Source organism: Drosophila mauritiana, chromosome 2L, assembly GCF_004382145.1.
Source record: "Drosophila mauritiana strain mau12 chromosome 2L, ASM438214v1, whole genome shotgun sequence".
Lineage (NCBI taxonomy): Eukaryota > Metazoa > Arthropoda > Insecta > Diptera > Drosophilidae > Drosophila > Drosophila mauritiana.
Window position 1 is genome coordinate 9,161,742 of NC_046667.1, and position 104,724 is coordinate 9,266,465.

Here is a 104,724-nt window from a genome sequence, read left to right on the forward strand (position 1 = left end):
CCCCAATATGTCGCCATTGTCAGACAAGTAGGTCGAAAAGGCAGGGAAAAGGGGAAAAGCCAGGGGGCCAACTCAACTGGTGGAGACCAGCAAAGGCAATAACAGTGCAAAATTGGAAAGTAAATGTGAAAATCGTGTTTTAAATGCTTTCAACGTCAGACCATTCCGTCGGCAAAACACTTTCGACAGTTTGGCATTTATCAAGTTTGGATCCGGCTGACAAAACAATTTAAAATTTGTTGCCTTGGCAAAGCTGATCTAATTGAAATGTTTGCCTAGGTCAAAGTAACACATGGGGACAGGATATCTCGAGAGTCATAGAAAAGAAAGTTCAGTTTGTCGTTAAGGAAGATTGAGAGTGCTCAGGCTTATTTTCGAACCGACTTTTCTAGTGCTTAAGAAATTCACAAGTTTCCAGTGCCAATTATATTTATACAATTTTCATTTGGAGAGCAATCGGGATATTGCGCTGCTAAATAAAAATATATGATAAGCTCAAGCAATTCCTGTTGTTTAAATAAAATTAACCCATCTGACCCATAAAATCTATAAACTGCATATTAATCCCTCCTTAATCAACTCATGAAATTGTAGAGTGCATTAATTTTCTTAATGCTTTAAATTAGCTGACCTAAACACCACGACTATCCAGCTTAAAATGCGCTCATTAGGAGTCGCTCGACCGCAGGACAGATGGAAATGAAGTCCTTTTCCCTTCGTTGCCCCCGGCTTTTTTCCGCGTTGTCATTTGCTGCTCATGAGCGTGTTGAAACTGCGTTGAAATGCAAATGTCGCAGGCCATGAGGCAGCTCAGTTTTTCCGCATTTTCCCCTCTAATCCTTTGCTGCAGCAAATGGAAATGCTTATAAATTATGCAAGGTGTTTTTTGTTTGTGGGAAGAAGGACATCTGGCGGACACCAGCAGACACTGTCATTGTGTTCATCCTTCATTTGGCAGGACTGGCTGCACTATCTGGGGAACGGGTGATGGAGAGGGGCGAAAGTGACGAGGAGCGTTGTTTATTCTGGCCGTGTTGTTGTTCTCCTAATAGCTGCGAGCATTGACTTTTGTTTGTGTTTGTGGCTTGTCACCAAACAGGACTAGAGCCTCGACTTTGGCAGGACTCTGGCGGGGGGAGATGGGTGGTTCAGCTTACAAAGAGTTGTCAGATTTGCATCACAAAGTAAGAATCCTGCGGCTGCTTTTTGGCAGCTACTCTTGCAATGCTTTAAGTGAAACAACTCTAAAACTTAGAATGTCCCATCTAAAACTATATTGCAAATTAGGTATACGCAAAACCTCGCCGTCGTACTCCTTCTGAATTCAAGCCTCATTGACTTTCTGCATTTCAATTAATGCAAATTTCAGCAGACCGATCTAAGAGATTGTCCTTCCCTTGCACGAAAAGCTGCATTGCGCCTAAGTACACAGGGAGAAAAGATTTATCAAAGGAGATATCAAAACGGGGTATTATACGGAAAAGTGCAGTAAATTATTTTTTAAACAATATAAATTCCTATAACATTATTAACATGATTAAAAGTATAGTTCGTTTTTCGACTCGAAATGTTCCTGTTTTTCGGTGTGCACTGGGCCACGACAATTAGCGTGATTTTCAACGGCTGACGGAGCTGGGCGAGTGAAAGTGGGAAAAGCGGTGCGGAACGAAATGCAAATCAAGCGATGCCTGCACCAAAACGACACACAAACAAATCGCCAACTGCCGCAGTGCCAGCCGCCGGTTGTCCGCATTTCGAATGCCACAGAGTTGCAACAATTCCAACGAATTCAATTTGTCCCCAGGGAGGAGCACGGTGTAACTGATGTGGGAACTGGAAGTGGAAGTGGAAGCTGGAGCAGCGGATCTGATGGCACTGCCTTTGACAAGTCGCTACGCCAGCGTCACGTAAAAAGCCCCCCAATGCAGCTCCTTTTGCCCGATCCTGGCTTCCTTGTTGCCGCCTGACACGTGTGCAACATGCAGCTCATGACAGACAACTTTGTTGCTACCCCAGCTCATGCTTGCTAGGTATGTGGGGTATATTAGACGCAAATCCAAAAGGGTTGGGGTTATAATTGAGTACTATTTATTTCCTATGATATGTATGTAAAATCTATATTTAATGCGAATAAATATTAGGAAACGAGAACATCGATACTACCCACATAGTACTTGCAACTTAATAAAATGTACCTTTCCCTATTGACTATGAGAATTTAGGGGGCAGACCAATTCATAAACTCTTAGGTTATATGGTAAGTATCCACGACGGGAAACGTGCAAGTAATCTGCAAAAAAAATAAACTTTCAGGTAGCAGCTGAAAACTTTTCATGGCTAAAACTTTTACGCGCACGATTTGACAAGCCAAGCTGGTTGTTGCTGCTGGCATCTTCAACAGAACCTGGTTGCCACATGTTTCCGGCCCCCTGGTACACCCACTTCCTCCAAAAGGACTGCACACAATGCATTTGGTTGCCTGGGCAGACCCTGAAACCAATAGTTTGGTGTGCCACCAGATTACTCTTCACTCTATATTAAACACTTTTTAATGCCAATGCGGTGGATCAGTGGCTTAGTTGACTAAAAGCAAAGTGGGAAAGGTAATATTATATGAAATAAGAACAGTTAAGAATATGATAAACAACCCTCATCAACAAACATCCATAAAAGCAATTCCAAAAGTTTCAGGCAAAGTAAGTGCAGAATTAAGATTCGTACCGTAGTTGCTTTCATATTTCCACTTTGCCGCTGGGCATCCTATGCGAACTCAATCTCTGACCGACTATTCCTCCATTTTGGCCCATATTAATTTGCGTGCGTGTGTGTAGTGAGTGAGAAGAGTTCATTAAAGTTTCACGTGCGAAATTATATAAAATTTTAAGTGCCCGACTTACCTGCGTGTCTGTCTGCTCCCAACTGCTCATGGCTTCCTGCCACAGCCCGTGGAGGACTGAGAGGTGCGAACAGGTCGCGGAAGTGCAAATTATTTTCCCCAGACATTTTGCAGTTGCTTACCCTTAATTGCAGTCATTACTGCTTCCTGGAGAGATTTATTATTTAATTGGAAAAAAGTGCTTCCCTTCGCGGGATTTTTTCGGGGATCAATGATGACACGAGAATATTCCACAATGAATGCACATTTTTATTAATTATTCATTTGACCTTTTTATCAGCAATGCTGTTTATTGACTTACTCGTTGTAAGTTGTACTTAAATATTTATGTGGTCTTCCGCATGAAAGATTTTTAAAATAATTATCTTATTAAACGTAATTTCCATAGCGCCAAATAACAACCTCATCCAACCCGTTCAAATGTCAAGAACACAATTTTGATTGATTTTTCCACCCAAATGCCTTCAATTACTGGCGGCTTTCCGACTTTCCCTGCTCCTATCTCCATCACTATCCACCCAAATGAACACATCCTTGTATTTTGGCCCCGAATACAATAACCAAAGTCATGCTGTGACACCTCCAGTCATTTCGAATCCTGCCCCACGCCAACTTGTTGCATCCGAAATCAACTGTGATTCCCGCTTCACTGGAGAAATCACCAATGAAAAAATTGCTCTATGCCCGAAAACTGTCAGTGACACTTACAAATTGGATTTTCGACAGCGGCGAGCAGTCCTGAAGGACACACCATTATCGCGTGCTGGCATAAAATCGCTTAAAAAGATATCCCAAATAAATAATGTCGCATGTAAATAACAACAAATCAATTTTTAAATAGACGTTGAACCCGAACACGCACAACAGGACCCTATTCCCGACAACAATGAACCCTCTTCATCAGTGGGCTTAATGTGTGCGAATGTTTCCGAACAGTGGTACGAAATACTTACAAGGACTTTAAAACATTTTTTTATTCCTTTTTATATTATCATTCCTTAAGAGACGATTTTAAGGTCAATCCCTGATTCATACTCAAGCATAGACCTTCATATAACATGGCTTAACCCCGATCAACCCACTGTAGCACATCCCGTAGCCCGTGGCAAAAAGGTCTCCCTGTTCTCCCTGTCAAATCCAGCCACTTTCACTTAGCCAATGCCAATGGTTTTGATAGATTCAAGTTCACAGTGGGCCGCCAGGTAGCCATTCATCTACCACCCAGCCAAGCTACCAACGAAAAGTCGGAGACAGAGGTTGTTAGCTGACTTTTGGGGGGTACTGTGTAGCTGGGCTGTTCATGCGGTTCATTGACATGGCCATCTGTGCAGCTGGGGAAGATGGGGCCGATTTAATTTTGATTAATTGCGGTAAATGTTATGTTAATTTGCTGGCACTTTTTTGGCCTGCCTGCGCTGTCTGTCTGTCGACCGATTTTAGATAAGCTGGTAATAGGGCGACTATTAGTGGGCGGGTCGGTAAACTAATTTTCTGTCAAGGCCTGCCACACATTGTGTGTGTTGAGTCCGCCCGGCTGAGAGTGTGTGCCGATTTGTATGGGCTGACAAACACTAATTAATTGCAATGAGCTCCTCTTTAAAGGGGGTTTCGTCTGACGCTTTGGATCCTGCTGTTGATTGGAGCATGCTAATTACCTAGGGATTGTCAATCATGTTAAAGCAAGTGGGGAAATTTGCACTTAAAGGTACTTCATCGAGCTATTGGCCTTTATCCAATGAATACATGGTACAGATCGGCAAATGATTATTGATTAGTTCATTCAAAAGTGGAGTATTTAATTCACTAACTATATTGCTGTTTAAGCTGTGTTTTCCAATTCCCTGCATAGTCAAGCAGTTACAAACTGGAAAACAAAGTAAAATCTAGTTTTCTATCAAATCCCATAAATTTGACAAGCTAATTTTTTTGGAAAGAAGTTTAAAAAACAAAATGGAAATCGTGGCAGTGGGCCTGGCGGCCCTTTTGCAACTGATGGGCTGCTACTTTTTTTTCGCTCAGCCGCAGGATCGCTGTTCGGCGGCTCCAAATTTGGCCAGCTGGATATTCCTGGGTGCTACGTTTTTTTTCCTGTGGGACACCAAAATATATCCTCGACGATTTATGCACATGTCCGGCTACTGGCGCATCCTGATTGAGATTGTGGCCTCCGTTTTCCTGACCGAGCTGGGCACCGTCATAATTTGGTGTAGCTTGGAAAAGTTTCTGTTCAGCCTGACGAACGAGCTCGTACATTTGATGCAATGTAGCTGTCGTCCCTCGCCTTCTGTATATTGGCTTTCAGGACTAATTACCAGCTCGATAAGCGGAGCGGTGCTGTGGTACGTCCTTGAAGCCACCGACAGCATGTACTACATAAGGAAGTTTTCCTGCAAGCTGAGAACTACATTGGGCGTATCCTGGCGGATGTTCCGCTGCTATATGCAAATGAATATGAAGGCCAAGCGCCGGGCATTAACTATGTGCCAATTAGCCAAGAGGGCGAGACAATGCCAAATGACACCTTGTGAGCATTCTGAGTCGGATGAATATAGCAGTGACTAATACGGAAATCATCGACGGTCGTTTTTATACATTTGGATATTTTGCTGATAATGAGATGTTGTACTCTTTCCTAGAACTATGATTTCTTTCTGGCAATTAATACAGAACTAATTCGAATATTATTAAAATTGCGCAAGTTTTGATAATATCGTTCGGTTGATTAAAATATAAATTAAAAATATATTAAATGTGCTATTTCAAATCGTCTTTTAACTTAATAATAAATGGCAACCATTATATGACAAGTTATTACACTTGTAATGCTGGCATTGTGTTGATGAAAAGTTCATGACCACCCCCGAAAAAAAAACAGAATAAGATGTTCCGATTATTCATCGAAAGAAGCATTTCTCATACGCCCCGTCGGCCACACCCCCTAGCTGTGTGCGTGGCCATAACAAACACTCACAGAACGCAAGAGCACAACCGAATACACACAAGAAGACAGCTGAAAATGAATAAAAATGGGAGTGTCAGACGAGTTGCAGACAATCAGGGAAAACATTTGGAGATTGCCGTGCATTTCTGGCAGCAATAGACGCCATATGCTAACTTTGATTACTTCTTCTGGCTTTTATCGCTGCTTCCCAACCCCAAATGTCTATGCCATTTCCCAAAAATGTAGGCAGAGCAGACGGGGAAAGCAAAGAAATTGTATTTCATTTTGCTGGCACTGAGAAAAGACGGAACCGGATATGCGACATTTTATCAAGTCAGGCATAAATCAGCAGCTTATGCTGGATTCCATTGGGAGATGGGTCGGCTCCATTTCCTCGCTTTAATTCAGCTTTCACTTACTTTCTTCGTTGTTCCTGCATGTTTGAAACTGGCAAATAATTTATTTTGCATAAATTTGCCAGCACTTAACGATGGGGGATCTACGCCACACCTATGAGAAGACCACGCGACCCCATCCATCCGACCACCATCACATCCTGCGCCAAAGAATGAGCGCGAGGAATATGTTCCGTGGGCGGGTCACGCTGAATTATGCCATCTAATTTGTCTGCAGGCAGGTGGTGCTCATTAATCTTACCACGCTTATGAACGGCTCTCCCGTATCCGTATGTTTTTCTCGCCGTACAGCCGCAGCACACTCCTGGGACTCCGGAAACCTGCGCTGCAGATAAGCTCTTCGCCTTTGCAGCGGACTCACGTAGCTGGTTTTGTGATTTCCTTTGCCCGCTTCAATGCCAGGCGTGGGATTTTACTTGATACCCTTTCTCTGGATAAGGAAATGTAACATTACTATGTTCTCTGTGCGTTACGGAAAAATATAAAATATTAAGGATCCTCAAAAGTTGAAGCCCTAGAAAATAAAATCTTCGGAAGACTGCTGATTAAGAATATTAGAAAGTTCTTACCTTTTTCAAAATAATGCAGAAGAGCATCCAGACACCTATTACAAACTGTATTTTCGCCCGCATAGTTCGGCACCTGACTCCGCTTAAGGCCTAATGGATTTGCGCTTTGATGTGCCAACTGCGTGTACGTGTATCAAAATCGTACGACGGAGTGTGTGAGTTGAATGAGTGTGTGTGTGTGTGTGTTGGCCTGGTTGTAAGTGGTTAAGTGTCTATATTAGACGCCATCACTTGCAGTTTCCCATTTCTAAGGGCCCGCTGGTATTTTTTGGCCGTGTTTTTTGGCCCATTTTACTGCAGAGGTGGCAAGCATAAATTTCAACCTAAATGGCCTTATGAGGGCGGCCTCGAAGCTGATCCTCTGTTTATGGCCCAACCAAATGAAATGTGAGTGGGAGTCGGATTCGCATTTGGACTGGGATTGCGTATGTATGGAAGTGCCTAGTGCTGGCCCTTTTAAATTAAAAATCCTGTCCGTGGCTTATGTTTGGGCGGTCCCAAAATTGAATTTTCCTCTCGTCCCGCTTTGATTAGCATAAAATGCGGTACGTGTTTTGGTTTGGCTGAAAAACGTGTGGTGGTGATGATGATGGTCTTGTGCAGAAATCATTGAAATATTAAGTGCTTTTTCAAAGAATTTTTATTTTTGTTAAAATTTAATTTTTCTTTGCACACCACATTTTTATTTGCTTATTTATCGTTTACTTTTCCGGATCTCATTTTTTCAACATTTAAAAATTCGCTTTGCTTGTAAACAGTTTTGGTTTTCCTTTTGTTCTTGACACTTTACTTAGAGTAAATATTGTAGAAATGTTTTTTCACTGCTCTCGACATTTAACTAATGAAATTTAGGTTGTTCTTGAGATTATCTATATACACACAGATTATGCTTCCAAAATTCTTTTAATTTACTTTCAGCCGGGTTCTTGTTTCCTGTCTATGGTGGGTGATTTCTTTCAAAAGGATTTATTTCTTCTGTATGCAATATTTTTTTCTGCATTGACCGGTCTAAACTTAGTTATTTGCTAGGCAAAAGTTTAATATTAGTTTAGTATCTCACTTGTGTTTTTTAAACTAACTATATTCCTATTGAAACAATCTTATTTCAACGAGCAGTATCTTTTATATCATTTCATTTCCTTTCTCATTTAAGATTATGTAAAAGTATTTAAATGTAACCTTTATTTAAAAAGTGTGTTTCGAATTAACAATACATATTTATATACTCTTCAGAATTTTCGCAACACCAAATTTTTGTTTTGTAATATAAGAAAATATGTGTTTTTCTAAATTGAACAGTATTTAAAGCAACATTTCTCTTATACAATTTAAAGTAATGAATCCATATCTTAATGAGAAAAAAGGTGTAATCGGCAAGCCGAATCCGGGAATACCCTTACACAACAATTAGGCAATTATTTAACTTTTTATCAGAGATTAGCTAAGTAATAAAGATTTAATTTAGAACGACGCACATTCAGACCAGCGGATTTTACTTTACTGACTAATTGGAATTACCTCCCTCACCTCATTGTTTGGGCATGATATCTATTTAAATCTAAATTTCCATCTATTTTCCACCTAGACTTAAAAGAAGCTGTGGTTTAAGTAGCTTTGTACTTCTAAAGCCCCTCCTTACCTAAGAATCTGAATCAAAATTGTTCGTCATTTTGTTAATCGTTTTTAGCACATCAAAAACTATAAATATTGGACCAAAAATTACCATTGAACCTTATTTAAAGTCAAATATGTTTGCTACTGTCTTTCTTTATGTTCAGTTTCGTTTTCATTTGGTTAGTTCTTGACCGTCATGCCCAAATATTTACATTTCCTTGCGTTCAGCTTATTCATTTTTCAGCATCCATGCATAAATCAATTAACATTTATGGAAATAAATGTCGAAGAGTGAAAACTTAACACAGCGACCCCCAAAAAACTATTTACAAGGTCAACCACACAAACCGCCATCGCGCTGGGTGGAAGTGGGTGGCTGTAAGGATCGGATGGCATGGAATGGGATGGGTCAGGAGAGCAAGGACACGAATGTCGTCGCCGTTTTAGTTTTTGGCTGTCGTCGCCTTTTGTGTGCGTCTTGTCGACACAGTTTTTGCTCGCCAGTTCATTGAAATGGTGGCAGTCAATGTGTCAGATAAACAAGCCCGATGACACTTTTTGGCCATGATTCAGGGTCTGATCCGGCAAACGGAGCGTGAGAGTCAAGTGTGGGAATTTATAGTTGGCCATGCAATTCTTGCCCCAAGATTTGCACAATAAACACCTTGACGGGACAGGAAAATGGGAGTGCTTGGGAAATGGCGAAAGTGGGTGGTGCTCTATCTCTGACTGTCTGCACACAAGTGGTCACATTTATATGGACGATATGTTTGCTTTGTATGCGGGTAGCTCCTCTTCTGACCCCAGTCCATTTGCAGACTCACTCTTCCTTTGTTTGCAGGACCTTGCCAGGACGTGCCCGGCTGCACACACACACGCACGCAAACAATCCTCCATGCACGCTGCCAATGACAGTTGTCAACATGACAGTTATAAGGACACTGATACAAATGTTACGGATGTTTGTCTTGGCCGGACAAGGAATGTTGTTTATAGCATGGTGTAAGTAGAGCGCAAAGATTGATTAAAAGTGCTGATAAATGGTTGCGAACTGTATGTGTCCCGTCTTAAAATTAATGGATAATTATCTCAGTGCCGTAAAATTTAATTTGAAAAGTTTACAAGTGTAGAGGCAGTGATCTTCACAATCTTCTTTTCGAAAACTTTGAAATAAGCATTAAGAACTCTTCGTTACGACTTTAAAATCTCTGATACCATTAAACATGATTTTTCTAATAGTTTCACTTAAGTGGACGTTTGAAAACACTTAGCCAACTTTGCTATTCTTAATTCCTATGACACTTGAACTTAAAGTATTTACTTGGCCACGACCTTAACTTTTATATGTTTCTTAAGAAGATTACAGAAATAAAGAACTTTGGAATAACTGCAATAGCTGAATTTGATAAAAGTAATAGAGGTACGGAAAGTTTAAGTGACCAATGGCAATGAAATTGGACAAGGGCTTGTGTATGATTGACCTTGGCTTCAAAGTTCCTAAGAATTTTACTAAGACTTTGTGTTCCTCTTTAGCCAGATAAAGTTGCATTCAGCAGTAAGGTTAGGATAGCACACTGCTTTAAACCATTCTTTCACATTATACGTACTCTAGAAATCTTTCAAACTTTAATCCTTTTCCCTACTTTAACCGCAGTTTTGGAGCTGTTTTAGGCAGTACTGTCAGAAGTTGGTAAGTCCGTTTCAGTTACGGAAATCCCAGCTAATGTCCGGCAATCAATGCCTGGGACCAATGTAGATCCCTCCGAGACTATCGCCGCTATCCCCGCCCACGCCGCTGCCCTCGCCGTCCTCCTCATCCTCCCCATCGTTATCCAGAAGGCCATCATCCAGCCCAATGACTTCCGTTCCGTTCTCCTGGCCACTTGGACCATTGTTGATGGTGGTTCCCTCGTAGGTATCGCTGTCGTCCACCAGACAACAGTCCCCGCAGTCATCCGTCGAGGAGTTGACATCGTCGCTGAGATCGTCCAGCAGCGTCACCTTGGGAGTCCGAAACTCATCCGGACATCCCACCGAAATGCCGGCGGAGGCAACCGAAATCTTGATGTTGCAGTTCGTGGAGGCGTGGCAGGCATGGGAGTGCGGAATGGGCTGCTGGAGAGTGGCCACCTGGGACGACGCCCCGTGAGCGGGCCGAAAACTCAGATTGGGCGTCCGCTGACCCATGCTAGCGATTCCAGGGGGCATCTGGGTGTGCGACATGCTCAACGTGGGCGGCACATTCAGCACCGCTGCCCCACCGCCCACCTTGTGCTGCGAGTGGGCGTGGCCCGAGTACATCAGCTGGTGCGTGTCCGAGGCCAAATTGTGGGCAGTCAGTTGCAGCGGATGCTGATCCTTGCGTTCTGTCGAGTGGAGAAAGCAGAAGAGATGGCAACTATAAACACTTCAGATTGCAAAGTATCTGAAGGATGCGAACACGGAAGCGGAAGTGCATTCGAGGACATGTCGGCGATTGGTTTATCGCCTCCACATTGTGCAGGCATCTGTGAGGGCCTCAAGTGAATGAGCCAGCACTTCGCGTCCCCCATCACTTCCGCTTCCCACTGTCCTGGGGTTTTGCAAATGGGAAGATGCGGGAGTAGAAGTATTCGCTACCCTGCTCTCAAATGAAAATGTGCATGTGCCCATGGGGGCGCTACGTGGACGTTTCGTAAAATCCAATTAATTAAATTGAAAAATAAGCTGATTGTCGTATTGAGTATTTGCGAGTATGCCAATCCGCTGCATACAAATTTGCAGCTATGCATTCTAATCAACACTATCGTTTTATATGATTCCAAATTCCTATATAAACACTTAAATAGTACTTAAATTTCACCAAACTATATTAAAGCCCTATTTTAATGCAGTTATGTTTAGGGAGAAATAACATAAAAACGAATAAAATAAGTTTAAAATATTTTCTGATTTCAAAATTTAAGAGGATTTTCAAACTTAAACTCTTGTTATTTGTTTTTTTGTTTTAAGCTCTTTAAACTGAAACAGATTTCGTTTCAAGCAAAATTGCGAGACTAAAAAGTTAGACAGTTAATCAAATTTTAAAAAGCCCCAGTAAGTGCTTGTTACTAAAATTAATTAAACAGATTAGGGCATACTCCCCGATCCCAAGCTCTGCGCATTTCAGAGTGCAGTGGCTTCGGAAGGGTGTGAAAACTTTCCGGTGACACCCTGCCCTCGACCTGACAAGCACCATTGTCCTGGCCATACAATGGCTCTCAAACTATGTGTGTGGTTACAAGTGGGTTCAACTGCGTTGGTATCACCTTTTCCGCCGCCATCGCCTCCGCACCTCACACCCGCCCCGCAATTATCTGTCCGCAAAACTTTCAACTAACGTGGTCGGATGGGGTAAAACCCCCGGCTGGAGGCGGAGAGTGATGGCAGGACGAGGAGGCGAGGAGGAATCCCATCATCAACTCACCCAGGGGGCCCAGAAGTTTTGGCTGGAGCGGCAGCATGAAGTCGTGGCCAGTCGTCGCCGCCCGCGGCTGGAGGCTCTGCACCGCCGGCACGCTCAAGTAGTCCGCTGCAAAGTCAGAGGAGGCGGCCGGAAAAGCCGGGAAAATGCGTTAGTGCCGTCGGAGCAAACAATGTAACGGTGGCCGAGCCAGGGCCAAAGTTTTCCCCAAAACAACCGAAAAGAAAACAAACAAGAAAGCAAGGAAAAAACGAAGAAGGAAATGGAAAACCCAAGATGGTGGGAGCTTGCTTTACAAAACTTTAAAAACCACACGCAGCTAAAAATTTCTTCTACATAGCGTACTGATAAAAAAGTTGGCGCCAAGGCACAAGAAAAAAGTGAAAAGTTGCGAAATCATTTTTAATAATTCTATAGATAAATACACTCGCATAAAATATACAACTTTAGCATTTCCATCAACAGGCACTTGACAACTTTTAACTATCCATAATTGCAAAATGGGAAAATTTTATTTACAAACCAACTTTATGCAAACAGTTTCGAAGAAAAAAATAAATTTAAACACGTTGGCTTAAAGACAACTTATAAGGTAACAGGCATTCAAATAAATACATTTATCGGGCAATAAATACGTAGGTATAGACAACGAATCATTCTGACATTCTGAACATATATTTTTCTAAGAAACACCATTAAGTGAACCAATAGAAAATCCTTCAAAGGAGCGTCTCTTCAGACAAACTTTTAACTATAATTGACAGTCGTTGAGAAGTTGTTACCGTGAAAATTGGTTTACTCTTGCACTTTGTATTTGAGCTGGTGCAACAAATTTAAATATTAAAATTAATTTGCCCGTACTCCCGAGCACTCGGCGGTGCGAAGAACAAAATGAAATTTCAGCAGGTGAGGCTCGGTGAGGAATGGGTTGGGATTTTTCCACAGACACAGATGCCTTCAGGTGAGTGGGCATAAGCGCCCACTGCCTTAATTGAAATTCCTGGCCAATTCCTGGCCGTTGGCATTCGCTCTTCTGGCCCACTGTGGCCATAAATTGTTCAAGCGTTTGGCCGCCCTTTCAGTACACGGGTGTGTTTCTGGTAAATGACCACTACAGGATCGCAGAAGTAACCCTGTAGCACCAGCAGCCACTTGGCCTGCTAATGATTTAGTTGCTATTTTTGTGCCCTGCAATTTGCATCCGAAAGTGGGTAGCAAAAGCATTGCCCCCTCGACTTTGCCGCACCTCGGCATAATGCAAAGCAGCTTGGGAAAGTAAAAAAAACTGGGTGGTAAACAGGAGCCGCGTCAAATGTCACCGCTCCTGCATTTCCGGCAAACAGAGAAATTTCATTTGCCCCGGAACTCGGAACGTGCCAAAGTATGCAACTCTTTTTTCTCAATGCCTTTTTTAGCGGAAAAATGGGGCCAGTTGCATTTTTCCAAGCGGCTTATAAAATGTTTCGCAACGTGTGAACTGCTCTTAAAATAGCAGCCGCAAAACAAAAAAGAAAACAATTAATAAATACTTTTCTTAGAGCATCTTAAAAACATTTCCTGACTGACACTCAAGTTTTTTGTGCACAGAGTGCGAAGGTAGAAGAAATATAATATTAAAAGGTATTTTATAAATCTTTGAATTTAATATTTATAGTAGAACCCCTTATAAAAACTTCTTATTAAGAGATTTTTTATATTAAATGTAATAATTCAATGTAATTGAAAAAGTGAAGTTTTTATGCCCAGCAATCAAATCCCCATCATATTAAAGTTTGAGTCCCGACCCTTTCCGTGTATAACTACATCAGCTTTTCGAATTAGCATTTATGGTTCCTTTTTCTTTTAACACTTTCTCTCAGAGACCCCTGCCCTTTCGTCCTGAGTATCCAACATCCGAGTAAGTTCAACTAAGCAACTTTCAACTTTTGGACTAAAATTCTTTATTCTTTCGCTTTCCACAACCTCACAACTGGCTCAAGAAATTAATCGCCTTGAGAGCCGCAAACTGCCTTCCGTTTTCCCATTTGAGTAGGTCCTCATTTTTCCTGGACAAAAGAAAAAAGAAAAGTCGAGATTTGAGCTTGCACACTTGAGCTCTTGTGGCTTTAATTAAAATGCACATCATGGGGAAATTTTCTTGAACCGGTTCTTTTCATTATACATTTTTCGACAGGTTTTTCCTTCTCATATTTTTACACTTTATTTTCAATTTTTTTACGTTTATGAGTCGGGATATTTTCCAGTACTTTGGCGGACTGGCGAGCAAATGGAAAAAGTTTTTCAATTTGTTTGACGATAAATGAACTTTATTTCTATATATGTTCGAGTGCTTTAGTGTGGGCGAGAGCATATAGAGTGCTTGCGCCGGTTTGGCCTTTTTGAAATATGACATAAAAAGGATTTTCGCCTAGCATAATAAAATTGTAATTAAAGTTAAATGCCGAATATAAAAAGAATTTGCAAAAAGCTTTTAATATGCAAATAAACATAAAAAGTTTTCCCTTTGCCCGTTTTGTGTTTGTTGCAATCTCTTTTATTGACTAACTCTCGCAGTGACAAAGTTATAGCATTCGGGTGAAATTTATAGCATGCGATAAATTTTAACAAGCTGAGGGCAACGACAACAAGAAGATGGTTCCCCACTCAAATGACTAATTGTTCCAGACCCATAAGAATACCCTATACAGACTATAAAACAAAATAACACCCAGGGCTTTATTCGAAAGTTATTCTTTGATTTAATTGTTTAAATAATAAAAATCTGCATCTTCTATACTGCCTGTGTTAACCGTCTTAAAATAAACAAATTACTTAAAAGGATACAATAAAAAAGACCTTAAATATTTTCGTAGCTCTGTTAATTAAGTTCTTTCGACAAAGTGAATGTTCTATCTTCATTAATTAAATATTTTTTTAAATAAATTAAATACTGGTGCATTTTTTTTCTCAGTGCTTTCACGGGCATATAAAGAAATTTCTGCAAATGGTTAACAAACATTTGTGCACGTGCAGCATGCCAAGACAAAGACAAAGGGGTCGAAGAGAAGGGGCGGTGGGCGGAGAAAGTAGAAAGTAGAAAGTAGGGGGATGTACAGATAGACGGATAGACAGAAGGGCACAAGACGGGACAACACTTACAACTGATGAACGAGGGACCGGCGGGGGCGGCTGCGGCGGCTGTGGCAACGGCTGCTGAGGCAGCTGAGCCTGTTAGCGATGCCGATGACGTCATCGCCGCCGACGCTGGGCCAAGGCCGTGGGCGTGGCCATGGGCGTGGCCGTGACTGTGGACGGGCGGGGGCGTGGGTTGGAGCATAGGCACTTGGTAGGTCAACGCCGACATCGGCGTCGGGTCCGCCTCATTCATCGCCATCGCCATCGTGGTCGTCGTCCTTTGCGCAGGATGCAGGCCAATGACATTGACGCCGTTCACGTTCACGGTGCCTGTATTTCCGACCGGCGGACGGATGCATTTGCATTCGGATACACATATACAACACACGCATTCGATTACATGTTGTTACACCAACACACACAAAATGTAACAGTTACAAATACATTTGACAAACATTAAGGAACAAAAAAGGGAATAAATTCATTTTAGAACCATATGCAGCAACATCAATTTTGAATAAATGAGGGCAGCCAAAATTAAATTTAAGCCGCTTATAATTTGGAAAAGCCCCCAAAAGGAAAGGGTTCTTATTTATGAAAAAACATTTCGAATGGGTGTATATATACACCCATGGTAATTATACAAATTTTTAATTTAAACAAAGGTTCAAGCTTAAATAAAATACATTTATGATATAATTCGTTGAGATCTGTGACATGGTATAAAATTAGAAAATGATTAAAATACTGAAATTATTATTTTCTGTCTTGAAATCTTTCAGAAGGAAGCTAAGCTTATTTATGTATTTACAATGTATGTATAAGTCCATCTTTAGTAAAATGTTTAATTATTATTGGCTTTCCCCGGAGGCTTGCGCCTACAAAGATCATAAATAATCAGGATAATCTCAAGTCAACATTAATGAACTTAGTAGCACATCAAAGTTAACCAAGAAAGGGCCAATATCCACTAGCTGGAATTGTGGGCATTAAGGAAACCCGAAGCGATTATAAATCCTCGTACGACATTAAATTTATAACCCTTGGTGAGTCCGAAATTGCTGTGCAATTGCAGCTGCTGGGAGCTGAGGATAATGGGAAATCATGTCCCCGCTCGAGTGCATATATCCACTTAAGTCTTTGGGCCCCCGGGGCTTGCAGCCTCAGCAGCATCCAAGCCACTCGCATGTGGCGAAAGTCCTGCCTTCAATGCTTTTGAATAATCAGTAAAATGGAAATTTACCACATGAAGTCCCCAGTGGCGTGGGTGGTGGGAGATTCTGGGGGTCGGCAGCACCCCGGGGAATACTAAATGCTAAATAACAGCTGACTCGCCCAGTGAAGGGTGCATAAATAATAAAATAATTAAACAAGAAATTGAATGAAATTAATTCAGGCCCCAACAGCGAGGCAAAAGCAAACCAGAAGCCAGTATCTGTGTGTGTGTGTGTGAGTATCTGTGTTATGTATGCTGCATGTGTGTGTGTGCGGATTAGTCTGTAGCACTGGGACTGCTCTAAATATCTGCAGGCCGAAAAAGCAATAAAACAAAAAGTAATATTCAATACAATTTGAAAGTGACAGAAAGAGGCATAAAAGTGATGGAAAGTCGAAAACTCCGACCGTAATAATACCCTATACTCGCCCAAACATTATTTTAAAAATATTACGTATACGTATTGAGAACCATATTTACACTCATTACAAATTTTTTTTACGAACCAAAATTATGCTTTGAAAATGCTGTTTTGAATTAAAATTGGTTTGTTGTAGTTACCGTGAGAAAAAATAATATTTACACTTGCCCAAAACCAAATTTGATTGTCATGCACTTAATTAACATTTCCGGCAATTTTAGTTTGTGCGAGTAGCGGGTATAGATGAAGCAGGCTGCAGTACTCACCTATTTTGGCACCGCCGAATGCGTCCTTAAACATTGGCGCCCCTGCAGCGGGATGACCCACCGCATGGCCACCGAGTCCCGCCCCGCCTGCTCCCACTGGACCCACGCCACCGGCCACCAATCCCGGCCCAGTGGGTGGCGTCTGTTTGATGGCGTTCGTTCTTCCGCGATGCGGAGCGGTGGGCTCCCTCTTGCGGCGCGGCTGCTCCACGGGCAGGACACGTCGTCGCTTCTTGGGCAGCTTGGAGCGAGCCTGGGAATAGGAACGTTAAGCCATGTTAGCCAAAAGAGGTAAATAGCTGGCCAGAAGCTGGCAAACCTGAGTGTGGGAGTAGAACATGGAGAAGTTGCTAACGATGACGGGCACGGGCAGGGCAATGGTCAGCACACCGGCCAGAGCACAGAGGGCGCCCACGAACATGCCCGGATAGGTTTTGGGCGCCACATCGCCATATCCCACGGTGGTCATGGTCACGATGGCCCACCACAGACCCAAAGGTATGCTCTTGAACTGGTTGTCCGGATTGTCCTAAGGAAAAACATGTAATACTTCTTATTGATATATACATATGCACATTTCCTCTTTGTAGTTCCCAAAATCAATTATTAACAAAGAAAACATTAACATTGGCTTCCCATGTAAACATTTCATTGTTATTTATTAGCTTTTGGGCAGTTTTTATTAAAATGTACATAATATTTATTTTAAAATTTACTTTGGGCAATTGATGGATTTAACAACTTACTATTCCTGAGCTCTTTACATAACAATAAGAATTTAATTAAACCTCACCTGCAACTTCTCCGCATAGTATGCCAAACTGGCGAAGAACACTATGCCCAGGACGAGGAAGAACACCAACAGAGTAAGCTCCTTGGCCGAAGCCTTGAATGTGTGGATGAGGATTCTCAGGCCCGGTGAATGGCGAGTCAGCTTGAACAGTCGCATAATCCTGACGATGGAAAAGGCCTCCAGAAGACCCGTATATTCACCCATACGCTGCATTACGTCCGTGTAAAAGCTCAAGGTGGCCGTAAAATCAATGATATTCACCGGCGATTTTATGAACTGCCACAAATTAGGGGAGACCTGAAGCAAATACAAATGGTATAATCCTTGTTAAGAATCTTCCACCAGAAATTGCATGTATTACATTTTCGATGATTATAAAGATTATCTATAAGATCTACTGAAAATACTAAAATATTCTTCTGGCGATTACTCACAATCAGCCTGATGATGACCTCGATGAAGAACCAGACGTTGCAGACCAGTTCCACGTAGAAGAAGGCCTCGTGTGGCTGCCCATAGGTCTCAATCCATCCGTGTTTTCTCCTCCCATTGTGGCCCAATATCTTCTCTTCGATGAACTCGTTCAGGATACTTCCGTTGATATTCCGTTTCAGTCGCTGCCGCTGGCCGCCCTTAATGGTGACAATGGGCGTGGCCTGGCCAGGAGCGGTAAAGTTACCGCTGCTGTAGCTCGTGTAGTTTGTGACACGAAAGGTGGGTCCGATGCTGCCGCTGGGCGGCGTGATGCTGTGCTGATGGTACTGATGGGTCTGCGGTGGTTCTCCCATGGGATCGTGTCCGTGGGGTGGACCACCCGCACCTGGCCCGTGGGCATCGTGGGCTCCGGAGGGCAGATCGACACGAAAGCCGGGATGGGTCTTCAGGCAGAATGATATCACAGAAACAAATATAAAGAAAACCGACATGCCAGCAACGATCTGTAAAGGAGTATCATCAGTTATCAGAAAGTTTATATAAATAATTAAGCATATTTAGTTATTAGGAATCATTTAAGACCCACCTTGGCACCCGTGGAGCTGGATGGCTCATCGAACATGGCCCAGATCTTGGGTTTTATACGCTGCCAGCAGTTAAGCTCGCCGTTGCTCAGTGCCTCCTCAAAGCCAAATAGACGAGCTATCTGCTCCTCCGTGGGCTTCTCATTTTCAATATCTAGCTTATCTAATATGGCTAAGGTGTTCTAGAGAAGATTTTCCAATTGAGTATTTCAAGTCATAATCGTTGGATAGAATTGCGTCATAACTTACTTGCGTATCGCGATGTATGCTATATGTTGACCAACAGCAAGGTTCTACCTGATTTGAGTCGAGTCCCCAGAATTCCAGCTCCTCCTCGAAAAGCGGGCCACACACGTCAGTTGGATAGTGCAGTTTTCCAGTTCTAATTCAACGAAATAGAAAGAAGTCAATTAAAACAGAATCCCTTTGTATATACATTTTCCTATTTGTCTTAAAGGTTTTTGGTCAAGAAGTTGGACCATAAATTGAATAAATTGAGCAAGTCTTCGTTCTCAAAATATTCAAACTGAAGCTGCCTCGTTTGCGTAGAATCTCATTAAGACACAGCAATTATGGCATAACTAACCTTTGACTAAATGCTTTCTCCATCAAGGATTCCCATTTTGGACTCTCTCGACCGGTCAAAACAAATTCATGGACTTTGCCAAGCATGCAGAGGGATTAGACAGCAGACCGAATAATATTATGGCCAAAAAGGCACGTCTGGAAATGTGGCTGCAAATTGCGCAACTGAAAGTCGGTGATGGTAGAGGGATATCACTTTTATATGCATGGTTGGCAAATGTGTGGATATGCATTGCATGCACCTGGTAAAAAGAAGAAACCGACATGGCCATTCCACACCCACCTCTTGACCCCCTTCTCCGACACTTGGCATATTCATAATGCTGCCTTGGCCATTGTTCCATTCTCTTGGCTAACAACAATTTGTGATGCATTCACTGTGTGTATGTGTGTAAGTGTGTGCTCAAATTGCAGTAAATGGCTGCGAGGGAGTTCCAAAAAAATATGGGGAGGGATCGTCCTTGTCCACAGTTGTTGGCCAACTTGTAATGCCATATCAGCTGCCGGACAGTCGCCGAGTGCGGGGGCGAGTCCTTGCCTGGTTTTATTTTTGGATGATATCTTCACTTACCACCCATTCCACCCCACACACACACACACATATGCACAAACGTGCGGCCATCCTGACAATCCTTTTTCCGTGATGGTTCCCAACATATTTGGTCCAACTTTTTCATCTCGTGTGCTGACCGAGCTTTTATGCAGCTTAAAATAATTTTCCACCATGCATTCCTCGAAAAAAATATTATAAAATGTAGGAAAATAGGAGACTATTTCGCTACGCAACGCTCATGATTCTGAACATGCCAGTCAGCGATTTTATATATCGATCCTGATCTTCCAGCACTGACAGGTAACGAATGACTAACAAGCAATGTCCTTCTGAATTTTGAAAGCTTTTTAAAAATGTATACATATATCCTTGATCAGGATCAATAGCCAATAGTCTGTTCGCCTGAACTTCGAGATCTCGGGAACTATAAGGGTGAAAATGTCTTTTTGTCTGCGATCATTTTCTTAGCATTTTTCGAAACAAAGGGTATTTCGTATTCGCATCCATACCTATCTTATGGCTCATACTCTACATTTAATCTTTTAAATCGCGCTGCAGTCATTGTCATGGCTTTTCGATCGATCCCCCCACGTACGACCACGTGGATTGGTAAATGGTTTTCCCCAATAAAGCCCGCAATTCGGTCAACTTTTTATGCCGCTTTTCCACCATTTATATATTTTTCGCGTCCTCAAATTACGTTTCGATGAAATCAGTTCCATTCTCTCTTAATCCTCCACCTGTGCATTTCTTCCCCATTTTCCTTCATCAAGTGTGCATAACAAATATTACGCATACGCAGCGTGCAACCGGTGCAATCAATATTTATAGCTGACCTCAACAAGCTCGTGAGCCGATCAGGCGAAAAAAGAGCCTCCGCGTTTAAATGTGCATAAATAATTATGTCGATTGGATAACTGCATGAGGAATTGATGTGGGGAAGTTACTATACGGCTTATGATTTAATAGATTTTGGTCTATCTTGTATTTCAACTTTTACAGACTTTACCAATAATTCCAAAGAACTTCCATTAATTCCTCAGCAAAATTAAAAGAAATTTGTGTAAATAAATAGTAATCCAAATAATTTAAAAAGAATTTTTTTTTGCATTTCCCAACCAATGGCATAAATTTCAATCTTTATATAAGCGATAAATAACAATTTCAGCCCGCATTTTGCTTTGTTATTTTACTGCATTTTTGCATCGTCTACAGCTTATCTATATAAAATCTTTGCACACAAAGTGTCTGGAGCATTTGGTGCGTGCATAATTTGATTATACATATATTCCACAAGGAGGGTGAGTTTTCCGAAGGACCCCCAGCTGTAACCACACCCCCTGGAGGGACTCAGTTTCATTTCCAATCAACGCGGGATGTTGCAGTGTTTTTCCTTCTGTTGCCCTTCTTTGACACCATTTTCCTGGCCGTCGGTGCCCGGTTAATTGAGTTGGAAAACTGTTTGGCCAAAGCCCCTAGAGCCATGGGTGCTCGGGAAAATGGGGTAACGAACGTTCCTGCCCAATCAATGGAGATGAAAGACCGTGGGCTGCTGACAGCGTTGTTTTATGCGAAAACAAGTCTTTCTGCAGATGCAGCTCCAGGTGCGGACGGAGACGGGAATGGGTGATGAGCAAAACAAACTTTCATTAATTTTAAACAACTTAAGTCATCGCAACGGGCCAACGGACAACACCTCAACTCAGCTCGGCTCACGGCAAAGATAAATGAGCCCGCTAATGACCCCGAAAAACGCTGGATAAACTTTGCTGGTGAAAAACTTTAGATTAATGGCCGGTGCAAGTTCGTTCAGCTCCAGTGGCAACAATTAAAATATTAGTTTGTTTATTTATGAAGCAATCCATAACGATAACTGACTGTTGTTATACTTTCACATTAATCAGGGCAATTATTGCCGAGAAGAGCAAAAAATTGAAATGCCAAAGAACAGCTTAGGTGGAGTTTTCCCAGGAAACTGTCCCACCTTGCTCCCTTCATCCGAGTGAACTAAATGAGGTAATTACCATGCTTAAGGCTCCCAGTCCACATTCACAGTCAGTGCACGTCTGAATGGCTTTTAGCTGCCTAATTAGACCGTCTCAGCAGCTGGACACTCACCTGTAATAGTTGAGGATTTGGGTGAAGACCCCGGGGTGGCGATCAAAAAAGTATTCATTGAGCACCGGATCGTAGTTGGCCAGGGCTTCGGTCAGTCGGGATAGACGTGTTGCGGGGATTTTCTTGAGCGTGGCCTTGTAGGTTTCATATCTGCAATAAAGACCATAATTGTTGTTTACCAAATTATCTGATAAGTTAGCAGGCATGTGATTATACCCTACGGGCTTACGGCGCTAATAACTTAACAAATTACTCTTGCCATAACTATCCACCGACCGCTTGACCCTTCTGTTCCCATTATATCGAGCCATAAAACCCGACTCTCCGAACAAGTGAGCGATAAAAAAGGTGGAGCAATGCCGTGGGAGGGAAAGGGTGAAGCAAGTGTAAGCAAAGTCCAGCCATAAGCCATTTGCATACATTTCGCTTATATTTTTCCATGGCTCTACGCGGATCTTCCCTTTTTTTGCTCCCTCCCTTTTTTTACATTGTGTGCCAAAAGCATAAAGCATTAGGGTTTGTTGGTTATGGTTCTGGCCAAGGTCCTAAGTGGGTCACGTTGATTTTGGTCTAGGATTTCCTTTGTTTGATTTGACCTTTGACAGAGATCATTACCGCACAAAATTGATGGATTTTCCCTTCAGCCTGTTTGACGTTTGTTGATTTTAGCTGACCAAACAAAAGTCAATTTATTACATTCTTATAATTTGAATATTCCACCGCTTTGGTGTGAGAAAATGCTTTTAGTGTTCCACTTTGTCGATTTTGTTTCAATAACTACTTTGTGTAGGCTTAAGTTAAAATTCACATGTTTTATCATATCAAATGACATTCTTAAATTACCTTTCTTAAGCCACAGAAATAAAATGTATTTATTATGGAATAAGATTAATCTTCCTCTCATTTATAGTGTGAAATCAAAACAATGTTCTTTGTACATTTCCCTCTGGCCAGTTCAATTTCATTTCCCAGGAAACACAAATATTACGTGTGTTAATTATATTCCCACCTCTGCTCTACACACAAGTATCATACCACCACACACAAGCCAAACTTAATTTACGTAATCATCCATAAAATTGTGCAAGCGCAAGGAGCGACATCGACTCCCACCAGGCGTAATTAAATTCAATTGAAAGTAATTTCCAACAAATTGTTGTAAATTTCATTTTCGCATTTATAACCCACATATACCATACGTGGTGCCTGCGCCCAGCAATCAGCCATCAATGATGGCATTTAAGTGCGTGCGCCTGAGCCGAGCTGTCCGAATGCAATTTATTTTTAACGCCAAACTGTTTACTCTCGGTTATTAAATATTTCATGCAGCTGAGGACAGCAACCGCAGCGACAGCAGAATCATCAATAACCGGCTCCGCCGCATAACAATTGCCATTAAAGTTTATTCGGGCGGTTCGGCGTTGGTAATTGGCCCCTCCGGAGGGAAAATCGAGGGGAATGGATGGAGCCGGCGGAATGTTTACTCAGCCTCCATTTCAGTTGCATATGGGGGCAGGCGCATTGTATTGAATTAGTTTTCCCGACTGTGATTGGTTTCGTACGCCTGTTTTGGCCAACGATGCGTATGCGTGATTCTCTTGACAGCCAACGCTGAGCTTTCAATTTACGAGTGAAATAAATTTCGAAAGATTTTGACAAATTGACCTAAATCGCATTTAATGAATTATGTTGAAATAAATTTCGTCCTCTTTTCGCTCATCAATTTTGTGCTTGTAATATGGCTGACAGCCGAAAAGTATGCTATAGCCATTTTTATTATGCGAGTGATCATCGAAGGGATGAAAACGTTGAGAAGTCAGCAAAATAATGAAGAGAAACAGCAGCATAATAAAAATCAAAGTAATGATTTCACTAATGCATGACTTTAATTCAATAACTTTTGCGCAAATAAATTACAGAAATTATATTGTACCAAAGTACATAAATATTACAATACAAGTCTTGCTAGTTAACAGTAAACAATCTGGCGCATTCTATTCCATAAGTTATATTATATAATTGTGCATACAATTCTAAAGCTCATTGATTGATTGGCCTGATAACTGTTTAGATGTTACAATATCATTTCGTTTTAAATTCATTTCCTCTCGTCGTGAAATTATAAAAAAAAGCTAGTCATCCTAAACGAAAAACACAAAGTTCTGGAATATTTTTGTTTCAATCGAAATCGTATGTTAATTTATACCATGGAGGTATAAATAAGCTACAAATGTACATATATATAGTTTCATAAATTACTAAAGAGAATCGCAACGAGATAAACAATATTATAATAACCCCACCCGGCATAATAAAATCTTCACATGCAAATGCAATTTTATTCAAGTACTTTAGTTATTGTTTTTAAGACTCTTTGTTATTGATTTCCTTCTCTTTCTGGTAGCCCTATCGAAGAGATTATTCAGTAGCTATCTCGCTCTGACTTTATCAGCACTTATCAGTGTTGGCAGATTAGCTTTTAATTACTATATTGCTACAAGGTATACTTAGTGGAATTTCTTTTAGGTTATAAAGCCAGCTGTGTATATCAGTTCAAGCAGTTAGGTCACAAAAGTTTTATTTATTTTAAATTTAAAAAAAATTAATTCATTTTCGGTCTAAATTTCGTTATTGTTCTTTGTTCTCTTATTAATAATCTTTTAGATAAGAGCGACCATATGTAGCTATTTTTGGCTATGTTCTTCTGACAGCACTTGTAGCGTGGCGCGAGTTCTCCTCTAGGCACTTAAATATTCCAACGTAGTTTTCGCGAGCGGCAAAGCTACGAAATCGCTTCAGTTGTCCGTCGACCGCTGAACAATTAAGACGCAGTTCTAGTTTTGCGCTCTCAGTACTTTCCTCTAGTTCTTCTATCCGGAAAAGTATAAAAAAAATCTATTCAAAATGCTGCGCGTTTTGAAGACCGGTGCCCTGCTGCGTTCCCAGACCAAGAACTTCGCAGCAGCTGTTGCGAACTACTCCTCCCTCCCGCAGCCACAGACAACGCCAGATATCCTCTACACCGGGGTAAGTCCTAATCCTAACTCAAATCCAAAAAATAAAATAGGAAGTAAAAAGCATTATAAATAAATGGCGGCATTTGTAGCAATCGCACTTGCAATCTGAGTGAAGAGCTCAACAGGAGAGTAAGCATTCGACTTGTTTTTGAGCTGACCTTGAGGCAACTGCAGCTGTTATCGCCCCAGAGCCCCTCCTCAAATACCCTACATATGCGAATCCAGTTTTTAGGTTCTCCAGTGTAGGTTTCCCCATTTCGGTTTTAACGAAAAGAAATTGGCAAATCAGCGCAACGCAAGCGAGTCTCACCCGCATTCAGATCACGTACACCAAATGTTTATCGCCAGATGTAGGGGATTAGGCTGCCTAAGCGAATCGAAAGACCGGCGACTAAAATAAATATACAAAGGCGATATCGAAAAAGCAAAAACAAGCGCATATGTAGTTCGCCGGCTATATTTGTTGTTATTTCTGCTTCTGCTTCTCGTTGTTTGCCATACCCGGTTTCTTTGTTACGTCAGTGCACTATGGGGCATTTGGCCTGTTTTTTTTACAAAAATTAATAACTCCTAAACTATGGGAGATATTTGGATGAATTTTTTTTTATGTGTTACATATGCCCCCAGGAATATTTTGGAAAAGTGGGCGTGCCCCCAACTCCGCCCCAATTTTTTATTTTTATTTTTTTTTTTAATATTATATTTTTAAAGTTAATTTTTTATTTCAATATTGTATACAAATTCATAATCGTCTTCGTCTTTACAATCAATAGAGTCTGAAGAATCGGTGTCAGGTTCAAATTCGCAAGCTAACATTTGAAATTCAAATTTTGAATGACTTCTGGTGTAAGAGATAGTCGCTTATGTTTTCGAACGCGCCTCTTTATATTTATTAATGATATTATGGGATATTATTTATATTTGCCTTGGCTGGGTTCAAAAAAAGAATTTTAAGTATGTCTGCAAGATCCAGCAGGCCGCGCTTCCGTGCAGCTAGCATTGCAGCTTGACCCAAAAGACGTTCGTTGTGGTTCTGCGCCCATACGAGTTCATCTACTTGCTGTCTTCGGCCACTCAAACTTTTAAAATAATATGACGTTTTCGGGCATCCAGCTAATTTCCTTTCCTTTTTATTTTTCTCTTTTACCTTCAGGACTAGGTGATCTTCTAACTTTCATATATTTTTCGATTGCATTTTCTCCAATTTCGCAAAAGATTGACTGAAAACATTCGTTATTATTACTATTCGTTAATCATTCATTAAAGTCTAGCTTGCTATCAGAAAAATGCCCACTAATAAAAGTGCAAAAAGAATTTTCCTTTTGACGAACACCCTTTTGCTTGCGCCACACTTCCAGCAGGGCAGCATTGGCAATCGAGATGTTGTTCCCTAAAAAATGAAATTTCTCAAAAAACCGCAAAAAACGCACATAGAGACTACCTGATATGAGTTAGGAATTGAACACACTACAACATGGATATAAACACATACTGAACAAATTTGAACAAATTTTTATAGCTCTATTCAAAGTTGAAATTTTTTTCTAACAGCTACATGTTGACACCACTTGCTAAATGTACAAATTGTTAGAAATAGACGCACACAATAAACAATATATTAATATATATACATAATACAAACCTGAATACTGATTATCTATTTCAAATTTTACTCTTTTACGATCTTCTTTTAAAATTTTAACACTTTGAAAGTTAAGCTAAATTTTGCGCGCATTTCAGCCACGTCGTATATGCTCGCAACAGCCGACTTTAACAGCTGTTATTATAACAGTACACTGTTAAAATTACTTTTGCCGGCTAAAACATAATAGTCTAACGTATTTCCAATGTATTAATACTAAAATACTTCAATTTTGCATACTTGTGAAAAACACATTTTTGCAAAAAAAACAGGCCAAATGCCCCATAGTGCAGTGGCGCTCGCACACGCAAAACAAAAATTGGTTTGCCGCAAATTCTCATCATTTATTCTTCTCTTCGCCTCGCGCTTTCATTTCTTCTCTAGGGAAATTTGCATAAATTTAACCATTGTCATTTTTTATCTTTAGTGTCACCAATTAAAACTAGCGTTCGTTCGATTTAATTGAGAGGGAATTGCGGTTAGGAGGCGAGCCAAATGTGGTTTTTGTCCAGATGTTCACTGGGATCCAATGAAATTAGAGCAGTTGGTATAAAATAAAAATTTTACCGGAAAAAAACTTGATTATTCAATGTGCACGGTTTTATAGATTTATATATATTTTAGTATTTTTAAATCTTAAAAGAAACTTCTATCTTGCTAACTCATATCGTTCTTAAATTGTCCAGAAACAAGGAAGTTTCTAAAAATTTGTATTTAATAAATATTTATAGCAAAAGAAACTTGATTTTCAAATATGCACGTCTTGTATTTGTATTTATTTTAAGTCTTAAAATTAAAATTTGCATTGCTCTTAAATTGGCTTAGATAACAATACTTGGCAAATAACAGTAATACATATATACTTATACTTATGTATGTATAGAGCATATCTAAGCCCGAAGCAACATATTTCAAGTTTACAAAAATTGAGCATTTGTCTATTTTCAGTGAATTGCATATTATGCAACTTTTATAGTACTTTTATTCCAGAATCTAAGAATCTGCTTTCATAACAAGAAATATCAGCCCATAATGTCTCGCGGCCCACAAACATTCTAATCTCTTGATTTATCTTATTGTATTTGTTACCATAGGCAGTTTCCACTTCTTATCACCGGCAGCCCTATTATTTTGGGGGTCTTTACTGGGGCCGATAACATGGCACACTTATAAGATTGGGTTCCCTAATCGAACCAGTATTAGACTCGTCTAGCCAGACCCCCGAAAACTATGCACACGTGCGTCGTCGCAATGTTTATATTTTGCTATGTCTGATGGAAAGTTTTATATTCGCACAAGCACATTGTGAAATTCAAAAGTAGATGTATGCAAAAATAAGAACAAAAACGAATAAAAATGTTCTATAAAATAGGATGACGTGAGGGGTTGGACGCGAGGGCTCACTTCGTTTAAATTTTAATCAGTTAGCCGGTAAACGTTTCATATTACCCGGGGACTGGGGGATTGTCAGATTCAGGTGGTCATGCGAACTGAACAATCCGTCGATTGCGATAGAGGAACAACACGCACGGCAGCCAATAATAACAAATAACAGCAGTCAAGTGCTTATCATATAGAGGAGTGGCTGCTTGTTTGTCACTCCAACAAAACGATGTAAAATACAAATGAATTCAATAGAAGAGATTGTGGATATGATATGTCACTAAATGAAGCTGTTAACTATTTATTGCAGGTGTTTATCAACAACGAGTGGCACAAGAGCAAGTCGGGCAAAATATTTGAGACCATCAATCCGACCACAGCGGAAGTCATCGCCGAAATCCAGTGTGCTGATAAGGAAGATATCGACATTGCCGTCCAGGCTGCCCGCAATGCATTCAAGTGAGTGTGCAATTTGGATATAAATCCACTTTGTTTATTAATGACCACTCCATGATCACTAGGTTGGGATCTCCATGGCGTCGCATGGATGCCTCGGAGCGCGGTCGTCTGCTCTACCGCCTGGCTGATCTCATGGAACGCGATCAGGTCTATCTTGCCGTAAGTAGAAATACATATTTTCAAAATTCAAGGTCTTTAGTTTCAAGATTAAAATATTAAGATAGTTTATATATACTTATATGCTTATCAACTTAAATTTTCCGACAGAGTCTGGAGACCCTCGACAACGGCAAGCCCTACAGCATGTCCTACAACGTGGATCTCCCGACTGCCATAAAGAACCTGCGCTACTTTGCTGGATGGGCGGACAAGAACCATGGCAAGACCATTCCCATGGACGGAGATTTCTTCACTTACACCCGCCACGAACCCGTTGGCGTGTGCGGCCAGATCATTCCCTGGAACTTCCCCATCCTGATGATGGCCTGGAAACTGGGTCCCGCTTTGGCTACCGGCAACACCATTGTGCTAAAGCCCGCTGAGCAGACCAGTTTGACTGCTCTGTACATTGCCCAGTTGGTGAAGGAGGCTGGCTTCCCCGAAGGTGTGGTCAATGTGGTTCCCGGATTTGGAACTGCTGGCGCTGCCTTGGCAAACCACTGTGATGTGGATAAGGTGGCCTTCACCGGTTCCACCGATGTGGGCAAGCTTATCCAACTCGCATCGGGAAATACCAACCTGAAGAGAGTGACACTGGAGTTGGGAGGCAAGTCGCCGAACATTATTCTGTCTGACACCGATTTGGACTACGCCGTCGAGACGGCTCACTTTGGTCTGTTCTTTAACATGGGTCAGTGCTGCTGTGCGGGATCTCGTACTTTCGTGGAGGACAAGATCTACGATGAGTTTGTCGAGCGCAGCGCGGAGCGGGCTAAGAAGCGCACCGTGGGCAATCCCTTTGATCTGAACACTGAGCAAGGTCCTCAGGTGAACGAGGAGCAGATGGAAAAGATCCTTGGAATGATCAAAACAGGCAAGAAACAGGGCGCTAAGTTGGTCGCCGGTGGCAGTCGCCCAGAAGGCCTACCCGGCTACTTCGTCCAGCCCACGGTGTTCGCCGATGTCCAGGATGATATGACCATTGCCAGGGAGGAGATCTTTGGACCGGTTCAGCAGCTGATCCGCTTCAAGAAACTGGATGAGGTCATCGAGCGGGCTAACAACTCCGAGTACGGATTGGCCGCCGCCGTTTTCACCAAGGATCTGGACAAGGCCAACTACATTGTGGGTGGCCTGCGTGCCGGAACTGTGTGGGTAAACACCTACAATGCCCTCGCTGCCCAGGCTCCATTCGGTGGCTACAAGATGTCCGGCCATGGACGCGAGAACGGAGAGTATGCTCTGTCCAACTACACGGAGGTCAAGAGCGTCATCGTCAAGGTTGCCCAGAAGAACTCCTAAGAAGGACCAGACATTTCCTCCAAGAGGGACGCTTAATATGGTTCGCCCTATTTAGGTGCTCTAAATTCCGGCGATAATCTACATCTCTATAAAGAACATAGTTTTAAATACATCTGTTTGATATACCTACCTACGGCCAGTTTTTGTATTTTTTCCATTCGGTTAGTTCTGTTTAAGTGTACATTTCTATTGTGAAATAAAGATTTTGCGAAACTTGTAGTTTTTAAATAAAGTTCTTTTTTTTATATTTTGTTCTTATCTAGTACATATGTAATCAGTGCAGGGACCTGGTCAGACAATTCAAAAGTTGTTTTATTTCTACGTTCTATCTTACTCCCCCCCTTTGCCCTACGGAGTTTTATGTGTAATTCCAATGTTTGCCAATAGATTCTTGGCTTTGTTTATAGCACACTCTGAACTGAATGTCATTATTTTGCTTATCCCACAACACTGAGATAGGACAAACAAGCACACAGATACTTCCTCACAGCTTACACTGCACGAAACATTGATTGGTTTAGCATAGAGCCAAGAGCAAATGGATAAAGTGAGCAGCCAGCACACGGAGCTCAGGGAACTAGCTCGTCCATCTAGGAGAAATAAGCTTACATTTATTTGCATTTATTGGCATTTTCCATCGTTTTGTTTTAGCCTCGAATGCCTGAGTGTGTGTGTGTGTTTGTGTTTGAATCTGTGTGTGGATTTCTGGGGGACTCAGGCTCACATATCAGGACGTACTCAAACTTACACAGACACATCGGGTCGTTTTTCATCCGACATCATGGCAAAAAACAAAAAAAAATGGAAAAAGTTGTCCATTAGATTGGACAGCAGCTGAGCGTGTCAAGTGCTTTGCGGTTAGTGGAAAACTTGTTCTCTTATTTTCCACTTTGCTGTTTTCGAAATTGAATAAGCGCATTTGTATGCAATTTATTTAAAATTTGTATTTCAATTTTTGTGATGACCAAAGGCCAAAGTGCAAGTGGTTATTTGTTTTGCTTATTGCCTAGCTTTGAAAATGTCACTTACGTTGCGGCAAGAGTACAGAATCTTATTTGCGGTCTTGCGGAAAAAAAATTAATTTAAGAAATCGATTCAATTTAACTAGAAATTTGAATGCATGTTTTGAATTTAACTGGATATTGCCAAGCGTTTTTGAATTATGAGGTTAAATATTTAATATCAGTTTGTATTTACCGTAGAGTGCAGACTTGTATAAAACAAAAATGTATTTTGCATTCCGTTTGCAGGCGCTTCAAACCTAATTCAATTTGTGCCACCTTTTCGTATTGAACGAAAAACCAGCAAAAATCACTAAGCCCCCACGGCGTATACGCAATTATTTTATTTTACCGCTTGTATTCCGTATTTTGGTTCGATGCTTTTTTTCTGGACCAAATATTTTAAATTGATTTTCGCTTGATGGCAACCATTCATACATATTCGAGTATAGAACAAAAAAGCAATAGGGAGAGACTGGAAAAACTGTTAAAATTGCAAATGATCCATGGGCAATTTTAATACCCCAAAAATGGCAGGTGGCCAACTCGGAAAAAGGGCAACTAGCAGGGACGGGCACAGGATTTTAGTCAAGAGAGTGGTGGCTGCGGGGATCGAAGGATATGGAGACGGAATGATGATTGCCAAAAGCGCAGCCGTGCGCATTGAGGCGCGTGCACAGGTGCGCTCGAGCGTTGTAGTTCTTAGTTCAGGCTCGAATGCGGAACATAATTGAAAATCATTTTTCACCAGGAACGTTATAAACTGCAGCCGTACTTTAATTATCCTGCACCGCCAAAACTATAATTCAGCACAAGCACTCCATTGCGAAAGCCGCCAAAAGAGCACGGCCCAAAAAAAAACAGCTATCCGCCACATTGGCCAATTTACAAGGCACTTTTTTTCGTCCTTGCCATTTAACTTTATCGCTGTGTCTACACCCGATTACATTGTGATGTTCAGTGGCCAAGGGCTGTCAAAAAAGGGGAAAATATTCGAAGAAAAGTAACAACACCCAATGGGACATCGTAGAGATGCCAGCACTTTGATCATTAGCCGGAAAATGCCATGGACACGGCGCAGATAGCCAACTGGGCAAATAAAGAAAAACATTTCGTTGGCTTAAAAAAAGGCGAATAGAATGCGAAGGAGGGTAAACAAAAAGCTCTACAGTTATTAGCACTGTAAACAAGTATAAAAAATGTTTGAAGATAACTTAAATTGTCAAAGCCCAAAATTATGCACCGCATATTTCCCATTTGGCGAGATTTAAAAATCGCTCGGTTATCGCTGGAAAATCGCAAGTACCCATAAGTGAAAAATCAAATTGCGTTCAACTCACTCAGCCACGCAATTGCATCGCACTTAACCCAATAAAGTGCCAACGATCCAGTTTTCAGACCAGATGTGTCAGCATTTTACCCCGAAGCCCTCTTCCTCACACCCCCGTGTCAACCATGCCATTTCCCTTCGTTGTTGGCCTATTACCGCCGTTAAGCAGGCTAAATGCTCTCACTAACACATTCTATGGCCATAATGCGATTTACGCACTGTGGGATTAAAAGCGATAACTGTGAAAAAATTCGATAAATGCAAAATGGTCTAGTCGAGTAGGGATATAATGTAGAAAATAAATCGAAATGTGGCGCGACAATAATATAGAAAATATGATACAAGGGGTTTATTTTGGTATAATTTGAATTTATAAAAGACCGCTTTAAAAAAATTTAAAAATTTGGAATGATTGCTAAATAAATAATTAATTTCAGCCCCTTTCAAGCATAATTCTTGCTATTCTTTTATTAATTTATAAATTTCCGTTTGGGGAATGGAAGCTTTATGAGATGGATTCTCTACTTGGCAAACGGCTTCTTGGTGACCACATTGGCTGCTTTCTTCTCCGCTTCACGCCTGGCAGCGGTCTCTTCGCGCTGCTTCCGGATCAGAGCCAGCCTGGCCAAGTCGGCCATAGCCTCGGTGGTTTTTCCAGCGACGTGGAGTTTCTCGTAACGCTTGCGAGCACTCTGATCCTTGCCCTGCTCTCGATCACGGCGGGATGGCCCCGTCTTGGTAGGATCGAGCATAATGGCTGACATCTTTTGTGGCCCCTTATTGGGCACCCGGTTGGGATTATCGATTTCAATGAGTGAAGCCACGCCCTTTTTGGCAAAACGAGATTCGGTTTCTTCCTCGGAAGAACTGTCCACCTCATCTGACGAGGACTTCTGATTGCGAGTCGCTTTTTGCAAGGCGCCATGCTTAGCTATGGATGAGGATGACTTGGCCTCCCTGGCTGCTCCTTTATCATCGCTATCTGACCCAGAGCCGCTGACCTGGTCGTAATCGTCCTCTGACTTCTGACGCAGTTCCTCGGGAGAGGTGAACTGGCGAGTGCGACCCTTGTAGCTTGCGTACTTTCCTCGTGGCATGATGATCCTATGGATTATCTTAAGTTTGTATTTTCTGCTGCTTTTTGCACAAGGCAAAGATAAACTTACGGTTTGTTTATGCCTTTCTAATAAGAGTTTTAATAGCACGTGGCTTAAACAACAATTAGCACAACTGCACAGAGCCGTAGAAAATCAGATAGAAATGTGATATCTGCTTGAAAATAAAGTTTCAATAGCTGCTCAAACACACTTTGTTGTCTTCTGTCCAGAAATGCTTTGAATTAAAAGTCATGTGGTGCTTTTCTATTTTTTTAACACTGAAACAGTAATGGAAATGCAGCGAACACACCGATGTGAATAGTTAAAAATAGCTGAAGCATGTCTGCGTCAATATCGATTGGCTATTTTATTTTAAGCCTCTTAATAGACCTCATCCACTGCCCAAATCAAGCCATTAATTAAAAATTCATTGTAACCCGCATTTGTCGGATTCGGTCGCCGCAGATGCCATCGATTTTCACGCCATCAACGGCAATAGCGTGAAAATGCGCAAAAATGCTGTTGCAGTCAATAAGGTGGAACTTTGTAATCCTGCCACACCAGCAACATTCTGTTGCAACGACAGCAGCAGCGGCAGCAGGAGCTTCCATTGCTGCAACAAAAGTGAAAACGATGATGGCTTTGATGCCACTTCAAATGGAAACGTTTCCACACATCATCCGACTGCTCGACAACCAGCTCGTCTGGTTCTAAGAATTCGCCGACTGTTGCAGGCCTTTTGTTGTTTGCCGAATGCAATGCCATTTTCGCGTGCGCCCCCTGGCCACGCCCCCTGGTACACATGTCACACACGAGGGCGGCAACATCAGTGTACTCGTACCCTGTAATTGCTATTTGACAAGATGTTTCACATACTTTTGCTTTAAAAGAGTGTGCATTTTGTAAAATATTAAATAAATCTTTAGTTATTTTTATGAAAAATCATAAAATCCTGAACAAATTACCACTATTTGTATTTTTACCATAACCTTACGTTCTTAACGTTGTTCTCTTTATTATTATTATATTGGCCCAGATAGTTACTGTTTTATATAAATTATGCCATTGGGCTTTTGGCATCTACCAGGTACCTAGATATCCGAGAACTGGAGAATACCATCTGGCTCGTTTCTTTTCGTCTGTGGCCCCGTCACCCATTTTTTTGTTTGCCTCGCTAGTCCGGAAATGTGCATAAAGTGGAAGTGTATTGCGCATTGGCGTGAGGAGAGCCATTGATGATGGGCTGAGCACCCCTTGCCCCTTCAGCGAACACGTTTATGTTCATATACCCCATTTGGGCCGGGGCCCACTCCGCTCGGAATCTTCTGGGCATGCCGGGGGCGCCACAAATGCCAGACGAGACGCTGGCGAGGCTGATGAGTTGCCAGGCAGTGCATCGCCATCGCCATAGCTCTTGGCTATTAACTAGCTCAAATATTTGCTCAGGCAGCCGCGATGCACTAGACGCTAAAAACAGCTAACATGGCCAACACAAAGCAAACAACGCTCGGGTTTTAAAAGAAGGCAAAAATGAGCGATAACGTGGAAGGAAAAATGTCCTTTGGTAGCTAGAGTATGGCAACAACAAACTGCGCTGCTTCAAAGGAACAACACTTTTGTGTTTGCGGAACACAAGCAGAAACCACTTAGAAGCCGCAAAAGTGTTTATGGCACTCTTTAAAGTCGAACTTAAATTGGCCAGCTAAATTTGCTTTTATCCAAGGCAGTTTTATGTCTAGCTATAAAAATCAACCAATAAGATATATGGACTAGTTATTGCTATACACGTTACTCGTGTACTATTTTAATGTTTTAAATAATGCAGCACATAATATTAGCAGTTACTTACCTACCTACCTCACCATTAAATACGAAATTGCATTTAATTTTGCGCCTCGTTTAAGTACAGTAAAATAATAGCTTTAAAATGGCTTATTTTGCTCTGCCCAATAAAACACCAAGAAATTCTTCCGAAAAGCTTAAATTGAAAATATAGCAACGCCCTGGCGTTCTTTATGAAGGGACTGCCGACAAAACAAATTTAGCCATAACTCCTAATGCCCCCCATGACCTAGGCGAAATTACATTGAAATATATGAAGACTTTCTCCTTTGGCAACGGAAACCCCAGCCCCCGGGGAGACCTTTGTGCGCTGATTGTAAAACCCTTTTTAATTAACTCGCACAAACTCGCGAACAAAACGCGTTCGCGAGTCACAAAGTAACACAAAAGCCCCAGCCAAAACGCGTTTGCAAGCCATTTTTATTTGGCGCTACCAGAGGCTGAAAAAGACCTGGCCCAAACAGATATATTCCCTCGGCCATCGTCTCGCCTTCCCTTTGCCAAACATTTCTGAGTTTGTTTTTGCGCTCGCGCTCCGACAGGACCTCGCATCCACATCCTTATCCAGCGCCCCTCAGCTTTACAAATTGTATTTCAACGGTTTCGCGCTTCATTAAAATTGCTGTTAAAATAACACACGCATAAGCGACGGGTGAAGGGAAGCGGAAGTCCTGGCACAAGGACGCATAGAAATAGCTAGAGATGCTCGCATATGTGCACGTAGCAAAAATATTAACTGCCTCTTAAAGTGGCAACTAAATTTGAGTTAACAAAATAAGTTGTGTTTCTTCTAAAACAAAAATAATTGTCATCTTTAAATTCAAATATTTTTGAAAGTAAAATTGTTTAAATCATACAATTTTATTTTATTTTGGCTCCCATTTAAATGCCTGTCTTTTTTTCTTTCTCTGCATGACTGCGTGTTTCTAAGCGTGTGCCAGCTGACAAGGCTTACAATATGATTTTGTGGTTCTGTTCATTTTTTGAGCTCGGTCTTGCTTGCTGTCTCGTTGTTTTGTGTTGGGTTAAAAAAAAATGGTTCCCCGCATATAAACACACCATTCAACGCACTCGAGTACGCACACACACACACGCACACTCAAACACACACATTCGAATGCACGAGCACGGAGTTAACCCATGAGTTGAGTTGCCCTTTGTTAGTTCTTGAATTGAGCCACTGAATTCAGTCTCAGTTTATATAGTTTATTTAACTTCAAAAAAACTTTCACAACTTTAGGATGGCTGAATCCCTTAAAGAAACTTAGGCAAATTAAATGAGTGTAGTTGAAGTGAGCTTTTGAAATATTGGTGGTGAGGGGTATTCAAAGTATCACAGTTTAAATGGTTAGAAACTAAATGTCTTCTACAATCCAATTATAAATTATTTCAAATCAATACCTATAAAAATGGGATGTTTTCTAAACAAAATAATATAAACTATGGTTTTATGTAGTTTTTTTTATCATAAAATCCTTCAAAATAAAGTAGTTTGAATATTCCTCCCACAGCAAATGAATCAGTGACTTTAAACCTTTAAGAACCTGGATTCTTTGTATGAAAACTTCTTCTGATGCGCCTGGCACTCGAAAGATACCCGCCAGCTAAAGTGTCACTAAATCTCGCACCTCGACACCCAAAAGGGTTAAAATGGCGGTTTTTGTTTTTTTTTATTTTTTGTTTTTGTATAGACCGTAGGCGGTATTCGTTTCGTTTTCAGTGTTTATTTATTTTATGGCCCTTTTTTCCGCTGAAGTTTCAAAAAAGAGAAAACACCAAAAAACAAGCGAAAAAGAAACCAAAAACGTTTTCCAATTTCGTGGACGCTGGCAGTCAGCAGGAGACCACGATGAACGCCTGGCTGAGTGACAACAACACCAATGGGTATGGGCATGGGGGTTAATGGGGGCGGCAGATGATTGGGGGGCGGAAGGCGGAAATTTCGGGTCTGGCCGAGAGTATATTAAAAGCCAAAAAGTTAATGAAGCGTTAGGCGCTGCAGACGAAGCCGCAATAAAGCGGTCCAAACATAAAACAGCAAAAGAGCAGGAAATTTATTTATTACTTTGCCATTTCCGCCCAGCCACGTCCCCTTAACTTGGCTATTTAAACAAAGGCAAACACAGAATAATAATGGCAAGTATTTCGAGTCGAGGACACGCGCAGCTGTTGATTTTAAATTGTTGTTGCTCGTTGCTTGCCGTGGTTTTGTCAGCTTTTCCAGCTTTTCCTGCAACACGCAGGTCCTTAGTGTGTGCGTGTGTGTGTGAGTGTGAGAGAGCGAGGCGGGAGGACTCGCTTTTGGCCATTGTCTTTGGCACTTGCCTCTAAGCGGCTACTTGAGCAGTAAAACCGGCACGAGCATTTGCATTTCACTTCTGCCTTCACTTATTCTTTTTCACAGCTGACTTTCTTGCTTTTTTATTGTGCTGCAGCAAATGCCGCAGAATGCTTGTCAGCAATTTGTCATCCTCCACAGCGCCCTTCCACTTATTTGTTCCGCTTTGCAGCAGCGGGACAATGCGACATTTTTCTTGGCATTAATTGCAATTAAAATGTAATTCCACAAAGTCGATATCGTAGTTAATTGGCCAATTAGGAGCAGAATGATGTCATTTTGCAAGGGATAAACTTCGGATGAGAAGTACACATTTTGATTGCTTTTTTATTTTCCCAAAACTTTATTTCCGATTTTGGTTTTATTGGATTTATTTCATTTTAAAATCCGATTTCATCCCAGCCCAGCATTTAACCTTTTCAGAACAACGTTCATGAATGGGAATCAGTCAACATTTATCTTCTATTCAGAGGACAGGAGCAGATCCTGTGGTGTTTGATGTCGCAGCCCGCCTTATTTATTGACTGTTAAACTTTTCATTAGCCATTTCGTTTAATTCGCACACAATGGCGTGAGATTGAAGAGGGCTTTCACTGAGGGCAGAGAAAGCAGTGAAAGTCCCGACAATGGCGAGGAGAAAATGGCAGCGGAAATACGCAGCATCACAAGCAAACAACCAGCGGCACTAAGTATAATGTATTTGTGTTGAAAGGCAACCACACAGTGGCAACTTTACTGCCAGTGTGTGCGGGTCCTTCTGCTCGCGTATGTGTGCGTGAATCAAAGATACAATCAGTGCGCAATTGTCTGCGTTGATGAGCAGCAGGATCTGGGAGTCGCCCATCCTTAAACCGAGCAATTCCCAAGCCAGTGCCCATACAATATTTGCTCCTCTCCTCTCCTCCTTTTATGGCTAAAAACGCCGCGTAATCACAATGATAATCATCACACATCCAGATGCCGAAGAGAACTTGACGGAATACATACAATTTATTATTATTATTGGGCTTAATAAAAAGCTTTTTATGCCAGTCATGATTAAAGTTGACGGAAGAATATGTATTGAAAACAGCAGTCCTACAGTTAAAATAATGCACTGGATATTTGTTTAATCTTTAATAGATTAAAATTTAACTGTAATTAAATGAATTAATAGAATACAAAAAAAATATACACATGTTATCCAAAAAATATTCCGTGTTTTATATTTCAAAATCATAAAATATTTACAATATATGACAAATAGTAAATACATTAATCCCACTTGAATTAATGTTTTTAGGCGCAATATAAGATGTTTAATACTTTGTGCGCTTCGTTGATTATTAACATTAAATTATAGTTTCAGTTAAATTTGTACAATTTAAAGGCAAATAATCCTAATGACTGCTGCAGTTGCAACTACTAACTTGATGTGTAATATTGGCAGGGCTATTGATTTGCAAACATAAGCCTCATTTGAATACCATCTCTAATTGGATTCCAGACCAACTACATTCATGGGTGTATGCAAATTATGCACACGAAGCATCGAGTATGGGCTGCTTTGGATTATCAGTACCTAATAAGGATCATATGCCACTCACCTTGACGAATTTCTAAATAAGGATTCGCAATTTACTTGTTTTGCTCAAGCCGACCAAACTTAACCTGATTTCCCGCTTCGCTGAGCCACAAATATTTTAAGCGCATTTACATCGTGTTCCCTTTAAGGTGACAACTGTGGGTATCTGAATGTGAAACTTGGGAAAATAGCAAACAACTTAGGACCAAATATACATACACATGTAGTCGCACTGCAATGTATTCTATTTAATGCTTACACGAACAATGCTTGTATGTATTATTTGTGCTAAAAACGTCGGCGAGCTGACAGCGTGATGCCAGTCAGCCTGCTTGGCCCGCATAAGTATGCTACAGAAGTGTGTATGGTCTAAAAGGATGCCATCGCACACACACAGCACAGACAGGACTTAAACAAGCATTCGAGTAGTGCGACATATTACAACTCCCACTTTTCCACCCGTTTCGCAGCTATTGCAGTCCACAGTCCTTTAAGAGAGACCGAAACCAAAGCTTTCATCCATTTATATGACAAATGTTGGTTTGAGATTTATGTACGTATATATATTTTTTTTTCATCTGTAACGTACTGATTTTGTAGCTGTCCACTGGGAAAAAAGTGAAATCAATAACGTGCTCTCTGCATATGTAAATATGCTTTTAGTTAACAGTTTGACAATATTCTGATTTGCTTAACTCAACTATACTTTGTATTTCTTTGTTCAGCTTGATTATAAAATGGGAATGCGAATTGTGCATATGTGTTTTTCCTCTCGCTAATTAAAAGTTTTTTTCCTTTTTAGCAAGGCATTAAATTAGTACACAAGTGCAGTATTTCAGTGTTTTACCCACAAACCGCCCGATGACGCCACATTCAAGTGATTCTTTGTAAGCCACAGTATATTTTATATATTTTTTTTTTTAAGAAATGTGTCAATTTAATGGCTTTGCTTTATGGGCGTGGTGGATTTGAATGTGGATTGTTCGCCCACGCAAGAATGTATTTTGCCACAATTTTCTACTCTCTGTTGATATTTCATTCTCTTTTTTGTGGTCTTCAACTGCGGTTGAAGGGAAAAAAACCCAGTGAAATAGAATTTATACCCTGATGATGCAATTGCAATTGCATTGTTAATTTTGCAAAGTGCGGTTAACCGAGCGGTAAAAATATGTTGCCAGCAATAAAATTAACTCGCTTTGTAAGGGTTAAACTCAAAAACATGTATTTAAGCGATGGGAAAAAAACTGGTTTACTACTGTACCATAAATGTAATTGAAAACGCGAAAAAAGTATTTTCAGATTGCCGAAAAGAAAAATTCGAGAAAAGCAACAGAATAATATCCAGGGACTTTTCTCTTAATCGCCCCTCTCACATTGGCCATTAACGGAATCATAAATTATTAACTAGGCCCGAAAATCTGCAGCTGGATAAATGCTCTCAGCCAGAAAAGTGCGCTCAAGCAGACAAGGGACTAAGTCGAGGGGGGTATACATATGTATGTACATATAAATATGTATAAAAATCCCCAAAAAAGCACAGCCACACACGAAAATCATGTTGACGATGATGATGCTCATGGTCCCGATGACGATGCTGATAATGGGGCTTACAACTCAAAGCCACAGCACAGTCAGTTATTTACATAAAAGTACATACAGAAACTCACACCAAAACTGAATGACACACAAACAGAAGAGTCAACATTTCCTGTTGTAACGCAAATTGTGAACAACTTTACTAGCCCTATTTTGTTTTTCTTACTTTTTCCCTTTCATATTGTTGGCAAGGATAACAGAGTTCGTATCGCTTCCATTGTTTCGTCAGGCGTAATCACAACAATGCCCAAATAATGACGGAAGTACATGGGAACTATCCTGGCCCAATATCCTGTCCAACAAAAACACGCTATCGATGGCCCAAAATTGGATTGAATGCCAATGTGTTTCTACGACTAGGCAAATATGGCGAATATATTAAATCAACAGGATGTGCTACGTGATTTGGCAATGCCTAAGATAAATATAAACAATGTGTCCATGTATTGCCCCATGTAAGCAAGAAACCTTGAAACCAAATGAAACAAAATAAATTTGTATTGATTTTTGTATATTCCAGAGAGGCACGCGTTTATTACTTATTTACATACATGCAAATATTTCTGATATTGTATTTGTTGTTGAAAATTGAAGTAGTATTTAAAGTTCAAAGGTAAAGTTAAAGTTTATTCTTATGCATTGCATTTAAAGCTTTTTAATTGGATTAAAAAAACTCACCTTATTCCGCCCACATTGAGTATGATCCGATTTTCGCCATCCATGTTGCATGCAACAGTTGTGGCAACAGCAGCCGCATGCCAAACTAATTATTCGACGGCCCGCCAGCAAATCGAACAAAAACTTAAGCTTTCAGTAGTTTTATGTTTCAGATTTTACAAAATGTTGTCACACACATATATATGTACTTATGTATACACGGACACTAAAGCACTCGCGATCCACACGGCGTATGAGCAATCTGTTGCCTTCTAATTAGACTTGGGCGCAGGATGCACTTCCTCTTCCTCTTGTGTTTTTTGCACTCAGAGCTGAGCTTGTTCGTTTGGGTTTATGGTTTTAGCTCTGCCTTACTTCTCCCTTTCCATCGTCCTTATACACATTTGGCCCACGGCACCTCGTTGTCCTTTGACTGTAAGTAAAAAAGGAAACAAAATGGATCCCAAGGACTTTACTAGAGTAATATGCATACCGAGATTCGGTTAATATTTGTACAGCTATGCGTTGTGTGCCCCAAAGACACACACACACGCTCAAACTTATTTATATGTAAAATGCATTTTATGTACATGCAAATACTTGAGGCATAATCCCAGTTGCGCAAAAGTGCGCCAGCATCGAAACTATTTGCCTTTGACAAACGCAAATTTAATTAGATATTTTTGTTGCACGGAATTTCTCAAGTATTTCATCAAGGAAGCACCATCGGATTTCAACTTTAATTGGAATTTTAATTGCAGAATAGTTGGAATTATTTGAGGATTATACATTTTTGCCTTGAATTAAGACGTTTCGAAGGTTTTTTATTTGAGCAAATCCGTCAAACTCAATGAAAATATAATAGCCACGGGTATAGTAGCACAATAATATCTTTTATTTTTGGTAAATCATGTGAATTGTGATTAATTAAAATTACATTTTGACGCCCAGGATGTCATTATAATTTATTAAAAATACAACACATATAATTGGTAACATTTTGCTATGAAAATACAATATTAAAGTGAAGCAATTCAAAAAATACGTTATATAATGAAAGACGCAACTCAGCGCCACTTGAAAGCTCCGTGAAATTCACAAAATTAACAGTAAAGCTAAACACACAGCACTCAAAAAAAAGTGAAAGGTTCGAGAAAATCAAGAAAAGCGTTGTGCCCCATCACTGCGGCAGTTTTATGGCCGAAATGATGTGGCCAGATAAGAAGACAGACCTGCATTGAAAATTCCTATATATACACTATAGTGGCTTCGCTGTTATTTTTTTTTTCTCGTTTCGGTCGCTTTGGCTGAGTATGCAAATTTTTTACTTGGCCGCACTTAAGCAGCATTTGGGCCAGGACTAGCGAGGAGGAAGCCGGGGCCATGTGTTCGCTGTCAAAATGACAAAATGTTGGTTAAGTGCGACGAGCGCACAAAAGTCAGAATGGAGAAAAGGGAACAGAGAAGAGGTAGCGACAAGACCACTCCACCGATCAACCTACCGACCGACTGCCTGACTGACTGACTGACTGACTATATAATAAGGACACTCGACAGAGAGTACGACTTGCAGTCGGAATGAGATTCCGAGTGAGCAGCTGGGCCAGCATCAAGTGCGTCATCAATCTCGGCGGCGTTTAGAGAGACTTTCCATTCATTAAGTGGCCACCGCCGCCGAGGATTGACAGGAGCAGCTCCTCATCGTTGAGTGCTTTCAGTTCGCGCTTTGTCTTTGGGCCTCGTCCTCCTGTTCCCCAATCCAGCATCCTCAATTCACCCGTCCCCATCCCTTCATGCCCCCATCCTCTTATATTCCCACTTCACAGCTGCACCGCCTGCTAGTGGCACTTCGCTGTCTCCGCCTCCAAGGACCAAGGAGCCACTGACTCCCCAAAATCAATCACTTGCTCAGTGAGGCCCGGCATGTTCGAGGATGGGTTCTATCAAGTCCCTTGCTCGTTTCCCTTAGAGTCTCCTGTGCAAATGTGTGCTAAAGTGAATAATAAGTTTTTGCCAATTTCCTGTTGTGATGGAAGCGATTGGTTTAACTGCCTTCGGGGATGTCAAATTTGTTTGTCGGTTGTATTTTTAAACAATTGAAAAGCGAAGAGTTACATAAATATAGTCTAATTGTAAGGCAACTGCTTTAAAATGTATTTAAGGATGCTTGAATTTCCAGTTTTAATTTTACACAAAGATGTCTTTGCAAGATTTTATTTATTGTATAATTTTAAGACCTTCGATACTGTAAAAACTTTTGGTTTGATAAAAATCGCAATCATAAGCAAAAACATTAACTATCTGTGAAAATTTTCATTTCGCTTATGCAAACATGTTAATATGAATAAATGGCCAGAATAAATTGAATGTTTGCACTACACAAAATATCCATATTAATTGCATTAACGCCACGTCACTCATACGCCACATTAACCCAATGGTTAAAGCAACCCCTGAAAGCAAAAACAAGAAAATGGAGCTCTGCAAATGGACGCAGATAACGCTGACTTCGAGTCGCAATCTAAATCTGAATCTGAATGCGAGTATGGGTTAGTGCCAGCGGGAAAACCAGAGAAAATCCGAAACAATGCTGCCCACAGCGCAAAAAAAAAAAACACAGAAAAGTCAGTTCGAAATGGGGAGGCAAAAGGAAAAGTTTCTCTGAAAACAAAACTACGGCGAAACTAAATAGAAAAAGTTTCGGGTCAAACAAAACGTTTCCCTTTCGCTGCAGCGAAATAATGTGCAAATGAAGAGTGCAGCAAATGGCAACACACAGAACCATAAATCGAGTTGCGTTTTGCTTGTAAATTAGGGATGCAAGGGGCCGGCAATGCTGCTGATGGCGATGATGGTGAAAATCAATGGCCAGGAAGCGGGCTTCTTCGGCGTCGCGGGAAAACTGCTGCGGACAAGGTCAGTCCGGCCATTGTCCAATTGTCCGGAGCGGAAATAACCAGAGCCAAGAGCCAAAAATGGTGCAAAAATGGCGCAAAAATGGGGCAACAAATGGGGGTTGTTGGCGAGCATAAAGTTCGGAGAAAGCAGGAGTCCTTCTTCCTTGCTCGCATATTGGAAAATAGCTTCAAGACTTTAAGATGAAATCCTTGCTACTGGGCTGTCGAATATCTATGCATCAAGCTAATGATTTCCTAGTGATTATTTTCATTACTTTTCATTTTATGTTTGTCGCAATCAATTTCTTATATAATATTCGAAGAAATTCGGTACTATTATCGGCTAGTGCATATGAAACTTGATTGCAAATGATTGTTGTAAATAGGAAGAAAAACTCTATCTGACTTGTTTGTTTGCAGGCGGAATCCAGCCAAATGCCAAACAATCTAGCTTCAGTTTATTGTTTGTGACTGCCTGCCTCGAAATGCATTATTTATCAGTTTCAAGCAAAAGTTCACTAAGTGAAAATGTTTTTAAAAAGTTTGCGAACAGAAATAGAAAAAAATAAATAGAGATCAAACAGATATGCTTGAACACAATTCGAACAAGTTTTACAAAATGCACACTGCTTTATAATTTATTACTTTCAAAAAATATTTTATATTTTCATTATGCAAGCCAAATATATAAAACGTATTTTTATAATACTGCACACAAAAAATAACTTACTCATCAAATTGATATTGCACTTAAGCGCAATTCCTTTTTTTCTGTGTGTAAAAATGGCACAACAAAGGGTCCAAGGACTTGCTCAGGACAATAGAGAAGAGAGCCTCAATAATCCGACATGGAAGCAAAAAGAGCATTGGCCCATGATAATAGCAAGAAATACATAATTCGTTTGTCTGACCAACTCCACAATATCCTGGAGGACAAAAGGAAAGGAGCCCCACGTAATCGCAAAAACATTGGCCAAGGCAAAAAGCAACTCAGCAAATGGGGCGCCTAAGTAGATGTACATCCCAGGGACTTTCGGGAAAATCGTGAAAAATCGAATTATGAATAAGCGGGGAGAGGGGTGGAAAAAAGGAGGGGGTGGGTAACGTCATGCAGCGCATTTGAAATCATTGGCCTGTACCGAATGGGATTATCCCCAAACGTGTTTGTTGTACTGCTTGCTTTTAGTCCCGAAAATATGATTACTATTCGGCGGCAGCTCCAACTTTATGGCTCTCCAGGACCACGCCTCCAACGCGCAGGCCTGGTGTGGGCGTGGCTGCTTCCAGGATATCCTCCCCCTGTCAGGCATTAAATAATAGGCCATAAGAAATTGAATTGTAATTTATGCCATTTGTTATTCCTCCCAGCCAAGCCCTAACTTTTATGCATATGAAATATGTTTGACAGATGCATAAATAATTAGACCAGAGGAGCAGTGTGAAATGAGCATGAGATGTTTAGATATGCCATTCTGATTTCAACACCACATTTATGTATTTATTCGTTAAATTTAAAGAATGCCATACATGCTTTTTCATTTAAAAATTTAATCAAATATGCACTGCATTTTCTAAAATGCGTCAAAAAGCAAAACATAAAAGACAGGCATAAAACTAAAGCACACATCACTAATTGCTAATTGCTTATCAATTGAAAAGAAAAATAAACATTCCAAATTAAATACTAGAAAACAAAAACTTTTTGACCAGCTCGAACTGAGAAACGTATCAATTGAAGAAATATTTATGCAGCAACTTCTGCCATGAAATTTCAGTTGAAAAAAACTAGAGAAGCGAAATCATAGCCAAAAGATTTATTATCGACATCCGCAGCAGCTGTCAGCACAGAGTGAAATTTATGTTTTCCTTTTGATTTCCCAGCCATACTTTGCTTCCACTTTTTTTTTTTTTTTGTGGAAAACCATCACATCAGTCAACTCGCATTGGCAGTTATAGCCCGGCTCCACTTGGCAGTGTTTTAGTTTAGCACAACTTTTGCAAATCTCTTCAACTGCCTCGGAGTTCTTGAAGAGGATGGCCCAGAAATAGTATGTAAGCTACACAGCACACGTATGAAACTCATTTTAGTGCTTGCTTTTCCCTGAAAATCCCCACCATTACTTTTTCTCAGTTATACCGTGTTGAATGCAAACGTAAAACTGAAAAATTTTCCCCTTTCTGATGTTTGACATGCAAAAATATTTGAACTAAGCACCAGCCAAAGTGTAAGGACGACGAGCAGCATTGGCTGACTGAGGAGTAGTTCCTCATCCTTTTCATTCAGCACTTATCGCATATAATAGAATATGAAATTCACATAAATAATGTGAGTGCAATATGCACAAATACGCGACCCATTTATTTGCACTAGTTTCGCACTGCATCTCGAGTATATTGAAAAATATTTCATTACATTCCCATGGGATATGGCAATTTGGCTCGGCTGGCAAAATCTTGCTTAGTTTTTGCTTCTGTTTCTGGCTCGGCGAATGTCCCTGCTGGCCTTTAATTAAAAGCAAACATGTTTGCCTGCAAACCCAAGGCAAACACACCCACTCACCCATGGCAGTACATTTTATTTGCCATAAAGTAAATGTTTTACAGACTTAAATTACATTTTGGCAGGGACTTTCCATGCCCATTTTCTCTGCCTGTGAACGACACGTGTGTTTGCATCACGTGTCGAGATTTCAGGTTAAATAATTTGTTTTCTGTCGAAATTCGAGTATTGGATTTTGTTAAATTGTTTACACAAGTCCGTGTTTTCCTGCTTTACGTATGTAAACTAAACCACAGCGCTTGATTGCAGCCTGCCATTTGAATTTCAAGGTTCAATTGCTTTTAGAAGTGTTTGTAATAAAAATGACAAAAGAACTGAAAAACTATTAGTCACATTTTTACGTAACTCCCCCAGAAATGATCTGCGAAATGATTGCCGCTTGTCGCTCGCTATCAACCCTATCATTTCCTGACACATTTTGTATAACCAAGCGTGCAAATAGCATTCGAAGACCCGGGAATTCTTATCGAAGCGACATTAAGTCATGCGGAATGGCAATCAGACCGAAAAAGACATCGATGAGATCACGGGCACATGACAAATGACAAGTGCCGTGGAGTTGGATGCGTGAAAACGCATTTCTCGAAGCGACAAGGAGTCCACATACTTAAGACGAACTCGGTTATGTGGTGACGTCAATGGCGGGCTGTTTAATTAAATTTTCAAAGTATTTTTCATGCTCTTAATTGTGTCAACGTCAGTGCCAGAGAATTCGAGGCGGGTGAGGGCTGGTCGGCAAAAATGCAGCAAGGCCGTGGATGTCATTAAGCGCAGCTTCCGCAGGAGCGTGCAAAAAGGAGTGGGAATGAGCGCCGGAAAGTAGGCTACACAAGTCAGTAGGTCACAGACATGAAAGCAGCAGCAGCAGCAGCAGCTGTTGTCGATGACAGGCCCCCAGCTCCTTTTTCGATACGATACCCGAGGGGTTCGAGGTCCCCTTTTGCGCCACCCACTTGCCGCCCACATGAAGTGAGGGGAGTCCCCCGTTGATGGCCGCCTGTCCCCGCAGGCAGCCAAAGGAAACATTTTTCTAGCCACTCTTGCCTGGCATTTTCTTGGAATTTCATTGCAAATGCTTTTGGTCGCATTTTCCTAACCACTCTCCATCCCGAGCACTGAAGTTTACCTTTAGTGGCATTTTTCAAAACCTGTTCGCCAATATCTTTCGTTTATGCAGTCGGCTAAATCAAGGCGGTTGAAACTTTTTAATTTGGGTAACTTTATCCCGTTTTAATCAATGAAGGTCTTGAAAGTTTTTGCGGCTTTAAGTAAGTTCAACATTTGTTTTTGGCATAAATTAATTCGCAAAACTTATGGTTTTGAGCCAAAGTAACTTTTCGGATAGCTAATATATAAATAAGTGGGCAAGGAAAAAGGATCTTGTTTTTTATTTTATGCGAGGTAGGAAATTTATTATACAATGCTGTGAAAGTACAGCACTTAATGGATCGAGTGAGTGACATCAAGCACGCAATGCACCAAGTTAGTGGGTTATGTCAATAACCATTAAAAGTCAATGCAATATTTAAAAGTATATTCTAATATAGAAATGTGGTATTAAATTGCTGAATTATATGTAAATCATAAGAAGTGTAAAAATGTATTGATTAAAAATTGAAATGGTATAATTGTATGGTTCCCGTTTTTGGGTCAAAGAACTCGGTTACCACTTTGCCTGAACTCTGAACCGCCGCAAGCCATTTTCATCGAGTGACTTCCCTGCAATTAGAATTTTATTTGTTTACGAGTCATTTTCCAATTTAGGCATAAATTATTCATATTGCGTATACGCCCCGTTTGCCGTAGAACAACACTTCAGCTGGCACACCGAACGAGAAACGGAGAGAGAAGAACAAAAGGCAAATCGCAGTTCGATAAAACCAAATTACATGCCAGTGACGACAATGACAATTGCGAAATTATAAAGCAGGCGAAAAGCCATTAAAGGACATCGCATTCGCCGTATTCCCACTCGTTTGCAAAACGAGTCCTCAGTCCTTCGTCCTCAAGTCCTCGTTGTCCGCTGCATAAAGCTCACGACGTGCAATAATCTGAACAATTGTAGTTTATGCCTTAATTTTTGTTTGCGTACATGTTTTATGGTCAATACCCCGCGCCCCTTCCCGTGTTTTGTCATCTCCTTCTGTCGCCTTAATTACATTTCTCGTGTCTGCCTCACTCTCTCTCGTGGCTGTCTCCTGCTTTGTTTTATATCCTTTTTCAGTAATTTACTCTCCCCGGTTTGAATGTCTGTGATGTCTGTTTTACACAGCAAAAAGTTGTCTGCTTTCAGAAAAATTTTAAGTGTATTTATTTCAATTAAATCCATCTTAAAGCAAAAATTAAATTATTTGCAGGCTAAGCATAATTTATTTCTTTAAACATATTTCTTGAATTTCTTCATCATATCATGTATGTTTTTAAGGCCTCTATTAATTTAAATTTATACTGTCGCATTCTGCAAAAAAAATGATTTTTTTTAAATATGCGTAATTTCTATGATTTTATATCATTTAATTAGTGTATCTGCAACTGTGTGGCTCGGTTGGTAGTTAAGAAGTGTACGTTGTTTAAGTCTTGTTTTTGTTTTTTGATAGAACCTCATAACTCAATTACGAAGTATAAAGGATTTTCATTGCCCGCACGCATCTCGCATAAAGAAGAAGGCTTTGATCAATGTGAGGAAAGTTAACTGGCACTTCTTGGCGGCTTTTTACGGCTTTTTTGTTCAACACTTGCGACTATTTTCTGTTTATGTTTATTGGTCATGGTGTCTGCCTGATCCTGGCGTGGTCCACATAAAATGTCACCGAAGTTGACAGTAAACAAAAAAGTTTTCGGCACTGAAAAAGTGTCTCGCAAATGTATCGTGGGCATTGGGCCAATCTGAAAGGACCATAAATTAAACCTTTTTGCCGCTGGCCAACACCGAAAACTACAATACTATGAAAAGGGGAAGATAAAGTGATACAGAGAATGGGGTATTCCCCAACTGCACAACCCTATAGGGTTTGTTTAAAGGCAAACAAAAAATTTAGGTGCATTAGTTATTTAAACCTCTTTGTGAAATTAAGTGTAAATATGAAATAGGTGCCTTTTTTGCTTTAAATGTCTTAAATCCTGTTGAAAAGAGCACTTTAGCTTATGTAAGCCTTATCTCTTTGGTTTAAAGCCCTGAAAAAGTTTATTTAATCTCTAAACTTTTAGCAATAATTGTATTCCATATGGACTGCTAATTTTAGCATGTCATAACTAACAGGCACCAGATGCCATTACTATAGATAATCTCTGCATAGAAAGTTGGGATCAACGGAGACCGAAATAAATTAAAGTCGGCACAAAGGGCCACCTACGTTTTGGCTGATTTACTTTATGGGTCCCCATGGTAGTGCAAAAAACCTACACAGTAGCCACTAAAAGAATTTTAGGGGATGACAATAAAGTTCGGGCTGGCAAACAAAGGCGACAGTTTTCAAAAAACAAAAAATACAAGCATCAAAGCCCAGTTAAAAAACCCAAACAAGCTAGAAAACTTACCTATGACAAGTCCGAAATGGCTATTTTAATCCTTTGGGCAAACTTTCAGCTTAAATCAGAGGCGACAGAAGATTTGAGACATTTTATCGTATTTTTTTTTTACCACGAAAAACTTTTGGCCGCACTTTAACACTTGGGAAGACGGGGAACCTGTTAGTCCGCCCAAGGACACTGTCTCACACCCACACACTCACTCACACACCCACATACGCGGCGCTGACATATTGGCACATTCGCAGCAATCCACAGATCCTGCCGTCTGTCCGCCACACTAGCCAATTACCAGGAATCAGTGGCCAAGACCGTAAACCATTAACCAGGTCCGTTCCGAGGCTTTTCCAGCAGGTTCTTGCCGCACGCACGTCCACAAGCGAACTGAAACCGAAACCGACACCAATGCGGAAAACTGAACGCGGTGCGCAGCCTGCCAAAAGGACATGCTGTAGTACTACTATCCGTAGTGAGCCTTCGTGGCCTCGGGTACCATGAGTTCGGGGAGCCTTCGCGAGGACCATTGACAGGATGCTGCCGGATGAAGTTGCCGAAAGACTGAGAGCGGAGCTTTTGCTCTCAATCTCATGTGGTGAATAAAATTCGTCATTGCACTGAGAACAATTTGTCAACTAATCTTAGTAAAGAAAGTTAAATCAGCATGTAATTGGCTTCTGTAAAAATTATAAAAGCATTTAAGATATTTCATTCAGAATCGGCTTACTTATTGAAAATGTATTCATAATTCCAGTATTTATATTTCTAATTTGATAAGAGATAATGCATTTTTAAACATATTCGGCCATAAATGTCTCATAAATCCAAAATGTGCTTTTTATTAATTAAATTCAGTAGGCATATAAACGAGTTTAATAAACTCAGGAGATTTTAAATTTAAGTGTATGAGTTTGACCCTATGCCTTTAACATTGATAAGCAAATGGTATTAACCTTTATGATATAAAATATAGAAAATATTAAATAAAATTCTTAAAGAATCTTTTTATAATTGATTGAAAATGCAAATTTCAACGCAAGCGAATTTGCTACCAAGTTCAACAAACTGCGCAAGCATGCTGAAAATATCGTTGACACCAATCGTTGAATTAATATTCTATTTAACGGCATTGGCAATATCAGGTAGCAATCAACTTCAATTCAAGTAGCAATCTGGAGAAAAATCCAGTTTCCTTACCATGACAACTACATTCCAATAATAGTTGCGGGGCTTATTAAAAATTCAGAAAAAAACCAATCAAAACGAACAAGCGCAGAGCAGCGCAACCAGCGGTAGTTAAAATTAAAATATCAATGCAAATATGCTGGACAGATTTTAATAAATGCCAAGATCGACATTATCTTCCGAAAAATGGGGAGTACCACCAGGTGATACAGGCGTAGAGAAATGTATAAAATTCTAATCAAGACACGGAAGCAAGATGTCGGCAGCTTCTGAGAGAAGCTCTTAACATTTGGCCAATCAACGGAGATAACCGCACGAGATCTCTGTTAGCCGAATGCCTAGTACCGAGTTGTTAACATGGCCAACAACCGCGGGTTAATTACGACGACGGAAGCGCGCGCACACTCTCTGCCTCTCTTACGATCGCCCACCTGACTCTCTCTCTCTTAGCCGATCGTTTCGGGCCGTTATCACCTGCCGAAGCGGTCGCAACGAGCGGGCCAAAAGGGTCGAACTGGGCTAAAATCACACTCAGTTTTAGCGCGTTTTCTTCGGCGCGCCGTTGGCTATCTTCAAAAGCGACTTAGTTGCATTCGAATCGCGTTAGTTGTGGTTCAAACGGCGAGCGGTGCGCATCTCTAGCAGATGGTTAATATAACGGCAAGAAGATATCCCTAGTTTTTCTAAGGACTTTGCCCCTGACTTTTCCTTGAGTGATTGGGTTCCGAACGAAATACAAACCAGACCCTAATCTGAAGGCAATAAAATTCGGTCGCGTCGGTGCTAAGCAAATAGTATTTTGTGATATCATCATAATGCCCAGAGTCGTGTGATAAGTGAATTAACTTGCTGGGATAAAACGGCCAGCGAGCCCGAACTTCAACGTACACCGACTAACAGAATTCACGTAGCCCATAAATGTTTTAAGTGTATTCCATAAACATTTTATAAACAGAAACTTTGATATAACACAACCGTATTATCACCGATGAAAATTGTGGCGAAATCTTGCTTTTGGAATATGAAATCATTGCATTTTATTGATGTGTTTTCAAAATATCGATAGTGGTAGTCAAGTTTGAAGAAGAATTTGTTAACGGAATTTGCTTGATTGGCAAGTGAGATTTTTAAGCTGATCCAATTTATGTTATTTATGTTAAGATTAAAACCACTATTTTACTATCCTGATTTAATAACCTGGTCTTAATAAGTGTTTCGCTTGTTGTTTCAACAAACAATGGGAAACTTCCATTCGACGCTTCAACAGTTTCCACTTCCTCCGCCTCTTGACCATTTACAAACGGCCTTGACATTGAGAAGACCACCATAAATTGTTTCTTGACTGGTCAGGCATAGCAACACGAAAAATAATTGCTCCATTCATTTACCCGTAGAGATTCTAATCAGCAGCAAGAAAAGGCCCTCAAGATTAATCTTTGAAATACATCATGATTCGCAATTCATAAATTACTGCCGAATGTATTTTTTTTTTTTTTTTTTTTTGTTTCCTAATAATTCCAAGCAAACAAAAAAAAGGTTTGGGCTTTTGTTTTCCATTTGTTTTCATTTTTTCAAGTCGGCACGTAGCTCGCTTCGAGCAACGAACAAAGTTTGTTTTGATTTCGTTTTTTTGTTTTGGTTGTGGCTTGTAACTAAAAATAGCTGGGAAAAGACTGGTTCGCCGGGCAAACCGGCTGACCATGGCTTGGAATCGGAATTGGAGGTGTATTGGCAAGAACCCGGCTCAAAGTTCATGCGTGGGGGGTTTTCCCAGGGAGAAAACGGGAACACCAATTGGCCATCGTAACGCCGGACCTGAGATAAGCCGATTAAAAATCTTCCACTCCATCTCCGCTTTTGCCATGATTTTATCGCATTTCACTTGGTCGTTCGTTGCCTACCCCAACATACTATGTATATACATATATGGCCAACAAAATGATCGAAAATGCGGTCAAGCAGCTGGCACAGCATCAGCTAATTGCTGTCAAAATAAGTGGAGATGCTCGCATAAAAAGGGTCTTAAATAAATCAAATCAAATTACAATAAACAAGCCCGATAATTATATGTAAAAACGTGAAGCGAAAAACACTTTGGGCATTATGCAACTTTTTACGAACGTGTGATTTGGTAGTACCTTTCCATACAGCAACAAAAACCACACAAAATTCCGAGGCGAAAAAATTATAAAAGCAAACTTTGCATAACATCATTTTCTGATTGATTGCCAGAGAAATTTCATGTTGGTAGAAAGAAATTGGCCATCAAATAAATGAACAATAAAACTTAATCTGATTAACTTTAGTGAAGGGTAAAAAAAGGGACAACAGAATGCATTCAAAAAAATAAAAATGAAAGACTTGGGAAAATAATACCATTGGTTGTGAGTGTACAATTCTGTCAAGTACTTTGTTTATATTTAAATAAAAAATATTTTAATTCAATAAGGTAACCTTACAGTGTAAATAATGAATAATTAATTAATTGGGAATTCTGTCCTTAGGTTTCGTCACCTAATGTTTTCATTGTTCTAGTTTCTCAAGATCTAAAATGTATATTGTGTGGGGATCTCCAAATATCGTAGTCATTCGAGTGGAACAGAAACCCTACGCTTAAATGAAATATGCAAAAAGAATAAATAAATATCAATGAAGTCATCGAAAATGAAAAGAGTAAAATTACATTTCAAGGTGTATGTTTTCCGGGAATACCCCTGTGGGATTTTTATTGACAGCTCAAATCAAATCAAAGCCTTTAACCCATATGAGTAATCCGACATCCCACGTGACTTTTGCACTTCAGAATCCAAGAGGCATGTTAATTAAAGTGATTGTACACTTGTCAAAAAGAACCAGACATCTATCCATTGACTCATATCGCATAAATGCCGATCAGATACACTTAAGATTTGTAATTAGAAATAAGTGAGCATGCAACATCGAACAAATAATATTAAAAGTTGATTTATTGCTCATTTGGCTGAGCCAAGACTCCATCACTTATTAATCTTTTAGTTCCGGCTAGCAGCACAGTTTATTAAAAAATGTTATGGCTCATTAAGTGATTAGATCTTTTTAATAGGTTTTTAATTTTGGGGATTCTAACGTTGTTTTTGCTTTGACTTAAATAAAGTGCCACGTAGCAGGGTACTTAGTTCCTAATTAACGGAAGTGCGTTAGATCCTGTTGGCCCTTAAGGTACTCGCAGCACATAAATCTTTAAGATGCTTTAAGTGTTGCCAAAAAGGACGAAGTGGATAGACAATGAAGGCAGTTCGGTACATTTTTCATTGACTTACGTATGAATGCTCTATAAAAGTATTAAAGTAAGATTGCAATATAAACTTGAACAATATAAATATATGAAACCGTTCTTAAGCCAATTAAAAAATATAATATTAATATTATTAGCTTGAAACAAACCACTTGAATATTGCAATAAGCCCTATTTTGAAGTATAATTTCTGCATTGAGCACTCTGCCAAGAAAATTGAAGCATAAACACAACTTGATGTATATGAAAAATGTCTTGAGTCATTTCTTTCGTATTTTCCGCCCCGCAACCGTTTGTGCTTTTCTTTTGCTTTTCATAATTTATGCGCAGTTTTCTTTATGTGTGAGGCTCCAACGGACTTTGGCTTCTGGACAGCGGACGTGAGCTTTTGCCTATGTGTGTGTGCGTGTGTATGTGTCTGTGTGTGTGTGTGTGTGTGTGTGTGCTTAAGGAACAGCGTGCTAATTAATTAAATTCGTACGTGCTTTGTGAGTGTGTGTGACCGTCTTGAGTTGAGCCGGCGATTCAACTTGCTGGCCATGTGCTGATAGGACCAAAAGCAATAGCCAACCAGTCTCGCCCAGCACCACAGAGCGTATGAGTGATATTTACAGTCGGGCCGTAAATCATACTTAACTTAATATACAATATATACCCTCATATGTTTGCCCTTTTGGGCCATGTGCGTGCTCCATTCTTTCGGGCGACGAGGTCAATACAGGATGCCAGGCTAATGTGGTTATAGGGTTAGAGAATATTTCCATTGATTGTGTTTGGCAATAACAAGGAAAACATCATTTGTATAATTGTTAGTGTTTATTAGATGAAATTCGATTCGGAAATGAATAAGGATTGAATGGAAATAACTAAAGCTCTATAATAGAATCAATTTATTATAAATGCATCAAAGTGCTGTGTTAATATCAAATAAAACAACGAATGTTTAAATTTATAAAAAAATTAGTTTTTAAAAACGTTAAAATATTTGAATTCATTCAAACTTTATTCACATTCATCAGTGCTCTTTAGACTCTTAACTTACCTTGAAACGGAGCAACGCCTTTCTTTTTGCCATATGCATACATCAGAATTGACTCCAATAAAAAATAATATAATGTCTTTACCACCAGACCAACTCGTTTTATTAACAATCAACAAGACCATCTGCCAAGCAAGACAAATTCAATTGGGCAATAAGAAATGTGTACTCCAATAAAATTCGAATTTAAATGCCGGAGTCACCACCAGCTGAATAAATACATATAATAACAATATTAAGTGTGATTGAAGCCACAATTTGTACTAATAATAGTCAATGGCTATTTCATACGTCCCATTTGCAGGCAATTTGTGGTCAAAATCAACAACAACTTCCGCATAACCATACAAAATAGCTCCAAAAATATTCAATAAAAGACAAGCGAAGCCAACAAAAAATAAAATCCAGCCAGCAACAATTGGGATAAAAACCAAAACAATAACCTCAAATTGAATGAGCGTAAGCCATAATTATGACCAAATGAGCCAGCCGACAACGACAACAACAACGCAAACAAAAACATCGAAAAGGCCAAGCAGATTCAACAGCAAAATGCCGGTTGTCAACAGCAGATTAGCAGAGTTAGCTCGGATAACAGTACTCTTAACAGCGCTGCTGCAGTTTGTGAGCTACGCCAGTGGCTTGCAAACTGTAAGCGAATCAGCAGGTGAGTTGATGCAGTAAATATTAATATATCTGATTTTGGAAACCAAACAAATTTGCTATATTTAAATACTATAGAAAATTATAAAAAAAGGAGTAAATAATATTAATGTTTTTAGACGCTCAATAATGGTCAGCTCAGTCACATTGTTGAAAAGTCAGACACATATATAAGGTTATTTTGAATTATAATAGATAAACTTAGTTATATTTTTTACGAGAGGGCTTTAGACAAATTTAATGGATATATTTGTATGTATATTTGAAATTCATATTTTTAACCCTACAAGCATTTTGCGACTTATTGTTTGAAAATTACCCACGACTACCGTTTATGTCCATTAAACTTGAGGCCCATGTAAAGCGTCAGAAGCTTCACGGGGCAATTAACGCCCAACGACCTTGGCCAAATTAATGCCTACATAAGCATTAACACCAAGCAAAACTGAAGTGTACATGCAAGTGTATTTCCTTTAGACAATGTAAACAGCGATTGCCACTCACATGCGAAAAATAAGTATCTGCCCACCTGGCATGTGAATTTGCGTAAGTCCGGCAAATAATCAAGCGAGTGCTTGATGGTTAAAACAAATGTCGGCTGGCAGGCGGGGAGGCAATCATAATAATGGCCATAACGAGCCAATAAACGATGCAGCCCAGCGCCGCTGCCCCCACCCCCTCACACAAACACACACACACTCACTCACCGAAAAGCAGTCAATAAACGCGGCCTTAATGCTCAACTGACAGACATCCGCCTAACGGAGTTGGCTATATGTGCGATGTACGTGCAGCAGTCGTATATACTCGCAATATAATTTATATGCCAAACAGCTGCTGACATCGCCCAGTCTCCCTTTTCTCCTGGAAAAAAAGGGCAAAATATAAGGAATCCCAAACAGGATCTGGATGAGCCGAAGTCCCATATGCCTAGAGCTCATATTTCACTCCACATCCAAACTGTTGATTCATTCATGAATAATGTGTTTTTTTATTAAAGTGGTTTTAAAGTTGGTACTCTTATTGAACAGCATCTCAAAAGATATGCAACAAATTTTTGTAAGCTGTACCTATAAATCATCAAAACACCTAAAAATGAGCAGGTAACATTTTGAGTGATTTATTAAATTAGATTGACAGCTCGCGAACTTCAGATTGGAATAAATTAAAAAGGTGTTAGGTGATGACAGCAATTACACGTACATTACGAAAATGAAATATCACATTTCTTTCATTTTCAAATAGTGCTTCTTGGAAACTGAACAAGCTTATCAGCTTATCAGGCATTTAATCACAATTCCGTGTCGTAAAGTCAATTGTTTTTTAATGTAAGTGTATTTTTAGCAGTGATTTTCCGATTGGCCTATGGCCATTGTTTTCATTGCTAAGCGCTGTTGATTAGAACTACGAAATATTTTCCTTTTGTTAAACTTGGTTAAACCGTTTTCATGACCAGAAATCTTTATGAGCCTATGGCGGAGTCTATGAAGATTAAACGAACACTTGAAATATTCTATAGATTCGCCGACAATATCTAATAGCAAGCTCATGCTGAATCATTTCGCATTGGCAAAGGGAAAATTATAATCCATTACCTTATAGGCCAGCTTGTCCCCGTTGATCCGGATCTTGAAGGCATTTTATGTGCACTTTATTGCCTTCTTGAATGCCTGTGCACTAATTTACATACAAGTGTCGACACTTGACGATAATATTTATTTAATTTTGCTACGGAATGTGAACCCAATTAAGCTGAAACTGTTGAAAGAAAATATTTATTAATAATTTCAGTAGACATAAGCTGACACATACTGTGAATTTAAAATAATTCATAAATTTTAAATAATAAAAAAAATGTAATATTTAACAATAATTTAATTTGGAATGCAATGCACACATTAAAAATATACCTGAAGAACCGGTTTGCCTTGTATTGTGAGAACTAAGTCATAACATCCATAGTAATTCTCACTTTCATTATTATTCGCACATGTCTACCAATATGTGATTCAGAGTTCAAGGCACCTGGGGCCAGACAATTAGCACACGTTGTGAACATTTATGAACTAATAATAGGTCTTTGAAATCTGTACATATGTGGGAATACCCAAGTGTGAAACTAAGCCATGCATTCAATGAAGTAAGCTATAAATTGCAAATCTCAGGCGCGTGATAAGCCGCAAAAAAAAAAAGACTAAAGAAAGTGTTTTGGTCTCAAACTGTTTGTATTTGTTCGGCTTTCTTTGATTATGACCCCCAGTGAATTATATTTGCTTGAGATTAAGCAATTGTTTACTAGGGCAAACAAGAACAAAGCTGAATAAGACCTTGAACAAATTTTATCACGGAATGTTTTAAATGTTACAAATCATTTAGAGAAACATCGTTTTAAAATTGTACTTTAGCAAGCCCTTTGGGGATTGTGTTTTAAACATCGATAAATGAACTATTGAATTTTTCTTAATTTAGATGAAAATACCATCTGCTTGTATCAGGAGTACAACACCACCTATCGAAAGGAGATTGGCGCAGTGTGGTTTGCCTCAAAGGATCCATGTTTGGTGTATTCCTGTGCAGCTGGTGTGGCCAAGGATCCACAGGCGCATATTGTGGTCACCCAAGTCGATTGCAATGAGTTCTACTGTGAAGTGGTAAGTAACCACTAAGTCCTATACCTGCAATATTATCATCCTGTCCATGTGTCTTTGCATCATTAGGGTTCCGAGCTGCGTAGTGTCGAAGGCAGTTGCTGCGGGGAGTGTGTAAGGACTCACTGTCAACACAACCACACCCTGTATGCGGTGGGTGAATCATGGCACAATGATGCCGATTGCACGCTCATCGAATGTGGACGTCTGGATAATGGACAGATTGTAATGAATACATACAAGAGAAATTGTCCGGCTTTGACTGAAGATTGTCCAGCTTCAAGATTGGAGGAGCGAAACTGTTGTCCCTACTGCAGGCCTCTCCAAACGGCCAGGATTGAGGAGCTGCAGGACAATGTAGCGGAAAGCACAGATGATATTTGGACAGCCGAATGGTATCGGAACCATCCCTGCAATCGGGATTGTCAAGTGGGAGCCGAACCCATGACCTGTCGCTACAAGTTCGTGGTGGAATGGTACCAGACCTTTTCGAAAGCCTGCTACGATTGCCCACGGAATCTTACGGATTGCTCCCGACCACACTGTGTCATGGGCGATGGTTTAGAGCGGAGTATCACTGTGGTCAATCGGATGATGCCCGGACCAGCGATTGAAGTCTGTGAGGGCGATGAAATAGTGGTCGATGTGAAGAATCATTTGTTGGGTGAGAGCACATCGATTCACTGGCATGGTCTGCACCAGAAGAAGACCCCCTATATGGATGGTGTACCTCACATCACTCAGTGTCCAATTACTCCACATGCGACCTTCAGGTATTCCTTTCCAGCCGATCTCTCTGGCACTCACTTCTGGCACTCGCACACTGGCATGCAGCGAGGCGATGGAGTTTTCGGTGCCTTGATCATCCGCAAACCAAAGACAGCCGAACCGCACGGAGGACTCTACGACTTTGACCTCAGCGAGCATGTGATGATTGTCCAGGATTGGATACACGACACGGGTGCCAGCATATTTTCCTATCATCATCACTCCCGAGGTGATAATAAGCCCCACAACCTGCTCGTTAACGGTAAGGGACGTTACTACAATCGCATTTGGGCGGAAGCGAAGCAAGCTCATCGCAGAGCTGAGGAGAGGACTACCCAGCCCGTGGAACCATTGCCCAAGTCCCAGGTGGACTTCGTTCAGACACTACCGAGACAAGCTCGATTGGCTAAAACTAATACCACCAAACTATTTCCCGTGAATTCCCGCCAAAAGAGGGGTAATTTGAATGAGATACCCTTGGAACTGGTTCCCCATCAGATTTACACAGTGCGAAGAGGTTTTCGTTACCGCTTCAGGATTATAAATGCGGAATATCTAAACTGTCCGATTGTGGTTTCTATTGACGGTCATAACTTGACAGCCATAAACTCGGATGGCTTTGATATTGAGGCAATGGACGTGGGCTCTATAGTTACCTATTCCGGTGAGCGATTTGATTTTGTGCTGAATGCCAATCTCGAGGTGGGAAACTATTGGATTCGACTTAAGGGTTTGATGGACTGCAGCGAAGTCTTTACCTCTGCCTTTCAAGTGGCCATCCTTCGCTATGAGGGAGCTCCAGATGAAGAGCCTACTGCGGAATTGAGTTACGGCCACAAGGCTGAGGGCATTGAACTGAATGTGATGAACCGGGGTCCTGGTTACCCCGACACCAAAACCGTTGCAGAAATGAGGGCTCTGCCCATCTATGATCATGTCTCGGGCATCGATCACGATACACTGAAACCGGAAGCGGACTACAAGTTCTTCATCTACTACGATTTCTATACTAAGAATAACCCCGACTTTCACGATAAAGATCTTTATGCCATGGACATGGAGATGACCCAGCAGAACCGCCTGTACACCCCTCAACTGAATCATATTACCTTAAAGTTTCCTTCGCTAGCAATGCTACCTTCCAGAAGTCAGCTAAAGGACTCAGACTTCTGTAACGAAACGAGCTTAATGGATCAGGGTATCGATTGTCGCCAGGAGTTCTGCAAGTGTCATCATGTGCTGCAGGTACCATTGGGCGCCGTGGTCGAGATGATCATCGTGGACGAGGGATTCCAATACTATGCCAATCATCCCTTTCATTTGCATGGAAACGCCTTCAGAGTCATGGGATTGGAGCGTTTGGGCGAGAACGTCACCGTTGAAATGGTTAGTAACTTCCTCAATGAAAATAAAACATATTTATATAACTTGTAACTATCTTCTCAAGATAAAACAACTGGATCAGTTCAATCTACTCAAGCGGAATCTGGACAATCCCCCCGTGAAGGATACAGTTACTATTCCAGATGGAGGCTATACCATCATCAGATTCGAGGCCTCTAATCCGGGCTATTGGCTTTTCCATTGCCACATCGAATTCCATGCCGAGATCGGTATGGCTCTGGTCTTCAAAGTGGGTAACGACGATCAAATGGTTCCGGTGCCAGAGAACTTTCCCACCTGCGGAGATTACAATCCAGACTTGAGATCTGATGAGGGAACTACGGAAGATTCGGGATCCAGCAAGCCCATAACAGCTAGTCCCCCAAATACAGGAGGCGGTGGATCGGGTCTGGAGCCCACATTGATTACATTGATGATAAGTTTTATGCTAGTGAAAATCTATCGATAAGAGCAGGCCTTCAAAAGAGAGCACAATCCAAACTTGCCAGACGAAATTTAGAGATTATTTATTGAAGATTAGGAAAGATCGTGTAGATCAAATTGATTTTGATTGATGTAGAAATATATTTGTTGTCCGGCACCTGTACATATTCCACACATATACATATATTCGCATCGTTGTAGCATAAGCATCTGTGATTGTCTAAGAAAATGTTTAAATAAGTCATTTAAATAAATATATAAATGTTTTTGTAAGATTTTTGGTGTTTATAATCATGAGTGTACAATTTTGCATATATTGAAAATGAAACTTTAACTTTAATATATATAAAGAACGTAAAATAAATCTGATGCAAATGTTCCTAATTATTGCAACAATGTATTCGGCAAATTCTACAAGTTTATAATGAGGAACCCAGTCGAAAGATTGATATGTCGTCAGGTGGCTGGAGATCAGATGAACCAGCCAACGCCCTCGTCGTCGATGGCTGTCTTATCTGGTCGCTACTGGCAACAGCTGGTGGCGGTCTTGTTGTCGTCTTTTTCAACTCAAAGTATCAGGAATGGACAGGGACCTGATCTTCACCCGTTGACCCGGTGAAGATAGCCGAAATTATGGCGATGTTATTGCAATTCGAATAAAGTCATTATATTAAATGCGCTGGACATCTGGAAGCGGTGCATCTGGTGGTGTTATATAAGAGCAGCCACCTACTAGCTTAACATCAGACAGAGTTAGTAACTCATCACATCACAATCCAAGCCACCTAAACCCCAAATACTTAACCCCAAGCAAAAATGTTTGACTGGACCGGTAAGAATGTTGTCTACGTGGGCAGCTTCAGCGGCATTGGATGGCAGATGATGATGCAGCTGATGCAGAAGGACATCAAGATGATGGGCATTATGCATCGCATGGAGAACGTTGAGATGATGAAGAAGCTACAGGCCATTAATCCGTCCGTGAAAGTGGTCTTCATGCAAATGAACCTCATGGAAAGGATGTCGATCGACCAGGCGATGAAGAAAATGGGTCAAATGATGGGCCACATTGATGTGATGATCAATGGCGAGGGTGTCCTGCTCGACAAGGATGTGGAGACTACGATGGGCATGAATCTGGTAAGGAATAGATAATTTAGTTATTGATTGGTATCTTAACTAATAGTTCCTTCCCTCAGACTGGCATGATCCACTCGACCATGATGGCCATGCCCTACATGGACAAGACACAGATGGGCATGGGTGGCATGGTGGTTAACATGTCCTCTGTCTATGGCCTGGAACCCGCGCCCGCATTTGCCGTCTACGCCGCTGCCATGCACGGCATCCTCGGATTCACCCGCTCCATGGGCGACAAAATGATCTACCAGAAGACCGGCGTCATGTTCATGGCCATGTGCCCCGGACTCACCAACAGCGAGATGATGATGAACCTGCGCGACAACGTTACCTGGCACCACTCCGAGTCCATGGTGGAGGCCATCGAGAGCGCCAAGCGGCAAATGCCCGAGGAGGCAGCCATGCAAATGATCCACGCGATGGAGATGATGAAGAACGGCAGCATGTGGATTGTCAACATGGGCCAGCTGAAGGAGGTTATGCCCACGATGCACTGGCAGATGTAAATGGCTTAGTTGAGCGATTATTAAATGTGTGTGTTATGTTTAATCATTTGAAAAATATATGGAAATATTAAGCCTCGCAGTTGGTTTCCTGTTTAATCTAGCAACCATTTACAAATATTTCTTATCAGCAAGTATTTTATAACGATTCCGTGTAGAGAGTAGAACTGAAAACTAACAAAATTTGTGTTTCCATTCAGATCGTCTTACTACCAATAAATATTTTTATATAGGTATTGGTTCAAAATTTGCAACTTAACAATGCCGAATTATACGTTTCCATATACAAGTCGATGCATTAGCTGTGGCGTCGCAGTTTCCACAAAAGGATGCCTATTCAAAGTTTCTCAAAACGAGGTTCAGGACACACTTAATTCTTGTGGCTCGGAGGACGTTACCTCAAATGCCCCGACCTCAAAAATAAGCAATCCTCGAAAACGGCATAGTCAAATAAAAAGGAAAAGGAATAGTTCTCACAGAAAGCTAATTAATGGCTTTAAATTGTCTCCGAAAAAACCATTCACTCCGTTTGTAAAGAAACAAATTTTATTGATGTCTTCAGAACACTCTCTCTATAAGGCTGTCATTCTAAGAGAGATGATCAGGTTAGGAAGAAAACCGAATCGAAAGTTCGAAAAGGCTGCGATAAATGCTGTAATTCAGTAATGTAAGTAATTATAATGCAATTAAAACTTATTATAGCGGAAACTTTTATTCTTAGGCATCTGACGTACGATATTGGAACAGCATTCCAACCTTGCATAGTAGAGATGAAAGATGTAACAGAGGCGCCTTCTTTTGAGAACAAAGTACCCATCATTGGAATCATTTGCAATGAATGAATGAATGAAATGGGAACCTCCAGAAGAAGAATCAATGGAAATTTAAGTCTTTCATCAGAATCATTGACTCTTATAAATAAAATATCTAACATATATAAAAAAATATTTATTGAGCTATTGTCTTATACTGTGTACAAGAGTTTTCAATTAAATTGAATAGGAAAATAAAGACCTGTGTGAGGTATATTTACATTGTAAATACCAGAAAAGGCAGCTTATTGTAAATTATTATCATTATTATCACATGGCAAAATCTGTATGATTACAGCATAACGTATTTTTCAAATTAAGTATTGGAACTATTACTGCAATTGTTTCCCTCAATCCGCCGATTGAGCTCAGCATCAAACTCAGCATCATTGAAGACGATGTTTCGACGGAAGAACTCATCGAGTATTTTAGCTTGGCACTGGCCTACCTCCATCGCGGCTCGCCAATCCGCGACATTCTGAGGAATTTTCTGACCCTCCATCTTAGCATACACCGGTTCCAGGGGACAGTTGTAATGACGCGAGTCGGCCCTCACGTTCCTGGCCGTGTTGATTACATGGTAGCACACGGCACACTCGAACTTCTCAAAGAGGGATGCTCCCGGAGATGAATCACCCATGTGGTACTGGCGCGTGACAAGGTTGTGGAGCAGCTTTTTGTTGGAAATGGGGTTGCGCCGATTTAGTTTGTGTTGGCGGTACGAATCGTACAGCTCTTGGTTATCCGCCAACTTATTGAGATACTTTACCAATGCCTGAGGATTTTGAAAGTCGTTTACAAAAATTGCAGATTTATTATTCGGTTCCCAGTCCTGCAATGTTTGTAGAATGTAATTTGAAATTGTGAAAATTATATTTGGAATATGAACTTACTTTTATGGTGGGTGAGCCAAAGTAAATTGGAATTACTCCCATTATCAAAGGACGCCAAAACTTTTCGGTTATATAATCCGGACAGGCAGCGTTCTCAATGGCAATCATGAACTTGTATTCGGACAGGAAACGAAGCAACTCCGGTGAATATAGATTATTCAAGTAATCCTTCTGCAAGCTAAAACAAAATCAATAGACATTGAACAATTTTTACGATTCGATTGCAAATTAAATATTAGTTTTTCCCAGCTCGACATGAATTGCATCTGCATTTTCCGCTGCTATCTTGGTCAGAATAGTTGGAACTATTTTGAGACTCCATTATTGAATCGTCATCACAGAAAGTAGGTTCTTGTACATTGTTATGATTTCCCTGGTGACAGCAGCATTCTCTGGGTGCGATTCGTTGGTTAGAAACGTTGCCCATTTGAGGATTGCAATGGCGACATGGCAGGGAGCCGTACAACTGCACCCAGCACTCTGCACAACAGATCTTCGGAAGCTCGTTGGCACTTGGTGATGTCATGATGGCAAAGGAATTTTAGAAGGATAGTGTTTCAAGTGATGTAGTATGTGTGTTTGTTATGAGTGAGTAAAATGTTTGCGATTATAAATAGGACACAAATGGAGTAGCCTACTTGCCTCTCTGGCAGATCTCTGTTCCGCAGGCAGCTGCCGTAGGAATCGATCGGAAGATGTTTCATCAGTTCCTTTACGTAGTCCTCTCTTCCAGACATCGTGTCGCAGTCGCTTTGGAGGAACACCACCGATGTGGATGGACGGTATCCGTACCTCGACTTGCCGCCAAACGTAACGTAGTAATCCTTCGAGGTGAGCGCCTCGCCACTGGGCAAGTACATCGTAGTCAGCGGCAAGTTGCTGTAGCGGCTAAACGTGGATGTGAAGTGGAAGTGGCGAAGAAACTCTTTATTGGACACAAAAGGGGTGTTCCTTGGTGATTCTTCATGCAGCAGGGCCCAGACTTGCTGCTTGCTCCGAGGCAGGGGAAAGTCTCCCGTCTTTATGTTTGAGCCGTAAAACAGGACGCCCTGTGAAAAATTTAAGAGACTCCATTATTCTTATATCAAATTACAGTGAATCTACAATTACATGTCTTACTGAAGCAAGCGAATTTATCTGTAGTTCTATGCATTTCTCAGTTAGAATCAGTCTAAGCTATGTTTTTACATTATTCACAGAACAATGGCACAGTATATCAAATAATTTGAGCCCTACATTATTATTATCCCCAATCCAATTCTTATCATTTCTGCCGGATGTGAAACAAAAAGAAATCTAGACTTTTGGCATTTGAAACGAACCCGGGCTAATGGACGGCGGCTCCGCTTGTTGGTGATGCGGCAAGTATGAATCCCGCACTGGCGTTGCTCGTCGTAATTCCAGGACATATCCCTGGACCACCAGACCAGCTCCACAGGACTGTTGAACTGGGTGTTGTCGAAGATCATCATATTTTCCGACCAGAAGAACAATACGGTCGCCCCAACCAGAAGCAGCGCAACCAGTGCAATCCCATAACGTTGTGCCAGTCGCATGATTATCTTTGCAGTTCTTAGTAGCTAGATAATCAAAATTATCCGCTGCACAACTTCGAAAATATTCAAAAAGCCGGTGCGCCGCAATTTCGCTCGAGTGCCCCAATTTCAACTGTCAGTCGTCAGCTGATTTAGCTCCGATGCAGTGTTGGGTAACGTGTGTATTTTAGAGACACGACTTGCACGATACGATTGTATGCCATGGAATTGAATTAACATTTTTATTTAAAAAATAAAAGAGTTTTACATGAATGTTTAATATAATTAAAAACCTTTAATTATAATTCAACTTAAATTTCTTTTTATTTTTATATTTTTTGTTCTAGATTTTGAAATTAGATTAATTAAATAAACTAAGCATATACCACTATTTTTATTTTCTGTTAAAATTAATGACTTACATATTTAAATTTCAGGCGCTATTCAGCATCGAGCGCTTGACCGTTTCCAGCCCTGGCCAGCTGCCATCCAGTCCGCCGCTGTTTTACAACACTGCACTTCGTCATAATATTGTTCCACTTACAATTGCTCAATTAAGCGACCGCAGAAGCAACAGAAACACGCATAGATCGAACGAAATGTGCCCATTCCAAGGCTAGAGAACAGCCAACCAAAGTGGACTTATTGCGGAGCGACCAAAATGCAACATCTGGCAAGAAAGGCAGACGAGCGAAGGTAGAAAACAAACATTGACATAACACGTCAACGATTGGGAGCAGGTGAACCACCGGGGAAACCATACGGTGCGGCACTCTAAACGCAGAGCATGTGTTATGGCCACGACAAGATCCGCCGGAGGTGCCGCCACGTCCGTTGATACTGGACCAGCAGCAGGGAACTCGGGTATCAGAAAGCTATCGTCGGCTAGTGGCGGTGGAGTCGCCGGAGGAGTGGCGCCCAGCTGGCAGAGCTGCTACTACTGCACCCGGGAGCACTTCAAGAGCATCAGCGACTTCGTCAAGTGAGTGCCGTCCAAATCTTTCCATGTAATAGAACTTTGAGCAGCCTTACGAGTCAATACCATTTTTATCTTAACTTTATATGCATGTATGAGTTGAAACGATAAATGCCAGGTAAATTGCACAGACAGGTAGAAATAATTAAAATTGTATAGCTACAGACGAACTCACAAACGAGATGTAACGTTGAGATTTTTCAAAAGTGCGACCGCAAAACAATATAACTTCTTTCTGTGTAACTATGTAATTTTAAAGATAATTTAACGGGTTGCAAATTCAATTGGAATTTAGTAGAATATTGAATCATTAATGTTACTCAGATCTTTTAAAGCTGTTTTAATAAATGCTCTCATTACGCATTACAGTCACCTGCGAAATCGTCACTGTACCCGGGAGGGTGGCTCATTCGTGTGCCGCTATGGCTTCAATGGAGTATGTGCCTCGCTTCCACTGGACGGAGTCTCAGATCGCGACTACGACGCCCATGTCGCCAAGTACCATGTCAATCAGCACACGCGCGAAATGCCTCCCGAATGGGGAGTCTACTCGGCGGCCCAAAACCTGCCAGCGGTGCTCAACGATCCCTCGCGAGGAAAGCAGAGCAATTTGTTTACCAAAAAGTGGGGCGAGCATTTTGTGGAACGGAGTCATGTGCCTCCATCACCCCGATTGCCAGATATAACCCATGCGGATTTTTCCGTGTATCTGGGCAGCATAGGGAAGCGATATCGTTGGCATGAGCGACGGCAGCAGCAACTGGAGCGTGATAAACCGCTGGAGAATGGAGCACAAGGAGCACCTGGACCGGGAAGTGGTGGTCAGACACCAACACACTTGAGTTCTGTGCCCGAGATCTTTTTGAAATCGCAGCTGCAGCTTCATCACCCGGCAACCTTTAAGCAGGTATTTCCTAATTACATGCAAACATCGGTTTCCAGTCCGGAAAGTCATCAGCAAACTGGGCGTCAGCTGCAGGAACAGCTGAGTCACTACCTGGACATGGTGGAAGTTAAAATAGCGCAACAGGTATCGCAGAAATCGGCTGCGTTCTTTCATGCCATGACCACGCAGCATGCGATCTTGGCTGAGATGGAGCAGGCGGCAGACCAAGTACGTCAGTTGAGGGCAGCTCTGGCCGAACTCCACAGCCACTCGGTTGTAGACAGCTTCAAAGTGCTGCGTTTCGCCCAAAGAAGACAGCACTATAACCTCACACTAGACAAACTCCGACTGATGGCCACCGTACACAAGACGCAACCGATGCTGCAGCTCCTACTGGGCACCCAGGACTATGTGGCAGCCTTGGATTTGATAGGCACCACGCAGGAAATACTTTCCGCCGAACTCCTTGGCATTCACTGCTTTAAGCACCTGCCTATGCAGCTTAGTGAAATGGAGAAGCTTATTGACAAAATGCTTACCACGGAATTCGAACGCTATGCTGCCGCCGATCTAAATCGACCGTTAACGGATGCCCTCCGGGAAACCGACAGCGTTTGCGCCGAGGAGGATAAACTCGTAGCTATTGTGATGGGCCTGTTGCGCAAGCAGAACTTCTCCTTTGTCCAGGCTTACCAACAAGAAGCCATTGCCACCATTCGAGCCATCATAAAACAACTGCTGATTGAGGTGTTGGCGCGGAGTGACAGCGATCAGGAGATCAGTTTAACGGGCCACGGAGAGCAGGCTTTAGAGCTTACCCTTCCCGAATGGATTGCTCTGCTCCAGCGTTCCAGCCAAGCTTTGGTTTCCATTCTCGAAAGAATTAAAACTGTAGTCGGTATAATGCAGCAAACAGCGGACGCAGCTGTGGGAGCCCAGGACGCAGTGAATCTGATAGATTCAGAAGCCTTTTTGAGTCCTGGACACCATGAGCAATTAAAAAACCAATTGCAACAACTCCTTCAAGCCGTCTGCCATTACTGCCATGAGCGTTGTGCCAACATTGTGTCCCCTCAGAGCCTGGAAAGGAGCTCAGCTAGTGAGCAAGAGCTTTTCCAACTCTCTGAGATTGTGGATCAGTTTGGCGAGACAACAAGGAGCATTTGTGGAGTGGCCAGTGTGCCCCTCCAGCTGGCCCTCAAAGTCCAAGCCTCCCGATACGCTCAACGATTCCATTCTGAACGAAAGCAGAAGTTGTCCTTACTCCTGGATCAGGAGCGCTGGCGCCAAGTAGACATTCCCCACGAGTTTCAGAGAATAATCGAACGTATGGCCGCCGGGGACTATGCCAAACCGGAGATGGGAAATCTGATAAGCAATGGAACAGGCAACCCAGTGCTCTTGGTGGAAGGAAAACAACCGTACACGTTGGTCAGCGCTTCCCTAATGCTCATCCGAATGTTGTATGAGTACGGTTGTAGTGCTCATCGGTTGCCATTGTTAGCCAGCTATCACGCCAGGAATGTGGTGGACCTGCTGCGCTGCTTCAACTCAAGAAGCTGCCAACTGATTATCGGAGCAGGAGCAATGCGAGTGGCTGGGCTAAAAACGATAACGAGCACCAACCTGGCTCTGGTTTCGCGAGCACTGCAACTAGTTCTTTGGCTACTGCCCAAACTTAAAGAGCATTTCCAAGCGATGAGCGGATACGAAACCATCGAGCGGGACTACCAGGGTCACATCAAGGAGATCGAGAATAAGATACACGGAATTGTATCCGAGAGATTGGCAGCTCAACTGGATGCCTGGGAAGCCAGACCACCTATACCTTCTCAAACATTCCGTCACATCTCGCGTCACCTGGTGAAACTTCACGAGGCCATCGCCGGAGTGCTGCCGGAGGCACAGATACACGAAATCTACGGCGTTGTTCATCGAAACTTTAAAGACAAGCTGCGGGAACAACTGCTCAAGTTGAATGTGAACAACAATGGGGGTCCGCAGCACGGGGTGGTGACATCAGAGCTGACCTTCTACATGGAGACGCTGCGCACACTGAAAGCCCTGCCCGCCGAGCAGCTAGACAACGGGATTCTGGAGGAGATCTGGCTCTACTGAGCATTCCGAAGTATTCCATATGGTTGCCGCGGAAATCCTCCGACCGCCCAGCCTAGTTCGTCAACATTGTTTGTTATCCTTGTTTTATTTATACAATACCGATTGTCACGTCCATTCAGTCTATCTTGTTTGCCACTGTACATTGCTTGTACTTTTATGTTCCGCCCTATAGCAAAAGAAAATTGGAAATGTATCTCTTTTGTTGCGTACTTTTTTAACACTTAAGCTTAAAGTCAGTGAAAGGCTTATGATTAAAGAACAGAAAATAATCAACAAATGTCAATGCGTACAATTCAATGGTGGTAAAAGAATCACTTGTTCCTTTTCTTATTATTATGATCGTTAGCTGGATTTCTCATCGAAATGGTTATAGATTATTTTTATTTAAATGTTTAATCAGATGACAACCAATAAATAAAGGAAATCCAAAACCAAAGTTATTATTATGTATATTCAAATGCATGCCACTTAGGGGTGAAACTAACGGTCAGTTTGATATCGACCAGAGTTGCCACTGTGTCTCGCAGTTGCCAGTAGCAACCGTTTTAAGTGCAAAACAAACCGCAGTAGTTTAGTTAATTCCCTTTTCCTGCGATGCGCTTGCCGCTAATCTTTCACAGCCTGCACCAGCGTCTTCAAAAAATGTTTGTAAAGAGAAACGAAGGCGGCGAGACTGCCACGCCCAGCATTCAGGACATCGCCGGTCGACTGGCGGAGGAGCAGCAGCGACTTCGCCAACTGGAGGCCACAACGACTCCCAAAGAGCGGACAGTTCTTGTCTTGGGAAGCAAGTGTGTGGTAAGCAATGGATGCAACTTATAAAACAACTTAAAATTATATTTCAAAACATCTAAATACCCTTCCTAAAATTTAGGACTGAAACAATATATGTAGATAGAGGACAATAATTCGAAATAAACTAATTTTATAATAGGTCTTTAAAACACACAAGCCATTTATATATTTTACAACTTTAAATATTTTCATATCAAAAAAATTATATTTTTTAATATTTAAGGGTAAGACGACGGCCATTAATAAGTTCTTTGATCGCGAGGAACACGCAACGCGTCCAACTCTAGCACTGGAGTACAGCTTTGGACGACGGATTGGCAGCGGAAAGTCACCGCAGGTGATGAATGTTTGGGAACTGGGCTCCCTGGACAATGCAGAGCAATTGCTGGAAGTACCCATGCGGACACATGGTCTGCAGCAACTAGCCGTCGTTCTAATGCTAGATCTCTCCCAGCCACAGCGATTTTGGACGGACTTGGAGTGCGCATACAAGGGACTGAGGGATACGGCGCAGCAGATGATGGAAAAGGTAACACCGGAGCTCAGGGAAATCCTCGAACAACGAACAGTGGAGCGAGTGGGTCAGCAAAACAAAGATGTGGAAAAATTAGACCCACTACCATTTCCGGTGATTATTGTCGGTGGGAAGTACGATGTGTTTTCTGGTTTCGATCCTGTTATCAGGAAGCACACCTGTCGCTGCTTGCGATCGATGGCCCACCTCATAGGTGGCGCATTGCTGTTCTATACGCAGAAGATGCCCAAGCTGGCCAAGGTCCTGAGGGACACCATCAACCACTTGGGATTTGGCAGTCCTGCTCATCCATTCCGCTCCCATGTCGTGGACTTCAATGAACCACTGTGCATTTGGTTTGGAACGGACAGTTGGTCGAAAATTGGTGATACTGGCGCCCAAAGTGTGGAGCGAATTGGAGCCACATTCGGAGTGGAAGTACCCCAGCTGCAGCTGGAGAAGCAGAAGCTACAAGAAACCACCGATCCAGCCAAAGACCCTGGTTTCAAGGAGTCCCTCATCGATGAGATGCGATCGCAGAAAAACGAGGAACTGGCAGGATTAATGAGGGATGTCCTGCTGCGCGGAAAGTTCGAAAGTGTTCAAACTTAATAAGCTGTTGGGATTAAGCAATGTGTACCTCAAAGTATTACAATATATCCAAAACAAAACTGTCATTAGATATTGTGAATATTCAGAAAGCTGTACTTTTAGTGTCAGGAGCTCATTTTAGGTCTAAAAGTAAAAATTAAAAAAACTCAGCATTCAACTTATCAATTCCTTACCACAGCTTGTTAAGCCTTAGTCAAAAATATGCCCCAACCTGTCGCTTCCAAGGCTCGTGTCATAAAAATTCTGAATCGAATTGGAGCCCGAGGCATTCTAACCGAAGTCCGTGTGCAGCTGGTCGATCAACCCAAGATGCAATTCATGCGCACAGTCAAGGGACCTGTGCGCCTGGGAGATATCGTGGATTTCGAGGACACCGAGTTGACCTGGCAATCTTCGAGCAGGAGCAACAGCAACTTTGAAGGTATATGCTAATCGGTGATTGCTGAGTACCGTTTAAATAAAATGGAGAAAAAAGACCATATAGTAAAAAAACTACTGCTTTCATCTTCTATTAAATTAAGTATTATTATGTATTATTTGAATTACCTAATTGCGAAAATCAGTTTATAACGATTTTAAAATAGCTACTTTTCAATTAACCGGTAAACTTTAAATTAAGGGTAGCACAATTGCACAGGGTGGCAACGCCATGTCAGGGATGCAGGCTGGCGAACTGTCAATCGCATGTCTTGAAATGTACCGTTATAAAGGGTGAATCTGTGCTCTCTCTCTCTCCCTATCTCCCCAGCTCGCTCGCGCCTTTGAGGAGCTTGTGCTCCAAGCCGTTGGCGTTTCGGTTTGGTTCGTTTGGTTTTCAGTTCGCTTTCCAGCTCAGTCGCTGTCAGTCGCTCTGCGCGCTCTTTTCTCGACGGTCGTGTGTGTGCGTGCACGCGAGGTTGTGTGTTTGCGTGTGTGTGTGCGTCGTGGGCCATTTGTTTGGTGCCAATTAATTTGGCCGAAACTCCAATGCGAGTTGTACGGAAAATTATGAATTGTGCTGGCCCAGAAACATGAGAAGCTTTGCGGCCCTGAAACACTGTAATTAAAACCTGCTGGATTCGGCCTACTCACAAAAAAATAAAAAGAAACAAAACAAAAGTCTCCAACATCACACTGTAAAGTTTGGTGCGTTGTGTAATCAGTCCGACGAAACGGAGTTTCTCGCTTTGTTTGTTTTTCTCCGCTTTATTTTCGGCAACAACAAAAATATATTTTTAAATTGCTTTAAGCTTGCGGAGTTTTGTGGAAAAAGCTTCAACCCAACTTCATACCTTGACAATTAAATCATCGCTGGTGAGTTCGAATAATACATTACACACACGTTGAACATACATGCATACATACGATATATACTTACTTAATACTACGAAAGCTGAAATAAGCGCTGCTCCAATTTTTTGGTGGGTCACTATAAAAAACAGACCTCAAAACACCAAATTATCGATTTTCTTTCGGGGAGCTCCGTTTCTGGCGCTCTTTTTTTATATATTATTCTGCGATTTTGTTCCTGCACGTGAACGTGTGTGCGTGATTGGTATGGTTGTGTGTGTACTTAATCAAGAACTGAAACTGTTTTCCTGCAGCTTACCGTTAGCCGAGCAACCGCATTTGCATTTTGTCACATTGCCAAGGCAACGCGACCCAAACGCCATATGGTCGCGATCTGATACCCTATCCCAGTGCACATAAGGCCGACCATTTGCGAAGACCCGTGGGATTGGAGACACTCTCATATTCTTACGGGTGGAAGTGGGAGTCGATCTCAAGAGATCGAATATGCACAATATAATACTGCAATATGTCTGATAACAATCAGTTATATAATTTGTATTTAAGTGTAAGGGTATTTAACAACCTTGTTCCTAATTCTTTTGATTTTCCTTCTTGATGTTTATGTCTGTTGGAATTGCGACGCTAGCATTATTGGGATTTCTTGTGTTTATTGTTCTTGCATTATTTGTTTTTTCATTACTGGCACGCGTTTCAGTTTCATCGTTCTTTTTTGCATCCTTTGACCCCGATTGCAGTTCCGACTTGTTTTGATCGCCAAACCAACAAATACATACGCTTTCGAACACTGATTTTAACGCATTAGCCCCGTTCGTTAATAAATTATTGAAGTTATGACTTCAGAGAAGCGAGTTTATTTGCCAAATTTGGATATGCCCACGCTTCGAATTTGAATCAGCAGAAAAAAACATGTTCATTTCCCTGAAGCGTTATATTTCGTCTGGAAAAGAACAAAGCAAATGCTCGAAAATCTAACTTTTTTTTTAGTATCTTTAACCCGAGGGCGTGGAAACCAAAACGTATCTGTGTACCTTAGTCACTTGCCTGTATTTGTGAGCGATGATTAATCATAATAATTTGTATTAAGACCCCTTAAACCACGCTGTCGGCAATTTCTGTTGGTAACAGTAAAGCTCCTTTCAGTTACTTGGTTTATGTTCATTTTGGCATTGGTTACTTTCGAAAAGCCTTTCGCAAATACAACGACCTTAGCTCATATAAATATAAACATACTTATATATGTTCATACATATTTATTAATACAGATAAAGCATGGCCAATGACTTGCACTCGAAAATGTTGATTGAACCATGAAAAAGCGTATAAATTAGAACTTTGCAAATATACACCAAAAATACCGATGAAAAGAAATCTGTTAATTGAAGCTGCAAACTGGAATTTGTAATAAAAAAATATAATTAACACTGGATGACTAAATGGCACCCAAAAAAGTGTGAAGTGAAGATCAGGCAATTAAGTGTATGAAGCAATTGAATAAGAAAAAACAAGCGCAATCAACATTTATTACCAAATGTCAAATATAATTTAAGATGGCAATTTTGTCGCATAACAAATTATTTGCTTTTAGCCTTTCAGAGGCAACTGCAATTTGATTGGGATAGGATCAATCATTTTTCATGACTTTATTTGAGGCAGTGAGGATATTAAGAAACTTAACGGGCAAAATGTTGATGAATTGGTTAACTCAGTCGCAATTGTATGCATTAATAAATAAAACGCTATCATTAGTGGGAAATTATTTTATTTCCGAATAATTTTCTTATCAAATTTAATTAAATAATGTCCATTATCTACTGATAATAATCAATCCAGCAATATAACTTACTCGTGTGTTGATGTGCTTATCTATCTGATTTGATAATAAAATTATGTTAATAAATGGTGGCAGATGTTATTTTATTTGGCGAGTACTAAATTTGAAATCATGAATAATAGTGACAGCCTATTAGTGTAACTTATAATTTAGAACAGAGTTAGATACACTTGAATTACTCCGCAAAAAATATCATTTAGCATCCAATGAGTCTCTAACATGTAATCACCTTCCGGGTAAGGGAGAATTTTCGTAACATGGTGATTAACCGTATCGGTGGTAAGTTTTTCCACAATAATATCGCTCTAATGAGGGGCAGAAATGTGAATTTTATGAATATAGATATAACCATAAACCATTTAAATATACATACATTATATGGACAGGAGTGGTTTAAGTTGGAAAACTCCTTAATCATGTCAAAGAAATACTTTGCTACGGGATTTGCCTTTTGATGTTTGAAAAAATGGCAAGCATCTATGGTTTGATTGTATAGAAATGGCCTGTAACCATTAAACCTTTTGTACAATCCAAAGTTGACCTGAAATGTTATCATATAGTATATAGTATACATATATAGTAGTCGGAAAAGGTTTTACAAATATGTGATATTTACCCGTGCTTTGGTAATTGGCAGTTTATACAGGGTTACCCTTCCCGAAATATATTTATATGTTCGATTTATCGATTTCAGAGTGCATTGCGTAAATTCCGCAATTTCTTTGTTCACTGACCTACACTTCAAGTTCGTAAACTCCACTCGGGGTGTTATCTATAATATTCGGGTTTGAAATGTGTTATTTCTTTATATATATATATTAGTTACTTACCTCTTTTACTATTAACATAAGCACCAGTAAAGAACATAATAAAGTTAGCTTTTTGCACATCATGTTATATCGATAGCCTCTGACGAACTGAAATCTATTAGCCACGGGCAAAATGTATGGTTCACAAAATTGGATTTCAAAGTTGATCGATCAGAAATATTTCGTTTTAATGGAATTATAATTATAACTATATAGCAAAGAGAGAGAGAGTGCTTACATTAGGGCTAATAACGTGCGTAATTTAATTTAATTGGTAAACAACGCCGAAAAATATTAAAATATATAAAAACATTATATGACTTCGTCTTATATTTTTTCCTACCATCACTTATCATTGCCACAAAAAGTTCTTTTGGTCAGAGATTAAAATGCAAAGAACCATATTTTGCTTCTAGCTTAAAACTGTTTGTCTACAAATTTATCAAGATTTTGACGACGAAGGACAGGCAGACAGGAAAAAGCTTCTTTGTCATGCGGCATGCTCGTAAATGTAATGGCATCTGCGAGATACAAAGATACATTCGCAGCGCGCGCATTACGTGCATAGATATTACAGATGCGACGCTATCCAAATGTCATATGTCATTCGTAATGCAGAAAGGCCTGATGTAATGGCAAATGTCAGCCAAGGATAGTGGAGCATAATACGATTGGCTATCGGATCGATATGCAAATGTTATGGTTAACCAGATGAAGTTGAATAATATCACAGTAATCACAGTGGAAATGTAAATGCAATATGTTAATACTTAATTTGTATTGTATTTTTTTTAACTGGAATATAAAACTTCCCAGAACTAAGTGACCGAAATGCATGTTGCATTAACTTTTTAAAGCGGAAACTTAAAGTTAGCCTAACACTAATTAACTGCTCCCCAAGCATGACCGGAGTGACCCTTCCTTAACCATGTTCAGAGTACAGAACCAAATAAAATCAGTGCCCTGTCCCAGTGAAAAGGTAACCCAGTTGCATGGAGCACGATGAACTGCAATCCCCGTGAGCGGAGGAAATGGGTAGCGACTGCAGTCGCAGCTCACTGAAGCATCAAACGACCAGAAGGTGACTTAAAGCTGCTACCCGGAGCCTTGAATCCACAACTTCCGATTCCACTCCACTCCACACTATTCTACTCCACTCCACTCCACTCCATTCCATTCCGATCCGTCCCGCAATTGCATTCTGTGTGCGTGCCGAGAACGAGTACGAGTATCTTGCAGATACGTATGCGTTCCTTCAGTGCTCCATGGTCATAAATGAGCAACCAAGCACGACAGCCTCGCGGCATCGACTGACATCCCACTTAAAGAGTGGATGTGCTCCACCCGTAAATCGCGTCCACAGCCCTTCCTTTCATCCAACAAAATATCAACCACGGATACACCCCCAACATATATGTATATACACATATACCGTCGGTGACAAACGCCAAGTGTGCATAACTTTTAGTAGAGCATGAAAAATTAACTTTAATTCGATTGTAGGCAGTTCCCAGATGGCTCTTCGTCCATTACATCTACCGGCGACGGCGAAGTGCCTGGGTGCAGTTTCGTTCGCCGGGCAATTAATGTGTGATAATTAAATTGTGATATCAGCTGAACAATTTACCAATTAAAGCAGCAAAGAGCTGCTGATGGCTGCTCCACCACTTGGCTTGTAGGTGGGGATGCTCAAGATAAATTGCATGAAATACAATTAAGATTAAAATTAAAATTAATATACATAAACATACATAAAATGTTACTACCCTTTTGAAATGTTTTTGTACTAAATGTTCTCAGTTTTCACATTATAAGCGGCAATCGAAAACCTTAACACCTGACCTACCTCAAAGGATTGCTGGCCAAGGCAGAACACTTCCCACGTCCTTCCTGGATCGTAGAAACTCGAACTGAACTTCCTCTCCTGTTTCACCACATCTCCAGTTCGTGATCCAGCTAATGAGCAATTTAGCAGGAGCACTCACATCCTCGACCGTCATCCTTTCGCTGCCAAAGAGGCAGCGAAGCGTTAAGGCAACTGTCTGGCGGGCAAGGATAATGCCACAGACACTTGAGCCGCGATGGGCTTAGGTCAAAAGGCAGTTCATGTGGCTATCTTTATGGGTTCGTTCCCAGCCTGGAAAATTTGCATGTTTTGCACAATATCTCGAGCAACCCCCGGCGTCCAATCAGGGGGGATTACATTTTTGGTGGTGACTGCTTATGCTTTATGAGCAATTAATATGTCAGTTAGCGGCGGCTTGGACAGATTGATGGGGTTGTTGGCTCGCATCGAGGCCCGAAAACGAAAGCAAGCCGCAGCAATTAGATGGCGGAACTGTCAACGGCAGGCACGAATTGCCAGTAACTTGGAAAGTTTTCCTTCATTTTCCTCAGTGGCTCGTGCTCGGCACGTTTTTGCATGATTTCCGGCGCACCCTCGCCGATTTTCCCGTGCCTTATCAGAACTGGACTGGACTGTTGGGTTAACAAGGACACTCCCTTTTGAATTTGTAGGCCGCCTCGAGCGTGCGGCACATTATCCTTAAGCGTTGCCGCGCCAGGCGCTTGTGTCTTTATGTCCCAGCTACAAGTGTATATGCTGAGAACAGCTTTTTCTCTGGAGAAAGGAAGGAGAGTAGAGAAGTTGACGGTGGCTTGCGAATCAGGACATGGCGCGTGTTCTGCCCAAAGTTCCCGTGGGAATTCTCAGAAATCTCATATCGTGGGCGTGCGAACAAATATCTGTACCTTGACTCATTTTGGTTAAATAGGGTTGCTTCGTTTCAAGCCAAAGGTATTTTTCCTATTGTAAAATTGAAATTTCTAAAATATGTGTTTCTTAAAATAACATTAAAAACCTTTTGCCTGCCTCAATAACTCAAAGATTTTAACCACAAATCAAAAAAAAAATACTTACCACAGCCAACAAGTTATATATCTTTTGATTTCTTCAGCACTTACAAAACTTTTCCGAACTTTATCCAGGCAATCAATTTCAATCAATTCCACCTTATTCGTTACCTGCAGTCCTTGAGCTGAATTTAATTCCTGCTCCGTTTGGTGAGCAGTTCAATCCCGAAAAAGCAATTCCAGAGATGAGAGGCAGCAAATTTAAAACACCCACACACCCAAGGGTATACATATATGTACGGATACAGATACAGAACACAATCAACCCACAGGCAATAAGAAAAAATATTGAGTTTCAGCAGTTCTGCAGAGAAGAACTTTAATGGACATCCGGCTTTTATTATGCTTAGTCTTATTATTATTGTTTTCCCACCTTCAAGGTGTGTGTGTGCTAGCTGATGATGACGAAGAGGATGAGAAGCACCTCAAGTGCAATTGAAAAAGCCAAAACCGCACAGAGCCAACAATAATAAAAGCAATAATACCAACCAAAAGCAAGCAACAACAAATGAATGTACTATGTTGATATTTGCGTTGGCCAAGGAAACGTCTTTGGCGTGGTCGATTGTCGGATGGAAAACGCGGAGGAAAATCCACCAGACAGTAGAAGATAGAAGCTATGGCTTTCAGAACGAGGAGGACTGCGCCTCATTAAGTGCCCGACGGCCTTTGGTTTATGGTCGCCAGCTAGATGGCGGACTAGCGCAATTGCACAACTACTACTATATATACTATACTATACTATATGTTTGCTGTCGCTGGCACTTTTGCGGGGGTGTCGATTTCGGCGTGGTCTAAAACAAGTTTAGGCGTTTCAATGTTCCTCATTAATCTTGTGGCATGCCCCACGAAAACAGGGAACACCAATCAACAGAAGTGCCACGCCTTGAGGTGGCGGCCCGACTTGGATGCCATGCCATTTGCCTTATTGATTGACTTGCGGGGGATCGAAATTTAGCACCATCCGTTGTATAACTGTTGCGGATACACGTTGCGTTCCTTAACTGGAATAAGGTGATAAGCCGATTATCTTTAATAGCAATTAAACGTCAAAACAGGAAATGCAAGAAAAGAAAGAACTAAACAAAGTACCATTACTAACTTGCTATTAGCAACTTAAAACTTACAAATGGCATGCTTCAGATTAACTAGACACTTTCTCTAATTTTTCCGAGTTAAACAGCATCACTTTAAACAGTTTCCCAGAATTCAAGTCTTCCGTCTGAAAATACACACAATTTGACATTCGACTGGCACTTTTAGCCCCTTTTCCCCAAATAAAAACGGACGTCACGAGGGGGAAAACGGACGTTCTGCAAACCAGAAAAAAAACGAATTGCATTAATGCAATTTTAGCATCTGAAACCGTGCTGAGGAAAACTAAACGGGCACGTTCCAATTGGTGTCCGCGGTCATCGTCAGCATTCTGTGTCTGCATCTGGATCTCCATATGCAACTGCAACTGCATCTGCATCCAGTGAGCTCTGAGCCGCGAATGGAGCAGGGAGGACAATTGGACACCAGACATGGCAGCCCGGAGTCCACTGGAATCGTTCCAAATTGCCGGCGCATGACTCCGTCCATTTGCAGAGAAGAAAGAGTAGAAGAAAAAAAAAGAAACGGAGGAGTATCTTCTGATGAAGAAATGCTGTAAAATGGAATTGCATTACACACACTTTAGGTGCCATTTGTGTGGCAATGGGTGGAGGGGGGTGGGGGAATCTGAAGACGAAGCCATGAAGTTGATGATGCGCCAACAAATTGGATGCGTAATGGCTAAGCGAGAGCTGAGCCACAATTGATATATTTATAGTTATGGCCAATAGGGACATGGAACGTCATTTCACTTTCGACCAAATGGGCGAAAGTCAGCTTGCTTAATATTTTCCACAAGGCATTAAGCTAAATGGGTCTTGAAACACAAATCTTAATGACTTTATATACATAGAAATACCTGAGGTCTTCAACAGAATCGGAAAATTAATTAGCAGCCATGGGAATAGCCGAGAAAAGTGCTCGGAATTTATTCGCACCGGACTTAGTATGAAATATTTTCATTGGCATTTCCAACTGGCTGTGCACTATTATTAAATTAAATTCCAATAAAATGGTGTTTGGTTCACACGGTGCTGCTCACCCCTTCAAGGTTTCGGTGTCCTCTAATGCTGGTATTTATTCTATATTTTTATTGCAATCCTCTCTTTATTGCCTCTAATCCGTTAAATGCTTTTTAATTGCATCTGCAACCTTGTCCCAGGGACACTTGAAAATTCAGTTCGCATCGCCAGGGGAAAGTGGGCGGAAATATAGTTGAAAAGGGGGTGGTTGAGAGGGCGTGAGCAACCCTAGGCTAATTGGTTGGGCGTGAAATTTGTGAGTTTAATTTTTTTAGGACTCGGTTAGCTGTCAACCCCTGGAAAATTAAGGACCCCTACAATGTGGCCCTGTGGGAGACGAAATTGATAAAGAACGGGGAGATGCAATCAGCCAAAGTAAACCACTTTTTATCGGCTTAAAATAACATTGGTTAGAAAGTTCGCCAAAGCAAATAAATTATCCATAAGATAAATAAGTAGGGTTATTAGTTATTAGGGTTATTATTAAACGGATTTGATGATGACCTAAAACAATGGGGTTTTTATTATTAATATTTAATATTATTTATTATTAATATTGCCTTGTGATCGTATACTTTTTGTTCTCAGTGCAATAACTTTAAATCACTTTAAGCTTCAGTTCATTCAACCGCAAGCCGAGCTTAGCATTCAAAAAGCTCTTTCACCTGCCCGACAAAGCTTTTAAGCCCTCGAGCCACTCAAGTTTGCGGCTCAGCTCGGCGACGTCTCAAGAACGTACTCAAGAAACGAACATAAGCCCTAGGCTAAAAGCACACATGCTAACATTTACTTGGCCAAACACATACATGCAGTTTTAAATTAAAAACAAATTGCGAACACGAGACTAAATATGTTGCAGCTATCATGACCCTAATGACCGTGGGAACTTTTTATAAACGTCACTGACATTGTCAGCTGAGTGCCCAAGTGTGAATGTACACATGTGTGTACTTGGTTGTAAGCAGGCTCTTAAGTTTCTTTTAAGAGAGACTTGAGTTCAAGCATTGCCAGATTAATAGCATTTTTTAAATTTTGTAACGGAAACAGCAGCTTTAATAATAACTTTAATAACTGTTTTAATACTGTATTTATAATAAAGAATCTTGTTTTCATTTCAGCTTTTTCAAGGCAGCTTAAACTAATACAAGGTAAGCAATTTAAAATATTTAATAAAACGAGAGAGAGAACGAAACAAGTTTTATTTTCTGTAATATATTTTTAACAATTTTTCCTGAAACAGCTATACAAAACAAAATGGTATTAAATCATCAGAGTTAATATATATTCAATCTGGATTATCAAAACATTGGTATAATCGATTATTCATCACCCCCGTTCGAATTGTCGCAAAATGATTTCAATTATTGCCCAACAATTGATTTGTTAATCTTCTTGTCTGCAAAATGGAAATCCTTAACAATTGACCCAGCAATTTGTATGAGTAATTGGCTTCTTAATCGCAATTACAGACCAGATTGGGTTCAATTCGGGGGAATTGTATTGGTTTGGATTACTCATGCCAAACTATTTGTTGCCATTTGTGAGCCTTTCATTGCGGCATTTTGCGCATTTTGATTGAAATTTTGATTAGGTTGCACATGTGGCTTTTGTCTGCCCCGCAGCCCCATTGACTGACATTGATTTCTCAGCTTATGGCCATTTCCCTATTTCCCCATGCCGCTTCTTCTTCCCTTTTCCCTATCCCCCATTGTCTGGCATTATCTTTTGTCGGTTCATTCTGCGATGGGAGGTGGGTGGGTGGGTTTGTCTGGGATCCGGGGTCTCCCCATTCAGTGCTAGCTGTTTTCATTATGGTTTATCTAAAAGTGTCGAGTAATGGCTGTAATGGCTTTAACACATTTAACACACGGAAAAATGGCATTATTTTCTGTAATTTTAATGTAATGGCGGCAAGCTTTATATTACTAACATCTTCTTGTGTTTTAAGTAAATCAATTAATAACATATTTTGGTTAATTTGGAAAATAATATTCAACTTTTGAGAGATTTTTCCCAAACTCGAAAAAGTTCGAAAATTTTATTGTAACTTGTGTATATCTCTAGGAAATATAAAAATAATAATAATAATCTCTTTTCTCAGTGTAAGTCTGCTTTATACATCAGTTGCAGCACTTTGTTTTTTCTGCATTTAAATTGCGATAATGTCGGCGAGATTGGGTGCCATGTGTAGGTAGCAATGGTTTGCTCCCAATAGTCTTGATACCATTCTTTTTACTACCTGATTTTATGGGCTACCTGGATTAAAGTCGCTGCTGCATTGCAATTTTTCGCACGTTTAATTGCTGAAAACTCTCTTATTATCTATTTGTATGACTGTCTCACGCGCACATTTGGGAATTTATCTTTCGGAGTTATCTATGTTTTTCTTAGCGCAGCAGTTTCTCTTAAAGAGCGAACGACCTTGCATCGCACGCTCTTTTGTTCTACGGTTTCCGCTCTCGCATTTCGATCGATCATTTTGCCATTGTTGTCACGGAATTTAGGTTGGGCAACTAATTCAAATCGATAAGTTCAATACATTGATTACCGAGCCTTGATTATTGTTCAGTTAATCAGTTTTTATTCTTTTCATTTGTTTTGTATGTCCGTTGGGATTTCATAACCACCTGGCCATCTCTTGCATTTTGTTAATAGCTAAGTCTTTGGTAACTCTCTTTGATGACTCTCTTGAGTGCCATAATCATTTCCATTCAAACCACTCGCTCTTCATACTCCATGTGAAAAAAACTGGCAGCTGCAGAACCAACGAAACCAACTGGTTTTGAATGCCCTTCTATCACTTCAATGGGGTATCTGAAATCCTGATTTCGAAGACAAGAAATATGTTTTGAAATCCATATGTTTAAATTGAAAATATAAGATACAGTCTCTTTTTCGGGATTATTAATGTTCATTGCGCATCTTTTTAAAGACATCATCCTTACTATTTGTAATTTTTACACCTGTGCAAAATTAGTAATTTATGTTACCAATTTTCCAAGAATTCAAGCGCTTACTTTCTGTTAAAGGAATACGCCTAAACACATTTCCGAACTTTAAATCCAACACATATGGGTTAAGGATAAATCTGAGAGCCAGAGATATTACAAAACAATTAAAGGTCCTTTTTGAACTACCCGGCTTTGTAATTATCTTAGCACTGACCGGTTTGGGAAATTCCCAGAGTTAAATAATAAAATTGAGCTCGTGTTTTCCCAGAACTTTTTCAACTTGTCCCGACCGCAAATCTTTTAAGCCACGGTCAGCAAATCGCGATCACTAAATGCAGCGCATCTGAGATTATACCTGGCCGAGATACCTTAAACGCCTCTCTCGCTCGCTCAACTTCAGCTGTCTCACTCCCACTCTTGAAAACCTACAAGCTGCAGAAACGCGTCGCAGTTTTATCATTATCACAACAAATACAAACACAGCAGAGCGGAGGTGAGATGGAAGAAGCAGAACGAAGTCGTCGTTGGTAGTAAATAAACACAATGGAACTGAGCAAATCCACAAACGTACTGGTGCACTGGAAAAAATTACTTTTAAAATAATAAATAAAATTAAAAACTAAATTAATAATAATGGGATAGTAGGTTATATTAAAATTATAATTCAAAATCCCTATGAAATAGGTAAGATCACTCTTCCCCCAAAGTGTTCTTAACAATACATAACACCACATTTAGTTGAAAAGAAAGAGCCAAAGACTTTTCTCAGTGCACACACACACTGACAGAAACACCCTGTAACAGCTGTCGCTCTCTTCCGCTCTTTGCACGCTCGCACTCTTTCCTCTCGACTCAAACAGCGTCGAGCGTGCGGACAGAGTCAGCCAGTACAGTAGAGCAATTTGAGCCGCCGCATCGAGCTAACCGCTTACCGCTTGCCGGACAAACGCGTTCCGTTTTCCCTCCGCTTCCATTCGCCTTTGGCCCACTGTCGTCGTCGGTTGTCCAAATGTCCGCGTAGGGATAGTGTAACCTATTTCCAATTTCCGGGGGGGTCATAGTAAGAAAGTTAACACCTAAGTAGTCCAGGCCTTTTGGGCCAAGCCGATCCCAGCCATCCATTTACCGGGCTCTTAACACGGGGATCGTTTTAATCGGTGTCGCGTTGTCGTTATTTCGGTTTTTCGCGATTTTCCCCACATTCCGTGTGTTGTGTGCTGTGCGAGGTGTTCTTGGAATTAATAAATAGTTAAAACCGAAACGTTGGCAAAAATCCACTGAATGAGCAAGAAAATTATATAAGGCCCGAACCGGATTTATTTATTAATTATACATACGAATGTGACCAAAACAAAAACAGACTGACAACAAAACTCGGCTTTGGGATATACCAAAAAAAAAGCAACTCAAATACAAACCGATCCCGATATATAAATGGTAAATGCTTAAACCCAAAAAACCAGTAACAACAGCCAAAGTTGAGCTTGACTTGAGCTTCGGATTTAAAGCCAAGTCAAAACGAGTTTTTTGTTGTGCAAAATCAGATTTGCATATATGTAATTCTTGTGCAGCTTTACGCTAGTTGTTGCTGCTTTGACATTTGTGAAAACATAATATGCATTTTTGTAACAATTCCAGTTTTTGACGTCTTCAATATGCATTGGTGTAGAAAACTAAAAACAGCTGTTCAAACTATGAAACACTATACTAGACTTTTCTTCGCCATGAGCTAAAGTATTCAAAATACGTTTCGGGGCATTAATTTTAACAATCAGGGGGTGTATTTCCATTAAGTTTATAGCGATGCCAGTAATTTAGAATGAATTACCCAGCTAAAAACTCAATAAATCTTTGCAGTTTGCACTTGAACATAGCAATTGCGAGGGGGTTAGGTTAACAAAGGAAATATATAAACACAATTAGCAATTAGCTGCTTTTGGCTGGATCACATGAACGCACATAGATATGTATCTAAAAAGTTACGATTGACTGGATTCTACTGGTCTCCAGTCTCTCACGTTTCCGAAGATGAATCATTTGGCATGACTAAAACTTTTCAAATCGATCGTATATAAGGTCTATTTTATCTATTTCAAATATAGTCCCACACTTCAGTTTAAAATCCAATGACTTTCTGCCGAAGCATGCGCATATTCTTACCACAAACGTTTTCCCAGCACTTTTGTAAAGTTAATTTATTTTAATGTATACTGTGTGCCAAATTATTTGACTGTCAACTGCATAAATTACTACGATAACAAACAAAACGGAAAAAAAAAGAAAAGTGGCAAAGGCAAAATGGAAAATGGGGAAAATTTCCCATTGAAATGAGTAATGAATTGGTTTGGGGCGGCTGAGAACGGAACCAACTGAGAGTGGGTGAAAATATATTATAATTACAGTGTAATTAAATGCCAACTTGGCCCCGGCTTTCGCCAGAAGAGAGTTTTTTGCAGCCACAAACTATGGGATACTTTTGCTTTGCATAATTATGCTGTTCAACTTGATTTACTCGGAATGTTCTTCAAGATCTTGAGGTTCCACCAAAGGGCTCCCTGATTTATGCTGCACTTTTTTTTTTTTTTTTGGTAGCAAGGCCTCTCAGCCTGGCCAGATTATAAATCTCAGCAGTTCATAAAAACTTCAGGCAAAAAGCTTCAGCAAAAACCATTCAGAAACATTCCAAGAAAAGCCAGAAACACAAACGAAAAAAAAAGAAACTGGTAACAAGCCGAGGAAAAAAGTAAGAACATAATGCTACCTGGGTGCAGTTGGACTTGAGTTAAGCCAACTCTGGGATGGAGGAGCCGCGTCGAATGGAACCGGTTTGGTGGCTGGCTGCCAGCCAGCCGACTCCAACTTTTCTCACATGCCTTTCGATTATGCCAAGTCGACTGCATTCTTCGAGACGCGGCTTTCGCTAAACGTTTGGCTAAGACCGAGCTCTCAGCTCCGAGCTCCAAGCTCCAGCTCCCCATCCTCGAGCTGCAACCCATCGGTCTGCAAGTTCAACACTCAGTCGATGAGTTAGACCTCAACTTCAACTTCAACTTGATCGCTGCCTCGACTGTGGCTGCATAAAACTTTAATTTCATGGAATTTCCTTTCTATTTTTATGCTGCAACGCCGATGATTAACAACAGCAGCAGCCAGCCATCGAGCCATTCAGCCAGCCAACTGCCAACAAAGAGAGACGTTGGACAAGTCAAGAACACGGGAACAAGTCCAAGACCAAGTCTAACTCCAAGTCATGGCTGCCAGCTAGAACTTCAACTTCTGGGCCATTAACTTGGCTCTGGAGACGGGACAAAGCGGGCATGGGGCACCTGGCATTCTGCATCTAAGGCAGGAAATTAAAAATGCAAAAAATTGGATAATTATGCATGTAAACGTTTTGTCATTAAGTTGATACTTAAATGCTGCGGCGATTAACAGGCTGATTTTAATAGAAAATATCGCTATTAAATCGGAAGGGAAGACACGGGGATTCCTTTAGCTGTATTTCTTTCTTTTATAAAAACCACTTGCAATTATGAACCTTAAAGGGTATTAGAGAGTTTGTAACTTTTTGTTTATTCTTGACATTTTCCTTGCCTGCCAATAGCTAACTAGCCGTAAAGCAAACATTTCGCATTAATGCCAAGAAGTTTTCTCGCCTCTCGAAGGCCCGACTAAGTCGACACGCCAACTTGGTAATAACTTGGCCTTGGCTGGGCTAAGTTGGCCCAAAACCGCAGAGCCTTAAGAATGTCAAAGGGCATGCTTGGGTATGATTGCGGGAATTTCCGTTCCTAGCTCCTTTTTTATTGCCTTTAATGAGCCAGTTCAATTTCCGGTCTGTCAGTTGGTTTAGCTCTGATAAAGGATTAATCTTATATAGAAACTAAAGAGTTTGTCAGATTTGCTATGAATATATTCATAAAAAATTCAGCTAATTTTACTTATGAAGAAAACGGCTTGTCAGCTTTATTAGCGGAATAAGTTATTAAACAGTTCAAGTAGTATTTGAAAAGGAATATACATAACTACATATATGAACACTTAGTTATTTTCGGATTGTCCCACTTCACTAATTCCAAACAATTGTTAATGCTATTTTGCATACTTACAAGTCATTCTTTGTATACGTAAATGTAATTACTTTAGCTCTCATATAAAATTCTATCGAAATAGAACGTTTATTTACCAACGCCAAATTCTAGTAAGTTTCCAAATACCGTGGCACACCTGTTCGTTCGCCTGGCTTATTAGGCAAATAGGGGACTAATTGCGCCAGTATTACTGTGCCCCCACAAAACACTAGGATGGCTTCTTTTGGCAAGTATGTGGGTTGTTTGTTTAGTTTCCTATCGATTATTTTCATTGGGTGTTTGCACTGCCTACTTTTGGGCGCTGGCACCCGGAAATTTCTAAACCAATTGGCCAACAGCTGTTTCGTGTGCTCTCTATTTGCCTGGCGTCAACGTTGAAGAGCGTTGACAATGGGAACAGAGAAAACTAACGTGGTTACACTTTTGTGCGCCATAAAATTGATTTGACGACCAACTATGACAATCAGAGCAGAGAATGCCACTGGAAAATAGCGGGAGACAACCGTTTGGAAAATCGTCAGGCTTGGCTGACTTTCCATCGCCTCGGATTTTGGACCACGTTGCCTCCGCGACGACCTTTACCGCCATAAATCGGTTGGATAATCGTCTAAACTTAGCAGTTATCTAAACATAGTTGCTGGTGATGTCACGTAACTTTCCACAAAACTTGTAAGCAAACAAATTCTCCTGTTTTTTCGCTTATCGCAAAGTCACATTTTGAAAAATCCCTTTCCCATTTTAAAACTGTCAGATAAAAGAGCTCTTTAGCCAGTTTTTTTCGTTTGCCTCTGTCTGGGAAAGAAAAATATTACATCTTGTGTACTTTGATTACACGAGCTTTGCTGTAGATCAACATTTGGATAAATGCTTAGGAAACTAAAGTAGTGACTTTAAAAATCTTGTTTGTAATCTAATATTTTTCTGGCATTTGTATCAAGTTTCCAGGGTCATTACAAATTCAGTATAAGGATTGAATAAATTCAAATAAGCTTTGGTGTGGAAGTTGTCTTAGGAATTTGTTTTTAACGCATTATACATTCTTGTGCATATTAAATTAGTTCTTAGTATTCCCCAGTGATTTTCCTCTCCGGTTTTCCCTCGCTTTATGAGTTATGAATGCGTAATGGTAAATGTGCTTTGGATGAATGATTGGTTGTTGGAAATTTCTCTGTTTTTTTCACCTTTGGTCTTGTCTTCGTTGAATTGCATATTTTAATGGCTTTAACGTGCCGCACGGCTCAGAAACAGGTTCCCCGAAAAATTCGGTTAACTTTGAAACAGCGAGTTGAGTCATCGAAATATTTATTTGCATAATGAGTGTAAACAAAGTTTGTAAGCGTGGTTCGCAGAAAAAATCGTACGCTCATAAAAGTGGCTGAAATCGTATGTAATTACCGTCGCATCTGCCGGCTGGCGAACAAACAAAGGATAACAAGGATCTTCGATCGTCCTGTTGGGACACGAACCAAAAGAGTCTGTCTACCTGGAAAATCGGAAATCGTGGCAAATCGAAGTCACTATGTTGAGAACAGACGGCGGCATGTGCGCGAGTCCGATTACCCACTTAACCAGAGAATCCTTCGAGTATCCTTCGCCACGTGCAACGAGCATATGGCAGGATCCTGGTAAAAGGAAAGAAAGAGACAGAAAGACGAACAACAACTGCTGGCAGGGGCTGCATTCAAACGACAGATGCAAACCATTTCGTAGTCTTTCGAATTGTGACCCGCTTGCATGTCTCGTGTTCGCCAGGACAGAACACTTCTTATAAGGTATATGGATGGTATATGGCTACCTCCACTCCACATAGTCACATGTGTATAGCTCGCAGGCGTGCCTATTGTTTTTATTTTCATTTCTTGTGTGCCTGCATTTCTACTTCCGTTCGTCGGGTTTTTGAGGTTTCTCTCAAGTGTTTTTGTGCTGGAAATATACTCGTATTGGAGTTTGTTTTGTTAAAGGATGTGGTGTATCCATTTCCCATTTTATACTCTGATAAGTATAAACTTGTAAATGCACTTTTTGCGATGCATTTCTGTGTTCCTGCCTTATAAACAATAATATTATGATTTTTGTTGTTACTTTTTACCAGACAGTCGCATTTTTCCTAATATTTGCATCTTGCCAGCATCCCTAGTCACCTTTTTTTTCTCACACTTACCTTTTCCCACACCCCCCGCCAAGTTTTCGATAATTCCCATATAGAACCAGGCATGGTAGACACATAATGGTCAGATCAACGCCCAATTGACAGCTAATAATTATGCGCAGCATACCCTATAGTATTTCGCTCAATGACAGGAACCCCTGTGCAATTAGAACCCAGCCTTGCCTGCATAGGACATGGGTGCATAGGAATTCCCTCCCCCCAATCTTCTAGTGCTTTAACGTTTTAGGGGTGCATTTGGGTCAGCGTGTGAAATACCTTTGCATCCGTGCGTAAAGTAACCCAAGCTAGCGGCGATCCAGGATTCTCAATATCGAAGAATCCTTCATGCGAAATCCCACGGCGTTCAAGAAACTCCTTTATCCTAGCTAAATATTTCTTACCCTTTCTTGGCTTCTATATATACCCATTGTCATTGTTTTTGGATTTATGTATGAGAAGACGTTGCTGAGTTTGAACAGCTAAATTGCGTCACCGGGGATAAAAAATCGCATGCTTCCCTTAAGATTCCACAAGTTTTGGCCAGATGCTGTGCGATCTTTTGTTGATGTGTCTCATTATTTGCGTTAAACCTTTTGCGGCTTTTTGGCTGCGAATTCTTTGCGCACTTCCTTTAAAGTAACCAAACAAACCAGGCAAAAAAGCAATGCTAGCTGTTTTCTCTGAAGATTTATTATACGGTGAACTTTTTAGGTTGCCCAGATGTTTGGCTATCCACTTTTCTCCCGAGCTGCTTGCTGGGGGCTACAGATACTATTTAGAAAAGCTCATTGGAATTAACTTATATGACTCCGTGGGGGCTAACCTGCAATTTATGGGCTTAGATGCGACAAATTTTATTGCTGGCCAAAGTTCAGTGTTTGGTGTTCAAACTGGGAAAATAAATATGGATTTTGATATTTGAAGTATTTAAAATAGAATGTTTGTGATTATCCAATATATTCCATTTATAAACAAGCCATCGTTAATCACGAACGACAAAACATAAATATTCACAAATAATCCTTTTGAAATCTCCCTGGGCAAAATTGATACTCAATTTCCGGTCACAAAATCCTTGGAGTCATGCCTCATTGCACCTTATTGTGGTGGCTAATTGAAGTCATTATCGTTCAGATCCATAAAAAATGTAAAATTCAAAAGCGCACACATACATACAACGCTTAATTTCTCCTTTAAATATTCACACAAAACGCTGTCTGATATATTTCAAATTTATTTCACAAAAAAAAAAAAAAACGAAGAGTTCCCACGACCACCGACACAAGGAAGAGCATTAAAAATTATAAATTCCTGCAGTTGAGGGCAACCCTCGAAGGACGAGGATGCGGATGGAGGACCAAGGGGCAGAGGAACTCGATGGTGGTTGATAAGACCCCTAGCCAAGCCAAACAAAAAAAAAAGGAAGGACTGCAGACAGACAGAAGCGTATGGCGGGAATAATTATAATTTTATATCGAGTACTAGCAAAAAAAAAAAAAAGAAAGAAGGGAAGCCATTAAACGTGTATCCTTTTCTGACCATCACTTCGGCGTGTGAAATTTTCAAAACGCATTTCACAATGTTAGTTTTAACACTGACGTTCTCAACTAAGGGAAACCATTGAATGGAATACCTAAAAGTGAGGATAATTAGTGGGAAAACTTAAAATGATTACTTAAAGAAAGCTGCACTTTAAAATGTGGATAGTTTTGATTAAAAAAAACTTCACCGTAACTTTACTCCACTTTACTTTGTACAGAACTAAAAAATCCAATTATCATTTTAATTGCCGCACGTATGTATCTTGCCTGCATTTCGATTTATTCCCTCCGCAGAAAGTTGAATGCCATCAGACATCCGAGTGCCATCAGCCATATCCTGAAAGGACAATCCATAACTGTGATGAATGCAAGTTAAGCTTGCATTTGGGCATCACATGGATGGCACTGTCGATGATGGAAAATGGGTTGTCCAGTTGCCTGAAAGGACTAAACTTTTGCAAAAGGATTTCCGAGGTGTCACACATGCCCCAGAAGGAGGCTAGACTGTTGGAAAAGTCATTGGCACTGTGAGCGAAATGCAACAAGTGTCGATGCCCTTTTGAGGGCAGAGTAAAATTGAATTTCATTTGACATGTTCCCACTCTAGATCGAGGCTTGATTGCGGTTATGCAATACAAATTACTATATGGGCTGCGAGCATACAAATGTTCATATATTCACCGATATACAAAAGTGTCATTGACTGCGCTGGTTTTGTCATGCCAGGGTTAATTGTTTAATGCTAAATTAAAAACAAACTGGAAAAAATCGCCATGTTCTAGCGCGGCATTTCGTCACCAAGTTAATAAAGACAGTCAGCCATGTGGCGAATGATTTACAATGCTAGCTGCGGTCCACGGGGCATGGCTATCATGAAAGAAAGAGTTTAATGAATTAATTACGCTGGGTGTCGCAGGCACAACCCTGAAGAATGGTCAAAGGTCAACGAAGTGGCAGACAAAAGTTAACTTGTGCCGGGTATAATTATTCACCAACTAAAGTCAGTTACGTTTCAATGGAGTTATTATTCCTTAACTCCATTCGTCCGAATTTACTTCTATTCCGCGAATAATAATTGTTTACTGTAGCCATGGAAAATACCCCGTCTAGTTCACCATATTAATTACCATATCACAAAGAGAAAATAAATATGTTCGTATCGGGCAAACATTGATAACGAACAAATATCTCCCCATACTTTATATTATTTTTTCATTTTTATCAAAGCAAACTGCAGTCGGATCTGATTCTCTGGCAAACACGTACACAGATTTTACGTCTGGAACCTGTTTCGTGCCTCGATTATTGGTTGAATGAACCCTTTCCGGATGGTGCCCCACACCCCGGTGTCCAAACCCTTGTACAAAATGCTATAGCCAGTCAATTGTTGTCATTTCTGAAATCATGTTTACTTTTAGTGCGTGATTTGGATTTTATTTTTGTCGTTTTCTGCCCATCTTTCCATAAGATAGCTTACGCATTTCATGAATCATAGATACTAAACTTTCGGTCAAGTTTACTTCGGCTTTTATGGGATTTTAAAGTGGTTTGTTTGAGAGAAATGACGAAATTTATAGGTCAATTTTTTTTTCTTTCCATTTTAAGAATATTTACCATTGCCAATTTGAGCCCGCGCCCCTAGAAATTTTATGAAAACAAATTCAAGCAAATGTCCTTCAGTTCAGCAGCCATAATGTCGCCTTCTGGCCAATGAATTTATTCAGTTTTATTGTTATTGGGTTGCCCTTTTGGTGAGTGCTCTGAGAACTTTTAAGCCAAATGCCAAGAGCATTTGTAAATCATTTTCTTCTACCCACCACACCATCATATTTTCTTACAAGCCTCTGACCCACTTTAAAAAATGTTTAGATGCTTTTTGTGTTCACAATTCGATTAGCGTCGATGGGAAAAATGCAGTCAAACAGCATCCCAGCGGAAAAGTCAACGCCCTTCTTCAAAAGTCTTCTAATGAAGCCGGAAAACCAAAAGCCCAAGCAAAGCTACAAATTGTGGGATCATGGTGGCGGCGTGGTCACCAAGTAACCAAGAACCGAACTTCTGGCCTTCGCGAGTAAATCAAATGTTCAAACTGGTTTCGTAACATATACCGTTAACGGCTTAAGTGGCCAAGAAGAAAGTCAAGTTGCAACGGAATTCCGAATTGAACTTTAAATGTTCTGCTCACATTTTATCACTCGACAATCGTCGAATCACAAATAAGTTGGACAAATAAGCCCAATTAGCCTGAGTAACCTGACACTGTGCAAGTTGGTCAATTAACATGACCAGGCTAATGGTCGAAGAACGTGAGATGTCTGGCTGAAACGTGGAAAACCATTGGGAAAATGCTGTGGTGGGTAGGAACTGCGGTTGAATCCATTTTATATGACGACTCTGGCCTTTGGGTTCTCAGAGATCTAAATATGCAAACGAAATGTGGACAGCGTACAGATTATACCCTTATTTAGTTCACACAAATATTAGATAATAATTTAAAGAGTTAAGAAAAATACGTTGGGTAACGTTATTTGTGTGGTCTTATCAAGCGCCCACTTCAAAGCGTTTATTAAAAAAGAAAATATCGCAGCTAGACAACCATAAATATTGCTCGTAAAATTTACATTTTTGATATTCCTCCAGTCGGACGCACTATTTCTTGTGAAAAGCAAAGCAAAATATACACAGTTTTGTTATGATTTTGCGATAATTGCAGACGCTTAGTTTATCAACAGTTTACCGCAATACGAGGCATGTGATAAAGTCACAAAAATGTCAACCCGTGTCACCGCAGCGCTGGGAAAACAAAAGCCTCGGGCGAAGTCAAAGCAAATAAATTCTAAAAGTCAGCAAAAAAAAAAAAAAAAAAGAAAAGAAATATGAAAAATTAAATATGTGTGTAAACAATTACGTGAGACACTCGACTGGCCACGCCCACCGCCCACAGCCGCCCACACGTTGCGATAAGCGATTGGAGGCCGTTGGCATTAATTGCTCCTCCCGACTTCAATTCTAGTTCGGGCCAAGCCGTGGAGGTTGGCTGGCATTATCTGTACGTGGTCGCGAAAAAAGCTCTTAATGGATCGCAGTTGTTGGTGGGGGGAAAATAAAAATTATGTACTATTCGAGGGCACTCTTGATCTCGACTCAATGACAATATCGAGGGGGCGTTGAATCGAAAACCCGAAAAGCCGATAAACCAAAGTGCCTTCATGTGTCGATTGCGATAAGGAGGGGTGTGAATCATGCATATTGGAGACGTCAGCACTGATAACGCTGCGTACCCCCCACAAGAAACTATAACACCAACACACTCTCTACACATTTTCCAGATCGCGCCCATCAATTTAATTTAATCAAAAGCAGTTACTCAAATTCAATGAATAAATAAATTTGCGCAGCCCAACGAGCCAATAAACGGATCAATAAACCGAAATACAATACACGATTTCCGCTGACATCTGGCAACGCTGTCCGTTGGCAGCTTGTAACGGTTATTCACGACAATTTACTCACGCCCCGAACGAGTGCAGCGAAAACAGCGAGTGCGAGCGAGAGGGCTAGCGAGCAGGCATGGGAAACTCCTCGTCACACACGCACGAACCACTCGAGCGCGGCTTCACACGCGGAAAATTCGGTGATGTTAAAAATGGGGTAGGTTTTTGAACTCCACTTAGATACGATCCCCAGTTCCACAGAGGGTTGAACTGCAACAAACCGCACTTGTTTCGATCTCTCTCTCTATCGTTTAATATGTTACATAACTAATGACTGATAATGTATCCTTATCCCATAGAAATCCGCTTCCTTCCGGTTTAGCAAGAAATCGCCGAAGAAAATGGATCGTCTGCGCCGCTCCTTTCGTGATTCCTTTAGGCGTCGCAAGGATCGCGTTCCCGAATCCTCGAAGCCGCATCAGTGGCAGGCGGACGAGGAGGCCGTGCGATCGGCCACCTGCTCCTTCTCCGTTAAGTATCTGGGATGTGTCGAGGTCTTCGAATCGCGCGGCATGCAGGTCTGCGAGGAGGCACTCAAGGTCTTGAGGGTAAGTTAAGGATGGACTTGAGGCATAACAAGATGAAGAACTGACCATAGAAATAATATTTAATACATATTATGTTAGTTACTTATCTTTTATGTCTTCGAGTCCTTCGTTATCCTTCATCTAGCCAATAACTAATTGCTTGTTTTTTGATATTTAGCAATCCCGTCGTCGTCCTGTCCGCGGATTACTTCATGTCAGCGGTGACGGCTTGCGAGTGGTGGACGACGAGACCAAGGGCCTGATAGTGGACCAGACCATCGAGAAGGTCAGCTTCTGTGCACCGGATCGCAATCACGAACGCGGCTTCAGCTACATATGCCGGGATGGAACCACTCGTCGCTGGATGTGCCACGGCTTTCTGGCGTGCAAGGACTCCGGCGAGCGATTATCCCATGCCGTGGGCTGTGCTTTTGCCGTTTGTCTGGAGCGAAAGCAGCGACGCGACAAGGAGTGCGGCGTAACGATGACCTTCGACACGAAGAACTCGACCTTCACGCGGACCGGATCCTTCCGTCAGCAGACGTTGACGGAGCGTCTGGCAATGGCCACAGTGGGCACAAATGAGCGGAGCGCAGATGGGCCGGGATCAGCAATGCCGGGTCCTCCGGCGGCCACCGTCAAGCCTTTCAATCCCTTCGCCATCGAACGGCCCCATGCCACGCCCAACATGCTGGAGCGTCAGAGTTCGTTCCGTTTGAGCACGATTGGCAGTCAGTCGCCGTTCAAGCGCCAGATGTCACTGCGCATCAACGATCTTCCGTCCAATGCCGATCGTCAGAGGGCCTTCCTGGCCGCCGCCGCTGGCAATCCACTGCAGACGCCACTGCGAAGTGTTTCGCCCATTGCCGAGGTCTCGCCGGCCAAGTCTGCTGGAGCGGATCCGTCGTCAGCTGCCGCTGTAGCCGCCGATTCTGTGAGCCAACTGTGTCAGGAGCTCAGCCAGGGCCTCTCGCTCTTGACCCAGACAGACGCCCTATTGGCCGCCGGCGAGGATCTAAACTTCAACAACAATCGGAGCATTAATCAGAACATCATTGCCGCTGAGAAGCAGGTGCAACATGTACACTCATATGCCCCTCCAACAGCACAAGTGACGCCTCGAGTGGCCAGCACCACGCCCACATATCAGACGCTCCATTCGCAGTCGCCCTCGCGGTCGGAGCAGAGCATCGAAACCTCGACGGAACTGCCCAATGCTGAGCAGTGGCTGGGTCATGTGGTGCGCAGTACGTCTCCGGCAGCACCGAAGCGGCCCACTTATTTGGCCAATGTTGGCCGAGCTCAGACACTGGCCACTGGCACTGGCGCTGCAGTTGGAGGCGGTGGCCCAGACGATCCATTCGACGCCGAGTGGGTGGCAAATGTGGCAGCGGCCAAGCAATTGTCGCCAGACTTGCCGATACCGAGCACTGCGCGCTCGCCTCTGGCCAGGCACAGCACCAATCCGTTCATCTCACCGCCCAAGGCGCCGGCGCAGTCATTCCAGGTGCAGCTCTAGGCAGCGAATCCGGGGTCACCAGGGGGACAAAGTGTGGTTCGCTTGAAAAAAACGTAACTTAGTTTAAAGTTCAGGGGCAGGATCGGGCCAAATAGAGAATCGAACAAAAATGGATAGATGGATGGCTGGATGGCTGGATCGGATGGAGGTTATCAGAGATACTTAACGCAAACATAACTAATGTTGAATTATGCATATAGAAAACATAAACTACAGTTACTCACACGCAAAACGCATCAAGTACAGTAAATAAATCCATCAATGGCGCTTAGCACTAGGCCAAACCTTAAATTGCTTCGAGTAAAATAGATCATCAGATCGTAAGAGATCTTATACCGAATATCAGTCTTATAAGCGGTTTTGAGTATGACACTAGGAATTAAAGTTCTACGACATGTAATTTTTAAAAGACTTGAGTAATACTTCGATCATTCTTCCCATACTAAAAGACCGTTTCTAATGACTAGACTGATACTGGGGAAGATCCCTTAGTCACTCAACAATTGACCAAGCTACCAAGTTACCCACGAAAGTCCACCATAAAGCAAACAACAAAACAAATACAAATGGCACCCTCTAAGCTTAAATGCAAACTTTGTATTATACTTTGGTAATGCCCTTCCACTACTTGTTGATTGATCCCACTAAGAATAATGATTATGTATGAATATGTATGTTGATATGTAGGAAGCTCTATGTCATAGAGCCGATTATTATTATATCAGTGTCAGTGTGCGGTACACCGTTTTTATATCAAATCTTTTATTATTTAACTTAATTTTTAAATCTGTACAAAATGTATTATACTTAAATTATAAATATAATTTAAAAATAAACAAAATGGAAACGTAAAAAACTTCAAGTTATTTAAACATAAAAATCAAGCAGCTAAACGCAATGCAACTAAGACGATATAGAAATATTGAAATAAATAAAGTTATATAGAAACATATACCATATATTATAAAAGACGAAGCCGAATTCGGCAAACAGAAATACATTCGATTTGTGCGCTTCTGACATGTATTTGTTTTATTTTTGCGGAATATTTTTTGACACATCCAAATATATTTTGAAGGAATACAAAATCACGTAACCAATGCACCAATTGTTACCTAATGTTTATAGGTTGATTATTTAAACCCTAGATAGTATCAACTAGAAAACAAATCCAGTCATTGTTCCTAAGAAGAATTAGCAGTCAAGTGAATCGCACTCATCAGTATTTACACAAAGCGTAACTATGTAAATCAACAGATCGACTTCCCTCAAACCTATGCAAAGGTTTTGTATATATGTATAAAAGCGAGTCGCTCTGAATGATTTATCAATTGATTTGCCTTGCAAACTGTCACCTGGCTTTTTTGGAAATGTAACTAAGTTTTTTTCTAGAAAATCAGAACTTTTCTATGAATTTACACGGGCACTAATGTAAAATAAGGACGACTTAAAAACAAATACCAATTTGAAAGGATATTATTTTGTCTCAATATTACATAAATTGGTATGGAAGGAAAAGTATATATATATATGTTACTTATATACTTATATATATATATAGTTAATCATAATATTCCTTTGAATAGTTTCCCACCTCGATCATTTTTAAACGTTCAGGATGCATTTCTTGGGGTCATATTTTGGGGTTTAACATAATTATTTGTATTAAGGCACCAATATACACCCTGAAATTTGAAAATAGTCGTAGGCGGAGGAAGTTTTATGAAGAAGAGACAAAAATCTAAATAAATGCACACAAATAATTATCACATAAACACCTTATATAGAAAAAGCATATCGTTTCGTTTGACGTTTAGTAAAATTGACATGCAAAGAGAATGTTATACATATATAGATGCCACATATTATCTGAGATATTATGCTTATTTATTTACAAAAATGTCAGTTGAAAGGTAGTTATTGGAAATTCAAATATTGTGAAGCATTGATCATTCATTTGAAAGTTAAATAAACGGTATGAAAATACATAAATAGTCAATGCAAATAATTGTTGCAGCCAATTTGTTTTATGATTCATAATATGTGGGCTCCACTCAAATTTTATGCACGATTTGCAGCAAATTGAGCATCCCTTGGCTGTCGAGGAAACGAAAACCGGACCTTAAGCATCACGTGAAATTGAAACTAAAAGGATAAATCGACAGTGACAGCTTTTTCCCGTTCTCATTAGAGTCCATATGGGATTTTCCTAAAACGAATTTAACTTCTAATGGTTTATTTTATTAGTCTTACTATTAATGGCAATAAAATATTATTTTACATCAATTTTTTACACCTTTTTATAATATAAGTATGAATTGCATTTGAATGTAAGATACATGTAATATGAAAGTATACACTAAGTATAGTGTAAGATTACAGTAAAATTTTCTACAGCGAAATTTCTATTATTTTTTCGACCATAGCTTCGAAAATGGTGTCCCTTGCAAAATGGTTTTCGGCGAATAACAGAATTTCGCATATAAGAATGTTTATACACTTATGTATATTATAGTGCCATAAAAGTCTTGCAATTTCATTCAGCTGCCAGATGATAGATGGCTCTAAGAAGTTTTATGGAGTTTAGCGAAATACGAAAAATGACAAGTCCAAAACACACGTGCATAAGAATTAAAAAAAATTTTTCACATTTATTTGACATATTTTGGAGTACATTAAATGCAGTTGGCTGAAACTGTGATTAATTTGGGCATTCATAAATGGTATAACTGCAGGTTCTGAGCATTTACATGGTCAATGGTATATGGTCAACAACTTTTAATTAGCAGAATATCATTTGTAACTTCAATGTTCTGAAACTTTTAAAAACATCTTAGCTTCGGGAATCGTTGCAGATCTAGACAGATGATTGCAATTATATGGCAAATTAAACAAACAATAAAATGCAGCATTAACTCTATTCACGATAAGCCAACAAATTAAGCCATCCAAACTATGAACTGATTGCAAAGTTCGTCCTATTACTTTTGCCAGAAATAGATGGCCCAGCCATTAAACATTTGCATTATAATCTCGTCGCTGCTCCTCCTGACTTTCTCCACGCTCCATCGCTTTCTTTTCGGCGGAGTGAGCGAGAGGGAGCAATGGATAGAGGGAGAAAGAGGCGAACAAGCGACCGCCGGGTCATCAAACATAATTACTTGGCCAAAAGGCATGCGCCAGTTGACATTTCAGTGGCGACCCGCGTCATTTCTGCCACCACACCCCTTAGACATTCATTAGCCGAGGTGGGCAACTTAAAGGTGAGCAGCAGCCATCTTTCCCATCTTTTGGCCGGCCAGCTGCCTCAAGCCATTTTTGATAATGAATTTCGTTTGGCTGCCGCTACCGGTGCCCTTTTAAGTAGACTACAGTTTTTAAGCAAACTGGAAAGCAGGACGAAAATGCTGTGTGGCTTCCAGCCACACATCGGGATCGGGAAAAACATTCGCACACAGCACGAAAACTTTTTGCATTTCTTATGGCACACACATTGTCATAAGATGCTGCTCCCATGTTTTTCATGCTCATTGAAAAATGCTCCGCAGAACTTTGAAAATAAAGAAAAGTCTAAAATAACACGTATGTTTGACTAAAAGGTTTTCCGTCATCAAAGTTACACAAACCAAGTGCTGAGAAGCAGAAAAGTAAATATTGAATTTATTTGGTTTTTGCACTTAGTCTGCGAAAACGGCCAGTTAATTTGAACAGTGCAGTCCGAAAAGCGAAACTTGCACTTGCATCGCAATCAACTGTCAATGAACTCCGAGCAATTTTGTTAACAAGTTTCTGGTTTCCGCCCAAACGCTTCTCAGCTGGACCTCCTCGGTATTTGTTCTGGTGGTTTTTCAGTATTTCAGTTTTTTCAGTTTTTTAGCTGCTTTATAGTCTGCAGTGGAAATTTATGTTTATTTTTTCGTGCCATGCAATTTGCTTTTTGATTATGTGGACGCGGTCAGTCGCCGTTCCTTTGCTGAATTTTCTGTGTTTTCCTCCTTTATGCATTCACGATGATGGATCTAACAAATAACTCATTTCTATGATAACTTGGCCAATTGCCCGGATCTGACTCCGCTGACTCGTCTCCGTGGCAACTTTGCGCGCTTTCACTGATGCCGCATTGTGCTTAAGTTACTTAGCTTTATGGCTCAAATGGAGATGAGTGCCTCTCCAGACGCAAGTTTTAAAACGCTTGGGCCAGCATTGAGATCTCGGCTGCTTATTGACACACATCTGCCGCGGAGCGTAAATAGTCGAAGAAATTGAAGTGAAGACAAACTGTTCGGGGGAAATGCTTTTCCCGGCCAAAGTTGATGCTTGTTAAAATCTGCTTACCGAACGGAAACTGGCTAGCAGGCTAGATAATCATTCACGGATATCTTCCTTCTCGCTTGTTAATCGGAGTTCTGGTCAATGATGTCAAAACTTAATTACAGTTTAAGCGCTTTCGAAATCATTTTGCGGCCACTCAAATTAAGCACAGCAGGCCGCAACACTCAGACTTAGATGACGTTCCTGCCAGACAGACAATTATAATTAGCCATGGCAGAGCATCGAGTTTGAGTCCTTAATCCGAAGGGTTCGGCTTTCCTGGCTCTCTGCTCCACTCCACTTCACTTCGCCTCGCCTCGCCTCGCCTCGAATGCAAATTACATTTAAGATGCGCACCGGCAAAGAGCAACTGCGATTCCTTGAGCCACCCAGATTTCACTCCGGCAGTGGACGATGGATATGTCTCAGGGATATTTTGAATTAATTTGTGTTGTCTTAGAACGCCCGCTTCTGGGCTGGGCTGTGTGTGCGAATGCAAATATTTATAAAATGGAAGCTTGTATATTTTCTTGTGATAAACTAACACGTTTTTGCTTATCTCGGCCTATTTGCCAAAACTACTGGTTACTGACCATTTTTTAAGTTCGAAAAATTCGAACATATAAGTAGTAAAAAAAAAATAATGAAATTGTTAACCTTTTTTTACTGCTCTTCGCATTTATGGTTAAGTGGATACGTCAGTGTTTGTCATTTCTTGCTGACTTCTTTTGGCTTCCCACATTAGTTGGTATTTGACTTCCTGAGCTCAGCTTATTTCAATTATGATAATCAATGCCCTCTCATATGGATTCGAAACTTTCACCCTTGAGTCGGACTTTTCCGCTGGGATTCTTTGCATTGGAAAAACTTTTAGCGCGACATGTCACGCCCGAGTGCGGCCAACTTGGTGGCGCTGCGAATGTTTGTGTTGATTTTGTAGCTCACATTTTTCAACACTGTCAGGATCCCGCTCTCTTTTCCTCTTCTTTCCTTTCGTTTCCTTTCCTTTCCGCCCTACTCGAAACTCCCAGCTTTCCTTTGCTTTCCGGAAAACTATGCACGAGCGCTGACATCATTTGTCATGTCTGCGCGCTGTGCGGGCGAAGCGCGTAAGGCGCAAAAAAAGCACAGAGAATGGTGGAAAAACAATAGCTCGTAGAAAAGTTGGCATGTGGAAAAAGTCAAAAATGGAAAAATTGCTGACAATGCAATCTGAATTGTGCATAAGCTAAAGTTTGTCAGCTCTGTGGACCGCAGTCTTCTTCTACTCCTTCGCAAGAAAACACAACGACATCTTGGATAAACACTTGGGTTGAAGATACGCCCACGATATTATGTGATATGGTGTGACATATCAGCGAGGTGTGATGATATCCGAGATAAAGCGGATAAATCCTTGGGATAGTGACTCCTTGCTCGAGCGGACTGCTGCCACACCTACAAGTACACAAATACACAAGCGAAACTCTATTTTCCACTCCATCGTGTCCTGTTGTACACATCATATTTACTGTCTTTCTGTTCGGCAGATTTTCAAAGGATCTTCCTCCAACTTAAATTGAACATAAATCGCTGATAAGTTAATTCTTTACTTAATAAAATCTATAATCTTTATATGCCTCTCACATAGAAATTATTTCAGCTCTTTATTTTCAAACTTTCGAATACGTAATTCTTTCATATTGATATATCATATTTGGATCATTATGCCACATCGATTTTGTCTTCCTTTGAATGCATTGTTTTTAAATTAGCTATAAATCTCCTTTGATGAATACGGTAATTTAAACTTATTCCCGGCCGCAGTAAATCCGCTCATAAATCTGGTTTTGACCTTCACGTCACGTCGTCAGCCTTGAAACCGCCCCCGATGATCCTGCAAGGACCTCCTTAGTCCTAACGTGGTCTTAACCCGCATGTCACACGGCGCACTGGTGGCCATCATGATTGATGGCTCCTCACGCTGTCGCTGTCACACCGACTTCCTCTAGGTGCCAAAAAATTGTCAAGCCGGGGCAAATACTTGTTAACACGTTGTTGCTCACAATGTTGTGAGCCGGCGGCAGGACCTTCATGACTCCTTCGAGGATATGTCAGCAGTAGTCAAGTCGAGTTGCAGCTCAAGCAGCTCCACCCCCCTGTCAACTACGTAGTTTGTGGAAATTATCGAAATTGTATTATGGTAATTTTATGCAAACCGAATTTTTCCTTTCACAGATGCTTTTTGCTTTGATTTTGTTGTTGAAAATTAGTTTTTCAATTTTCCTTTGGGGCGGCAGCCTCGACCGAGTCTGAAGCATAAAAAAGCTGCCAAAGTGCAAGGGCCGTGACCAAAAAACTTTCTCAGAACAGAATCGAACAGAGTGAAACGACAGGAACAGCAGGCTGGGCAGGCATCGTCTAAGTTATGTACATATTTATCGATGGATGGGTAGGAATGTGCATTTTTGTTAATATGCAGATTGATTTGGCAATACGAATCGAATATGTATATTTGCCTATTTATTTCTTTTTCGACGCATGCCAGCGTGCAGCGGCAAGGAGGGAAACCGAAACAAAATCCTACTTGGCTGCATTTTTTAATTAAAAACTTTGTAGACCCGCAGACGCAGCAGGGTCGTAGATAACCGACACGTCTCCGGTCGTCCTGGTCCTCTG

At 40.9% G+C, this 104,724-nt stretch overlaps 13 protein-coding genes across 16 annotated transcripts; 9 read left to right on the forward strand and 4 right to left on the reverse strand.

Moving 5' to 3' along the window:
* Window positions 1-4,789: 4,789 nt before the first annotated feature.
* LOC117146848 lies at window positions 4,790-5,611 on the forward strand. Its single transcript, XM_033313413.1, has one exon. It carries the CDS (start codon window positions 4,847-4,849, stop codon window positions 5,456-5,458), a length of 612 nt encoding a protein of 203 aa, XP_033169304.1. The 5' UTR covers window positions 4,790-4,846; the 3' UTR covers window positions 5,459-5,611.
* Window positions 5,612-10,148: 4,537 nt separating this feature from the next.
* LOC117143754 (potassium voltage-gated channel protein Shaw) lies at window positions 10,149-50,416 on the reverse strand. 2 transcript variants are annotated; one of them, XM_033308571.1, is made up of 12 exons: window positions 50,345-50,416; window positions 41,372-41,783; window positions 21,964-22,113; window positions 18,957-19,089; window positions 18,710-18,889; window positions 18,123-18,626; window positions 17,689-17,985; window positions 17,215-17,424; window positions 16,896-17,148; window positions 15,017-15,322; window positions 11,882-11,986; window positions 10,149-10,802 (listed from the first exon to the last, which is right to left on the reverse strand). In XM_033308571.1, exons 2-12 carry the CDS (start codon window positions 41,413-41,415, stop codon window positions 10,171-10,173), a joined length of 2,814 nt encoding a protein of 937 aa, XP_033164462.1. In that variant the 5' UTR covers window positions 41,416-41,783; window positions 50,345-50,416; the 3' UTR covers window positions 10,149-10,170. The 2 variants fall into 2 exon arrangements, with proteins under 2 accessions (XP_033164462.1, XP_033164470.1); XM_033308579.1 differs by lacking the exons at window positions 10,149-10,802; window positions 11,882-11,986; window positions 15,017-15,322 and adding an exon at window positions 16,463-16,516.
* Window positions 24,596-30,144, forward strand: LOC117143767 (aldehyde dehydrogenase, mitochondrial). The gene is made up of 4 exons (XM_033308593.1): window positions 24,596-24,990; window positions 28,316-28,464; window positions 28,527-28,623; window positions 28,732-30,144. The coding sequence occupies exons 1-4, from the start codon at window positions 24,868-24,870 to the stop codon at window positions 29,923-29,925; spliced, it is 1,563 nt and encodes a 520-aa protein (XP_033164484.1). The 5' UTR covers window positions 24,596-24,867; the 3' UTR covers window positions 29,926-30,144.
* Window positions 32,625-33,592, reverse strand: LOC117143773 (28 kDa heat- and acid-stable phosphoprotein). Its single transcript, XM_033308605.1, has 2 exons — window positions 33,423-33,592; window positions 32,625-33,360 (listed from the first exon to the last, which is right to left on the reverse strand). The coding sequence occupies exon 2, from the start codon at window positions 33,351-33,353 to the stop codon at window positions 32,778-32,780; it is 576 nt and encodes a 191-aa protein (XP_033164496.1). The 5' UTR covers window positions 33,354-33,360; window positions 33,423-33,592; the 3' UTR covers window positions 32,625-32,777.
* Window positions 50,417-52,083: 1,667 nt separating the features above from the next.
* LOC117140885 (laccase-2) lies at window positions 52,084-61,997 on the forward strand. Its single transcript, XM_033304039.1, has 5 exons — window positions 52,084-52,165; window positions 56,135-56,497; window positions 58,963-59,144; window positions 59,211-61,295; window positions 61,357-61,997. Exons 2-5 carry the CDS (start codon window positions 56,284-56,286, stop codon window positions 61,759-61,761), a joined length of 2,886 nt encoding a protein of 961 aa, XP_033159930.1. The 5' UTR covers window positions 52,084-52,165; window positions 56,135-56,283; the 3' UTR covers window positions 61,762-61,997.
* A 555-nt stretch (window positions 61,998-62,552) lies between these two features.
* LOC117140901 (fat body protein 2) lies at window positions 62,553-63,461 on the forward strand. The gene is made up of 2 exons (XM_033304065.1): window positions 62,553-62,876; window positions 62,936-63,461. The coding sequence occupies exons 1-2, from the start codon at window positions 62,553-62,555 to the stop codon at window positions 63,380-63,382; spliced, it is 771 nt and encodes a 256-aa protein (XP_033159956.1). The 3' UTR covers window positions 63,383-63,461.
* Window positions 63,462-63,551: 90 nt separating this feature from the next.
* LOC117140904 lies at window positions 63,552-64,179 on the forward strand. The gene is made up of 2 exons (XM_033304078.1): window positions 63,552-64,046; window positions 64,101-64,179. The coding sequence occupies exon 1, from the start codon at window positions 63,641-63,643 to the stop codon at window positions 64,043-64,045; it is 405 nt and encodes a 134-aa protein (XP_033159969.1). The 5' UTR covers window positions 63,552-63,640; the 3' UTR covers window position 64,046; window positions 64,101-64,179.
* A 135-nt stretch (window positions 64,180-64,314) lies between these two features.
* Window positions 64,315-66,754, reverse strand: LOC117140893 (alpha-(1,3)-fucosyltransferase B). The gene is made up of 4 exons (XM_033304051.1): window positions 66,407-66,754; window positions 65,727-66,133; window positions 65,085-65,262; window positions 64,315-65,023 (listed from the first exon to the last, which is right to left on the reverse strand). Exons 1-4 carry the CDS (start codon window positions 66,638-66,640, stop codon window positions 64,508-64,510), a joined length of 1,335 nt encoding a protein of 444 aa, XP_033159942.1. The 5' UTR covers window positions 66,641-66,754; the 3' UTR covers window positions 64,315-64,507.
* Window positions 66,755-67,135: 381 nt separating this feature from the next.
* LOC117144784 (vacuolar protein sorting-associated protein 54) lies at window positions 67,136-70,876 on the forward strand. The gene is made up of 2 exons (XM_033310156.1): window positions 67,136-67,601; window positions 67,965-70,876. The coding sequence occupies exons 1-2, from the start codon at window positions 67,414-67,416 to the stop codon at window positions 70,597-70,599; spliced, it is 2,823 nt and encodes a 940-aa protein (XP_033166047.1). The 5' UTR covers window positions 67,136-67,413; the 3' UTR covers window positions 70,600-70,876.
* Window positions 70,877-71,186: 310 nt separating this feature from the next.
* LOC117142221 (cytoplasmic dynein 2 light intermediate chain 1) lies at window positions 71,187-72,539 on the forward strand. 2 transcript variants are annotated; one of them, XM_033306075.1, is made up of 3 exons: window positions 71,187-71,397; window positions 71,618-72,022; window positions 72,079-72,335. In XM_033306075.1, exons 1-3 carry the CDS (start codon window positions 71,194-71,196, stop codon window positions 72,247-72,249), a joined length of 780 nt encoding a protein of 259 aa, XP_033161966.1. In that variant the 5' UTR covers window positions 71,187-71,193; the 3' UTR covers window positions 72,250-72,335. The 2 variants fall into 2 exon arrangements, with proteins under 2 accessions (XP_033161966.1, XP_033161955.1); XM_033306064.1 differs by having other exon boundaries at window positions 71,618-72,539.
* A 75-nt stretch (window positions 72,540-72,614) lies between these two features.
* Window positions 72,615-73,014, forward strand: LOC117142231 (40S ribosomal protein S28). Its single transcript, XM_033306087.1, has one exon. It carries the CDS (start codon window positions 72,722-72,724, stop codon window positions 72,950-72,952), a length of 231 nt encoding a protein of 76 aa, XP_033161978.1. The 5' UTR covers window positions 72,615-72,721; the 3' UTR covers window positions 72,953-73,014.
* Window positions 73,015-73,408: 394 nt separating this feature from the next.
* Window positions 73,409-98,775, forward strand: LOC117136190 (protein numb). Of its 2 annotated transcripts, none has more exons than XM_033297063.1 (4): window positions 73,409-73,813; window positions 82,602-82,631; window positions 96,009-96,257; window positions 96,415-98,775. In XM_033297063.1, the coding sequence occupies exons 3-4, from the start codon at window positions 96,051-96,053 to the stop codon at window positions 97,753-97,755; spliced, it is 1,548 nt and encodes a 515-aa protein (XP_033152954.1). In that variant the 5' UTR covers window positions 73,409-73,813; window positions 82,602-82,631; window positions 96,009-96,050; the 3' UTR covers window positions 97,756-98,775. The 2 variants fall into 2 exon arrangements, with proteins under 2 accessions (XP_033152954.1, XP_033152870.1); XM_033296979.1 differs by lacking the exons at window positions 73,409-73,813; window positions 82,602-82,631 and adding exons at window positions 85,320-85,871; window positions 95,545-95,866.
* On the reverse strand, window positions 75,731-76,649 carry LOC117136304. Its single transcript, XM_033297191.1, has 4 exons — window positions 76,475-76,649; window positions 76,261-76,416; window positions 76,018-76,185; window positions 75,731-75,949 (listed from the first exon to the last, which is right to left on the reverse strand). Exons 1-4 carry the CDS (start codon window positions 76,535-76,537, stop codon window positions 75,794-75,796), a joined length of 543 nt encoding a protein of 180 aa, XP_033153082.1. The 5' UTR covers window positions 76,538-76,649; the 3' UTR covers window positions 75,731-75,793.
* Window positions 98,776-104,724: the final 5,949 nt, after the last annotated feature.

What these genes read in the sequence shown, in the direction of transcription:
- LOC117143754 (XM_033308571.1), bottom strand. Translation starts at nt 41,415, where the DNA reads ATGGATGGCGAAAATCGGATCATACTCAATGTGGGCGGAATAAG. An exon ending in CCAGCTCCACGGGTGCCAAG is followed by an intron (nt 18,627 to 18,709) that starts GTGGGTCTTAAA and finishes ACTCCTTTACAG; the next exon opens with ATCGTTGCTGGCATGTCGGT. An exon ending in TGTTCTACTCCCACACTCAG is followed by an intron (nt 17,149 to 17,214) that starts GTTTGCCAGCTT and finishes TCCTATTCCCAG; the next exon opens with GCTCGCTCCAAGCTGCCCAA.
- LOC117142231 (XM_033306087.1), top strand. Translation starts at nt 72,722, where the DNA reads ATGCCCCAACCTGTCGCTTCCAAGGCTCGTGTCATAAAAATTCTGAAT.
- LOC117144784 (XM_033310156.1), top strand. Translation starts at nt 67,414, where the DNA reads ATGGCCACGACAAGATCCGCCGGAGGTGCCGCCACGTCCGTTGATACT. An exon ending in AGCATCAGCGACTTCGTCAA is followed by an intron (nt 67,602 to 67,964) that starts GTGAGTGCCGTC and finishes TACGCATTACAG; the next exon opens with TCACCTGCGAAATCGTCACT.
- LOC117146848 (XM_033313413.1), top strand. Translation starts at nt 4,847, where the DNA reads ATGGAAATCGTGGCAGTGGGCCTGGCGGCCCTTTTGCAACTGATGGGC.
- LOC117142221 (XM_033306064.1), top strand. Translation starts at nt 71,194, where the DNA reads ATGCGCTTGCCGCTAATCTTTCACAGCCTGCACCAGCGTCTTCAAAAA. An exon ending in TCTTGGGAAGCAAGTGTGTG is followed by an intron (nt 71,398 to 71,617) that starts GTAAGCAATGGA and finishes TTAATATTTAAG; the next exon opens with GGTAAGACGACGGCCATTAA.
- LOC117136304 (XM_033297191.1), bottom strand. Translation starts at nt 76,537, where the DNA reads ATGATGTGCAAAAAGCTAACTTTATTATGTTCTTTACTGGTGCTTATG. An exon ending in TGCCAATTACCAAAGCACGG is followed by an intron (nt 76,186 to 76,260) that starts GTAAATATCACA and finishes ATAACATTTCAG; the next exon opens with GTCAACTTTGGATTGTACAA. An exon ending in ACCACTCCTGTCCATATAAT is followed by an intron (nt 75,950 to 76,017) that starts GTATGTATATTT and finishes GCCCCTCATTAG; the next exon opens with AGCGATATTATTGTGGAAAA.
- LOC117143773 (XM_033308605.1), bottom strand. Translation starts at nt 33,353, where the DNA reads ATGCCACGAGGAAAGTACGCAAGCTACAAGGGTCGCACTCGCCAGTTC.
- LOC117140885 (XM_033304039.1), top strand. Translation starts at nt 56,284, where the DNA reads ATGAGCGTAAGCCATAATTATGACCAAATGAGCCAGCCGACAACGACA. An exon ending in AACTGTAAGCGAATCAGCAG is followed by an intron (nt 56,498 to 58,962) that starts GTGAGTTGATGC and finishes TTCTTAATTTAG; the next exon opens with ATGAAAATACCATCTGCTTG. An exon ending in AGAACGTCACCGTTGAAATG is followed by an intron (nt 61,296 to 61,356) that starts GTTAGTAACTTC and finishes TATCTTCTCAAG; the next exon opens with ATAAAACAACTGGATCAGTT.
- LOC117140904 (XM_033304078.1), top strand. Translation starts at nt 63,641, where the DNA reads ATGCCGAATTATACGTTTCCATATACAAGTCGATGCATTAGCTGTGGC.
- LOC117140893 (XM_033304051.1), bottom strand. Translation starts at nt 66,640, where the DNA reads ATGCGACTGGCACAACGTTATGGGATTGCACTGGTTGCGCTGCTTCTG. An exon ending in GCCGCCGTCCATTAGCCCGG is followed by an intron (nt 66,134 to 66,406) that starts GTTCGTTTCAAA and finishes AATTTTTCACAG; the next exon opens with GGCGTCCTGTTTTACGGCTC. An exon ending in TTGGCTCACCCACCATAAAA is followed by an intron (nt 65,024 to 65,084) that starts GTAAGTTCATAT and finishes CAAACATTGCAG; the next exon opens with GACTGGGAACCGAATAATAA.
- LOC117140901 (XM_033304065.1), top strand. Translation starts at nt 62,553, where the DNA reads ATGTTTGACTGGACCGGTAAGAATGTTGTCTACGTGGGCAGCTTCAGC. An exon ending in CTACGATGGGCATGAATCTG is followed by an intron (nt 62,877 to 62,935) that starts GTAAGGAATAGA and finishes TCCTTCCCTCAG; the next exon opens with ACTGGCATGATCCACTCGAC.
- LOC117143767 (XM_033308593.1), top strand. Translation starts at nt 24,868, where the DNA reads ATGCTGCGCGTTTTGAAGACCGGTGCCCTGCTGCGTTCCCAGACCAAG. An exon ending in GCTGCCCGCAATGCATTCAA is followed by an intron (nt 28,465 to 28,526) that starts GTGAGTGTGCAA and finishes CATGATCACTAG; the next exon opens with GTTGGGATCTCCATGGCGTC. An exon ending in GCGATCAGGTCTATCTTGCC is followed by an intron (nt 28,624 to 28,731) that starts GTAAGTAGAAAT and finishes ATTTTCCGACAG; the next exon opens with AGTCTGGAGACCCTCGACAA.
- LOC117136190 (XM_033296979.1), top strand. Translation starts at nt 95,786, where the DNA reads ATGGGAAACTCCTCGTCACACACGCACGAACCACTCGAGCGCGGCTTC. An exon ending in TCGGTGATGTTAAAAATGGG is followed by an intron (nt 95,867 to 96,008) that starts GTAGGTTTTTGA and finishes CTTATCCCATAG; the next exon opens with AAATCCGCTTCCTTCCGGTT. An exon ending in AGGCACTCAAGGTCTTGAGG is followed by an intron (nt 96,258 to 96,414) that starts GTAAGTTAAGGA and finishes TTTGATATTTAG; the next exon opens with CAATCCCGTCGTCGTCCTGT.